The 144,179-nt window shown below is 38.1% G+C and overlaps 1 protein-coding gene across 3 annotated transcripts; it reads left to right on the top strand.

The window, feature by feature from the left end:
• The first annotated feature begins 23,303 nt into the window (after nucleotides 1-23,303).
• Nucleotides 23,304-138,150, top strand: DCBLD1 (discoidin, CUB and LCCL domain containing 1). 3 transcript variants are annotated; one of them, XM_069076979.1, is made up of 16 exons: nucleotides 23,304-23,759; nucleotides 59,511-59,723; nucleotides 89,239-89,373; nucleotides 90,525-90,576; nucleotides 92,758-92,830; nucleotides 96,155-96,288; nucleotides 117,958-117,998; nucleotides 120,901-121,116; nucleotides 121,935-122,059; nucleotides 125,122-125,269; nucleotides 125,400-125,507; nucleotides 128,647-128,734; nucleotides 129,847-129,893; nucleotides 131,126-131,242; nucleotides 133,510-133,545; nucleotides 135,605-138,150. In XM_069076979.1, the coding sequence occupies exons 1-16, from the start codon at nucleotides 23,597-23,599 to the stop codon at nucleotides 136,132-136,134; spliced, it is 2,226 nt and encodes a 741-aa protein (XP_068933080.1). In that variant the 5' UTR covers nucleotides 23,304-23,596; the 3' UTR covers nucleotides 136,135-138,150. The 3 variants fall into 3 exon arrangements, with proteins under 3 accessions (XP_068933080.1, XP_068933079.1, XP_068933081.1); XM_069076978.1 differs by having other exon boundaries at nucleotides 23,305-23,759; nucleotides 129,844-129,893; XM_069076980.1 differs by lacking the exon at nucleotides 133,510-133,545 and having other exon boundaries at nucleotides 23,306-23,759; nucleotides 129,844-129,893.
• Nucleotides 138,151-144,179: the final 6,029 nt, after the last annotated feature.

Genomic DNA, 144,179 nt, shown 5'->3' with positions numbered 1-144,179 from the left:
AAATTGATAATTACTATCGATATGACCTTGGGTACATCACTTTATTTCCCTAGGCCTAATTTTCCTCATCTGTAAATCAAAGAATTGGACTTGATAGTCTCTGACATCTCTTCTAATGCTAAATCTTTGGACATAGGGTCCTGTGAATACATGCAGCCCACTGAAGCCCATATTAATTACAGAGGTTGCTCTTTGACTTTGGCTTCCATATAAAACCAGCCTTCCACCCCCATCCCCCTTCTACGCACTCAAAAACATCTAATGAGCAAACTACTAGCATCTCTCAAATAACAGTTTGGAGAAAACTCCTTATGGCACAGTGGGCAAAGTTTGTTATTTTCCATCTATTCATATGGGATGACGCTCGGGCTTGTTGTAAAATGATTCACATGCTTATTAGCAAAAGAGTCATTCATTCTGCTACAGACCTACTTCATGAACAAACACGGCGTTGGATCACAGAATCACAGGATATATAGCTTGAGGGACCTCACAGGTCATTTCATTCAATTCCCTTATTTTACACATGGGGAAACTGAGGACAAAGAAGTTTAAGTGACATTTCCATGGTCACATAAGTACTAAATGGCATAGCTGGAATTTGAATCTTTAGTGGCTTTGTGCTATCAAATTTTCCTTAGCACCATTAAGGGCAAGGAGAAGCTAAGTGGTGTAGTAGATAGACCACTGGCCTTAAAGTCAGGGGGACCTGAGTTTAAATCGAACCTCAGATACTTACTAGCTGTAGGACCCTGGACAAGTTACTTAAACCTGATTGCCTCCAAAAAAAGCAAACAAAAGAAACTTAAATGCCAGCAATAGTCTGTGTTGCTACCCAAACAATGAAATTTGTCTGTGTTTGAAACCTTTTTCAAATATGGATATGCCCGGTAGATTTGGCAATTACCTATGCCAAATAGAGATTTTAGAGGAAACTATTAAGCATGTGGCAAATGTAAACAAAAATGCTGTTACCTGAAGGGACAATTATGGCCTGTAGTCTCATGGTTCTATCTGAGAATTACACAATCTCAACATTGTTCGGCATAGGTGAAGGGTTCTTGGCCTATGTTTCATGGACCCTTTTGTGAGTTTGACAAAGCCTATGGACCCTTTTTCAGAATAATGTTTTTAAACATATGACATAAAATACCCAGGATGATAAAGGAAATTAATTTTATTGAAATATAGTTATGGGGCAGCTAGGTGGCACAGTGAATAGAGCACTGGCTCTGGAAACAGGAGGACCTGAGTTCAAATCTAGCCTCAGACACTTAACGTTTAACTAGCCATGTGACCTTGGGCAAGTCACTTAACCCCAATTTCCCTTCCTCCCCCCCTCCAAAAAGTAAAAAAAAAAAAAAAATAAAAGAAATATAGTTATCCAAATATTTTTTAAAACAAGTTCACACACTTCAGACTAAGAGCTCCTAGTTTAGGTCATGAGGCATTAAGCATCATGAACAAAGCAATGGTATAATTAGGAGGTCTATTGATTTTTAGAGAGGGTTCCCCCAGAATGACACTCCCTTTCTAGGTATACATTTGCATACCAGGTGAGAAGCATATACAATCCAGAAATCTATTTAATGCAGGTGAAGGGCCCATTTATCTGTCTTTATGTATAGCCAGTTTTGCTTTGTTAAGACTTGCTGCAGTATGGTACCATGGAAAGGGCACAGGATTTGGAATCAGAGGACCTGAGTTCAAATCCTCTCTCTGCCTGTGACCTTTGTCAAATCGTTCAACCTCACTACATCTTAATTTCCCCATCTCTAAAATAAAGGGGTTAGACTCAAGGACCTCTAAGATATCTTCCTGATTTGTCTATGATCTACTGATGCCATTTTCTCTTCTCTCACTTTTCTGTCATTTACAATCTTGTTTATGATCTGATCATTCACTGAAATTTCTCTCTTCAAAATCAACCAATGATCTTTTAATTGCCACATGTAATGGTCTTTTCTCAGTCCTCATCCTCATTTACTTATATGCTGCTTTTGACCACCAATGGGTTAGACTCCTACCTCATTGCTCCTTCTCAGTCTCCTTTGCTGACTCATCATCTATCTCACTGCTCCCCTTAACTGAGGGTGCTACTTGAGACTCAGTCCTGGGACCTTCTTTACTTTTCCCTTTCTATGCTCCCTCTAAGTAACCTCATCAGCTCCCATGGGTTTAATGATCAACTTATCTCTAGGCAGATAGCTCACAGGTCTATATATCTGGCCCATCTCTCCTTTTTGACTTTAACCCCAGATCACCTATTGACTATTGAACATTTCATAATGGATGTCCTGGAAATATCTTAAACTCAACATGTCTAAAACTGAACCCATTATTTTCTTCCTAAGCTCTCCTCTCCTCTCCTCCAAATGTCTTTATTTCTGTTGAATGCACCATCATACTTACTTGGTATTATCCCCAATGCCTCATTTCACTTGCTCTTTATATCTAATGATTTATCAAAATCTTGCCATTTCTACTTCTATAACATCTCTTACATCTGACCCCTTCTTTACACTCATGCCATTACTACCTTGGTTCAGATATTCATCACCTCTCACCTGGATTATTTCAACAGCCTCCTGATTAGTGTCCCTGGCTTAAGTCTCTTAGCATTCTGCAGATGGCTGCCAAAGTAATTTTTCTCAAATGTAGATCTGACCATTTCACACCCCACATTTCAGTAAGCTCCAGTGATTCCTTTTTGCCATTAGTATAGAATATAAACGTCTCAGTTTAGCATTTAAAGCCCTTCACAATAGGCCCCAGCCTATTTTTTTCCGACCTTGTTGGATGTTAACTCCCCTCTAACAACTCTGTAATACAGCTCAACTGTCCATCTCTCATGTTTTGAATGCCTTCCCTCCCTGTCTCTGATTCATGGACTCCCTTCATTTCAGATGGAGTTCAGACACCATCCTGTGCACAAAACTTTTCCTAATGTCCCTAACTGATAGTGTTCTTACCAAACTACCTTTTTGTTTAATTAATACAAATATATGTATGTATATATGTATATATTCACTTTTTATTTATGGTGTATCTCTTTTTACATGTACTTTTCAGTCAAAAAAACATTTATTGGGGCAGCTAGGTGGCCCAGTGAATAGACCACCAGCCCTGGAGTCAGGAGGACCTGAGTTCAAATCTGAGCTCAGACACTTGACACACTTACTAGCCATGTGACCTTCGGCAAGTTATTTAACCCCAACTGCCTTACCTCCCCCTCCAAAAAGCAAAAAAAATAAAAAAACAGCAACCAAAAAATATTTATTAAGAGCCTACCATATACCAGACACTGTGTTAAGCACTGGGAATACAAAGAAAGTACATCACAGAAGGCCTTCTCTCAAGGAGTTAATAGTCTAATGGTGGAAACAACATGCAAATAACTCTTCCTGAACAAGCTATACACAAGATAAATAGGAAATCAACAAAGAGAAGGCACTAGAATGAAGAGGGACTGAGAAAGGCTTCTTGTAGAGGTGAGACTCTGCCTAGGACTTGAAGGAAGGCAGGCAAGCCAAGAGATGGAGATGAGGAAGGAGAGTATTCCATGCATGAGAGATGAGAGATAGTGTGTCTTGTTCAAGGAACAACAAAGAGACCAATGTTACTGGATCAAAGGAAGAAGGTGTAACATGAAAGAAGACTAGAAAGGTAGTAAGTAGGTGAGGAGGTTAGATTATGAAGTTATTTGAACACAAAACAGAGGATTTTATATTTGATTCTACAGAAAATAGGGAGCCCCTAGGGTTTATTGAGTTCATTGACATGGTCAAACTTGTGCTTTAGAAAAATCATTTTGGTGGCTGAATGGAGGATGGACTGGGGTGAAGAGAGGCTTGTGATAGGAGACCAACCAGCAAGCTATTGAAATAGTCTAGGTATGAGGAGATGAGGGTCTGAATCAGGGTGGTGGTAGCATCAGAGGAGAGAAGGGGGTATATTCAAGAGATACCAAAAAGGTAAAATCTTGGGAACGATTGAACATGGCAGGGGAGAGAGGTAGGAGTTGAGGATGATACCTAGATTTCAAGTTTAAGGGACGGAGGGGATGGGGGTGCTCTTAATAGAAATGAGGAAGTTTAGAAGGGGGGAGAGTTCGGGGGAATATAATGAGTTTGATTTTAGACTGATTGAGTTTAAAATGTCTACAGAACCTTTGAGAAATCCATCATATCTAATAGGCAACTGGAGGTCAGGAGAGAAGTTAGGACTAGATTAACAGATTAGAGAACCATAAACATAGAGATGATAATTGAATTGGAGCTGGTGAAACACCAAATGGAATAGTCTAGAAGAGAGGGAAGTCCATGACAGATGAGGAAGGGAAAAGGCTGGTAGAATACACACAATTAGCAGGAATGTCCTGGATGAAGATCCAGCAAAGGAGTGATTAGATATGTAGGGGAACCAGGAGAAAGCAGTGTCCCAAAAAACAAAAGAAAAGAGACTATCAAGGAGAAAGAAGGTGATCTATGCTGTCAAAGGCTGTAGAGAGGTCAAGAAAGATGAAGATTGGGAAAAGACCACTGGATTTGGCAATTAAGAGATCATTAATACCTTTGGAGAGAAAAACTTCAGTTGAGTAATGAGGTTAGAAGTCAGACTGTAGAGAGTTGTCCTTCATTCTCAAAGAGGACCAAAGACTTCAGGAAGGTGATATCTTGACTTGCAAATGAATTGGATTTAAGTGAGGCAGGGCTGTACAAAGTCATTAGCCTCACTCTCTCCCTCAGAGCTACCTGGGTCCAATGGCAAGATATCGATCAGGATGACTTAGAGACTTTTCACATTAAGAAGAATGTGAAAAGAGGAAATGGAGGTATCTATTATAGATGGCCTTCTTGAGAAGTGTAGCCACAAAAGGGAAAAGAGATAGAAGAGAGGGAGGTCCATGACAGATGGGGAAGAGAGAAGGCTGGGAGAATACACACAATTAGAAGGAATGTCAATAGGGTAGGACAATGTCAGTAGGGCAATAGGGTGGATGAAAGTATCAAGTGAAGGCTTTTTGAGGATGGGAGAGACATGAACACATCTTTAGGCAATAGAGAAGTAGCCAGTAGAAGGGCAGAGAATGAGAAGTGGGAATGATAGAAGGGGCAAGCTGTTATAGGAGAGAGGATGGAATGTGATCACTTGTGTGTAGAGGGATCAGTTTTAGTAAGGAGTTGGGTCACTTCTTCGTGTGAGACAGGGGTGAAGGAGGAGATAGTGGTAAAAGTGATCTCAGTGATAGGAGATGGGGAAGAGAAAAGAGGATACTCAAGATGAATGGCTTCAAATAGGAAGCAAAGTTCTCAGCTGAGAGAGTGGGAGAGGGGAAGTAATGTTTGAGGAAGGATAAAAAGGCTTGGAAAAGTCACTTCCATGAATGGGTAGTAAGTTAATTAGGAACATGAAAGGATTTCCTTAGCACCAGTTAGGACATAGTTGAAGTTGTTTAACATAAATTTCTGGCAGACCTAGTTAGGAAGATTGTGTGATTCTCTTTACCTTCAACATATGTGTAGGAGTAAAAGTATGGAGAGTGAGAGCGATTGGCTTGTCAGGGCACAAATAATGATATTATAAAGGGACAAAGGACTCAAGAGAAGAAGATAGTGTAGAGAACTGGTTCACCAAGAGGTCAAGACAGAGAAAGGGGGAAAGTGTAGCTAATGTAGGGTCAATGGGCTAGGAGAGAACTGACTAGGAGATGGATTTGAGTTCACAGTGTGAACAAAGAGGAAGGTTTAATATTGGAAGTCAGCCAGAGAGGTGGAATGCCAACAGATTATGCTCAAATAAAGGAATTTCAGAGCTCATGAACATAGTAGTGAAGTATTTGTGGGTGATGGCAAGATCCTGGGCATGACTACCTTTGTATGTGGTTGAGACAGCAGAAGGAGTAGGTCATTCGATATGAGTAAGTTAAGGAACTGGGAGGTTTGGGTATTTTAGGGAGTATTCATTTGTAATCCCTTAGTATGAGAGCAGGAGTTGGATTGTACAGAAAGACTATGATCCAGGCACTGAATTCATTTTAAAATAGGGGGGAGGGATCCTATAGGTTGGTAGACAACAACTACCAGGATTTTGAATGGGTGATAGATATGGATTGCATGAACATCATAGGAGGAGAGGATACTGAGAGATGATGATGGGGAAAAAACCTAGAAGTGTCAATGAGGAAATAGTATTACAGCTACCTCACTTTGACCAGTGAGTTGGTGAAAATGAGTGAAAGTGCAGCCATTGCTAGAAAGGCCATCCAAGGAAGCTGTGTCATTAGGAGGAAGCCAGGATTCAGTGGGAGTCAAGAGATGGAAGGACTGTGAATGGAAAAGATCTAAGATGAAAACAAATCTGTTACAGATGAAATAGGCATTCCAGAGGGCATTGATGAATGACAACTCATCAGATATGTTGTAGAGTTTCATGTTCAGGAATATGTTTAACTAGATGACCTATGTGATCCATTCTAATTCTGAGATTCTTCTTTTTTTTTTTTTTAACTTTCATTTATTTTTAAAGCAATCGGGGTTAAGTAACTTGCTCAAGGTTACACAGCCAGTTATTTCTGGGTGTGGTGCTGAGTATCTGAGCCCGGATTTGATCCAGGTCATCCCAACACTGGAGCCGGTGCTCTTACTCGCTGAGCCACCTGGCCACCCCTAAGCAATTGGGGTTAAGCAACTTGCTCAAGGTTACACGGCCAGGTGTTTCTGGGTGGGTGCTAAGTGTCTGAGCCTGGGGTTCGATCTCCAGGTCTTCTCAACACTGGAGCTGGTGCTCTTACTCGCTGTGCTACCTGGCTTCTTCTTCTTTTAACTTTTTGGAGGGGGAAGACAAGGCAATAGGGGTTAAGTGATTTGCCCAAGGTCACAATGGCTAGTAAGTGTTAAGTGTCTAAGTCTGAATTTGAACTCGGGTCCTCTGGACTCTAGGGCCAGTGCTCTATTCTCTACACCACAAAGACTCTTATTCTTGAAAAGAAATTATTTTCTACCCTCTCCTTTTTAACAAAAAGCATAGATCCCTTTAAGGGAGACAGAAGGTTTAGTAAACATGAATTCCAGGGATAAATTATTATAGCATTGTGGCCATAGGTCCAGAAAGCGAATACAAGTAGACTGCTAAAATCTGAGAGGACGGAATCAGTTCTCTGATGCAATTGCATGACCAGTGAGGTAGAAAGATATCCATCTGCAGTTATTAAGATATTTTCAGCAAACTTGGCTTGGCTTTTTTCCCAGTAGTGGCACTGACCATTTCCTTTGGTGATGGTTGCTGACAGTACCATCTGCAGAAGCTAAGACTGAAGCAGATAGCCTGTGAGTTTCATTAATTTTTCATTTAATTTCCAGAACAATGGAGAAAAAAAAGCGCCAGATTAAATCAAAGGCTAATATTTCTTGGTAATTCCCAATATTAATGGTCGGTTCCTCATTTGTAGGGCTAAGTAGACTAGAGGAATTCTGTCCAAAGCCCCATTGCTTTTTTATCTCCATTTAAGCTCAGGTAATGGTCCTTGTGAACAAAGACAGCAAACAGAAAACACTCACAGAACCCATGAGACTTGCTAGACTTCCCTGACAACCCACTCCAAGGTAAAGACACTTTAATGGTGTCCATTGTTTTCTTGGCCCTGCTTGGTTCACTTTACATCAGTTCATATGCCTTGCCATGCTCCTCTACATTTATCAAATTTGTAATTACTTACAGCATAGTAATATTCCATTACATTCATATATCTCAGTTTATTTAGCTATTCCCCAATAAAAGGACACCTACTTTGTTTCCAATTCTTTGCTACCACAAAAAAATAATACAATAAATATTTTGATGCATATAGAAAATTTCTTCTTATCAAGGACTTCCTTGGGGTGTGTGGCCTGAAAAGAATCTCTGGATTAATGGGTATAGAAATTTTAGCAATTTTATTTACATAATTTGAAAATGTTTGTACTGATTCACAGCTCCAACAAAAATGCCCAGGTTCTTAAAAGTCAGGTCAAGTGTAGACTTGGACCATAGACTTGGAGTTAGATGGGACATCAGAGATTGAGTGTAATTCCTAGATTAAAGGGTGTGGACATGGTAATCATTTTATTTGCATAACTTCAAAGTGTTTGTACTGAGTCACAACTTCAACAGAAATGCACAAGTTCTTAAAGCCAGACCAGTCATAGATCTGCATCATAGACTTGGTGTTTGATGGGACTTAAGAGATCACAAATGATGAGTTCTGTCTATGACAATCTCAATAAGTAGTCATTCAGTTTCCAATAACCCCTGTTCCACGTGAGAAACTTCAAATACAGAAGGCAGCTGTTTGAGGCAGTGTTCTTCTGATCAAGGCAATGGAATGCTTGCAGTGTTTGCCTAGAAGCTGTTAAATAATTCCCACATTTTCTATGTGAGAGACTCTTGTCTCTGGTGGTTCTCAAACTCCTGTCTAAATTCTGTGAGGAAGTCCTACTTGTCATGAACCTGCCAGGAGAACAGGAACACTAGTGTAACTGAGATAAGATACAGTTCTCAAGTTAGCAGCATTGGGAAATCATGGGGAGCTAAGCTTTCTGCAGTATTCCTGTTGTTTTAGGAGGCTGGGACTCACCTTCCTATTACCCCAGGGTCACAAGAAGCTAGAGATTTCATTAGGTCTGAGAAGTCCTAACCTAACACCTAAAGTAGCTGTTATACCATCTCTACTCCCTGGAAATGCCCTCACCATTGAATAATTGCTCACCAGGAGGCCCACATCTACCTTCCAGGACATGCACCTGTGGGGAGTTGTTTATTAACTTGAACTGCTAGTCTGAAAAGACAGCTATTATGTCATCCCTTTTCCCCCTCCTCCCATTAAATCTTTTCTTTTCCAGGTCAAACAATTTTACTTATTTTAACTAGTCTTGTATGTAATAATTTCTGACCAGGCTTCTTTTATCATTTGGCTTGGCCATCTTTTCTAGAAAGATAGAGGAGTTCAGAGAGGAATGGAAATGCACTGGGGGCTGGAATCCAAGCCACTGATTTCCTCATTAACATTGTAAGAATTGGGCAGAGGTCCTGGTCACAGTCACCCTAAAATACTATTTTATATATGTTCTGCCAATTCATTACAAAGGCAAAAAAAATCTTAGTATAGAAATAAGCAAAAAGCAACCTCATTTTAAAAAGTTGCAACAAGTTACTGGAACTCACAGGTCATCTAATCTCTTATGAAGAGGTATCAAAAGGAAATGCTTCATTTCATTATATAATATTTTGATACTTATCTAAATTTTGCTTACCAGAATCAGTGACACTTTTAATGATTTTTAGGTACATAGGAAGATTTTTTGGGCAGTCCTGTGTAAGATGGTTTGGAGGAAAGATTTCAGGCAAGGTGCTATTACAGTAGTTTAAGAGAAAAAAAAATGAAAACCCAAACTGGATTTTAGAATGCAGAGGTGAGAAGTATTGCAGAGGTGAAAATAGCAGGTCATGACAATTCTTTGGAAGTATAGGTTGAGAGAGAGGGAAAATCAGAGTCCAAGGTGATAATCTGGGATCCTGCATAGATGATGGTGACATCAACAGAAAAAGAGATGTTGAAGGTGAAGTGAGGAGATAAGAACTTTAGAGCGGGAAATGAGTTTAGATATACTGAATTCAAAATACTAGAGGGGCATTCAAGGGTAGATTTTTCATCTGAAAATGCAGGAGTAAAGAACTCTAGGCTAGAGACTAGGACTGGAGATAAATATTTAGGAGTCATGAAGTGATAGCTTAAGTCATGAGAGTTAATGAAATCATTAAAAGATAGATTGGGGAGAAAAGAGAAGTAAGGAGGAGGGTTATGAGAAGACCTTGGGGAACATCCACGTTTAAGATACAGGAGAAATATGAGGTTGAGGATTTAGAAAAAAAAAAAAAACAAGAATGGTAGGAGAACCAACAGAGCAAAGAAAAACCATAGGAGAAGGGGAGAGAATTACCTTAGGCAGCACCTTAGTTATTAGACAATACCTTAACAGGGTCAACCAGCTGGGAGCAAAGACTTGGAAGAATGGAATGTTGTGTAGGGGGAAGGGCTGATTAGGAAAGAGGAGAAAGTGCTGATAATACCCTTGGTCCACTGCACAATTTGGCTTAGGGCCTGCCCTATCAGGCTAGTTTGAAAGCTATTCTCTGTTTGGTGAAGCGGTGTGGCATGGCATCACGTATATTGGAGCTGGCGTCAGAGGTCCTCAGGTCAAATCCAACACCTGCTACTTAAGTACCAGTGTGACCTTGGCAAGTCACTTAACTTCTCTTGGCCTCAGTTCCTTATCTGTAAAATGAGGGGGCTAGACAGCCTATAAGTTCCCTCCCTGTCAGCTCTGCATCTATGATGATATGAATTAAAGAAACATTTATTTAACATTTACCTATGTGTATGCAGGGCTGTTCTGGAACCAGCAAATCTAAGAGACAACTTTTAAATTTTCAGTGTGTATGCTGACAGCTCAGAAATAAGCAAATTCTATCAATTGGGGCTTAATTTATTATTTTGTTGATGGTCTAACTCTAGAATTAAGAAAGTGAAGAGAAAATGTTAACAATGCAAAATAAACTTCAAAGTATGTCTTGCTACATTTTTTCTTTTATCTGGAGATCTAATTATTAAACATTTACCCACTCACTTCTGTGTATAAGGATAATGGGGGCCTAGAGCATATACATGTGTTGAGGTTTAAGATATGTCAGAGAACCATAAAATGTTGAGGTTTAAGTTTTAGGGGTGTGTGAGACCCCAAAATACCAACATGCCGGGTCCTGCCGAATGAATTCAACTCAAGTCTTCTCTCAGCCAAAGTAAAGCAAAGTTTATTAAAGGTTTGCCATATTGGGTAGACTCTTAAGGAGCCTCGGTATCTGTGGCTTGTATTGGACAAGCAGCCAGGATAATCTGACACAGAGTGAGTCTGCAATAGATAATTCTTGGCTCCTTCATGGAGGCAAGATGGGTCTTATATACAGAAAGATTGTGGGAGGATTTTAGGGGTGGTCTAGAGGAGTTTGGGGAGGGTCTTCAGGAGGAGTCAAGGTCAGTAATGGGAGATTAAGGGTGGAAAGCAGCTGGAGGCTACCTGGAGATGACAGACAATGGAGGGCTAGGCTAGTTTAAGGGTAACAGGTTTGGGCATGATATTTTGAGAGGATCAAGGGTGAGGAATAGCGGGACAATGGAGGGCTAGGCTAGTAACAGAGATTTGGGCCTAGCTATAATCAAAGGCTTGTGGCCTCAGGCAAATGCCTCTTGTGGGAAGATTCAAGGAGAGCTCAGGGGGGTTCCCAGAGCCTGTACCTCATCACATGCACCAGCCTCCTTAGATGGCATCTCTTCATTAGGAAAATACTGTGGGGCAGATAGTGTCTTTCCATATGGAGAGTTCAAGAGAGTTGATTCAGGGAGAATCATGAGGATGTATGAGACAACTGTCTTAGAACGACAACAGCAACACAATGACTAGAGCTTGGATGGAGGACGTCAACAAATATTAATTAAACACTTACTTTGCTAAGTTGAGAAAAATATAAAATATATAAAATTCAGATAAAATGTGATTTCTGCCTTAATGGAGTTTACACCCAACCATCTACTGTCAAAGGACTTCCCCATGAATTAGATAAGCATAACAACTAAAATGAGTGAATGAGTAGGGAATAGATAATCAACAAGGTTCCCATCAGGAAGACATGGACTCAAATCCTACTTCTGAGAAACCATTAGGATTCTAATGTAGCTACTTTACTATATCTTAAACCCAAATGGGGACCAGCAAGCCTCTGTTGGTCATTGTTCGGATTTCCTTGGTTCAGAGTGAGTGTAAATAGCAATTGCTTCTGTTCTGGCCAGAAACCCTGAGAGTCTTCCCCTCCCAGATTGGTATTTCTTTTTTTGAGTAGGCCTTCTTTCTCCTCATTTCTTGTCTAGCCTTAATCACTGAATGGGTGTTGCCTCAGACAAATTGAGCCCCAGGAAAGACCTTAACTTAAAAAGTTCAAGGTCTCCCACTGCATCTGGGGTCATCTCCAGTTTTCCTGATCTATGTGTTGCCACTGGACCTAGTTGGCGCTGGAGGAGAGAATGAGACTGGTGACTTTGCACGGCCCTGCATAACTTAAATACAATTCTTTTTCAAGTCAAGACATCACTTTCCTGAAATCATTGGTCCTCTTAGAGAATGAAGGACAAACAAGAACTGGTTGTTCTGGGCAAGACAACTACTTCTCAGAGATCCAGGCAATTCACTAAGAAGATAAATACCAGACAGGTTGCTAATCACAAATGCAGAGGTGCTTTCCTATGTTGATTAAGTAACAATTCTAAACAAACAAACAAAAAAACATAAACTAAAATAAGAGTGTTTGAAAAGCGTGTATTTCAAGGGCCAGATTCTACTAACTTTGTTCAGGGAAAATTTCCATTGACTTGGAGAACTGCTGCTTGAATAAGAATATCATAATTAAGCCCCTTTGAGGGCTCTTCACTTGGAAACAGCTTCTCCTTCAAGAAAGGATTTCCAATCCTCTCAGTTTCAAGATTTGCTCATTCTTTGTGTTTTGTAACCCAAACTCTTCTCCATCAGTCTATGGGTCATGATTTTTTAAAATCATAAAATGCAATTAACACCTGAAAAAGATTAGGAAAGACACTTTATATAAAAGTAGCATCAGTTTGTTCCCAAACAAGCTGAAATGCTCATTGGCAAATCTGGTTAAATGTAGGCCTTTGTTTGAAACAAGAATGGTGAAGTCAGAAATAATATTCTTTAGAAAGGAAAAGTGGATGAAGTGGTTCTTGGATGAGAAACAGTTTATCCTTCTGCAATTACCACCAGTGCCTTAAAAAAAATTGTCTGAACTTATGTGACTTTTCAGGAGGGAAATGAATGCTAAAATCTACTTTCATTGCTTTAAATTCTTTTCTGAGAATGTATTCTGACCTAACTGCAATCAGTGTCAATATCCAGCTACATGTTCTACCTTTTTACTTACCGTGTTTCCCCGATAATAAGACACTGTCTTATTATTTTTTTGGACAGAAAAACACCAGAGGGCTTATTTTCAGGGGAGGGCTTATTTTAATGAACATTGACAGCAATTTTAATAAACAGGTAAATGTGAACAAAAAAATGTACCTTTATTCAATAAGCAAATCAGTGGGGAAGAACAGGATGACTCGCTCACTGCTGCAGCTCTGATTGGATGCAGCTCGGAGCGCGGCGTGCATTTCACAGGGGGGGGGGGCGGTGCATACAGAGGGTACCGTAATGTAGCGTGTAGCGCAGGGGATCACCTTCACTACAGTAGAAATCTCAATAGGGCTTATTTTCGGGGGAGGGCTTATTTTAGAGGAATCTTACACAGTAAGGGGAGGGCTTATTTTTGGGATAGGTCTTATTATTGGGGAAACACGGTAGCTCTATTTCATGTGCACATTTCCATATATTAATGTAGCCTATATACTATGTATCTCAGACACTGCTGTGTGACCCTGGGCAAGTCACTTTACCTTATTTGCTTCAGTTTTCTCATCTGTAAAATGATTTGGGGAAGTAAATGGCAAACCACCCCAGTATCTTTGTCATGAAAACTCCAAAATGGGGTGATGAAGAGTTGGACATGACTGAGACGACTGAACAATAACATGTACTTTTCATTTTAAATAGCTATGACATATTCATATGACATGTTGATATACCAGTTGGCACAGCCAGTGTTGAGTTGTTTCTAGTCAATCACTATTAAAAATAGTACAGCTGTGAACTTGTTCAATTTGTGTGTGTGTATGTGTGTGTGTGTGTGTGTGTGTGTATTGAGATCCCATTAGGTGCAAGACAGAGAACAAAAACCGGTAAGACAGAGAAATCCATAATACAAACATCAGCCTCCTTCCACCTTCAGCTTACGACATAAAAGAATGAGCTTCTTTTACTAATTTATTCATGCCTATGAAAATAACACAAGATTCATATACATTGGAATATGTAAATTCAGGATCAGCAGCAAGAGAACAGGTCAGAGTTTAGAAGTTAGATATATTGGGGACAGGCAGAGGAGAGAGGAAGTGTCAGTCAGCTGGATATTACCTCCCAAAAATTAGGATGTGAGGGTTCTGAAGACCAGAAGAGATAGTCAGAAAGTGAAAGGGAGGGTTAATGTAGGAGGCTGCCCTAGAAGTCTGGCATAGCCTTCGTAACAGTAGAGTATCAGAGGAAGTAGACGGAGTATAACATCTGTCAGAGATAGAAGAGCTGATATATCCTGAAGCAAATCAATGAAATAGGAGAGGGTCAACTGGAGAAGGCCCAAAGAACAATTTTGTTTATGTAAGGGCTAGTTAGAATCCAAGATCACCATCAGAAATCCCTGGGTAAGAGGATAATACCAGCTGAAAAGTGGTTGATTCAAATTATTTTGGGGGAGCAGTCAGCAATTTTAGGATTATGGTAGAGAAAGGGTATACAGAGGTAGGGATTTCAAAAGATCATAGATATAGAATCAGAAAAAACCTCAAAGGTCATCTAGCACAACCTCATCATTTTATAGATGAGGAAACTGAAGCCTCAGAAGGTCAAGTGACAAGGTCAAACTGGTAATGGGCATTAGAAATGGGAACAATGACGAGAGAGTAGCTTGCAATGGCCACTAACCTTATATCTGAGGATTTCATTTATTGTCATATTAATAATGGAGTTAGTTACAAAATGCAGGGGAAAATTAATTTGATCTTCAATTTGAACCGACATGTTCTTTTCCCCTGTTGAACCATGAAAGTATATGAATCTTTCTAACTGCTTTGGACTCTCACTGGAGTGGCAGTTCTTTTCTAATTCAAAATTACCTAAGCATGGCATATTTTTTGTTTTTTTCTTTTCAGCAAGACAGACAGTGACCAGCTGTTCTTTATCTTCACTGAAGAAAGAACTAGGGAAAAAAATGAGCTAATACTACAGCAAGAAATTTAAATTAAAAATAAGATGGAATTTTCTAAGGACAAAGGAGTAGAATTGGGAGTTAAACTCAATATAGACCACTATGAAAGAATTATAGAAGCTCCATCCCTGAGATTTTAGAGAAAATGAACAATGATTTATTTTAAGTGCTTTAGAGTAGTTCCACCACACTGGACAAGATGACTGAACTCTGAGCTCTGGAGTTATATGATTAAGTTAAATTAGGAGTAGATTGCAGAAAAATTACAAGATTTGTAATCGGGGCTGGAATCAAGTCTTGGTTTTGCTATTTATTATGGAACTCTTGGCAAGCCATTTAAACCTTTCTGGGCCTCAGTTTCCTCATCTATAAAATAAGGAGGTTGGGCTAAATGGTTTCTAAAGTCTCTTCTAAGTTCTTGTCATTCTGAAATTTAGCAAAGACCTTTGATTGAAAGGTAAAATATACATACAAATCTACCATTAAAAAACTCTACATGATTGAATTTAATTACGCAAATTAGATCAGAGTTCCTTTTTGTTTCAACAAAAATGTAATTGAGAAAATGCTGTTCTCCAGAAATTTCAGATATTTCATCATGGTTCTCTTCTAAAATGGGAATGTTTTGAAAGAAAAAAAGGTTAAAAACCCTGATTCAAACTGGCCTCCCCTTTTCCCTTCCCACACCCCTATCTTTACCCAACTCTTTCACACACTTAGTACAGGGTTCCATTATGTAGTTTAACTTCTCCCCACTAAGGTATTACCTGATATGCACATGGTTACCCTGGAGACTCTCTGCCTATCTAAAACCACATGAATTCCTAGCTAGTAGACAATGCTCTCATTGTCTTTGCTTCATTCATAACATGTGGAGTTGAATGAGTAAGCTTCTGTCAAAGACTGAGGAGGAAGACGAACCATTCATTTAGAGAGGATAGAGAGAAATTAGGAAGAGAGGAAGTGGGAATTGGGATGAAATTCAATGTGTCTTTATATGATCATCTATGTATGTTCTTGAGTTATATTTCTGTGGGACTATTTAAAAGGTATGATAGTAGCTGGAATTTATATGACACAATGGAGGTATATGAAGGAAATGTACATGTTACCTCATCTGATTCTCACAACAAATATGTGAAGTAAGTGCTAGTAGGATCCCCATTTTAAATATGAAGAAACTGGAACCCAAAGAATGTAAACAAGTTTCCCTGGGTTGAAAAATTAGTAAATAGGAGTCAAACCCAAGTCTTCCTGATTCTGGGTTCAGCACTTCAGCCTGTATGCACCCTGCTTCTCAGGAGCAATTCTTTGTGTTTATAAAAACATAATTTCAAAGAATTTATCCAAACAAAACTGTTTAATATGAATTTCAATGAAAGAGGTGTACTTTTTCCCATTAAAAAAAAAGACTTCAGGGTAAATGGGACAGTATGTGATAAAGATGTGAATTAATATATCCAGGGAGCACATGAGCTACAGGAATACCTTGTCTTCTTGCTCTTTTATCCCTTCAGACATCCTTTCGTACTCTTCACAATCCAGTTGAAATCCCAATTCCTTCATGAAGTTTCCCTAATTGTTCTAGTCTATATGGATCTCTCCTTTTTCAGAATTCCTATATTACCTATTGTTGTTCAATTGTTCAGTTGTGTCTGACTCTTTGTGACCTCATTCAAGGGGTTTTCTTGGGAAGAGACTAGTACAGTTTGGCATTTCCCTCTCCAATGATGTATCCCCATTTTACAGATGAGGAACCAAGGCAAATGGGGGTTAAATGACTTGCCCAGGGTCACACAGCTAGTAAGTGTCTGAGGCCAGATTTGGACTCAGATCTTCCTGATTCCAGCCCAGTGCTCTATCCATTACACCACCTAGCTGCTCTTTTGCCTATTGTATATAAACTGTGTTATATTGGTACTTTGTCATATGTCAATATGTGACATTATTATTTACTGTTCTATCCTAACTGTTTATTATGTGTAAGTCTTGATTGTAACCTATTTCCAAGGGTGTCAAAATAAAAAATACAATTTAACTTGAATTTCTGTGATGGGAGTATTTTGACCACCAAAAAGGGAAGGTCAGGCGTTAATTTCTGAGTGAATGATATTAGAGATTTTATGGAGAAATAATAGGTAAGTCCCTGCTTACTTAACTGTTGTGTTGCAGAATAGGGAGCAAGAAATACTGTACTGGAAGAGGAGAAAGACTCAGTCATTGTGCTCTTGGAGTTTATCAGCTAATAATATTTATTTATTTATTGCCTACAAAGCACAAGATACATAGGAAGCAATCAATTAGGACATAGAGGTTTTTGTACAAGCATCAATGTTTTGAACTCTGTAAACCAAACATATAAACAAATATGTTAAAATGAAGGATCCTGGAGAATTGGACTAGAGCCAAGTGAGTTCAGAGACTACTTTCATCTACCTTAACTATCAGACACTTAACAAGAATGTAATTTGTACCTACTATTCTAGACACTGTCCAGGACAAAGAGGTACAAGACATGGGGAGGACATATTGTGCACTGGAAAGAAGATGAGGTCAGAAGTCAGGAGACTTGGTACTTAGCCCAAGCTCTAACAGTAAATGGTTCTGTGACTGTGGGCAGCTAATTTCATCTTTCTGGGTCATATTTTTGATAGATAAACACAGGAGCCCTGGGAGCAATAGTACTTTCCATACCACTAGTTATTCATTCAGTCCATCACCCACAACTATTATTTAGACTGGAAATGACTTCTGTGGAGAAGAAGTGAACCAACCTCACCGACTTCCAACCAAGTATCTCTCATGGGGCAATTAAGCCAGTCTAGAGAAAGCATCAAAGCATCCTGAAGGAGAGATATAGAGGCAGCATGTATCCAGTCAGTCAAACCATCACCACCATCTTGACCACCATCTTTCTTCAGACCTCTATGGAGATGGTCCAAGACCCTGAAGCCAAGAACCTCAGGCATAAAAGTGCTTCCAAGTCCACTGCCTGTAGTCACTATCCTAATCTATAGTGCAGACAAAAGATAGCATTTAATTAAGATATCCTCTTAATTCTAGTGCCTTCTCTCCTTTAATTATTTCCTATTTATCCTGAATATAGTCACTATCTGCAATCCATGTGCAGATATAGCCTTGCAACTGCTCCTGCAGGTGCTAAGGTCACATCTATTGAAGATACAGAAAAGAAAGTTCTTGCCATCAGTGTCTCTGGTATTGGTAAGTGACTCAGCATCAGAAACTGCTCTTCATTTTATCAGTGGACATGACATTAAAGAAGAAACATTACCATCTGCTTTGCCACTGCTCTAAAAAACACAGGATCTTTCTATCAGACTGGCAGTTCAAAGCTTCCACGTTGTGTAGATTCCCCTATAGAATCTGAGCTCATTGAGAACAAAGACTGTCTGACTTTTCCATCTGCATCCCAAGAGCTTAGCACAGTGTAAGTACTTTAAAATATGCTTTTTTATGATTAGTTTTCTCATCTATGAAATGATAGGGTTGAACAAAATGATCTCTGAGGTCCACATTATCCTAATCTGTAGTGCAGACAAAAGATAACATTTAGTAAATGCACACACATACATATCACATAGTATAACATTCATACTTAGAACATTCATTCTATCAAAGACAACATTTCCTTCCAATTCCTCCGGTTTGAAACCTAAGCGTCACCCTCAACTCCATAACTATCTTCCACCCCTCATATTCAAGTTATTGCTAATACCTGTTGATTTCACCTTTTCACCCCTCTCCTCAGGTACTGGCCCTCATCAGCTCATGTCTGGGTTATATAATAGCCTGTTGTAAGTCAGCCTGCTGCAAGTCTCTCCAATACCTCCTCCTAAAACATGGGTCCTACCATGTAACTCAGAAGTCCCCTCTGGCAATAAACTCCAGTGGCTCCTAATTGCTTCCAAGAGCAAATATAAAGTCCTGTTTGGTGTTCAAAGCCCTTCATAACCTAACACCCCTTGTCCTCCACCTTTCCAGTCTTCTTACACCTGGGTCTCTGCCATGTATTCTTACATCCAGTGACAATGGCCTCCTTAAAAGCAAAGCAAAGCAAAACAAAACAACTTTGGGTGCAGCTAGGTGGCTCAGTGAATAGACTACTGGCCCTGGAGTCAGGAGGACCTGAGTTCAAATCCAGCCTCAGACACTTAACACTTTCTAGCCATGTGACCTTGGGCAAGTCACTTAACCCCAATTACCCTCCATTCCCCTCTCCAAAAAAAAAAAGCAAAACAAGACAATAGCCTCCTTGCTTTTCCACAAACAAGACATGTCTCCTTCTTGACTTCGGGTCTTTTCTTTTTTTTTTTTTTAAGCAATTGGGGTTAAGTAACTTGCTCAAGGTTACACAGCCACTTATTTCTGGGTGTGGTGCTAAGTATCTGAGCCTGGATTCGATCCCCAGGTCATCCCGACACTGGGGCTGGTGCTCTTACTTGCTGAGCCATCTGGCCTCCCCAACTTCGGGTATTTTCTCTGGCTATTTTCTCCAGACCTGGAATGCTCTCCCTCCTCATCTCCATATACTGAATTCTGTGGCTTCCTTTAGGTCCCAGTTAAAATGCCTTCTTCTATAAGAAGTCTTTATGAACCCCTCTTAATTCTAGTGTCTTCTCTCCTTTAATTATTTCCTATTTATCCTGAATATAGTCTGTTTGCATATATTTGTTTGCTCCCCCATTACATTGTGAACTTCTTGAGGATAGGGGACTATCTTTTGCCTCTTTTTGTATCCCCAGTGCTTAGCACAGCTCCTGACACATTGTGGACACTGAAGAAATTTCTTCTTCTTCTTCTTCTTCTTCTTCTTCTTCTTCTTCTTCTTCTTCTTCTTCTTCTTCTTCTTCTTCTTCTTCTTCTTCTTCTTCCTCTTCCTCTTCTTCTTCTGGGTAAGGCAGGGCAATTGGGGTTAAGTGACTTGGCCAAGGTCACATGACTAGTTTCTTGTGTTAACTGTTTGAGGCCATTTTTGAACTCAGGTCCTCCTGACTCCAGGGCTGGTGCTCTATTCACTCAGCCACCTAACTGCCCCCACTTAAGAAGTATTTGTTGACTGACTTCAATTGATAGAGAATTTCATCATATGGGTATTCCTTCTATCAGTACTGATTGCAACCCCTTCCATGCCTGGTCTTACACCACACAATCATCTATATTTCCTTTACATCCTTTCCACCACCTCTTGTGCATAGATAATCATTGGGAAAAAAATGCTTTTGACCACTTGTACATCTTTTCATTTCCCTTTGGATCACTTCAAAAAATCTTGAGGGATCACTTTACAAGATGCCTCTGGGTGGACAAGCCAAAAGAATGGAAATAGTCATAGATGATAGTATTACCCCAAAAAGATGATCAAGAAAACATTGATAACTCCTAACCTACATTCCTACTTTCCCATTTTTATAAAATCTCTATGAGAATGATATACACATATTAAGGATATCCTTGCTGAAGACATGAGAAGGAACAGAAAGACTTCTGCAAATTACTTTCTATGGTAGATAACTTTATAATCACACATTTGAATGAAAAGTGCATAAAATATGAGATCTCTGAGTATTTATTACTCATTTATTACAAAATAAAGTATTTGCCTCAGTAGAGTAAAATGTAACCTTAAAAGAGTTCCTTCAGGGGTGGCCAGGTGGCTCAGCGAGTAAGAGCACCGGCTCCAGTGTCGGGATGACCTGGGGATTGAATCCAAGCTCCGACACTTAGCACCACACCCAGAAATAACTGGCTGTATAACCTTGAGCAAGTTACTTAACCCCGATTGCTCATTTAAAAAAAAAAGCTCAAAAGAGTTCTTTCAACAAAAAAAAACTCATAGAGCTAATAAGATGAGAGACAGCATGGCATATTGGAAAAAGGACTGATTTTGAAGTCAGAAGGCCTGGATTTAAATCTTGGCTCTATCACTTATTCCCTGTGTGACCTTGGATAAGTCACTTAACTTTTCTGGGACTCAGCTTCCTTATATATAAAATGAAAGGATCAGACTAAATGACCTATGAGGTTCCTTCTAGTTCTAAACCTGTTATTAGATTGTACAATTGTCTGACAAATGCAACCAGAAACAATTACATTTAATGACCAGAGGATTATTAACTCAAGTAAGATATAAAACAGGCAGACCCTGTATAAGAACACACTACAGGTGTTCTTCCAAATGGAAGGATTCCCTGTAGATGCTCAAGTGCTGCAGATGCTCCTATTGGCAGAGGATATAGTGCTGATTGCATCCAGCCCCAGACAATTATATGGCCTCCTCAATGACATCCATGATTACTCAGAAGAAATGAACCTGCCAATGCCTTGATCTATATTTAGATAAAAGTCCAGAGATGGGAGCAATAAGGAAAGAGGTTAGGAGTTAGCGATTAGGTGCATTGCTGTGGAGTTCAGGAAAAGCTGATTTTGTTAATTTGGGTAATGCCTTACTAAAGAACTAGCATTTGAAGGCTCTGAATTCAGAAGAGAGACATCCATTACTAGTACTGAGATGATGGAGAAAGAGTACTTGGACTTCGCACAGACCTGGAATAAATTCATTTGGATTTAATGAGCATTCATTAAGTTCATTTACTATGTGAAATACAGTGTTAGACTAAGGGTATACATAGAAAAATCCTGCTTACTGACTATAAGACAATGGGAAAGTCACTTACGCTCTCTGAGCCTCTGCAAAATGGGGATCATTTTACATTAAAATGGGGAACACACTCATCAGGTTGTTGCGTCAAATTAGACAATGTATGTAAAGCACTTTGTAAACTTTAAGGTGATTATATGGTTAAAATGGTGAATCCAAAGAGTTTGGGGCCTGGAATCAGAAAGACTCATCTTCCTAAACTCAAATCTGGCCTCAAACACTTAGTAGCTGTGTGACTCTGGACAAGTCGTTTAACCCTGTTTGCTTCAGTTCCTCATCTGTAAAATGATCTGGAGAAAGAAATGGCAAATCATTCCAGTATTTTTGCCAAGAAAACCTCAAAAGGTATCATAAAGAGGTGGAGATGGTAGAACAAGGGTTAGAGAGAAGTCAAAAGCCTAGAGACTCATCTAGGATCGATGATATCAGAGGAAGGAAAATTCGAGTAGAGTAAGACTTCACGGTATCAAAGCTAAAAGAGAGGTTTATGGTCTAAGGTCTAGTTCTAAGATTCTACAAAAATGTTACATAAAGTAAACATTTAAAAATGCCTATTGTGATTCTATTGTCCCCATACATAAGCCTAAAGTCTAATTGTAGAGACAACACTAAAACACATGCAATAATTTAAAAATTCAAACAAGGCAACATATAATTAAGTACTAAGCTGTGTGGTACAGACTATAAGTACATTAGTCGCTCAGAAAAGGTTATCAGTTGGGAGCCGCAGTAGCCAAGTAAAGCTTCATAGAGGAAGAAGAACTTTAGTTGGTTCTAATTATCATCCTTTCAAAACATTAAGTATTCTGGCATACGTGGCTCCAATGGGGGGGCTCAGAGGACTAAACTGGGAATATGACGCTGCAGAACCACGTCTCTGGGAGGGTGCTGTGCACAGCCTCTGAAACACCGCTACTTGAACACGCCCCAGAAACAAAAGCAGCTGTTTCCTCCTGGGGTCTTTTGGCCATAGTCTTATAGGCAACAATAGGTTGTTGTCTATTTCATAATATTGCGCTTCTGAGAGACAGCACAAGGAAAATAGAAGATGAAGGGGGAAAGTGTTAAGAAAGGGTGGAATGATGGAGGAAAGAGAGGGAGAAGAGGAAAAGAGTGGTGAAGATCATATATTTGGAGATGAAAGAGACTTTAAAATCATTTTGTCCAACCCCCTCATTTTACAGATGAGGAAACTGAGACTCAGAGGGATTATGGAACTCAACCAAGGTCACACAAGCAGTTAAATACGTTAGTGCCCATATTTGAACACAGATGCTTCATTTCCAGGTTCACGGATCTCTCAACTGTGTTATACTATTTCTGGAAAAGGGCAGGAAAAATGGGGAAGGGGCAACAGAGAAACATGAAGAAAAGCGAAAAGAGAAGAAAGAAGCATGCAAAGTAAAGGGGGAGCATATAAACGGGGAGAAAAAGAACGAAGAACAGAGAGAAAGAAAAAAGGAAAGAAAGGAGGAAAAAAGGAAGAGAAGGGTAGGAAGAAACAGACTGACAGACTCCATCCTCCCCGGACCTAGGAGAGCGACTTCCTCCTTTTTATGGTCCTGCCCTGAAGAAGGCGTGGCCAGGGAAGGGAGGCACCCCTGGCGCGGGCTGGGCAGCAGGGAGGCTCCAATGGGAACGTCGGGGTTTGCCCGCCCCCCACCTCCTTTGGGGCAATGAGAAGCTAGAGAAGAGAGACGAGGCTGCCGGCCCTCTAGAGGGAGTTTGCTCTGGAGGGGATAAACGACTGTGGTGGCGCGGAATCCGTCTCAGGCTGTCCTGCTCGAGCTGGCCGACCCTCCCCGAACTCCCGCCCAAAGAAAAGGGGGGAGGGCAAAGGAGGCTCAGCTGGCGGCCAGCGCTGCCAACTGAAGCTGCCGGCCGCGAGGAAAGTGCGGGCTGCCCGGCCAAGGGGGAGTGCCTCGAAAGTTGGCGTCCTCCTCCGGCGGAGCCATGATCTGGGGGGTCAGCCTTGACCTCGCGCCTCGGAGCCCAGCGCGTCCCGCACTGCTAGCCCCTCTGCTGCTGCCCACGCTGAGGTCTCTGCTTTTGCTGCTGCTGCTGCTGCTGCTGTTCGGGGTCTCGGCGCCGATGGCAGGGCGCGCGGAGAAACTAGGTGAGTGGAGAGGCCGCCTGCCCAGGGCAAACCCCAACTTTTCTCGGCGAGTTTAGCCCAGTGCTGGCCTCTGTCGCCAGTCAGAGCCCGAGATACTCCTGAGGCTGAGGGCCCTAAGGGGATTGAAGGGATGGAGGGAGGAAGGAAGTTGGATCAGCCGCCGCCACCTCTTCAAATCCTGTGCCAAGCAGCCCGCGTGCAAACCTCAGACCTTAATCCTGGGTCCCAGACACCGGTGCGGCTTTACCAACGAGCTCCCGTGGGATGAGTGCTTCTCATCGCTCTCAGCCAGCCCCTCAAATGAGCAATCCCAAAGAGTAAAACCCAAAGGAATCTGCCCGTGTGTTTGTGGTCAGTGTGCCTACGAACTAGCTCGTCGCTGCCGGCCGCCTGAGAAATGTCACAGCCCCAAGCACTTGGGCGCAGGGACTCTGTGTGTGTGTGTGTGTGTGTGATACAGAATAGGAGATATGGATAGTAAAAGGCCCCCATGGAGCAGGTATCAAATGATTTTAAATGTCTGGCACTCATAGTCACACGTTAATTAAAAGCCTTTAAAGTGCTGGCATTCCTTGGGGGAAAGAAACGTAAAAGTGGTAGTGGGCAGACTGTGCCTCTTTTTGATAAATTAGAGCAGGGGTTCTTAACCTTAGGTCCATGGACCCCATTCCCGCTCCTTACTCTACAGGGTTCATAAGACAGATTTTAGAGGGTCCGGGGAAAAATTATGTGGTTATTTTCACTAAACTCTAACTGAAATTCAGCATTTCCTTCAGTTCTTTAGAAAAATTTAGAGAAGTTGTCCATAGGTTTCGCTGTGCTTAGCATAGTGCCTGGCACATAGTAGGGGCTTAAATGTTTATTGACTGAATGTTTATTTTTTTTCCACCAAACTGCCAAAGAGCCCATTGATAAAATCAGGTTAAGAATCTCTCAGTTAGAGTAATGAATACCATTGTTTCTCCCTACCCCTGTAGTTTTATGAATCACGTTGACTTGCTTTAGCTTTAGTATTTGTGGGCAATCCACTCCCCTCTCTTAGCCTGTTCTTTTTGACTGATCTGGGTGCCATGCATGGTTTGACCTAGTTAATCCTTACCTAGTTTATCCTTGAGGATGAGAATCAACCAGATTAAAGTAGTAAGCAATCCTATGAGACATGTGTAACTATGATTTGTTAATCTTTCTTAATTAGCTGTCTAATCTGAATGAAAGAAAGAAGGGAAAGACTACACTGTGACAATCTGACCCCAGGGGATGCTTTTTATGCCCAAACTGTCATTTTTTGCCTCAGTTTCCTTTGATTCTTCCTCATCCTCCACCAGACAAATAACATTGCTATTATCTAAGAGTAGTGACTCTAAAAGAACCTGATCAGTGAGCCCTTCTGGACCATCTTATATGAAACAGAAAGAAAACTAAAAATAAACCGAAATATGGCAGTTTTCACAGTGCCGTGTGACAGTTGTTGGCAAGATTATAAGCATTAATTCGTGGTACTAATTAAGAATTATTAGCAATTCATTGTGAAAATGAATATGTTAACTTGAAAGGCATCATGGCTCAGTGGACTGAGAAGTGGATTAAGTCAGGAAGAGCTAGGTTCAAGTCTGACTTTTGGCAACATTCAGGCTGAATGCCAAGTCACCTACTTTCCAAGTACTCCAGCAGCTCTCTAAGGTCATGTATCATGGGACATTAGATGATGCCCTGTGATTTTTCAGTAAGGTGATTTTTCTGAAGTGTAGGTCTGACCATGTCACTCTTCCCTTTTCCTCTCAGCCCCTTTACCTTCCTAGGATGTTTCAATAGCTCACTCTCATCTCTGGTATCAAATATAATGTTCTTTGGCATTTAAAACTGTTAATAACTTGACCACCTCCTTCCTTTCCCGTCTTCTTTCAAATTACTGTCCTCTGTGTGCTTTAAAATTCAACCACACTGACCTATTTGCTGATCCTCTAACATAATACTCCACCTCCCATCTCTGTGCCTTTGTACTGACCATCCCCCATGTCTGGAGTGCTCTTCTTACCCAGCCCTCTTAGTTTCCCTGGCTTCTTCCTTCAATGCTTACTTAGTCCAGATCCTACCTTCTGCAGGAGACCTTTCTAATCCCATCCCTTACCACCTGTTAATGCATTTATTCCCCATTTAGATGTCCACCTTCATTTACTTTTTATATAACTTGTATGTTACATGTTGATGCTCCCAGTAGAATAGAAGCTTCCCAAGGACAGGGATTTTATCTTTCTTTGTAAACCCATAGTTTATCACAATGACTGACCCAAAGGAAGTGCTTGGTAAGTGCTTGTGGACTGATTGATATATTTTGGCCTGAGAGTTTTCCTCTTCAGGAATTCCCTACATCAGTGAAATCACAGTTCCTGTCCCCTCCTCCCCCAGAATACTAAATTAACTTTTTAAATGTTGGAACTGTGTGTACCATAATATACATATAGTTGGTATTCAAATAACAGTTGATTTAAACAATTTTTTCTTTCCAAGTTATGAAAGCAAATTAAGGGCCCTTTTTTAAATACAAGAGATGAGTGAACCAAAGTTTACAACATTTACTATGCTGATGTGTTTAAGGCTCTTACCCATGCTTCTAAATTAATGTAGATCCTGTCCACCCAGTCCATTAACTAGACATTTTTTGAACTACAGCTTTCTGGGAGGAAGTTAGCAGTGTGACTATGTAAACACTTATAATTTGGCTTTAAATTGAACATGTCATTACAGATAACTGATGGAATGTGATACATTTCTTATGGCTACTATTTCCATTGCTTTAAAGTATTATACAAGTTGAGAGTGTCAAGGGTCCTAATAACAGATGAAGGCAATAAAATCAGGTCTTAGCTTTTAGAGCTTGAATGAGGAGATTACAATTACAATAGTAATAATCACTAGAGTTAACAGCTCACATTTATAAAGTCATAGATTTAGAGTTGGAAGAGAACTTAGAGGTCTTTTAGTCCACCCCCCTCTTTTTCCAGATGAGGAAACTGAGACCCAGAGAGATTGTGACTTATCCAAGGTCATACACATAGTAAATGGCAAATCTGGTGTCTTAAGAATTTTAAAGCTGTTTCCCACAAGTCTAGAAGGTCATTAGTATTATACCAGTTTTACAGATGAGAAAACTGAGGCTCAGAGAAATTCTATTTATTAACTATCAGCTAGTAGAAATAGGAGTTAGGAGTTAAATGCAGGTCTTTTGATACCTAGTCCAGCATTTTGGGTTTTTTCCCCTACTCTTCCAGACAGCTTTTCAATAATCCTAGTTCATCTGAGTTGAATTTTATTGCAAAATTGAACAAATAAGGTTTGGGGGAGGAGGATAGAAAATTTTATGATGAATAGTATCTACATTTACAGTTTCCTTAATTGATAGAGTGAAATATTTTAGTGTTTTCTTCTCAAAGACCTAACTCAAATGATCCAGTTTCGAGTCCTAGAAATGTGTTACTTGTTTAGGAAGTTAGGTGGTGGATCTAGTTGTTTTTGTTATGTCTTAGTGTTCCATTTTTAGGAGATCAGCAGCAGAGACCTTGAAAAGAGTCACTCATCTAGCTGTCTTGGATGAATAACAGTTTGTTCTGCATGAGAAAAAACAAAAATGTTTATTTCATTATCTTTGCTCTATTCTTCTAAGAGTAAGAGTATAATTAAAAAATACATGAGTGTAAGGACCATTTTTTGGAACTGCAAAACTTCTTTTTAAAGCTGGTTTAGGGATACAGAAATAGGCCTTTATTGTACATAGTTGACATATTTCGGGGACATAATTTGATCTGTCGTGTATCCAAAGCTGTGTAACAATGAGCAATGTTATAATAGGATTTAGTGTACATACTCATAAGGCTGATAAGTGGGATTATTTTAAGTCATGCATGGATTGCAGTTTGGCAACACCACATTGCAGTGTTGGTCCCTCATATCTGCTTAAGTGAAAGCAAGTATTGGCGCAAGCTGTTCCAACATAATTTTTATCACTTAGAGAATAAAATTTAGTTTCATAATGCAGACTACTCCTTTCTTTTGACTCTCCTGCTATAGATATGATTTAGTCCCAACCTTATTGCCTTGATAGCAGACTTTATAGAGCATTATTTTGAGTATCCACAGGTCAAGAAAGATATTTGCTTTCTATATGTCTTTTGAACGGAAGCCCTGTGGACAGAAAAATGCATGCCAGTAAAACTGTGGGCATGATGTCACCTGGGCCACTGGTGTAGATAATTTGTTCCATTTGTAAACACTTAATATTTACACTAAATATTTCAGGAAGGAAATAGGTTACACTAAAACAACTAAAAATGGTTCAAAGGATATTTGTAAAAACCAAGATTTTAACTTTGATCATATCAAAACAGGATTTTTTTTTATCACTGTTTTAGACACTTGATAACCTGTTAACCTCAGAGTGTTAGAAACAGACTTGGGGGATGAAAAGGAAAAGCCACAACCTTAAATAAATGAGTTGTCATTTACTTTTAAGCGATTTGGAGAGAAGTTAAACTATTTATGACATGTTCAGAGGGTTTCATTTATTTGGAGACAAAATAATTTGTTTATGCAGACATTTCTGAGTTTATGAAGAATTAGCCATATAATGTGGAATCTGTTGTTATGTGTGTTCTATAACTGGTTATAGGGATATCAGTCACCATGTGCATTAAAAAAACTTAATTCCTTTCGCCATTTATTAGATCTTTCACTTACTCAATAAACACCGGAGAGTGGAATATAAAAGGAGTAGAGAACAATAGAACATTTTTTCCTTAGGATCATACATCTAAAGTTTCGGTCTTTAAGGCTAACATGCCCCCACCTCCCAATTTAACACAGGAGGCAACTGAGGCTCCGACAGGTTTAGTGACTTGCCCAAAGTCACACAGAGAGTAAAGAGCAAACTGGGATTTGAACTTAGTTTGCATGACTCCAAGTTCAGCTCTCTTTGCACTCTGCTCTGTAGCCTTGAAGCCATTGTTCTTTATTTTAGGCATCAAGATACATATGAAGTGTTTACAAGGCAAAGTAAAGAAATGGTGTATATAAGACAACTTCTAAAAAGCCTTTTGGTTTTTAGGAAAGTCTGAAAATTTTGTTTTTTAAAAGACAAAATTTATTTCTGGCCAAGCAGATTTAGGGAATTTAAGTGGAGAGGAAGGAACAACATGGATTTCCATCCTCTTCTTCCCCCTCCCTCTTTAAAGAATTTTAGTCTGTGGGAGCAATTTGTCTTTTTGAAGTTGAAAAGTCATGTTGATGTAATCTTCCAGATGTTCAGGCCTTAGTTGTGGTTAAAAATAGTTGTTTGTTTGGGGGTGGGGGATTGTTGCTGGTAAATGAAAAAATCATATGGTTATTTGTGACTACAGTTCCTTATGTAGAAATAATAGCCAACTTTTGGGGCTCTAGTACAGTGAGTGAGTCCAGAGTCAATCCTGCAAAAGGGATCCTTTTGGTATAAGAAAAAGAGGAGAAGGAGGAGGATGAACCTCAATATTTTGAAAGAATACTGTCTTGTAGTTTGAGAAAATGGGGTAGAGAAAAATAATATATGATTTAGATTTGAAACCACATATTGAAAATATGATTATTGCCATATGTTATAGGACTACATCAATCTTATTTGAACAAAAGATTGTGGGAAGCTCTGAGAAATTTTGGGGGGCAGTACCAAGAAGGCTCTTTTGAATCAGTTGTCCCTGATAGTTTTAGTTGAGAAGACAAGGGATTTGAGCTTGGGCAAGTGCTATTTAAATTGATGAAATTATTTTATTGGAGGATTTCCAGAATCCTTAGGAGAACCTGGGTTTGAATCCCCCCTCACTTATTAGTCATGCTGGGCAAGGCATTTAACTACTCAAAGCCTCAGTTCCCTTATCTGTAAAATGGGGATAATAATAGTACATACATCACATGGTTGTTGTGGGGATCAGATGAGGTAATATAAATAGAAAACACTTTTCCAGCTACAAGCCAGTGTCAACTACTCTCTTCCTCCTCCTCTTCATCCATTTGCTGTGTATAGCATGTTATTTTGTCATGTCTTAAAGTGTTCTAGATCAGTGCTTTATTAACAATATGGGTTTGTTTCCTTTCTCCTTCATCCTTTGGTTTGTGTGCTGTTTTGAAGTCTGTAATAAACATTAGCAGAAATTCCAGGTTTTTGTTGTTTACAGAATCCTGTGGTAAATGCATATTTCAAGATAATTTAATGACTTATAAGAAAGGCTGCCAGGAATCACTTGGAAACTCAGTAATAAGGAAGGATTTTATCTCCAGGTTTTGCTTCTGAACTCTCTCACTTATTTTTCAAATGAGTTGGGCTTTTCTCCCCAGACAGTCTCCACAGACAGACCACAAATTGCTTATAAACCTGCCTTCCCCTCCAAAGCAATTTTTAACCCTCTTTCTCTTTTCCTTTAGTGTCTTCCTCAGCTATCACCTCCTTCACCAAGATTTCCCTAGTTCAATCCTATCCCTTCACTATCACTCAAAGTGGTTCACCCAAAGTCATCCCTCCATCCTCAAGTTTTTTGATGTTTCTTTTTATGATCTCTCCTTTGTCCTTATCACATTCTATCTTATGTCACATTTACTTGTGTAAATGGTATTTACCTCTATTAAATTGTAAGCTTCTTGAGGACATGGACACTTTTGCTTTTTATCTTTGTCATCCCCAGGACCTAGTATATTTTGTGGACAGTAGGGACTTCATAAATGCATGAGTGTTTATTGATGTGGTAAAGGGGATGGGAGTAGAGGTAGATACAGAATACAAAGTTGCTGTACCCAATCTTGACTTTACTTGTTCCTTCAACCCCTATATCCAACCAGTTGCCAAATTTTGGCTATTCAACCTCTATAACATCTCTCAAATCTTTTCTCAGTCTTCCAACATCTCTCAAATCTCCACTCACATAAGCTGAGGAGATTTTGTATTTTATCCTAGAGGTATTAGAGACTATTTAATGGAGGAGGGTAACATGGTCAGAACTGTATTTTAGAAAGATCAATTTGTCAGCTGTGCCAAGGCTGAATTAGAGAGGGGAAAGACGAGAGACAAGGCTATTATAGTAGGCTATTATAGAAGTCCAGGTAAGAGATGATAGGACTTGGATTGGGAGAGAGGGTTTGTGAGCAGAAGGAAGGCAACTGAAGCCTGGCCCAGGGTTGTAAACTTTTGTGACTTAGAAGGATGGTACACAAAAGATCTAAGATTTATTTCATTAGTGTGGGAACTCCCTCTACTGTACCTGGTGCATACCAAATCCTAAGGAACGGCCTGAGGCATATGGGTGTTGGGATATGCCCAAGGTTTCATAAGCTCTAAGTCTGTGATATAAAATATATCTGCTGGCTTCATAGCCAGCATTTTTTCTGCTGTCACAGCTGGCCCAGACCCTTATCATTTTTAAACCTGACTTACTGAAAGAGCGGTCTAACTAATCTTCTGAATGGGCCTTGGGATATCCTGGGGGATCCACAATTTGAGAACTGCTAATTTAACCAACAAAGGTCTGCAATTTATAGTCTTAGAGCAGAGGTTCTTAAGCTGGGGTCCTTGAACTTAAAAAAAAAAAAAGATAGACAGATGTATTTCAGGATAATTGGCTTTCTTTGTCATCCTTTGTACTGTATTTTATTTTATGCATTTAAGAAAACATTTTTTGAGGAGGTCTCAGTAGGCTTTGTCAGACTGCCACAGGGTCCATGACATAAAAAAGGTTTAAGAATCCCTATTTTAGAGAGTTGCCTCAGGTCATAGAAGTTAAGTGATTTATTTGGGATTACACAGGGAGTATCTGTCAAGTGCATTTTAAACACAGGACATCTGATTCTTCATTAGTGTTTAACCACTACATTAAGTTGCCTTTATTTTTTGGTAGCACAATATATTTTTTTTTTGCAAATAGATTGAACTATTATTTATTTATTAACAAATAACAAGCCAAGTGAATATTTTATAAAGGCTAGTTAACTTAAATCTACTAGTACACACAGAGAAAACCAGAGCAGGGACTATACAGTGTTTTAGTTACATTATTTTTTTTTTTTTTGCTTTTTTTTTTTCTGGAAGGGGGAAGGCAGGGCAATTGGTATTAAGTGACTTGCCCAAGATCACAGGGCTAGTAGGTGTTAAGTGTCTGAGGTCAAATTTGAACTCAGGTCCTCCTGACTCCAGGGCCTGTGCTCTATTCACTGTGCCACCCAGCTGCCCCAGTCACATTATTTTAAAGTTGTTTAGTTGTTTTAACTCAGAGCTCTCCTTTCTTCCCCACAAAAAAGAATCTATATTAGATTTCTGTAGTAGATTTCAGCCCTAAAGGAAGAATAAATAAACCCTGATGCCCTTGGAACATTTGACTCTTTTTTTTTTTCTAGCACCACATTCTTTATTTTTTTGATTGGGGGACAGTTGTCTTGTTTCTAGAATCATAATGACTAAAATTGGCTCTTTTTCTCTAGAGAACACCTACTTTGCTTAGTCCCCCCAAAAACTTTTCTCTGGAAAAGAGGAACCCATATGTCTCCATACCACAAAGGAGAAGATGAGAAAAATATCCTTGCTTCTTCAGTCACTGCTAACTCAGAATAGCCTAGAAATCCTTGGAAACTTTCTTGACTTTTAGTTGGGGGAGAAAGGGAGGTAATGTGAGTGTGTTCGATGTTTATATGAGGAGGGGAGAGGATACAGCTGTGGTCAGTTCCCTATTTATTGACTCAGAATTTTGGATTGCCAAGAACATCAGTCTTATATTGCTAGTCATTCTGCCCTTCTAAATGAATGCTAGTGTTTAATGGAAAACAAGCTGGAGAAGAATAGAGAACTTACTTATATCACAGGATCTAAAGATAGAAGGGACTTTAGGTCATCTTACCTTTTCATCCTCCAAATGAGGAAACTGAGACACAAAAGTGAAATCTCTTGCTTGAGTCATTCTCGGATGTTCCGGCTTCAAATCCACTCTATCATTTTGGAAACTCCTTTGAGGTTTAATAAATTGCTGTAGTTCTTCATAACTTGTAATGATTCTTTTTTGTTGTCATTAATACAGCTTATTTGCAACAGATAAAATTTTAATATTTTCCTTTAAAATAATAGTTGATAAGTAACAACTTGCTTTTTTTGTGTTGTGATAGACAACTGAAAGCAGTACTTGTCCTTTGGGAAGAGTATGTTCTTACTTCCCTTTCTCCCTGAAAACAAGTATTTAGGTTGATAGCCTTTAATTTTTGGTTTCCTAACTCACTAGCATTTTTGCCTCATTAGATGCATGACAAGATGTCATTTTTTTACTCACCAAAGCTTTCTATTTTCTGCTTAGTAAACACTGATTGCTTTTCTCTTTTTCTCCTACGATTGCATGATCACATATTCCCTGCTCATCTGTCTTTTAGGAGTCAAGTTAACCCAGCATGGTTTTGGAATTGACCAACTTGTCTAGATATTGCAAATTCTACTCTTATCTCATTTTTCTACAACCTCTAATACCTGCTACACTCTTCTCAGATATTTTCTTCAGTTTGATAAAGCAATATACCTTCAGATTGCAAATATAGGTGTTTCTCTGCTAAAAACAACAGCAAAGGAACCTGGGTGTAAAAGTCTATACCTATAAAATAGGGTTCCTTTTAACGAGGCTCTTTAGTGTACTTTTGGTATTGTTTTAGAAAAATTATTTATGTTATACCTTGAGATAATTATACCTATAATAAAAAAATAAAGTCTAGTAAGTTTCAATTTGCTACCTCTGAATTTAGAGGGATAATAATCCCAGTCTTAGTCATTGCTGGCAAGATTACTGCCAGAGTCCTCCTTAATAGGCTGATTCTTCACCTGGAAGATGGTCATCTACCTGAGAGCCAGTGTGGCTTCAGAAAGGGCCAAGAAATAGTCGATACGGTGTTTGCTGCCTGGCAACTCCAGGAGAAAAGCCAGGAGAAGAACAGATGTCTGTACACAATGTTTGTAAATCTGACCAAGGCCTTTGATACTGTTAGTCATGAGGGCTTATGGAAAATTATGTCCAAAATTTGGTTGCTGGAGAAGTTCACCAGCATTGTATGTCAGTTTCATGATAGCATGCTTGCCTGGGTTTTGGATAATGGAAGATGCTCTCATACCTTTCTAGGCACCAATGGAGTCAAACAAGGCTGTGAACTTTCTCCCATACTTTTTTAGCATGTTTTCAGCCATGTCATCAAATGCTTTCAATGAGGATGAACACAGCATCAAGGTCAGCTACCTCAATTATGGTTAATTCTTCAATTTGAAAAGGCTACAAGCCAAGACCAAAGTGGAGGGAGTGTTGGTGCATGATTTTATGTTTGTAGATGATTGTGCCCTCAATGCATCCTCTGAATCTGAGATGAAACAAAATATGGATCGATTCTCTTTTGCTTGTGCTAATTTTGGCCTAACAATTAACTCCAAGAAAACACAGGTGCTCCATCAGCCACCACTACACTATCCATATGTGGAGCCATCAGTTAAAACAAATGGAGAAGTTTTGAATGCTGTGGATAAGTTCCCTTACTTTGATAGTATACTTACCAGGGATGTACACATTGATAATGAAGTTGACACACACATTGCCAAAGCTAACTCAGTGTTTGGCAGGCTCCAAATGAAAGTATGGAAGAGAAGAGGTATTAGATTGACTACCAAACTGAAAGTCCACAGAGCTGTTGTGCTGACCTCATTATTGTATGCCTATGAGACGTGGACAGTCTACCAGCGCCATGCCAGGAAACTGAATCGCTTCCATTTGAATTGTCTTGGGAAGATTCTGAAGATCACTCAGTGGGTGTGAGGTCCTTACTCAAACTAAACTGCCAAGCATTCAAACTCTACTTCAGAGAGCGCAATTCCAATGGGCTGGTCACGTTGTTTGAATGCAAAATGTATACTTGCCAAAAAGACTATTTAATGGCAAACTCACACAGGGCAAGCATTCACATGGTGGTCAGAAGAATACAAGGACACTCTCAAGAATTTTGGAATTGATTGTGTGACATGGGAGACACTGGCACAGGAGCACTGAGCATGGCATGCCCACATCAGAGAAGGTGCTGTGCTCTTTGAGCAAAGCAGAATTGAAACAGCTCAAAGGAAACACAGGATGCACAAATTTAGAGTATTCACCCCAAATGTTCACACAGAATATTTGTGTCCAACCTGTGGTAGAGCATTCCATGCTTGTATCGGTCTGATCAGCCATAGTCAGACACATTGAAACTTGACTTACTTTAGCATAGTGATGTCATTTTTGGTCCTCTTTGAAAATGAAGGACAGCAACCAACCAAGTGACATGTACACAGTTATTTTTATCTATAGAAAGGAAATATGGGATCAAGTAGAGGGAGCATGGCCTTTTCATTTTATAGTTTTTGAGTCCTTTTGCTATCATAGGAGTATGGTACAGTTAATTTGGAGTCAGAAGACCTGGGCTTGAGTTCTGGCATCACCATTTACAAATGATCCTCTCAGAGCCTCAGTTTCCATAAAATGACAATGATAATATTTTGGTGTTTGTTATGAAAGTACTTTGAAAAATGTTGAGTGCTAAGTAGATGAGAGTTTCTGTTACCAGAAACTCAAATATGAACATGGTTGTTTTCTAAGTATTGTTACTAGTTATAAAAGACTGAATTTCTTTTCCTTTAAAAAGTTTTATTGATGTACTTATTTAAAATATCACAATCATTTTCTGATATACTTCTTCCTTCTAGATCTACCCATCCATTCTACTCTGCCCTCTGGAATGTCTGTTCCATAATTAACAAATTTGTTTTCACCTTCAACTTTTTTCTATTCTTACTTGTACTCACTGAGACCTGGCTCCTGCCTAGTGACGCTAAATCCCTGGCCACCATTCCAGTACTGGTTACATTTTTATTCATATTACCCTGACTCACCTGTTGGTGGTGCTGAGAGAATGAGAATATTCCTTTCTGTGCCTCAGTTTCCTCATTTGTAAAATGAGGATAATAATCACACCTACCTTGCGGCATTGTTGTAAGGATCAGAAATGTAAAGTGCTTTGCAAACCGTAAAACTCTCTATAAATGCTAGCTATTGTACCTTCTTATTCCATTGCTGCTTCTAGTTTCTCTCTTTACCACTATCACCTCAGCAACCACTTCTCCTTTAATTTTTACACTATTCATATATGTCACCCAATCCAGATTCTGGGGGTTGTAATCTCTCTGTAGGCTCCTTTTTTCTTCTATGAGTTCAGTGTGTGGCTCAAAGTCTTTCTTACATCTCCAACTCCTTCCCTCATATCAGGAGACTCCAACATACATATTGTTACCACTTCAAATATCTGAATTTCACAGTTCCTCATTCTTCTCATTTCCCATGACCTACTTCTCTCCATCTCAACTACATACATTACCTTGCCATCACTCACACATATTCCATTTTTTAACTTATAAACTCTGAGTTTCCTTTATCTAATCATGACTGTTAATCATTCTATCTTTCCCTTTGCCTTATAGCCTGTAACCTTGTCCTTTGTCATTCTGACCTCCAGTACCTAGACCCCTCAGGTCTTTTCCAGGCTATCACCCCTGAACTGACTACACTCTCCTACTCTCCCTGTCTCAATATCTTTGTGAATCAATTCAGCTTGAAGCTGCCCTCTGCTCTTGCATTTCTTTCCCTTTTGTCCTATCATCAATCATGCTGCTGTTTCTAATCACATGCCACTCAGTGGAACTGAAGAATAATAATAGAAATGGTCATAATGATTAGTAGCATTTAGATAGTGCTTTGAAGTTTGCAAAGCATTTTACAAATATTAAGTATCTCATTTTATCTTCCCATAACCCTAGGAAGTAGATGCTATTATTATCCCCATTTTACAAATGAAGAAGCTTAGGAAGGCAGAGATTATATGACTTGCTCAAGGTCATACAGCTAGTAGATGACTAAGGCTAGATTGGAAATCAGGTCTTCCTGACTTCAGGTCCAGTGTCCTATCCACTGTGCAGCCTAATTGCCATAAACTCATACTGTGTCCATTACAGATTTATATTATTATGTAGTCCTAACTGGGCTTTAACCGCAGCAAGGCAATCCTTTTTTACCTCCCTTTGGATTTGCCCCCTGATTCAAACCTTCTCCCAGGGCATCTGTTCCTCCCATTTCATAATTCTCTGAATTAATTATTTAGTAAATATGTATATCCTTATATAGATAAATAATAAATTTGTACTAATTAATTATAATTCTCTGAAAAGGTTGAGGCCATTCCTGAAGAGCTTCTTCTTCCTTTCATATCACTCACTTATCTACTTCACCCCTGAAAATGCTATCTCCAAAGTCACTGGTGATCTCTTTATTGCCAAATACAAGGTGCTTTTCTCAATCTTAATCCTTCTTGATCTCACTGTAGCCTTTGACACACTCTTCTCCTGGATGCTCTCTCCTCTCTAGGTCTTTATGACTGCTCTCTCCTGGTGGTCCTATCTATCTGGCAGTCACCTTCTCAATCTCCTGTTCGTCCAGATCTTGTCTTCTAACCATGAGTGTTTCCCAAAGCTCTGACTTGAGCCACCTTCTCTTTCCTTTCTATACTATCTTATTTGGTATCTCATTAGCTCCCATGGGTTCAGTTAGCACTTCTGTGCAGCCTTAATGGTTTATCCTGAATGCCAATCTCCTATCATAAGCTACCTTTTGGTCATCTCAAACTCCATGGCTCAGGAATACCCCCAAATTACCATGTCAAAAACTGAACTCATATCTTTCCCTTCAAATACTTCCTTCTTCTGAACCCCCATTTTGTTGTTGTGGGCATCACCATACTCCCAAGTCTCCAGGTTTAATAACCTTGGCATACTTCTTAACTCCTCGCTCTCGGTCACTTCATATATATTCTCAATTTCCAAATATTGTTTCTTCATCCATAACCTCTCTCTTTTATTTCCTCTTCTTTTCATGTACGCATTCACCCCTCCTTCAGACCTTCTTCACCTCTCACCTGGAGAATGGCCATAGTCAAATCAACAGGCAATTTCTTAAGCCCCTTTGTGCCAGCTATCACTCTCCTCGATGTCCTCCTCAACTCCTGTTTCACCCTCCCCATAAACTCCCTGTTACTGAGTCATCTCCACTTTTATAACATCTCTCCTATGCATCCCTTTCTCTCCACTCACAAAGCCACCACCCTGGTATAGACTATCATCACCTCCTACATCAGCTCTTACAATAAATGGCGTTCTTGCTGGTCTCTCTACCTTAAGTTTCTCTCCATTCTGTTTCCTTGTCCCCTTAGCTGCCAAAGTGATTCTCCTAAAGCACAGGTTGGTCTGTGGCATCCCTGCCACTCAGTAAACTCCAGTGACTTCCTACTACTCCAAGATAAAATATAAAATGCTCTTGTGGGCATTTAAAGCCCTTCACAACCTTACCCCTTCCTATATTTCTAGCCTTCTTACACTTTACTCTCCTACATGTACTTTTATGATCAAACAACACCTATCTTCTTGTCATTCCTCATACTCCATTGCTCCATGTTCCAGCTCCAGACCTTTTCAGTGGTTTTCCCCAATGTCTGAATTGCTCCCCCTCCTCACTTTTGCCCACTGGCATCCTTCAAGTCTCAGCTCAAATCTTACCTTCTTTCAAGAGGCCTTTCCCAGTCTCCCCTACTGCTGATGCCTTATCTCTGAGTAATCTTTCATCTACTTTGTTCATGTATATTTATTTGCATATTCTCTCCCGCTTTAGAATATGAACGCAGGCCGCTAGGTGGCGCAGTGAGTAAAGCGCTGGCCCCGGAGTCAGGAGGACCTGAGGTCATTTATGGCCTCAGACACTTAACACCCACACACACAGAAAAAAAAAACCAAAACTAGCCATGTAACCTTGGGCAAGTTACTTAACCCCAATTGCCCTCCAAAAAGCAAAAAAAAAAAAAAAAAGAATATGAACTTCTAAAGGGCAGAGATTGTGATTTTTACCTTTTAAACAGTGCTTGGCACATAGTAAATACTGAATAAATGTTTGTTGACTGACTTCCCCTTCCCTTTCTTTCCTTAACAATTCATTGTAGTAGGAAAAAAAATTGTGCAAAATTGTTCAACACAGCAACATCTTTTTAAGTACAACCACATTTCACTTCCATAATCTATAATCTTTTTTCCCTTTTCCTACTCCATCTATCTGCACTGGACATGTATATATATTCTCTCCTTGGAAAAGTTTTGCATATCCTTTAGAATCAGTATTGGTCAATGCATTTAATATAAATCAAGTTGTGTTTTCGGTTCTATTTTCATTTACATTTGTAGACCTGTATCTTTTTCTCTTGGTTCTGCCTTCCTTATTCTGTATTAGCTCATATACATCCTCCTACATAGATCCTTAAATAGAAATTTTTTTCACCTGGGGGAGGGACAGACGCTGGGGTTTAGAAGATAGTCCTATGGAGGGGAAAGGCAATGACTAGACCTAAGATAGACTAAATTCTTGCAGTTATCTGACAAAGAGAAGGGCTCATCTCCTAGGGTGACCTACCTGTGCTCCTTCATAGGTTTTGGGAGCAGAAAACAGTCTTCAGGAAATGAATGTTAGGGCAATAGTGGCTCTCTTTGGGTTTGCAGGATTGTATTGCATGGTATAAGCTGGTGGTGGTCGATGAAGCACCAGTCAATCAATATTAAACTCTTATATTGTGCCAAATGCTATTGGATACAAAGCAGTATAAGAACAAAAATAGTCCCTGTCCTCAAGGGCCTTACATACTAATGGGGGAGCTATCCCAGTAGTTATATACAAGATACATATGAGTAGAAAGAAGGGAACCTTAAACAGGAAATCTCAAGTGACTGGGGAGGGCAGGCCAGGAAGACCTCCTGCAGAAGATGGCGTCTGAATTGAGTCTTAAAAAAACCCAGAGAAGGCAAGTAATGGAGACAGACCATTCCTAGATGAGGTGGGGGGAGCATTTGTAAAAAGGCATCAAGATTGGAGAATGGAGTATCATGTGAGAGGAACAGCAAATAAGCCAATGGTAGCTGGATCACAGAGGGGATGGGGAGTACCTATGAGAAGGCAAGAAAGGTTGAAAGGAGCCAGTCTGTAAAAAAGTCTTAAATGTCAAATGGAGAACTTTATATTTGATCAAAGAAATATAGTGAGTCACTATAGCTAATTAGTAGGGTGATGACATTACTTTTTAGGAAAAATGCTTAAGTAGCTTTGAGGAGGATTGGAGTAGGGAGAGATCAGCTTTGGAGTCCAGTTATTGTACCTGGCACATAGGTTGTTAAATTGACTTCACTATTGCCATTATCTAGGTGAGAGGTGATGAAGGATGAATGTGTGAATGGAAAGAAGGGGCCATAAAAGAGAGAGGTTATGGATGTAGAAACAAGATTTAGCAACTGAGAATATATATGAGGTGACTAAGAGTGAAGAGTTAAAAAGGATGCCAAGGTTATTAAACTGGGAGACTTGGAGTTTGGTGCCCTCAACAATAATAGTGAAGTTCAGGAGACAGGTGAGTTTGGGGAGAAAGACAGTAAATTGTTTTGGACATGTTGGTGGTATTTTAGTGAAGAGTAGGAATGGTGGTTTCTGGCCCACTATGGACAGGACTTGTATCCCCACCCCCTCATTTCTCACCAGGAAAATTTCTTGTAGCCCTGTATTAGGTATCATTTTGTTACCTTGTTTCTTTGAATTTCTCATATTCCCCATTTTCATTACATTCCTATACCTTAATTTGCTCAAACATTCCCCAATTGATAGACCACAAACTCAGCACATCCAAAACAATTGTCATTCTTTGTTTTGAGTTTTTGTTTCCACATAAAGTTATGGGCTTTTCAGATAAATAAATATTTTTATTACTTATTCTTTTTTTTTTAAAGCAATTGGGGTTAGGTAACTTGCTCAAGGTTACACAGCCAGTTTTTTTCTGGGTGTGATGCTAAGTATCAGAGCCCGGATTTGATCCCATATATGCACAGTGCATGGAAGAAACAATAGCCCAGTTTATCTGGATTATAGAATGCATAGAGAGGGTAGTATAAGGTAAAGAGAGGGTCTTGATTGCAGCTACCTGAATAGTTTGAACTTTACCTGGTAGATAATAGGAAGATACTGAAGATTTTGGAGCCAAGGAGTAAGAGGACCAGATCTATGCATAAGATATTATTTAGGCAGTATTGTAGAAGTTGGATAGAGGAGTTGGGAAGCCCTCCTAAGAGACTATTGTAATAGTCTAGTTCAGGGGTGGGGAACCTGTGGCCACATGTGGCCTCAAGGGCCCAGGTTCCCCACTCCTCATCTAGGTAAATGGCAATGAGGGTCTCTGTGAGGGTAATGAAATTGGGGAGAGAGAGAAGGGAACAGATGTGAGAGATTTTGAAGAGATAGAGCCAAGATCTTATAGTCTATTTGATTTAGAGGTGAAAGAGAAGAGTCAAAAGTAAGCCCCAAATTAAACACATGGGAGAAATGAATGATGTGATCAATAAAAGTTCTAATGAAGTCAGGAGGAGGAACAGGTTTATAGGAAGGAATGAACCCAGTTTTGGACATGCTAAGTTTGAAGTGGTAGTAAGATATTCAGTTGAAAATATAGAAATCTGTAGTTAGGAGAGGGGTCATGACCAGAGATAGCAGATTTGGGAGCCTTCTACTTAGAAGGAGCAGTTGAAACTGTAGGATCCAATTCAGAGAGTGAATGTACAGGGTCAATGACACCCTTAGATGGGGGAAACACACCCACATTTAGAGGTTTAGAAGAGGTTGAGGAGCAAGAACAGGGATATTTGGAAAGAATAGGAAGACAGACAGAAATTTGGTATCTGTGTAGTCCAAGGAGAAATTTCTAGGTTCCTTAGAAGTACAGCTTGAATGTCACTTCTCCTACAGAAGGTTTTTCTGAATTCCCACTGCATCCCTCACCAAATTCCTGCATTGCTTGGATTTGCCTTTTATGTATTTTGTACACACACACATTTATACACATACATGTTTCTTCTAATAGAATGTAAGCCCCTTCAGGGCCTTTTATATTTCTGGCACGTGGCATATAATAAGTGCTTAATAAATATGTGCTCTTTTGAATAATTGTTTGATCCAGAAGGATGGTACAGTTGACATGTCAGAAAAATCAAGGAGAATGAGACCTTAAAAAGAGGTCATTAGATTTACAGATTAGGAGATCAATGGTAAGCTTTTGATAAAAACCCATTCCAGTTAAATGGCTGGGTGTATAATTCCAACTGCAAAAGATTGATAAGAGTTAATAGGAAGTAAAGGCATTGTTTTTTTTTTTAATTTTGACACTTTTTTTTTTTTCAGTAGTGAATGGGAGGAGAAAAAGGATAGTAACTGGATGGGAGATAGAAGGGTTAAGAAAAGGCTTTTTTGGTATGGGTAGACCAGAAACCATTGGTTAAGCAGATGGAAAGGGGTGACCACTACAGAGACAAGAATTAAATTAAAAATGAGTGAGGGGAAAGATGATTGTTGGAGAGATCTATTCCAGAAGTCAGGAGGAAATGGGGTCAAGGGTGTAATAGAGGGATTAACCTCAGTGTTGAGTAAGGCTATCCTTCCTGTGACTAGAAGGAAGGATGATAAAACCACTGAGAAGTTTGAGAAATAGAGGATTGAGGGAGTTCAAGTCAAATAGCCTTAATATTATCAGTGAAGCATTATCAAATCATAGCCAGGGCTTCCCTGGTGTTATGAACCATAAAATTAAGTGGCCTAAAATCAGTACCATGCCTTGATTTTCTCCAGTGACTGATCTGCCCTGAGGAAATCAAATAGTGGGAGTTACCTAGGAAGGAAAGTTTATAGGTTCTTAGATGTTAGATGGTAGAGCAGACAAGGGAGGGGAGGGGAGTGGCTAGCAAAACAAAATCTAAGTAGTTTACTGTGAAGTTAAGCTCAGTTATCAGGACCAGAGAGACCAAATTAAGAAAGATGGACTGAGTGAATATCAGTTAAAAGGCTTGTAAGTCCAAAAGTATGAGAGGGGGAGCATGGATGACATGCTTGTCGGATTTGCTTATGGCAGAAAACTGGGAGGATAGCTTATAAACTAAAAGTGATTTGGGTTACAAAAGATCTTGACAGCCTAGAATATTGGGCCAAGTCAAAATCACATTTATTAGGGATGAGAGAAGAGAAGATTAGGGAATATGCATTTATTAAGCACCTACTCTGTGCCCTCCACTGTACTAAACACTTTACAAATATCTCACTTGATAATGGATAAATATAAAAGCTTACACTGGAGTTTTTTTTTTTAAATGAACTTTCCATGTTCAGCATAACAAAGGTTATGTCTAGACTGTAGTTTGTCTAAAAAAGAACTGGGGAGCTTAGGGGACCAAAAACTTGGTATAGTTAGCAATATGATGTGATTGATGCCAGGAAAGCTAATACAATCTTAGGCAACATTAAGAGAGGTCATAATAACCTGGTTGAGGCCAGTGATAGCTCTACTTTCCTCTACCTTGGTCAAACCATATCTGGAGTATTCAGAGACATATTAAGAAGTATATTTAAAAACTAGAGAACATTCAGAGGATAACAACTGGGAAGATGAAAGACCTCAAGCTCGAGATATATGAAGATTGGTTAAGGAATTGGGAATGTTCTAGAGAAGACAGGGTAGGGTAATGTGCCAGGTGAAAAGCCTATCACAAGGAATAAGCATTAGACTTAAATTTGTTTGACTTCAGAGGGCAGAGCTAATAGCAATGGATAAAAACTTCAGAGGTAAATTAAAGCTTCGTGTGAGGGAAATATTCCTAATAACTAGAACCTTTCTGAAAGGAAAAAGGGTTTTTCAGCAGGTTAATAGGTACTTCCTCATTTGAGATCTTGAAGCAAAAGTTCAGATGACCATGTTAGGAATAATGCAGAAGGGAGTCTTATTCAGGTAAAGGTTGAACTAGATGGCCTTTGAGATCCTTTCAGAGGGACATGTGATCCTGAAGAAGTGATTTAGTATAATGATAGCTGAGGTAGAAGGAAATTCATTAGGTAATTGGAAAATAATTATTAATAATGATAATAATAAAAATAGCTAGTATTTATATGGGGCAGCTAGATGGTATGCAGTGAATAGAGTGCCAGGCCTGAAGTTAGGAAGACTCCTTTTTCTGAGTTCAAATCTGTTCTTGGACACTTACTAGCTACATGACCCTGGGCAAGTCACTTAGCCCTGTCTGCCTCAGTCCCTTATGTGCAAAATGAGCTGGAGAAGGAAATGGCAAACCACTCTAGTATCTTTGCCAAGAAAACCACAAATGGGGTCATGAAGAGTCAGACATAACTAAAAATGACTGAGCAAAAACATTTAAATGACATTTTAAGATTCGCAAAGTACTTTTCTGTAACTCAGGTACTTTTATTATCCCTTTATCCCCATTTAACAGAGGAGAACATTGAGGTTAAAAGACATTAAATAACCTGTCCAGGGTAACATAGCTAGTAAATGTCTGAGACAGGAATTAACGGGATCTCCCTGACTCTATCCACTTTGCCACCTATCGTCCTGGGTATATGGAAACTGGTGTTACTTTCTTGCTCAAAAATATTCAATCCTTCCTTCTTTGCTTCTTGTATAAAATGTAAAAAACAAAAACTAAAAACCTTTTTTTAAGTTGTCATAAAAACACACCTCCCATCCAGTTCCAACCCATTTTCTAGCCTTTTTTAGTGGCTCCCTTTCGTGCACCCCATATTCCAGCCAGAACAGCTCCCTGATTTTGCCCTGCACTCTCACCTTGCTACCTTCTCATCAGTAGGAGGAAAGAGGAGAGCCAAGGCCAGAACTCTGGGGGTCCGTGACATGTAGGAGTCAAGAGAATGAGTCAGCAAAGGTACCCAAGAAGGGGTTGTTGGGAGAGGCTAGAGGAGACCCATGCTAGCACAGTGTCACTGAAGTCAGTGGTAGAGAAGGAATATCAGAAAGGAGGGGGTGTTTGTATGCTTAATTAAGAATGCTTGGGTTCTCCTTACTTGGCTTTATAGTAATATCCATGACTTTCTGGGCTCGAGGGAGAGAAGTGACCCTTTTCGTTACAGTTCATTTCATCCAAAAGTTGAAAATATGCATGTTTAAATACTGGAAATAAATTTAGCAAATGTATTACTTTATAAAGACAAGGAAAGATTCCCATATGCGTCCACATCTCTTTTAGTGAGAGCAGCTTGAACATTGCATCAACATCCTGACATTATTATGAATAAAGGTCAGTCACCACTCTTCTTACTTCCTCATCCTGAGCATCTATGAAGCAGAGACAAACAATTGTCTTGGGCCCATCACTTTGTGCTCTTGCTTTTTCCATCCTATCTTTCGTCTGCAAAATTACCGTTAAATCTCTCATGCAGCTAAAGCTAATTAATTCCTCTTAGGATGTTAACAATGAAAACATGGGCATGGTGTAATAGTAGGAAAGGCTGGCGGGGGGGGGGGGGGGGGGGGGGAGGGTGGAGGGGGGCAGGGAGTCCTTCTGAGGATTAGTTTAATGAGAGTGGTCGCAATTTCAATGTTATTTTTAGAACTCTAAGGTCAGGGGCCTCCTCTCACCAGAACTTTGGTCCCAAGAGTATGTGTTTGGAGGTTTCTTTTGTATATAGTTCTTAGACATTCAACACCTTGTGGGCACTAGGTAAATACTGTCATAAAAATGTCACTGATACTGAATTTTTTTTTAACCTGGGTTCAAATCTTTTTTCATTTTTATTTTTTATTTAGTATTTTACTTTTTCTCAGTTATATGTAAAAATAATTTTTAACATTCATTTTTAAAACTTTGAGTTCCAAATTCTTTCCCTTCCACTCTCCCCACCCCCGCTTATTGAGAGGGCAAACAATTCATTAGAGGTTATACATGTGCAATCGTGACCCTGGATTTCTCCAGACCATCTACAACCTTTTTGTGTGTTTTGGACCCCCTTCTCAGAAGGCTTTTAAATGCATAAAGTGAAATATATTTTCAAACAAAGGAAACCAAGTATATTAAAGTACACATCAAAATATTCAAAAAACAAGTTCATGAACTTCGAGTTAAGAACCTTCTTACTTACATACTCCTATATTATTTTTCAGGATCAATGAACACTTATTAAGTGCCACTTGTGCAAGACGTAGGAGATACAAATACAGAAAATGAAACACTCCCTGCTTTGGAGGAGTTTCCATCCTAACACATCCTAAGGATTAGGAAATGGAAACGTACGATATATAACTTACCCAAGGTCTCAGAGCAGACTGGTTGGTTACTGAGCCTGGTTTAAGGACTGTATGTCCTGACTTCGAATTTTCCATTAATTCAATACCATCTTTTTGGTATTATTGTTAAGTGCATGTTGGAATGGAATTTTCTCAAGATTTGAGGAATTTAAGTGTAAAAGCTTTTCATAATAGATATAAAATTATTTTGAAATCTTCCAGTGAAAAATCCCTGTGATTTACAAATACTTATTGAACTTTCCATAGCTAGCATCCCTTGGATGGTGTCAAGGACTAAATAGTTGACAAATTGAATACCCTTGAAGATAACTATCCCATGTACATCAACATGTAATTGCAAAAAAGAAAAACAGTTTCAAGGACCTCTTCGGTATAACACAATCTGTATTGAGAGTCTGGAAATTTGATTTCAGTCTCTGCTCTGTTGCTGTAAACTGTAAAGTGAGGCTGTTGGACAAGATGATCTCCAAGAGTGCTAACATTCTGTTTTTCTCTGTGTGTATCTTATCTAATGCTTAAAATAGAACCTTCCTTTATTCTCACTTGGAAGTGTCCTTGAAGCAGGCTTTTATGGATGGGCTAGTTAAACAAGTTTCATCTCCATACTTTTAAACCTCTTTAACTTTTAGCAGATCTTACATTACAAATACTCCATGGATGCTTTTTTTTTTATTTTAATTTCATACTATTTTTCATCTGTTGAGGTTAATCTCATTAGCTTTTTACATCAGTTTAATAAAATTACTGATGTTACTGAGAACAGTCTTAGATAGAGGGGATATGGTTTAAAAGAAATTCTCAAAAATATCTGCTGAACTTGATAGCTGGTTTCATATCTATAGTTTTTTTTTATCTCAATATAGTCAAGGCATCATAGAGTTGGAGCTAGAAGGGATCTGAGAGTTCATTAATCATAGTATCATGGACCACAGAGCTGGAAAGGGCTTTAGAGGTCATCAAGTTCAACACCCTTATTTGTTTGAGAGAGAGAAAATTGAGGCCCAAAGAAATTAATTTATTGTTCCGTTATTTTCAGTCACATCCAACTCTTTGTGACAACATTTTGGGATTTTCTTGGCAAACATACTGGAGTGGTTTGGCATTTTCTTCTCTAGCTCATTTTACAGATGAGGAAACTGAGGCAGGCAGAGTTAAGCAACTTGTCCAGGGTCACACACTAGTGTCTGAGGCTTGGATTTGAATTAAGGAACATGTGTCCTTTTGACCTCAGCACCCAACCGTTGGGCCACTTAGCTGCCCAAGAAGTTAATAGCTAGCATTTATATCTTGCTTTGAGGTTTGCAAAATGCTTTACAAATATTATCTCATTTATTCTCACAACAACCCTGGGAGGTAAATGCTGTTATTGATCACATTTTACAGACAAGGGAACTGAGACTAGAGTTGAATTTAGGTCTTCTTGACTGCAGGCCCAATGCTCTATCTACTATACCACCTACCTACCCCTGTATATCACATAAATATAAATTAAATGGCAGAAATTCAGACCCAAGTCCTCTGACCCTGGATCCCCTGTGTCACGATATATATGCTTTCCTTGTCAAACAATGAGCCCTATAATAAGATGCAATCTCCCCTGTTGTTGTTGAAAAAGATCCTCATCCTCAGACTTGATCTCAGACATGGGAGAAAGTCTCTCACCCACAGGTCCATGACTTCAATGTCTTGGAAACTTGCTACAACTTGAATGTTACAACAGCAGTGAAATCATGTTGCTTGAAATGGTTTTTATCTTAGTTATAACTTTTCTCTCTAACCTACTTAAGGGTTAATTCAGTAGGGGAGGAAAAACCCCAACAGACTAATTCCGTCAGTCCCAAATGATTTCCCAATAAGGACCTCTCATTTGAAACATTTTCCCTCTAAATACCCTAGTTAAAATAGCTGACTTAGGAGTTATGCTCTCTAGCTTTGCAAAACTTATGTCTCATTCAGGTATGGTTTCATTTTTGTTCCACTCCCTTTTCCTGTTAATGGAATATGATTTCTTATCAAAGGGAAATAGTGTTTTAAGGAAGTTATTGTTTTCCTTTCTTAGTGGGTGGAATTAGAGTAGATTAAATAAGCTTGAATATAATTGAGAAAACTTAATTTCAGATTTTATTAACATTGCCTAGCCATAAATGGCAATTTAGCACTCTGAGAGTAAAGGTTATTAAAGGTTGAAAGGTAAGGTCTAATCTTTTTGTTTTAACTCTTTTAATTCTAGGGGAAAGGAGAATAACCTTCCAGGGATGATTGATTTGGATCTTAGAAACCACCTAGTCCATCCCTGAACCCTCATTTATTAGATGTGGTAACTGAGGCTGAGGGAGTTGAGATAATTTGCCCAAGATATAAAGTGTCCCAGCAGGGATTCAAACTCAGGTCTTTTGGGCAATATTTAGTGATAAATGACTAAAACAAGAGGAGAAACATTGTCCTGAAATACTCAGACTACTTTTTAGTCTATTTTGTAAGGTTCAAACTGGAAAAAGCTTTTCATGTCACAAGGTATATTGGGGTAATTTTAAAATTCTAGTGAGGATTTTGAAGTTTTCCAAACAAAACCTCACAAGTTCAACCATGTCTCTAATTGTTTTAAGGACATCATGAGGAAAATAACTAGTCTATTGTGCTTAAAGTAATATGAAACCATGGCATCCTTGAAAACCCCAAGATGAGGGTGATGGAGAATGGGATCTAACCTAGAAATGTTGCACTTTATGGTCGGCCAGCCCATGTGTTCTGGAGTGAGGAAGACACTCAGCTATAGAGTTTGGAGAAAATAGAACATACTATATAATCTTTGGCTGCCTGGGCAAATGAACCACACAAGTCATTGAGAAAATACCACATAGGTAAAATTCCCCCCTTTCCTCCCTGACTCCCCAATTCTGTTTTTTTTTTCCTCTGATACTAGAAAAGCGAGCAATTTATTCTCATTAAAACAGTGTAATAGTTCAGCACTCAAATTGTTCTCTCTTCATGCCCATCTTTCTAGGGAGACTAGAGAAAGCTTGAACTTAGAACAGCTGCCCTTTATAACAGAGATAAATGTTATGAAAGTATGTGAAAGGATTTGTTAAAGGACAAGGGTCAAAATATTTCCTATAAATACATCTAAGCACATGGAAGCATGAATGAATGAATGAAGTGAAAAAAGAAACATTTATTAAATGTTTATTTTGTGCTAAGCCCGATAATCTGTAATTCTTCGGGAAAGAAATACAAAAATCATCTGTCTGCCTCTGTCCCCCTGGTGTTTATATTCTAATGGGTGAGACTACTTGCTTAGTAGAGTAGTGACCTGGGAGGGACATTTAGGGGGAGAGGGAATCCCCTGGATAGTGAGTGGGGCCAACTGGGAGTAGATTGACACACCTTATTCAGGAACAATGGTAGAGTTGATTTGATCCTGGTTCCAGAACAGGAGGGGATGTTGTAGAGCAAGCTTTTGATGACAGATTCACATGAATATCCTGATGGTTGAGAATAATATACTTCAATATGCTTTTGTTTTTGTAGTTATGAAAGAAATCATAGCCTGTTTCCTCATCCTTAAAAAGAGGGCAGCAAGTAGGATTTTTGGTAGCAAAAACTTGGAAATAATTTGGTTCCCATGGATAGGGTAATGACCAAACAAATTGTGGTATATGAATATGATTGGATATTTGTACCGTAGCTAAAATATGAGGAATTCAAAGAAACATGGGAGAAGTTTTATGAACTGATGCAGCATGAGGAAATTTGAACCCAGGGAAAATTAGTGATCACACAAATATAAATGCTCAGATCAGTTGCAGTGACCCAGAATAAAAAACACCTCCTCTTGGTAGAAAAGTAGGGGTATCCCTAGTGTGGAATGTTGCACAGGCTTTCAGACCTAATTGCTCTGTGGGTTGGGTTTTGCTTGATTTTTTTCTGTTATAAGAAGATTCAGTTGGGATGGATTTGGGAAATGATTATGATATGAAAAAACCAAATGAATCACTAAAAAATTTTTAGAAGAGACTTTGTATAGTGAAAAGAATGCTTAATCTGTGTCAGTTTCCTTATCTGTAAAATAGCAATGATAATGTTTTTATGACCTTACCAGGTGGTTGTCAGGATCAGATGAGAATATTATGTGAAAATGTTATGTTATAGAAAGCATTATATAAATGTGAATAATAATAGTAGTTATTTAATTACTCACTGCTGCCACATAGCATGTGAATGGTTTATTTTTGCACTGAGAGAGACCCTCTTTCCAGAATGAATAATTTAAGTTCTGGTGCAAGAGACTGGAGATAAAGGTTAGCTGTCACTTCAAACTCTACTTGTTTAAAATTGAACTCATTATCTGGCCCCCTCCCCCAATCAGCTTCCTCTCCAGACTTCCCTATTTCTATTGTATCATTCATTTTCTCATTCAGGTTTGAGAATTCAATTGTCCTTGCCTACTTTCCGCACATCTAGTAGTTACCAAGTTCCTTTTATTCTTGACTTTCAAATTCAGTTTCTTTCCTCTTGTTGAGATTTTTCTTTAAAGTATATTTTCCCCGCCTTTCTCTTTTCCACCATGCTCAAGGCTTTTTTCTCTCTTCTATCTGCCTTCTTGCTAATCTCCTCCATTCCAGAAGGTCCCTGTTGCAATTCATATTGTATAGAGCTGACAAACTAATTGTTGGGAGTCCTGCGACCTCTGACAGGCAAGTCCAGAGAATAGAAAGAGGCTCAGAAGCTGTTATCAAGGGGTTGCACCTATGACCCAGATTCATCACTGTCTAGATTTTTCAGTGTTCTCTGCCTAAGACCTTGGGTAGCTCACAACCCAGCAAACATGATTTCCTGCGGACAAAGCAAAACACAGAGGGCCACAGAGAAAATCGCATAAAAATGGCAGACTCCCAGAACCATACTACCATCAACATTTCACCTGGCCCACCATTTCTTTCTCCTTATGAAACAAATAGCTTGGTAATCAATCAAGGAGCCCTTTGTGGGCTAGGCAGTGACAGCTCGGTGTAGTGAACAGAGTTCTGCATTAGGAGCTAGGAAGACCTGAGGTCAAATCTTGAAACTAACTGTATGATCCCAGGAAAGTTCCTTATTTTCTCCAAGGCTTATTTTTTTTTTATTTGTAAAATGAGGATAATATAACAACTACCTACCATCAAATGAAATAAAAGAAACTTTCAAATCTTAATGCACTATGCAGATACCAGATATTATTACAAAAATTTAACAGTCCCTGGCCTCATGAAGCATACATTCTATCAGTGTAAACAACATGTACACATAAGTATATCTAAAGCAAATATAGGGAGGGAACACTAGCAGCTGGGGGTAGGAGAAAAGATCTCATATAGGATATAGGTGCATGAGCTAAGCTTTCAAGGAAGCTAGATATTTTAAGAGGCAGAGGTAAGGACATAGTGAATTCCAAGTGTACAGGCAGGTTGTGAATTTGTGTGTGTGTGTGACGAGCATACACAAGCGCAGTTTTCAGCCTTTATAAGGGCACAAAAATGAGAAAGTGGGATATCATATGTGAACAGAATACCAGCCCTGGAGTAAGAAAAACTCATCTTCCTGAGTTCAGATCTGGCTTGAGATCCTTACTACGTGTGTAACCTTTGGCAAGTCACTTAATCCTGTTTGCCTCATTTTTCTCATCTGTAAAACGGTGTGGAGAAGGAAATGGCAAACCACTCCAGTATCTTTGCCAAGAAAACCCCAAATGGGGTTACAAAGAGTCTGGCACCATTGAAACGACACATCAACAAGAATATACAAAGACTAATGTGTAAAAAGACCAGGCTATGAAAGACTTTAAAAAAGAGGGGAAGAGAAATAAATGACATTTATATAATACAAACTACTACATTCCAAAAACTGTGCTAAGCACTTTACAAGTGTTATCTCATTTAATTCTCACAAAACCCCATCAAGATAGGTGCTATTATTCACTTTTTACAATTGAGGAAACCAGTTTTGAGTTGACGCAAATGTAAGTTCAGTGACTTGCCCAGGGTCACATAGCTAGTAAGTGTCTAGGGCTGGATAAAGGCCAAAGTGGGGAGTTTATGGTTGATACTAGAGGTGATTGGGAGCTTCTTAGGATGACGATATGGTCAGACCTATGCTTTGGGGATATCACTTTGACAATTGTGTGGTGGAATGGAGAAGTCAGTCTTATTTAGGGAGACTAATTAGGAAGCTGTTTCAGTAGTCCAGGAGTGATGTAACAGCAGTACAAGGGACCAGGCCAGAAGTTTTGGGTTTTTTCTGCTTTTATCAGCTCCTGTAGGTAGCTTCAGAATTGAAGTCTTCTACCTAGGCTGATAGAACTCTCAGTGTTATTTCCTGTAGCTACTACTACTGGTCTCTGCTATTCAGATGATCTGTCTTAGGTTCCTGGTATCATTGTTTGAGACCTGAAAGGGACCTTAGAAGTCATCTAATCCAATTCCCTCATTTTACATATGAGGAACCCACAACCCAGAAGGTTATGTCACTTGTCCAAGGTTGCTAGGTAAGTAGAAGAGCCAGGATTTCAATTTTGGGTCTTTAATTCTAAATTTGTCACTTTTTCTTTTTTATCGAGTCTAGATTCTTCCACTTGTTCTTCAGGGCCTTTCACTTACCTCCCCCTACTCTGCTTATTCAATTTTATGTCTCATTCTTTCCCAATGCACTTTGTTTTGTTTTTTCAGTTAATAGAAATCTATTTTCTCTCCTCACCTGTTTCTCTACCCTCTTCTCCCCCCATTGAAAAAGAAAAAAAATCAAATATGCATTGTCAAGCAAAACAAATTCCCACATTGGCCATGTCCAAAAAAAAAAAATATGTCCCTCTCTTTACCCTGAGTCCATCACCTTTCAATCAGGAAGGCAACAGAGGGTTTTATCATGAGTCCTCTGTAATTGTGGTTAGTCATGGCATCAATCAGAGTTCTTGTTTCTTTCAGAATCACTTGTCTTTACAATGTTGTTGTTATTATATAAATTATTTTCTCAAGTCTACCCACTTTACTCTGCATCAGTTTATACAAGTCTTTCCAGGTTTCTCGGAAATCATTCCTTTCATAATTTTTTTTTCATTACAGTAGTATTCCAATACAACCAGATACCAAAATTTGTCTAGTCATTCTCCATTTGGTAGGCTGTTCTTTGCCTCCACAAAGAGCTGCTATTAATGTTTTTTAAATTATTAATCCTTTTCCTCTTTTTATAAAATATCTTTTCCCCAATTTACTTTTATGCTATTGTAAGACAGTTCCCTGAGAACTGAGAACCAGTCTTAAAACTTGGAAAAGCTAGTTTCAAGTTTTGCCTCTGACAGACACTAGCTATGTGACCAGAGGTAAGCCACTTAACCTCTCATAACCCCCAGGAAACTCTAAGACAATAAAGGCAGACCAGTTACCAGATCCCCTTGGTGGAGAGACTCCCTATACAGGTGAAATTTTACATCTGGACTAAACGACAACTACAAAAATACACACTTCCCCCTCAACTGTCCCACAAATATATAGTGGTCCTTTTAGTAATTATGTTTTCATATTTGTTATTCTTATCATCTTTACACTTGTGGCAGTATTCCAAGGAAAGATGTACACATAGTGTATATGTTTGTGTACCAAAGCTTTGTCAGGCGCCTTCCTTTTTATGTTTAATAAGTGTCTCTATTCAGAAGTCACCCAGATCTTTAAAACAAGTCTTTCTCCTGACCTCTAGTATAACATTACCAATTACCTACTAGACATTTCCAACCAAGTAACTTATAGGTATCTTTAATTTAACATATTCAAAACAGAACTTATTATATTCCCTGCCAAACCCAGAACTTCCCTATTTCTGCCCAGGACACCATCATTTCCCCTGGTTTTCAACCTCGGTTCACTCTCACTTACCCATATATCCAATAAGTGGCTAAATCTTGTCATTGCTGCTTCTACATCTCTCCTATGTGATCTCTCTCTACACCTAGGGCTACCATCTTACCTGGCTTAGTCTCCCATCTCCTCTTGCCTGGACTATTGCAAGAGCTTCCTAACTGGTATCCCGGCCTCATGGTTCCTGCTGCTGCAATCCATCCTACACATAGCTTGCTAAAGTCATTTTCCTAAATGGCCACACAGATCTGTCCCTTCTGTTCTGCACAATAAACTACACTGGCTACCAGTTACCATGAGGATCAAATGCAAACTCCTCGGCTTAGCAGTTTAGGACCTTTTATAATATCGCTCCAACCTACCTGAACAGTCTTATTATATATGACTCCATGGTCCAGCCAAACTGGTTTTCTTGCTTTTCCTCACACAGGACATTCCTGTCTCCCATCTCCCTGCCTTTACCTGGCTATCCCCCATGTTTAGAATGTATCGCTGAGTATCCCTAGCTTTCTTCAGAGCTCAGCTGAAGGATGCTTCCTCACTGAAAGTTTTTCTAAATTTCTTCTACCCAGGTGCTAGTATGTCTCCCTGTTACTTTGTCTATTACATATCTATATGTTGTTGTCCTTCATTCCCAAAGAGGACCATATGTATATGTATATGTGTATGTGTATATGTATGTGTATGTATATGTGTATATGTGTATGTATTTTCTCCTATTGAATATAAATTTCCCAGAACCTAGCCTAGAATCTGGCTTCCTTCTAGTAGTTGCTTAATAAATACTGGTTGATTGATTGATTGCATGATCAGGACAGCCCTCACCTTCCTGTCTTTTTCTCTAAGTTCTGCCTATCTAAAGCAATTATATAAATGTCAGCTGTTTTTATTTTTTCAAAGGCTAGCCCATCTCATCTCTTCCATGAAGGCTGCTGTGATTACTTCCCTCTGAACGTTGCTTGTGGTCTGCAGCACACAGTTCAACACTTAATTATATAGTCTTACACATGCTTTCCAATAATCTGTTCATAGCATAGAATTATCCCAGAATGTCTTCTCTTTGTTGTGGACGCCTTGTTTAGAGCCTCTCCCAGGAAAACAACCCTCTGGTTTCTGTACACATCATCAGAAAGCTGAAACCTTGGGTTTGGCTCTTAGGCACAATCAACAGGGAAAAGGTTCAGTAGAGATCTGTTGTATTAATGACATCTGTTTGGCTTCTTGTGTAGTGGGCTAGTGTTAGATGGAGGGAAAGTTGTGAAATTTGTCTTTGTTGCTCTCTCACTTCCCTTTCTGTTCCCTTCTATCCTCCAGAGCTCCTAACGTCAGCCTTCCACTCAAGAATACCCACCCCTAAATTGCCCTGAAGTACTCTAGAATGTAATCTCCCTTCTCTGTTGGTCCTCAGTACTTTTTCATTCAGAAAACTTCAAATTAAATCAGCGTAGATAACTGATAAAGAGGAGGACCCATTTCCCCCATCTCTCCCCCTCCAAGTGTTTCCTCATTAATGCAAAAGAATTGGTCATTGGGAGAATTTCAGGCTTTCTAGGAGAGAGATTTTGGGGTAGGGATTCCTCATAAATTGTAATGGTCTACTTTGTCAGTGTATAAGGCACCTACCCTCCCCCCCCTTTCCCTTGCACCAGGAGGAAGGATCAAGTGGGACTGTTTGTGGCTCTTGTCTGCCACAGTGAGGAGGGAAAAAAGGAGTTAATAGGTCTAAAAGCTGCTCTGAGGCTTCTTTCAAAACATGGATTCTGAGGGACACAGGTAGCTGGTCCTCCCTGACTCCCTGGCAGTGGGTATGGTACCCATAAACTAGGTATTCTGAGAGGTCCCAAGTATTGGGAATGAGGTCAACATTGGTGAATACTGGAATCCTGTGACAAATTTGTGTGATGGCTGGACTACCCCCTTACCTCAGCCTTAGAAATAGCTTGATTGTTGAACGTTGGGGCACTGAGAGGCCTGGCAGTGGGAGATTTTCTTATCCTTTGTGTTAGACAGGGAAGCAGTGCAGTGGTAGTCATGGAACGAGGAGAAGAAGGTAAAAGTGTAACAATCCCTTTTAGTTAGTTTAGTTTGCTGAACAGAGATGAATTTTCTTCTTTGCTACGTAAGGGACACAGAAGGGGAAAGTGTGTGTGTGTGTGTGTGTGTGTGTGTGTGTGTGTGTTGGAGGAAAAGAAGCTTTTATTATTAAGCTTTAGGTTCAGACACAAGAAGCCTAGCTCTGGTTAGAAGGTCCAAGTGATGAAGCCAAAGAGATCTTCAGATCAATCTAATTGACTCAGGCATCTCATGGAAGAATGAAAAGGAGATTATCATAGCAGCAACTATTCAATTGAGGGAGGAGAGTGCACAGTCCCAGGTTCTCAGGGCATTTAGGCGATAGATACGTCACCAGTAAAACTGGGAAGTCCAGTTTCTTGAGAGCCTAAGGTCTTCAAAGGATAGAACCTCAGAGTAGCTTTCTCTTGTATACTTTACTCTTCCCTCCCTTCCTCTAGATACCATGCATATTTGGTTTGGCTGTGTAAAAAGTATAATCATTTCCTAGAACTGTTTGTCATTTATATCTCATTACCAGGTAGTGCAATAGCAATTATGCCCATCATTAAATCGCTGTCTGATTAACTTTTATGTGTCTTATTTGATTACAACACAATTTTATACCTATTTGGCCCAGTCTTTAGAGTTTGTGGCTTGTACAGGGTGTCCCAAAATTCTCAGTTTAAGATCTATTACTTTAAAACTTTGCTGAGACTTTTGGGATACCTTGATCTATCACAATTCCTCAGGAAAAAAAATAGTAGAAAGCTGAGTTTTTGTTTTTCCCTTGCACATATGATACTCATATCTCATCGGCTAGGTAATAAAAGCTCCTTGATGGCAAAGAAGATCTTATATTTTTGCATTCAACATTGAGTCCAGCAAGTACTGAACACGTAGCTCAATAATACCTTATTAATTGATTTGTCCAGGAGCTATATAAAGAAAATAATCAGAGCTGACATCTGTAGAAAGCTTTTCTCTTAACCTTGTGCTAGGCAGGTCATCCTAGAATTATTATCTCTATTTTATAGATAATGAAAATGAGATCTTGTAGCAGCAAGCACCCCAAGCATCCTCAAGGTAGCTGCCCATACAGGTTCTTGGATCTGCTTTGTTAAAGGAAAGCAACTCAAGATAGGTTAACAAGCTTACTTTAATCAGTCAGACATATATTGTTTACCTCGTTCAGGGGGAAAAGGTCAGCACCCCGAACTTCAAAGTATACAGGCAGAAGTATCAAGACAGAAACAGATCAAGTAGACAGCTTTCCAAACTGTCCAACCATTACATCCATACCAAATCAACATCTGGGTTTCAACATCTGTTTTTCAAAGCCAGGGGGAGCTCTGGACAACAGCTTCCCAGAATCCATATCAAATCACAGCACACTTCTCAAAGTGAGCCCCAAAACAAAGCCTCACATCAGGGCTTATATAGCCTTCTTCTGGCTCAGAGAATGTAACAATCTTTTGGACCCACTGGCCAATCAAGAAGTATCTACTGAAAAACAAGCCTCCCACCCTAGGCTCCAGGTGCACTTTAGCCTAAGGGGCAAGGAAGATCTTTAAATTTACATTCCCATTACAGATCTTTGGAGGTTTAGTGACTTGCCCATAGTTACACAACTAATATTCATGTTGTCTTCACCATACCTCTTAGTAAATGCTAACCTAATTGACATTTCAGGGAAATGCTGATAGTTGGGTATGTGTGTGTGTGTGGGGGGGGGGGTGAGGATGGGGAGGGAAGCATTAAAGTAGAAGAAAACTATTTAGCTAACCATTGGGATTTATTTCATTACAACTTCTTTGTATCATTCTGGCAAACTTGTATATCTTTAAAAACCATTTTCTCCTTCATTTGTCATTATCTTTAAAACAAACAAAAAACTCAACCCTAATAATCCTCTATCTAATCATAATCTTTTATCATTCCATCTTTCCCAATTCCTTGTAGCTCCTAACCTTGTTCTTCATCATTTTCTTAACCTCTAATCCCCCCACTACTCAGTTTTTTCCTAGGCTGTCACCCATTACGCCCTACTCCCTTCTCCTTGACTCCTAAACTGGTAAGCCAGTTCAATTTTGTATTAAACTCTTTTCTCAAGTCTCTTGTCCTCCTTATCATTGTCCTGCCAAACTATGTCTTTTGATTACTCCAAACATCCCCTGTATTTGCTTCTGTTCACATACTACTCAACCAAACTAAAAATAATCATGAAGCCATGCTGACTGGGGCCACTACAGATTTATGTTACATAATCTCAACTGGGGCCTCAGCATAGCAAGGCAAGCCTTTTACAACTCCTTGATTGAATGACTATCTTACTCAACATAGCAGCTTTTCTAAATATTTTCCTATCTTCTCAGAGTTGCCATAACTCTCCCTCCTCCAGTCCTCTCAGCTAAGAACCTTGCCTCATATATCACTGAAAAAAACTGAGGCCATTCTCTGAGAGCTCCTTCTTCTCCTTCACTTCACATTTCCTTCTCATGCCTTCTCCCCTGTTTCACAGGAAGAAGTGATTGTCCTTACCAAGACATACCCCTCGATATGTCATTATCTTTTTAATAAAGTAATGTAATTAAATGATATATTCATCAGAGAATTTCCATGATCAGATGCAAAGCCAAGTTCAGTTGCAGTTCAGTTGCAGTTAGAGGACTTTTCATCTGGGCCAGGGCTTGCATCATTGTATGTAGGTAACTCCTTACAACTTCTTTCTACCAGAGCAGATCAGTGATTGATCAGTAGTTTAGAGAATTTTCTGAAGCACTAAGAGCTTTGGTAACTTGCCCTGGATGTTAGAGCCCAAATGTGTCAGAGGCCAACCTTGAGCTCTGTTTTTTTGATCTCTTAGGCCAGTCCTTTATCATACCATCCTTCTCTCTATTGGCCAGAGCACTAGATTGAGGAAAAGGAGATCCAACTAAGGGTTTGCTTCAGTTACCTAATTTTTTTTTTTTTTAAGCAATCGGGGTTAAGTAACTTGCTCAAGGTTACACGGCCTGGTGTTTCTGGGTGGGTGCTAAGTGTCTGAGCCCGGATTTGATCCCCAGGTCATTCTGACACTGGGGCCAGTGCTCTTACTCTCTGAGCCACCTGGCCGCCCCTATTTCAGTTATCTAATGTCTGAAATTAGAGTGACACATATCACCTGGAGAGAATACTATAAAAAAAAATAGAAAAGAAGGTCAAGGCACCTTTTTTAAAAAATGCAGAGAATAGGAGAAAGGCCTGGAAGAAGCACAGACAAGTGCTTTGAAAGCTACAAGTTAAACTTATTATATACTTTAAAAGAAAGACAAACTGAACATAGTAGAGATCTATGTATTTTTTCATGTATAATCCTCTGTGAGGCAAATGGAAATGCTCGCTCTATTTGGTGTTTTAACTTCAGAATAAAAATAAAATAAAAAAAAAAAGAATATGGTGGCTTAACCTATCAATCCTTAGCAAGGAATTCATGAGCAAGAAATGTATACTTCAAGAAATCTGTGTATCTTCCTCACTCTTCTAATCCTTTTCTTTTTTCATACAGGTGATGGATGTGGGCACATGGTGACTTACCAAGATAGCGGCACGTTGGCATCTAAGAATTATCCAGGGACTTACCCCAATCACACCATATGTGAAAGGACCCTCACAGTTCCTCAAGGCAAAAGACTGATTTTGAGACTCGCCGATGTGAACATTGAATCTCAGACATGTGAATCCAACTTCTTGTTCTTCATTAGCTCCTCAGCCCAATATGGTACGTACATTAAATCTGGGTTCATGTGTTGTAGGGAAAAAACAAGGAAAACTGAATCCTATCACTAGTTTAATTTAATTCAATTCAATAAGCATTTCTTCCCTACCTCCTTAATGCCAGGCACCATTTTAGGTGCTAAGGATACCCATGGAGAGGTTGAGAAATTCTCTAATGGGAGCTCTTGGAGAGATGTACATGTCAGGAGAGGTCATGACTGTGGGTTAGAGATGGAAGGGCAAATTGAAAGCAGAGAAATGTATTGGTGGCATGCCAAGGAAACTGCTGATAGCAGCTTTAACTTTCTAAAGTATACCTTTAGTTTTTATAACTTGGTAGCCTCACTTAGTGTACACAGCCAATCAGCGGTATTCTGCAGCAGCTAAGTAACATCTTTCACTGGAGGGGGGAGAGTAGAGAAAGGGGGAATCATTCAGGCAAGAAAGAAGGGGGATTCTGTGGGCGTATTTCCCATACAGCTAGTAGAATGTGTTATCTTAATGAGAAGATATTCCCTGTTCAAGGGCAAGAGACAAGTAGAGGTGACCAAATACTTTCACAATTGTGAAAGAAGTCCTTTTAGAATCTGGAAAGACTTATATGAACTGATGCTGAATGAAGTGAGCAGAACCAGGGGAATACAGTACACAGTAACAGGCACAGGGTGCAATGACTGATTTTGATAGACTTAGCCCTTCTCAGCAATGCAAGGACATAAAACAATTCCAAAGAACTCTTGATGGAAAATGCCATCCACGTCCAGAGAAAGAACTTTGGAGACTGAATGCAGTGAAACAGACTATTTTCTTTTTTTTTTTTTGTTACTTTCTCATGGTTTCTCCCATTTATTATAATTCTTCTATGCAACATGACTAATGTGAAAATGTATTTAATAGGAATGTACATGTAGAGCCTATATCAGAATGCATGCTGTCTTGGGGAGCAACGGGCGAGAAAATTTAAAACTTATGAAAGTGAATGTTGAAGACTGAAGATAAATTAACTAATTAAAAAAAGAAGGCCTTTTAGACAAACTATCAGGTTGAGGTAACCATTTAGACAAGAATACACATACCTCTTGTTGAAGGACAATAAATAGATCTGATTGTGGATGAGACCACCTACATTATATAGTTCATTACATTTTATTTCTGTTTACTTTCCACTATTTGTCCACCAGAAGGTTGAGGGATTTCTACATTGTTAGCCCATCAAGATTGGTGGAACCTATTTTTCCTTCACAAAGACAAAAACAAAACAAGGCCTGCCTACAAGGAGTTTACATTCTCTCAGTAGGCTACAAAAGGGTAGAAAAAGAAATTGGTGTAAGCCAGGGTTCTGAATTGGTTTTTTGTCATGAACCCCTTTGACAGTCTGTTGAAATATCACCAAACCTTCTTAGAATAATATTTTTAGATGTGTAAAATACATAGGATTATAAAGGAAACCAAAAATTACTAAAAAAAAAAAAGTATTTTTCCCATCCAAGTTATAGACCCCCTGAAATCCTTCTAATCCTTCTATGTATTACAGATTGAGTCATTTAGTAAGCTATATAAGTAACTGGACTAGAAACATTTAGTTCATAGGGTGAATGGTCAAATGCAATAAAGCAATACCCTAATGTATTTCTCAGTTGCTTTATTTTGTGTTTATGTATTTGTAGGTAAGAGAATTTGGTTATAATATCTGTAAATATAGAAACTTCCAAAATTTGCATTTCTTATAAATATAATAACCGAGTATAACCTCATTCCCTTGATCCTTGTGGATGAACTCTGACAGTGGTGCCAAAAAGAACTAGATCCTATGTAACCTGTGACTCTTGGATGCTAAAGCAGTGAAATCAGCCTCCTCTCTCTATAATCAGCCAGGCCCCAGGACTCCACAGACCCCTACCTTGACCACTACCCAAATAACTGCATTTACCTATCTCTCTTCCCTTCTCCAACTTTTACTGTGAAGAGTGACAATCTTCTGATTCCATTCAGAATCCCAGTGATTCTAAGTTGCAGTCTACTTAGAGTGAAGATTCTTTCTCTGGCCACCACTCCCTGATTCCTCATGCCAATCCTTGTCAACCCCATCCCTCTTCTGTTCCTACTCCACTCCACCTTATACCTTCTATTATATCCACCACAACCTCCATTTCATTGATAACAAACCACTCTTCATATTAGACCTGTGCCCTCCCTCCAGAATCATCTTTGTATATATTTTATATTTATTTTTCTATATATTTCCCATCTCCCACCACTCACTACCTCCCCCCAAGTATAAAAAGGTCCTTGAGGGGAGGACCTCTGGAATCCTGTTGTTTTATTCTTGTCTTTGTATTATGTCTGGCTTGTAGCTGCTAATAAAGGCTTCTTGAGAAATTGATGAGAAATACTATAATTGAATTTGAAACTCTAACCTACATTCTGTAGACAGGTTCCTAGGAGTCCTGAGGTGTACTAAGGCACTTAGCATATGTTTGCTAAATTTAAATTTAAAGGATTAAGGGAATCCTTTTTACATTTGCATAATTAATGTAAAATTGTATTTTATATTACATTTACAGAGTTGAGTGAAATGACATATATTTCACTCAGCTCTATAAAACTGTCATTGTTTGTTATGTAGAAGCTGTTAACAATCCTTATTCTCAGACATAGGGACTACGTGTTTACTAATAAAACTTGACAGGCCTTCCTTTTGTTCTTGGCCCAGAAAGTTGATTTCTGTCCTGTTGAGTTCTCCCACACTCTGCAGGCCCAGACCAGTGATGAGCATATTCAGTTACTGAAATTTTCCCAGACAGATACCATGGAAAAAAAAATCCCTTAAGATTTTTATCCCAGGGTACTTTTTGTCTCTGTTAATGACAGGCTGCTTAATTACTCCTGCAAAGAGCTTCAAGTAGTTGGAAACTTATAAGGATGATGTTTTCTTTTGGGCTGCATCTCCCATTTGTGTTAAGTTGAAAACTCAGAAATCTGGGAATGCTTGAGGCTTCTGGGGCCAATTTGCTATTTAGTACTTCTCATCATCAAATGTTTATGAGCTTACTAAGAAATGCTCTAAGAACATTAGCTAGGAAAATAGCTCCTATTTCTAGAGAAGTGTTTGCATGTCAGAGCTTAGATGGAAGTAGAAATTGTAAGGTAGGGTGCCTCAGGGTCAGATCATGTCTCCTTTGGGAAAGCCTCCTTCCTCTCTTTTCCAGCCATGAGTAATTAATTAATTTTCATTTGCTGACAAAGTGGCAGGTATAATCTTCCTTAGCGGCCATCATATTACCCAAGGCAGTGTGGGTGGAGTGAGAGTAACCAGAATGGCCAGGTCACACACTGTTAGGCAGGTTTCTGAGGTGAGTAATGACTCTGGGAGCTTTGAATTATGTGGATAAAGATGGTGGGAAATACTCTAGTATATGTAAATAGAGAAAGGCACAGATTAACATGTGCCATATGTGCTAGGTTTCAAAATAAACATTCATCTTATGATAAATGATAAAATTTCTGAATTCCTGAAGTCTGGGGCCTAAGATGCTTCCAGTAAATATGTAATAGAACTATAATTCACTTGCAGCAATAAAAGCTAGTAATTAATTGTTAATCTTTCTCAGGTTCCATAGCTTCAAAGATTTGTCATTAATGAAGGGAAAAAATGATCAGACCTCTCTCAAGTAGGTTTTTTGCTTGATGAGAGTCATTTAAGCTTATCTTTTTCCATCCTTTACAGAAGAAAATGTCCAGCATTTTTCAGAACTGTTCCATTTTTGTGGCTACTACAAAGGTTACCTTCATATCAAAGATTAATTTCACCAATATTTAAAATTTTTTGGCAAAGTGTCTCTTGTTGCTGTGTGTTACACAGTAATGAGTCTTGATTGACATATCCTCTGAGGTCAGAGCTTTTGACAAAGTCATCCTGGGGGTGAGGAGTGGGTTGAGAGAAGTTCTAGATTTATTAGCACTGAGTTCTCAGATGCAACATATCCCAGGGGGAAACAATAGCGATACTGTCTTAGGTATAGATAGCTCTTGGGGGTAGATCAGAACATAGACCTGGCTCCTCATTCCTAGAGCTCTCATGCCTCTGTTACCTAATAAACAACAACAACAATAACAATAATAATCGATTTTTTTTATATAACACCTACTGCAGACACTGTGCTAAGTGCTTTACAAACAGTATTTCATTTTATCCTCACAACAACCCAGAGAAGTAGGTGCTCTTATCTCTTCCTTAAAGTTGAGGAAACTGAGGCAAATAGGTTAAATTATTTGCTCAAGGTCACATAACTAGTAAGAGTAGATTTGAACTCAGATCTTCTTGACTTCAGGACCAGCGTTCTATCTATTGTATCACTCACTGCCTTGTTAGCTATATCACCTGGCAGCAGGATCAGCACCCTCTAGGCTATAGACAATTTCCTGCTCTGTGTCCCTGGGTAGAGACTTGTCCTGAGGGAGGTTTTAGAGCCTGTGAGCCTGTAGAGGTAACATTTCATCTGGAGGGAGGAGAGAAAGAATTCATCTTCTAGAATCTATCACTGTGTTTCACAGAATTCCTACTTCGGTAAGTTTTTGTGACAGCAAAGAGTGGTGTTATAACATGTCTTTTTTTGTTGTTAATTAGAAGTATTACTGTATTCAGTTTGCTTTTGGTTAGCCAGTTCCCAAATATTTATTTGATAAAACTTTGACATTTTAAAAAATCAAGAGAGCTATTACATGGGAGGCTTGATCAATTTGTTTGTATGTGTGTATGTTCGTATGTATATATCATATTTCTATTAACTAAGCTCTGCAAAGGTTCATCAGTGAATAGATTGAGAAGAGGCATTTTTTTTAACCATATCACTGTGCAGCTTATTTTTAAAAAATTTCACCCCATGTCAGCATTATTTTGTAACTCTTGGCTTACGTACTGAAGGCACTTTTGTAATTCACATTCCTAACAACAGAATGCACTATCGACAATTTTGACCACCCACACAGGCTTCACAGCAGTCGGTCAGAACTTGCATTTGCTCTCTCCTGTTATTGGGAACAATGGGGAGTATGAAGCAGACACGCTGGATTATTGCCATTTTATCATTTGCTGTTTCTTAGAATCCTACCAGATGGATGTTCTTTAATATCTGAAAGAGGAGAGGACACAAAATACTTGGAACAAATCAGAAAAGATACAAAGGAAGTTTCAATAACCTGTAAACCTTCATTCCCTTCTCTACAAAGTCTAAAATCTTGGAGAATAATCTCGGCATATATTGAGAGCATTCTTGATGAAGTTTTATGACAAGAGGGAATAAATAGCCAGTCTTTAGCAAATGCTTTTCTATAGTGAATCTCATGTTTATAGTTATTTTGCTTGTGCTTGTTCAGTTGTTTAAGTCCTGTCCAACAGTTCATGACACTAATTGAGGTTTTCTTGGCAAAGATACTGGGATGGTTTGCTTTTTCCTTCTCCAGCTCATTTTACAGATGAGGAAACTGAGGCAAACAGGGTTAAATGACTTGCCCAGGGTCACATAACTAGTGAGTGTCTGAGGCCATATTTGAACTCATAAAAATGAGTCGTTCTGACTCTAGACCCAATGCTCTATCTACTTTGCCATCTAGCGGACTGTATACAGAGGATATAAGATTCCTCTGTAATTAGGGTCTGTTGACAATGAAAAAGTATTTCATTTCATTTCATGTGATCAAAGAATTATAGATATAGATATGGAAAAGACTTTAGAGGCCAGCTTGTCTAATCCCTCGTTTCACAGCTGAGTAGACTGAACCCCCGGAAGGCCAGGTAAATAGAAAGAGGTAGGATTTGAACCAATGTCCTCTGACAGGGCCAGTACTCTTTCCATTAAAGGTCCTTATCCTATAAGTTGTTTTCCATGCATATGTGAAAATCTCTTGAAAGGTTTAACAACAGAAAACACCTTGTTTCATTGCCCTCTGGTTTATTAATACCAAAAGTTATGTTTTATAACTTTATAATATGGGGGTGGGTGCATGCTCACCAAAGTTGTTTCCCACTGTCATGGAGGAAGGTCCTGCTCAGTAGCCAGACTGAAGAAGAATTTCCTTTATGTGCAAAGTCCTTCAGAAGCTCCTGTTTGTGGATGTCATTGTGTTAATTGCTTCAAATCCTAGAATATTGCACAGCCTTCTCTATGGAACCCAAAATCACGTCTAACTATGCACATAAAGAAACAATCGCTTGTCCAGACTGTGGATGGATGGATGGTTGGGTGCATAATCCATGGAGCTGGTTCATCACTACCAATGTTTTAGGCAATGACCCAAGCCCAGGATTAAATAGGAAGAGGAGAATAGGCCAAATTGCTTTTTGGAAATTGTACAGTGCTTTCAGTGACCTTAAGTTTCTCACCTGGGCACACAGGATAGAGTATCCAATGCAAAGTTACAGGGAAGTATTCTGAGTGAGAAACTAGGACAATGATCACAGAAGTGAGGGAAGAGGAATATGATGACAGAGTGCCTGCCTTCATGGAACTTACATTCTAATAGAAGGAGACAGAGTGGTGGCTAAGGAAGGGAATGTGGGGCCAGATGTGGGGGAAGGGTCATAGAAATGGTGAATGGAGCCATAAGGACATCATGCCCTTTCCACAAGCAATGATTGCATCGATTTGGATTTGATTACTCTACCTAGAGAAAGAAATTCAATGCAGATTTCAAGAGGGAAGGGGAGAACTGTGGACAGGAGGGTATGTGGCTGAAGCAAGGCAGATGTCAGGAAGTCTCAAGATAGCAGGTGTGGACAGATGTGAAGTATGGTCTGGGCCAGCCAGATATAGTTAGTTAGGGGGTTTTTCACTCACTCACTAGCCATGTAAGTTCAACTGTGGGGCATATTTCCAAACTAAGTGGATAAACTCAGCCAGGCATGTTTTTGGGACCAATGATGCCATTGGGTAGTGATGTTGGAGGAACAAAACAGCAGCAGGGCAGGTAGCAAGATGTCCAGGGTGGCTGACAGTGAAGTGTGACCTGGAAACAGCCTGCTGTAAGTAGATGGTTAGGCATAGATCATCATGACCCATCCATGTCTTTTTGCTTAACCATCTACAGCAGGCTCTTCCTAGATCACAGTTCACAGTCATCCACCCTGGACATCTCGCCTCTGGTCCTGCTGTTTTAGTAACTTAAAATGGCACTAAGACTTTTAAAACATTCTGCATTTTCTCAATTTGTATTGAGACTGTATTGTATTGTATTGTACTGTATTTTCTCAATCCATTAGGCGGTAGGTAGCCTATGTCTACAGTATTATTGAATGATATAACTTGTTCTTCTGGTTCTGCTCACTTCACTCAGCATTGCTTCATACAAGTTTTCCCAGGTTTCTTTGAAACCATTCACTTCATCATTTCTTACAGCATAATATTATTCCGTTTTACTCACGTACCATAATTTGTTCAGCCATTCCCCATTTGATAGACACCCCCTTAAGATTCTGGTCCTTTGCCTCCACAAAAAGAGCTGCTATAAATATTTTTATGCATAGGAGTCCTTTTCTTTCTTTGATCTCATTGGAGTAGAGGCCTACCGTGTTTCCCCAATAATAAGACCTATCCCGAAAATAAGCCCTCCCCTTACTGTGTAAGATTCCTCTAAAATCAGCCCTCCCCCGAAAATAAGCCCTATTGAGATTGCTACTGTAGTGAAGGTGATCCCCTGCGCTACATGCTACATTACGGTACCCTCTGTATGCACCGCACCCCCCCCCGGTGAAATGCACGCCGCGCTCCGAGCTGCATCCAATCAGAGCTGCAGCAGTGAGCGCGTCATCCTGTTCTTCCCCAGTGATTTGCTTATTGAATAAAGGTACATTTTTTTGTTCACATTTACCTGTTTATTAAAATTGCTGTCAATGTTCATTAAAATAAGCCCTCCCCTGAAAATAAGCCCTCTGGTGTTTTTCTGTCCAAAAAAATTAATAAGACAGTGTCTTATTATCAGGGAAACACGGTAGTAGTGGTATCTCTGAGTCAAACAGTTTTGAACAGTATTTTTTTAAATCATGTCAATTAATACATTGCCAAGAAAATAGATATTTGAGAGGATATTTTTTTCTCATGTAAATCCAGTGCCTAAAGCCAGGGGTACACAAACAACCTTCCATGGCTTGGTAGTCAATGCCTTTTTACCACAATTAAAAGAATCCTAGATCTTATTTTAGAGACACCCCTTCAAAAGAAGATTATTTCACTGTTTTTGAGAGAGCTAAGTTATAACCGAACAAGACAATGATCTTTCTCTATTCTTATTTATTGTCAAATTAAATGACATATTGGTTATATGTGCATTATCTATACAGAGAAATATTCTAATTGTGTGTTGCCTTGTTACCTTTCTGAGGTATGGCTATAATTACATTCTAATTTTTTAGCTGTGATGATTTTTGCAGCTGGCAGTAAAAAAACCAATATGCTTCAAATGTGATGGAATAATTTTATTCAAAAGGACAACGAAGAAGATTCTCACATTTGAATTTATCAGTTATATATTGGATTCCTTTCTCAGGAAGTGCTGAAGTAGAATAAGCCAATTTTTTTGTTTATCTAAAATTAGCTTCAAAAGGATCTGAAAGTATGGAACCCATTCTGTGGGTGATTTTTTAAAAAAAGAGATCAAGATGAAAGAGATATGGGACAGCAGAATTTTAAGCAGATGAGTCAGGCCCATTCATTATAAATAATTTCATCTAATTTTGCTTTGAGCTCTGTATCCATATAATATATATGATGGCTAGTATGGATGAAGAACATTAAGGATAAGTTCAAAGTGAGAGAATAATAAACTTGATTTAGCCATCCAAAGTTCTTATATAACTTTAACCAAATTCACCAGGATTTTGAAGGATAAAACCAAAGATGTGTATTTCATCTTGAAATCTAATCCTACAGGGATCCAATACTGACTTGGTCAGTATTGATTCCCAGCTCATTTCTCTTTGTGTACATTCCTATGTTTTTATATCGAAGATGTAAAAATTTAAAATGAGATTTACAATGTTGATGAGTGGTAGTCTCTTCCTGAAGAATATAAGCTCTTAGAGGTTTGCCATTTTGGTGTTTTGGCCTTTAACCTTCACTTAAAGATATCATGTCTGGGGGCAGCTAGGTGGTGCAGTGAATAGAGCTCCAGCCCTGGAGTCAGGAGGACCTATGTTTGAATCTGGCCTCAGACACTGAACACAAGAAACTAGCCGTGTGACCTTGGGCAAGTCACTTAACTCCAATTGCCCTACCTTCCCTCCTCCAAAAAGAAAAAAAAAGAAGGAAAAAAAGATATTATGTATGTATGTATGATACTACAATTTTAAAGAAGTTTAAAATCATATTTGAGGCAATTAAAAAAAATCACAATGTACATGTGAAGCCAGTGAGGTAGCAAGTGAACAGAACTAAATAGTAATCCACCTTCAGGAAGGAATTGCCTATCATTTCTTCTCCTTGTTCTTTCAAACAAAGAATGAATTATAAGTACTTGACTGCAAATATCAAGGGAAATTAGGAGAATGCCACAGGTTTGCTACAGGAGAGTACCACCCTGTAGTTTCCTATAATCCTCATTGGCATAGATGAGGTAGCAAGCAAGGATTTAACTTTCTTACTCTATAATACATGTTTTCAGGAACATAGTAATAATTTTAGAATGCTGAAAAGAAGACACTGAAGACATATGGCCCATATGCATAGAGACATATGCTTGCCAAAATATCAGTTTTCTAATGAGCTATACATATACTCATCTGAGCAAATTTCACCTTGTCTACATTCAATTTTACCTCACAGCTCATTACAGCAACCAATTATCACCAGTCTCTGCCTCTCCAGAATATTCTCTCCAGGTTTTACTTTCTAACTCCTTTAACATAATTGACCCTTATTCTCACTCATTTTCTCATCCCTGCCTTAGGTCGCTCTCATTTTTCTTCCTTTGCAGTTAGCCAAAGTGCTGTTAGCTAAATTATCTTTTTTTTGCTTGACACTCCATATCTATCACCCTCTCCTTAAAACCCTTCACTGCTCTTCATAATCTTTTCCATTAGCACTCCATTAGCTCACCCTCAGTTTTCTAGTTCTCCCTCAAATCATCTGGAACTTCCTAATCTATCTTCTCTTTTGATACTCCTCCTTCCCTTATTCTTCATTCCGTTTGGACAGCTCTCTTTTCTATTGTAAGCTTCTTGAGAACTAGAATTGTGTTTTTAACTTGTTTGTTCATGTCTCTAGGGCATAGAATATAAAGTAAGTGCTTAATAAATGCTTTTTGATTGGTTGATTTCTGACTTACAGGGATCTCAGGGTTTAGATGAGAATCAACTCAGAGTTTCATTTCTATCATTAGGTTAAGGTGTCAGTAAGCATTTATTGAGTCTGTTATGGAATGGAGTACTCTATTTTTTTGTTGTTGGGGTTTTTTTTTGCCTTTTTTGGAAGGCAATTGGGGTTAAGGGACTTGCCCAAGGTCACATGGCTAGTTTTTGTGTTAAGTGTCTAAGGCCAGATTTGAACTCAGGACCTCCTGACTCCAGGGCCGGTGCTCTATTCACTGCACTACCTAGCTGCCCCTTGGAATGGGCACTCTGATAAGCACTAGGGTTATAAGCACAAGCAAAAAGGACAGTCCCTGTCCTCAAGAAGTTTACATTTAATGGAGGCATCACAGACCTGAAACCCTGCTGACCTTATATATGTGGTGAATATAGCATTGTGTTCATTGTGTTTAAATGGTTTTGTAGTATAACTTCTCACATACTGCCTGACATAACGATCTGATCCAAACCCACTAAATACTTTAAACTTTTTTCTTGATTACATGTAAACAAATATTTTTAACATTCTTTTTTAAAATGTGGAGTTACAAATTTTCTCCCTTCCCCACTTCACATGGAGAAAGCAAGCAGTTTATTATAGGTTATACATGTTCAGTCTTGCAAAATATTTTCTCATTAGTCACGTTGCAAAAGAAAATGCAGACCACCCCCCCTAAAAAAAAAATAAAGCAAAAAAAATATGATGTGTGTTGCATTCAGACTCCATCAATTTTTTCTCTGGAGGTGGATACCATTTTTTATCCTAAGTCCTTTGGAATTGTCTTGGATCATTATATTGCTGAGAATAACTAAGTCATTCACAATTCATCATCATACAATGTTGCTGTTACTGTGTACAATGTTCTCCTGGTTCTGCTCATTTCACTTTGCATCAGTTCATTTAAGTCTTCCCAGGTTTTTCAGAAAGCATCCTGCTCATAATTTCTTATAGCACAGACCTGCACAACTTGGCTATAGGTAGGGGCCAAAATTAAAATAGGGTAAACTTCTTCAGGCCACAGGTAAGTTAGATTAGAGACAGACTGATGATGGTTGGTTGCCACAGGTCATGTGATATACAGGAGAGTGTGAAGTGTCAACCCTATGTTTTTCTCTGACTGCCTGAATGTATGTTACGCAAACTTGTTATACCACAATAGTATTCCATCACAATCATATACCAGAACTTGTTTAGTCATTGCCCAATTGATGGACATCCCCTCACTTTCTAGTTCTTTGCTATCACAAAAAGAGCTGCTCTAAATATCTTTCCACATATGAATCCTTTTCCTTTACCTTTGATCTCTTTCCACCAAATACTTTTACTAGTTGAAAAAAAAATTATTCATTGAACTACTTTCATCATGAAGCTTTTCCAAATCAAGGGAATAAGAAATGTAGCTTTGTAATCCACCTCACTCTCTATCTCTTAAGGGGAACATGGAGAGCTCAAACTAAGAGAAGGCAAGTGGACATAGGAGGGAGGTTTTTTGAGTATTACTTTTATAAATGCATATATTCTGAATTCCAGGAAATTCTGTCCCCAGAAAATTTTGACTAGTATACCTCTGGCACCAGAGGTATTTATTTTGTGAAAAGTCAAATTTCTTCATTTCCCATCTGTCTGATCTCCTTGATTTCATGATCTGAAACTCATCATTCTGCAAGATGAAATCAATTCTAAATCTCATTCCTCCTTAGTGCTCCTTGTCCCTGGGGTGCCTCTCTCTCTCTCTCTTATTGTAGAGGGTAGAAGGTTGATATTGGAGAGTTTCTTCCTGTTCCCCTACCACTTAATGAAGGCATCAGGGAACTCACCTCATCATTTCCTGCCTGGCTGATCTCTTGGATTTCATGTTCTCCAGAAACTCATCATTCTGCAGGATGAATTCAGCTCTGTAACTCACACCTCCTCTGATCATTTACCATCTTGGCTACAGAACTTCATGCCCTACTTTTCAGCTTCCTTTTATACTATGTTTTCTTTGCCCATTCAAATGTGACCTTCATGAGGGCAAGGAATGTCTTATGTCTCTCAGTGCTCAGTGTGGTGCCTGATATAGGGTATTTAATAAATATAAACTTAAATATGTATTATGTATAATAACATATGACATTATGTTATTATAATATAATAAATATATTATATATTATAATATAAATATAAACATTTATTAACTCTGACTCTCACTTGAATTATGTGGTTTAAATTGAAAGCTCAAAACCTCCAGTGGATTGTAGCATGTAGGGAGGTACAATTTTCAAACCTAATCTGGGGCATTTAAGTGTCTTGTCCTGCTTCCTGAAATATGCTTCCTATATAGCCCAAGATTTCATAAACAGCAACTTTACACTTTGGCTTTAGAAATGCCTGTTCAACCTCATGAAAGGAGTCATAAGAACCAAGGACATCCCCAGCCATTCAACTATGTGCTGTGGGTCAAAGGTGACATTCTCCAAAGTGGATTTAAATTATATAGGTTTTGATAGACCATTTCAAAACCTCCATCAGAAACATTAATCAGTGTCCTAAAGATTTCCTAAAATCATCTTTAGAAGATAATCCAAGTATTTTTAAAGTCACTAATCACCCCACCACCACCAAAAAATTGCTACCACTTGTGAGCTATGTTGTTAATAAACCTATTTAGTAAGTGAAGAGATTAAGAAAAAGACTTTGTATATGATCTCTACACTGTGTGTGTTGCCAACACAACTGGAACTAGCCAGGTACCCTGATTTCTCTTTGTGACATCTAAAATACACCTTTTATCCTTGTGAGGCAAATGTAATTACAATGTAAAGGTTAATCTTAGTCGAAGATAGAAGGAATGGTCCCATGAATTAAAAAAAATACTCATAACAAGCCTTTATATAACAGCAAAGAATTTGAAAGAAAGTAAGGTTCCCGCTGACTGGGTAATGGTTAGAATAGGAATATAATGGAATATTGATGTGCAATAAGAACTGGTTAGTATAATGGATTAAAAAAGCCTAAAACTTGGATGAACTGATAAAGACCATAGTCAGCAGAACCAAGAAAACAGTTTACTTAATAACCATAATAATGTAAAGGAAAATAATATTGAAAAATATCAGAACTGATGGGGCACAGTTATAACTTCAGGGAACGGATGATGGTAAAGTATGCCTTTTGCCTCTCAGCAAAGAAATGGTGGATTGTAGGTATAGAATGTATACAGATACAAAGTATCTGACAAAGAAAGACCTTTTAAAAAAAAATAGGGGCAGCTAGGTGGTACTGTGAATGGAGTGCAAGGCCTGGAGTCAGGAAGATCTGAGCTCAAATCCAGTCTCAGACACTTGATCACACTTACTAGCTGTGTGACCTTGGGCAAGTCACTTAACCCCAATTGCCTTGCCTTCCCCCCTCCAAAGGAAAAAAAAAAGATACTTCGTCAGATATGGCCAATACATCTATTTGATTTTCTTGGCTGTGCTTGTTTGTGACAAGTGAGAGTTCTGTTTGGGCATGACAATTTTTGAAAAGTGATGGTAATTTTTAAAAGTACATCTATAAAACATTTTTAAAACTAAAAATTAAAAGAGTTGACATCAGCCAAATTACTCTTCCCTAGGTCAGTACTGGTATAGTTTGCTTTAAGGAAACAAATGATGAAAATCTAAATTTACACTACAGATAAATACTGCCTTTTCAAAAGGAGTTTAAAATTTTCAGAAACTCTCCTGGTGCACTTGTAAATTGTTTTTACTTTAAAAGAATGTCAGTTGTATAAAGAAAAGTAGCTATACGCCCCATTAACCATTAGGACTGTTAATTGATTTCTAAAATGATGAGACTATTCTAGAAGATCTCTGAGGACCCTTATGGTTCAAAGGTTCTAAAGTGTGTGTGTGTGTGTGTGATATGTAATCTGTATATATTCATATAGTCTTTGTGGAAAATCCATTGTTTTCCTTTGAGTCTCTTCTTATAGCTGTTATGAAATTAAAATTCTGGGTGGTATTTTCTTTCATTGACTTATCTCTTCAGCTTTAGCTCTAGCATTTGGGCCTGGTGCCAGAGTAAGGCTGTTATACTCTTGGGTGGGGTTAGTGGCCCTGTTGGTCTTGCCCTGGCTTCTTGCCTGAAACCTCCACTTCCCAAAGTTGGGAATTCCTAGATATTTAAGGTTCAGAGTGATGTATTTTCAGAGTCCTTTCTCGTGCCTAAGGATAGAGTTTTAGGGATGTCAGAGCTCCTCAGCCTGAAATATTCTTTTTTTTTTTTTTTTAAAGCAATCAGGGTTAAGTAACTTGCTCAAGGTTACACGGCCAGTTATTTCTGGGTGTGGTGCTGAGTATCTGAGCCCAGATTTGATCCAGGTCATCCCGACACTGGAGCCAGTGCTCTTACTCGCTGAGCCACCTGGCCGCAATTGGGGTTAAGTAACTTGCTCAAGGTTACACGGCCAGGTGTTTCTGGGTGGGTGCTAAGTGTCTGAGCCCGGGATTCGATCTCCAGGTCTTCTCAACACTGGAGCCGGTGCTCTTACTCACTGTGCTACCTGGCCGCCCCGAGCCTGAAATATTCTTCCCTAAGCACTGTACCAGACTGGTTGATACCTGCTACTGCTTCCCAGGTCCCCACACTAGGGCTTTCTCAGCAGAGTCCACCACTCTTGCTTCTTCTAGACATAGAGACTTGCAAGCTACACTTGCTCTGTCTTTTATCCCATCTCTGGTCTCTGGTCATGCTTTGAAAATACCCAGAACTGGGGCGGCTAGGTGGTGCAGTGAATAGAGCACCGGCCCTGGAGTCAGGAAGACCTGAATTCAAATTCGGCTTCAGACACTTCACACACACAAAAAAACTAGCTGTGTGACCTTGGGCAAGTCACTTAACCCCAACTGCCCTATCTTCCCCCCTTAAAAAAAACAACCCAGAACTGGGGCTGGTTTTGCTAGAGGGTGTAGGAAATAGAGAAAAGGGTATAGAATAGGATTATGTTCCCTTTTCAATGGACTGCTGGCTGATGTCATATATAGTCCAGGAGTAGAAGAAGGTACTCCACTTTTTCATTAGATTTCTTGATCATTATCTGATCTCATGTAAACTTCAGGGATTGTAGCTGGATGGCCTGTCTTCCTTTCAGGCAATCATCTTAGTGAGAAGAGTTTTGAGGCATTTCTAAATTAAACATAGAATTATGCTTTAAAGTTTAAAACATTTAGTTATAAATGAACAAGTAGGAAAAGTGGATGATGATAGAAAATAATTTATGTTCTGATCCTTATTTTATTACTACAAATTAACTCACATTTTGCTAAATTATTTGCACACTTTTGAAACCAAGATAACTAGTAACATTTCCCATGAATTTCCTGTACTTTTCACCCCACTTACATTTTTCCATTTTAAATCACTGTCTGTGCCTCTGGAGTGGGGGAGTTCTTGATTTTTACTTTGCAAATTAAGCAATAGGAATGGGAAATGTAGGAAATGCTGCTAAGAATTTTGATGCAAATGAAAGTGTTTTTTTTTTTTAGTGATAAATTAATGAATATCCTAAAACTAAGTCTAATAATTGTGTCCTGTAGATTGGGGGAGGGAAAAATTTGATGATAAGGGAGTAGTATGGCTAAATAGTATGAGCAGTCCCTACCTTTAAAATGGGCTGTGTACCAAAAGTTTATTTGTTGAAAAGTTTGGCTTTAAAAGAAGAGTCAATTTTCTCTTAAATGGTGGTTAAAATTTCCATGCAAGTTAAACACCTATCCTACTTGACCTCATAGCATTGTTTCATAGGTCTAGACCTTGAAGGGACCACAGAGGTCATCTAATCCAGTCTCCTCATTTTATACTTCAGGAAACCCAGTCCCAGGGAGTCAGCAACTTGCCTAAGGTCACACAACTAGAAAGAGGCAGAATTTGAATACAGATCTTATTTTCTTCCAGACCTATTCTTTATCTAACCACTTGTTTGTGATTACTGTTGAAGATACCTCCAGATTGTTCTCCATTAATGGTTGAATCACACAACTTCACCAACAGTGCATCAGTGTTTTAATTTTCCCAACATTTGTCATTTTCCTTTTTTTGTCATATTAGTCAATCTGTTAGGTGTGTAGTGGTAGCTCAGAGTTGTTTCAATCTGTATTTCTCTAGTCAATAGTGATTTAGAGTTTTTTTTAATATGACTATCGATAGTTTTGATTACTCTGTTTGAAAACTGCCTGTTCATATCCTTTGACCATTTATCAGTTGAGGAATGGCTCTTATTTCTAGAAATTTGACTCAGTTTTCTGTCTCAGAGAAATGAAGTCTTTGTCAGAGAAACTGGATGTAAAATTTTTTTCACAGTAATGATTGCTTGTTATGTATTTCCTTCCATCCTACTCACTCCACCCTCATGTATCCTACTCTCTCCCTCCTTTTACCCTATCCATTCTCAAAAATGTTTTGCTTCTGACTTTTACCTCCCCCAAGTTGCTCTCCCTTCTCTTAGTCCCCTCCTTCTCTCCTACTTTCCTGTATGGTATGATAGATTTCTACACCCAGCTGAATGTATATGCTATTTTCTCTTTAAGCCAATTCCTATGAGACTAAGGTTCATGTGCTCCCCTCTACCTCCCCCATTTTCCTCTCCAATGTAAAATCTCTTTTGGTGCTCTCCTCTTTTATGTCAGATAATTTACCCTATTGTACCTCTCCCATGCCCCTTCTCTCAATGCATTCTTCTTTCTCACCCCTTAATTTTGTTTCTTAAGATAATCATACCATCATATTCAACTCACAACTGTGTTTTCTGTCTATGTATATTTCATCTAACTGCCCTAATAATGAGAAAGTTTTTAGGACTTATAAGTATCATTTTCCCATGTAAGAATGTAAATAGTTTAGCCTTATTGAATCCCTTATGATTTCTCTTAGTGTTTATATTTTTATACTTCTTTTTAGTCTTGTAATTGAAAGTCAGATTCTCTATTCAGCTCTGATCTTCTCATCAGGAATGCTTTGAAAGTCCTCTATTTCATTAAATATCAATTTTTTCCCTGGAAAGATTATACTCATTTTTGCTGGGTAGGTAGTTCTTGATTTGTAATCCTACCCCTTTTTCTCTCTTGAATATCATATTCCAAGGCCTCCTATCCTTTAATGTAGAAACTGATCAATCCTGTGTTATCCTGGCTGTGGCCCCATAATATTTGAATTGTTTCTTCTAATATTCCTGGGAGTTTTCATTTTGGGATCTTCTTCAGGAGGTAAGTGGTGGATTCTTTCAATTTCCATTTTACCCTCTGGTTCTAAAATATCAGGGCAGTTTTCCTTGATAATTTCTTGGAAAATGATGTCTAGGCTCTTTTTTTGATCATGGCTTTCAGTAGAATACTAATTCTAAAATAATCTCTCTGATGAGATGTTTCACATTTTTTCTGTTTTCATGCTTTTGGTTTTGTTTGTTTCTTGATGTCTCATAAAGTCATTAGCTTATACTTGCCCGATTCCAATTTTTAAGGAATTTTTGTCTTCAGTGGATTTTTGTGCCTCTTTTACCATTTGGCCTATTCCATTTTTTTATTTTTTGCTTTTTTGGAGGGCAGTTGGGGTTAAATGACTTGACCAAAGTCCCACGGCTAGTTTTTGTGTTAAGTGTCTGAGGCCAGATTGGAACTCAGGTCCTTCTGGCTCCAGGGCCAGTGCTCTATTCACTATGCCACTTAGCCATCCCCTATTCTATTTTTAAGGTGTTATTTTCTTCAGTATTTTTTTGTGCCTCCTTTACCAAGCTGATGACTCTTTTTTCATTATTTTCTTGAGTCACTCTCATATCTCTTCCCAATTTTCCTCTATTTATCTTACCTGATTTTAAAAATCCTTTTTGAGCTCTTTTATAGCCTGAGTCCAATTCATATTTTTCTCTGACACTTTGGATGTAGGTGTTTTGACTTTGCTGTCTTCTAAGTTTGTGTTTTTATCTTCCCTATCAACATAGTAATTTTCTATAGTCAGGATCTTTTTCTGCTGCTTGCTCATTTTCTAGCATATTTCTTGACTTTTAACTTAATGCTCAATTGGGTCTTTGCTTCCAGAGTGGAAGAAGCACTGTGCTAAGCTTTCGGTTTTGTAGAAGTCTAGCAGCTGTAGAATACGGTCATCTTGCATTGTATGTGATGGCTGTGTTTCTCCTTCTCTGACAGGGATGGTATTGGATGAGGAGTGGGGAGGAGGAAACAACCTAAGTTGCTTTCATCCTTTTTTAAACTAAAAAACAGATTTACTTTCTCTCCCTCTCACCTCCTTTTTCTTATACACAATGTGCACACATACATATTGAGAAAGCAAGAAAAAAAATTCTCTGTTACACACATGCATATTCAAGCAAAACAAATTCCTGCATTAGCCATGTCCAAGAAATAAATTAATATGTCTCATTCTGTACTCTTGAGTCCATCACCTCTCTATTTGGAGGTGGCCAGCCTATTTCATTATGGTCTTTAGGAGTCATAGTTGATCATGGTGTCAATCACAGTTCCTAGACTTTCATAATTGAGTATCTTTATAATATTGTTGTTATTGTAGAAAAAGTATTTTTCTGCCTCTTCTGTATCAATTCCTATGCCTTCCCAAGTTTCTCTGAAACCATTCACTTCATCATTTCATTCGGCACAGTAATATTCCCATCACAACCATGTGGCATAACTTGTCCAGTTATTCCCCAGTTGATGCGTACTCCCTCAATTTTCAACTCTTTGCCATTACAAAAAGAACTGTTATAAATATTTTTCTTTATACATGAGGGCTTTTCCTCTTTCTTCCATCTCTTTAGGGTATAGACTTAGTAGCAATATCACTGATATGCACAGCTTAATATTTAAATTGTTTTTCAAAGAGGGTTAAGTTAAATGTTTGCAGATTCTATACCTGGCTGCTATTAACATAAATGTAGTTTCCAGGAAGAAAACCATTGTCCATTAAAAAAATATTTTAATAACTATATTTCAGTATAATTGCTTTCTTTTGTGGTCCCAGATATTTTAATTTTTTCATTTAAAAATAAAAGGGGTCCATAAGCTTCCCCAGACTGCCAAAGGGGTTCATGACTCAAAAGAAATTGACCTAAAAGGAAAATTTGTGGAGGTGAGCAGCATTCCAGAACAGACATTGAGGCTACCTGATTTACTGCCCTTCATGAATGGAGGTCTGGGAATCAAGAGGCCTAAACACTACTCCTAGATTCTTGGTGCAGCTAGTTTTTGTGACATTACATAGAAGCTGGGTTTTTTTGGTCAAGATTTCTCTTTTTTAAGATAAAAGAGGGAAGAAAAGCAAATGGATTTGATAATTCTGGACATACTACAATAGCTACCAGCTCTTCCTCCTGACTGAGCTGAAGAACTTGTGGGCAAGAAGGCTGACCCAAGGAGACTGGCTTTGGCAGTTTCAGCTCTCTCTGAGAACTGCTTGCCAAAACTCCTCTGAAGCACACATACATAATACATAGACACATTAATACATTAATGGCACCTAGGCTCCTCAGTGGGTGCTGCATAGGACCTGGAGTCAGGAAGACCTGAGTTCAAATTTGATCTCTGACACTGACCATCTGTGTGACCTCAGGAAAATCATTTAACCTGCCTGCCTCAGTTTCTATGTTTGTAAAATGGGGATGATAATAGCATTTACTTCCCCTGGTTGTTATGAGGATCAAATGATATAATAATTGTGAAGGGATTAGCAGAGTAGTAAGCTCTATATGAATATTAGCTATTATTATTGTTATTATTACATATATATGTTTGTAGGTTTATGTATATCAGTCATTTTTTTAGTCATGTCTGACTCTTTGTGACTCATTTGAGGTTTTCTTGGCAAAGACGCTGGAGTGGTTTGCCATTTCCTTCTCCAGCTCATTTTACAGATGAGGAAACTGAGGGAAACAGGGTTAAGTGACTTGTCCAGGGCCACACAGCTAGTAAGTATCTGAGGCCAGATTTGAACTCAGGAAGAGGAGTCTTTCTGACTCCAGGCCTGGCACTCTATCCACTGTGCCATCTAATTGCTAGATAGATATCTATAAATCTATTAGATAAATGTCTACATATATCTATGTCTACATGTAGCTATAGATCAATAGATATATCTATGCATACATAGTTTTATTTATGTCATTTGATTTTTGCATACGTAAATTTTTGCTAAACAGTTTTATTTCCTTTCCCTGTGGACAATTGTAGTAGCAAGCACTCTAGCATACTCAGGATGGCTGCTAGCACAGGTTCTTAGATCTGCTTTTCTAAAGGAAATCAACTCAAAATGGGTCAACAATCTTACTTTAATCAAACATATGTCATTTACTTAGTTCAGAGGAAAAAGGTCAGCACCCCGAACTTCAGAGAATACAAACAAGCTACAAGTAGACAGAGAAACAGATCAGCAGACAGACTTCCAGCCCTCTGACCATTACATCCATACCTAGTCAGTTACCAGAGAGGGAAGCACCAACATCTGGGTTTTTGAAGTCGGGGGGCTCAACAGCTACCCAGAGTCTTGTCTGGTCAAATCACACAACTCTTCTCAAAGTGAGCCCCAAATCAAAACCTCCCATCAGGGTATATATAGCCTTCTCCTGGCTCAGAGAATGTCACAACCCTCTTGACCCACTGCCCAATCACAAAGCAACAAGTTGTGGGCGCTCCTGAAAAACAAGCCACCTGCCACAGGTTCCATGTGACCACATTCAGCCTACCACATGCAACCTGCATTCAGGCTGAGTATATTTTCAAATCAAGGAAGGTTCTCAGAGTCACTTAAGCCCATCAAAGGGCCAAGGGGCAGGGAAGACCTTCAGATTCCCATTCCCATAACAACAATTGAGCACAAGAGTGGGATTCCAAGTTGTATTTCTGGCTCTGTTCGCAGTATTCTTGAGGACTTTGAGCAAGTCATTCATCTAAAAAAAAAAAAAAGTGAAGTGTCTACTTCTGGAAAGACTTCTGAAAGACTAGTGATTTTTGTAAAACATCTAGTCTCTTCTGAAGGAGTTCTAGATTGTGAACCATTTACCTTTTCTCTTTTCCTAAAATGATGCCACAGAGTCACCATAAATACTAGATAACTGACTGACTTCAGTGCCATATAAAGTTCTGACACCTTGAAAAATCTGTACTTCTTGGAATGAAATTGATGCATCTCTAGCTTTCAAGAGAACAAAGGCTACCTTCTGCCTCAGTAGGAGGTAGCTTTCTCAGGGGTGGAGTACCATAGTCCTATTACTTTTTAGAGCTACCTTTTAAACCCACTGACCTTGCCAAAGGGAAGTCCCAGCTCAAGCTCTGTGTGGTTCAGCTGTGACTCACTAGCACCTGGGCCTGACAAAGCTGGGATGATATATGTTGGGAAAATTGGGGGTGGGGTGGAAATGGAATTGGGAAAGATCTGATGTAGAGCAGAATTGTCTTCTATGGCAGGAAACTGGAGCCAAGTGAACTTTTATCAGCTGGGCATTTTCGTTTTCATTCAGCTGCACAAATTCCCTCCGTATTATAAGGGTCATAGATCCAGAGCTAGGAAGGAACCCAGATGCCATGCAGTCCCAACCCTAGGATTTTACAGATGACACTCAGGGCAGTTAAGTGATTTGTCTGAAGTTGCAGAGGTAGGATGTGACAGAAGCAACATTTAAACCCAGGTCCTTTGACTCTGCTGCCCCAACACCCCACCCTACCTGGCCCCTTGTCCTTTTTTTCTGTGGATTGTGAGGGTTTTCTAATGGATCTGAAGTTAGCCAAACTGCGTTTGAACCCTGGCTCCGCTACTTCATTACCTGTACAACACTAAGAACATTACTTTTAAGGGGCCCCTATTTCTTTATCTGTAAAGTAAGGAGTTTACGGGAGTCAATCTTTTAGGTCCTGTCCGCTATGATTCTATGATTCTAAGATGTAAAAGGCATCCATCCCTTATGAGGCAGAGGCAAAACTCCTCTGAAGGCAAATAGACAACATGCCTTTGTGGAGGTGAGCAGGATTCCAGCACTGCCTGATTTGCTGCCCTTCATGGATTGAAGCTTAGGGACCAAGAGGCCTAAAACATTACTCCTAGATTCAGGACTTAAGTAAGATACAGGGTTTGAGCCAACAACCAGTCAATCAACAAGCGTCTATTAAATGCCTTCTGTGTGCCAGGCATTGTATTAACCACTGTTTAAGGAAGACATGGAACAGTTTTTATTCAACCAAGTGTAGCCACAAGCCCCCAAAAGACATGGAAAACTTCCTTGAAAAGAATAAAACTAAGCACTGGGTCTTATTCCCTGAATTGTGATAACTCAGCAGGGTAGATGCTCAGTGGCTCAGGAATTCCTAGACATTGTCTTCCACTTAACTTTTGCCTACTTCTGGAAGGTAAGGTATTCCCCCTTCCTTGCCCCTCCCCCCATGCTTCCTCCCCTGCCCCCCTGCAGCTGGGATATTGCTAATGTTGCTTTCTGGCTTGAGGCTCTTTTTTGGAGGTCAGTATAACTGAAGGCTTCTGGACTGCACTGGTACAAAGTGCATTTGTCTTCCGCGGTACAGAGCCGGGAAATGCGCCTGTTCACTTCCTCTAGATTGTGGTAGTTCCTGCTTTTCCTTGAGAAGGGTCAGGAATTTCCTGTGCTCTCTTCAGTGGAGAATTTGGCCATAATTTGAAGAGTATATATATATATATATACACATATATATATATATATTGTCCTCTGTTTGCAAAACACTATATACATATATACACACGCTTTGCAAATAGAACTATATATAATATGCTTATATACATTTATATGTCTATATCCATATCCATATATATCCATCCATCCATCCATCCATCTATCTATCTATCTATCCATATCCATTTATATGAATATGTGCATATCACCTCATTTGATCCTCAGGACTACCCTGTGAGGTATGTACTACCATTGTTTCAGGTATTGTTTCAGTTTGATAGATTAGAAACTGGGGCACAAATAAATTGTGATTTGTCCATGATCATGTGACCAGTAAACATGTGTGGTAGGTTTTGAACCCTAGTTTCTCTCTCACTTCCAGGTGCTCACTGCATGTTTCTGTTGTGTAGCTAGCCCATTAGGTGCTAAGCCCTGAATTTGATATTACAGTGGCCCTTAGAACTACACTCCAAGTGGAATTCCCTGCTGCCCGCACTTCCAGTGACCCAGAGCTCCTCATTTGCCTTCGATCAGAGCATTGGGTGTTCTTGTCTAACTGTTGACTAGCCACAGGAGTGAAGCAGCTTATTGGCTAATCGGAAAAGAATGTACTCCTGTGAAGTAAAACTTGGGTTAGCTGTCATGCTGGCTTGAAGTTATAAATGGAGAAATTCAACAAGTCTAGCCATGTGAAATGTACAGACATGCCCAGAGTCTTATTGGCCTAATCTTGCAGCCTCCTCTTAGGCATTAGCTGCACATGGACATTTCCCTCTGACGTGTTTGGGTTCAGTCTTATGAGACCTGGAGATGCATCTGTCAGGATATGGTTCATAGACTTACAGATTCTCAGAACTAGAAGGCAGGTCAGAGGTCATCTGGCTCTAACTCCTATCTGAACAGGAATCCCTCTTAAAACAGGTGACCATGTGAATTATAGTTATGAGGCCTCTGCTAGATTTCCCTTGAACCATTAATGTGCAGGATTAGATCAAGTCAACAAGCATTATTAAGCACTTACTATCTTCCAAACACATTGTTAATCATTAGGAGTACAAAGAGAGGCAAAAAACAGGCCCTGCCTTATAAGAGTTCACATTCTAGTAGAAAGGAGGGAGAAGAATAAGTATTTATGAAGCATTTACTATGTACCAGCTACTGTGCTAAGTGCTTTACAAATATTTTTTTTTCATTTGATCCTCACAACAACCTTGGGAGGTAAGTATTATTTTTATCGCCATTTTGCAGTTAAGGAAACTGAGGCAGACAGGTTAAGTGACTTTACTAGGTTCATACAGCAAATAAGTATCTAAGTTGGATTTGAACTCAGATCTTCCTGACTCCAGGCCCAGGACTTTATCCACTGTACCACCTAGTTTCTTCTGGAAGGGAAAAATGTAAATAACTAGATTCATACAAGATATACAAAGTAGATAGAAGATAATATCAGTAGGGAAGACATTAACAGATGACAGACCAGTAAAGATCTGTGCCAGAAGGTGAGACTTGAGCTGAGTTTTGAAGAAAGCTGATGATATTGATGGTATAAATATATATGAACACACACATACATATATGTACGTAAGTACATACACATATACATATAAGTATGCATATGCCATTTACATAGCAAGCTATTTGTAAGAATTTCTTCTGAAAAAATAAATTCTTGTAGTAATAAGGAGTTTGTTCGTAGTTGAGAATGCTTTGGATGGGGGCACAGAGTATGAAAAAATCAAAACCAAATTATAAAAATAAACTCAAAATATCAAACTTCTAGGTAAGTAAAGTCTTCCTGTGGTTTCTCGTTAATTTGTTTTTGACCTCTTATGGCCTGTCCATTTTCTTCCACATCTATTTCCCTTCTAACTCTATATGCATAATCATTAAATATTTATTACAAGTTAGAGGCTCTTTGAGAATGTCAGTTCTGCTGACAGCCATTAATGTAGCTATTTTACCCTGGGCAATATAACAGAGACCCACCCTACCCACAGTCTATGACTGTGATTAACTTTTTTTTTGCCTTTTGGAGGGCAATTGGAGTTAAGTAACTTGCCCAAGGTTACACGGCTAGTTTTTTTGTGTGGATGTTAAGTGTCTGAGGCCGGAACCGAACTTGGGTCCTCCTGACTCCGGGGCTGGCTCTTTACTCACTGTGCCACCTAGATGCCCCTGTGATTAACTTTTTAAAATAAATGTGCATCATCTATATGTGTATCAGAGAGAGGGAGAGAGAGAGAAATTAAGAAAGAAGGGTGGGTGGAGAAGACCTTTCTTCTACATTCTTATGTTCCTATGACACTTTGTAGTAATAGTAAGAGTTGGATTCCTGCAGGATAAAGGTGAAATGTGTTTTCAAATTTTCTTTCTTTAAACCTCCATCAAAAAAATTTTAAAAGCTTATGTCCCTTGTGGAGCCCTCTGTTTCTGAGATGACACAAGCAATCCACACACACACACACACACACACACACACACACACACACTCTCTCTCTCTCTCTCTCTCTCTCTCTCTCTCTCTCTCTCATTTAGTGAGCTGATTAGCACTATTTTCTGCTCAGGCAAACTATAAGGTGTCATAATATTTTGTTTATGTCACACGGTCCAACCAATTGTTCAGATGCATTCTCACTGAAAAACCAAATTAAGTCATTGCTAAAGGTGGTTTCTCTGCTGCATTTTCAAGTGAACTTTGAGAAAAATCTAGAATGTTGAGATAGAAGGTGGTTCAGATAATATTATAGATGTAGCTGTTTTAGCCTGCTAAAGGTTACTAAAGGAAGAAAAATGTTCATTTTATTAAAGCAGTGTTACACTCATGGATGCATTTAAATGAAAGATCACATAGATAGGGCCCCATCAGAAAAATGGGCTGGGCCTTCACTTCTGTTTCTTTAGATCTCAATTAGGAGAAAAGACAGGCCTGGTCACCTGTGTTATGGTTTCTGCTTAAGACTCTTGACTGACTCACTTATGTGACTTGGCCCAGGTTTCTTATCACTGGATGTTAGATTTAGAGCTGGGAAGACACTTGAGGAAATGTAGTCCAAATCCCTCTCATCAGATGAGGAAACTGAGGTCTAGGAAGGTTTTATGACTTGCCAGTGGTCATACAAGTAGTTAATAGCAAAGGTAGTATTTGAACCCAAATCCTTAGACTCCAAACCCAATGTTATTTCTATTTAATATCTTCCTACCATATTTGTGATGTCTTTTCCCAACTGCATGTTTAAAATCAATTTTTAACATTTTTTTTAAATTTTGAGCTCCAAATTCTCTCCTTCCCTCCCTTGAGAAAGTAAGCAATTTTATATAGGTTATGCATGTGCAATCATGCAAAACACATTTCCATATTAGTCATGTTGTGAAAGAAGATAGACCAAAAAAACTCCAAATCTACGAAAAAGAAAAAATAAAGTAAAAAATAGTACACTTTGATCTGAATTCAGATTCCATTAGTTCTTTCTCTGGGGGTGGATAACATTTTTCATCTTGAGTTCTTTGGAATTGTCTTGGATCATTGTATTGCTGAGAATAGCCAAGTCATTCATAGCTGATTATCATACAGTATCACTGTTACTGTGTACAATGTTCTCCTAGTTCTGCTTCCTTTACATTAGTTAATGGAAGTCCAGGTTTTTCTGAAATCATCCTGCTTGTCATTTTTTTTATAGCATAATGGTATTTCATTAAAATCATAAACCAAAACTTGTTCAGCCATTCCTCAATTGATGGACATTCTTCAATTTCCAGTTCTTTGCCACCACAAAAAGACCTACTATAAATATTTTTGTACAAATAGGTGCTTCCCCTCCCAGCCTGCTTTTTCCTTTTTATGTCTTTGGGATACAGACCTAGTAGTGGTATTGCTGGATCAAAGGGTATGCACAGTTTGGTAGCCCTTTTGGCACAGTGCTTATGATAACTCTTGGGCAACAATCACAAAAGTACATATACTGTGTATTTTAAATGTGATATTCCTCTTTTTTTTTTCTCCTGTCCTTCCCATCTGCTTTCTTTCATAACACCTTCAAATTGCAGAAAAATTAAAATGTCTTCTATTGCACAGACAAGGAAAAATTTAATCCATAAAAGACAAAGCCTAAAAGCAAGAAAGCATTTTAATTTTATCTGTGTTTTTCACCAAAATAATAATGAATGACAGAAAGAGGATGTTGGGTAGGTGAGTTTGGCACTAAGCACATTCTACTTCAGTATGTGAAGTTTTAAGAGGTATAGGAGAAGTCTAATTATGATTCATTCTGGTTCTGGTCCATGGCTAGTTGTTGTCTATTTGTTTTGTTTTACTTTTGTCTTCATAGTTTAATTTGCTGTGTCCTCAAAGTTATTCTACTTGCTGTGTGTGTTTTGTCAATCAGGAGAGCCAATTTAAAAAATCTGTTCACTTATACTATGTCTATTAAGTGTGGTGTATATTTGATTTTTCAAGCTCTGATGATGTCACTTCTCTATTCAGGAATCTTAGAAGCTTTCATTGCCTATAGGATAATATCCAAACATTAGCCTTAGCATCTAAGGTTCTCTGAAACTGGGTCTTGACCTTACTTTCCAGCCACAACTCCTATTATTGGTCACATAAGTCCTGAACTTTTGTCAGATTTGTCTTTTGACTCTTCTTGAACAAATCTTTCCCATCTCTGGCTCTTTATATTTACTTGTTCCTTCTCCTCACTTTTTGACATTGATTCGACTGATCTTTCAAGACCCAGTTGCCTCCTCCCTGAAACCTGTTCTGGTTCAGTCCAAATACTTCTCCCCCTTATTCAAATGTAACTTCTCCCTTCCCCAAACTTCTATACTTGATGCATCTTTCTTGTGGTGCTTATGTTCTGACTTACACAAGAGTTATTCACAGGAATGTGCTAGATCCAGCCCATATTGGTTTGGGAAAGTTGATTGTTAAATTTTCAGTGTGGACATTTATGCACTGGTAAATATGAGTGTGATTTATTCTGTTTTTGATCATAACTGTATGTAAGGATCCCTACAATCATATGTTGATTTAGAAAAACCACATATTAACTTTATCTGTATTTAATTGTATTTTTTATTTATTTTGTGAAATATTTTCAAACTACATTTTAATCTGACTCAGCCATCACTCAGGAGTGTTGTGAACTTCTAGTGTATTTGATACCTCCGGCTAGACTTATGAGAAAGTCATGGAGAAAATGTTAATAATGGCAGATAAAGTTAAAAAGTATATTGTAGATACTTCCCATCCTCCTTCCTCTCTCATTGTTTAATTTTCTTTTTACAAAAACAAGCCTGTTGCCTCATGGGTCCATAATAGTCATCTTGGTATTCTTTTCATATATAGTAGGAGTGGCAACAAGGTATTTTAGAAAGGCTTCAGTAGATCTGGTGTCAGGAAACCTAGGAAGGAACAGAGGGAGGGAGTGAAGGAAGGAAGGAAGGAAGGAAGGAAGGAAGGAAGGAAGGAAGGAAGGAAGGAAGGAAGGAAAGAAGGAAGGAAAGAAGGAAGGAAATTAAGTACCTAGATAGCTTTTTTTTTTTGGAGGAGGAAGGGCAGGGCAATTGGGGTTAAGTGACTTGCCCAAGGTCACACAGCTAGTAAGTGTTAAGTGTCTGAGGCAGGATTTGAACTCAGGTCCACCTGACTCCAGGGCCAGTGCTCTACTCACTGTGCATCCTAGCCACCCCAGCCAGGTTGATAGCTTTACAAATATTTTCTCATTTGATCCTCACCACAACCCTGGGAAGCAGGTGCTATTATCTCTATTTTACAAAGGAGTTGAGAAATTTAAGACAGAGTGACTTGTCCAGTCACGTAGCTAAGACCAGATTTGAACTCAAGTCTTCCTGACATCAGTCCTAGTACTAAGGACTTTAGCTGTACACCACCAAGCCACCTCTCATTTCAGCCTTAGTTTCCTCATTTGTAAAATGAAGGATTGGACCAGACTAAAGACCTTTGCAGTTCTAACATTTAATAAGTAAGCCCATTTATATATTCCCAGTCATTTTTCTTTTCTTAGTTCATTGGAGCATCCAAGCCTTTGCCAAGGTAAGTGCTTAATGAATACTTGTTTGAATGAATAAGCAGTCAGTAATCATCAGTCCAGTTATTAAACAGGATATCATTTTGATGAAGATTTAAATTTTCAATAAGGATGTTCTCAGATATATTTGACCTCTAAGAAAAATTCACCTGCTACTCATTCAGTTACTTTTAAGGCATGTCCAACTCTTAATGGCCTCATTGGGGGTTTTCTTAACAAAGATACAGGACTGGTTTGCCATTTCCTTCTCCAGCTCATTTTACAGATGAGGAAACTGAGGCAAATAGGGTTAAGTAACTTGCCCAGGGTCACATGACTAGTAAGTGTCTGATGCCAGATTTGAACTCAGAAAGGTGAGTCTTCCTGACTCCAGCCCAGGCATTCTGTCCACTATACCACCCAGCTTCCCTCTCACTATTTATGCTCGTGAAAATTTTGAGATCTCAAAAAATTTGCTTTGTTTTTCAGGTCCATACTGTGGAAGCATGACTATTCCCACAGAATTCTACCTGGACACTAACGAAGTGACTGTTCACTTTGAGAGTGCATCCCACATTTCAGGGCGTGGATTTTTGTTGTCCTATGCCAGTAGTGATCACCCAGGTATGGCAGGCTATATGGTTGGTACAAAGCTGTACTTTCATAATTATCTTTCTAAACATTCAGATGATCACACATCACTGTAACTGGGAGCTTAATCCAAGCTATTTAATTAGCAATTGAAAAAAAAAATGAAAGCCATCTCTTCATTAGAGGAGCAGTTGGGTCCCAGCAGAATGATTTCAAGGTATCTAGATAAGAAACACTTGGGCAACTTGATAGAGGGAAAGAACAGGAAAATGGACTATCCTGAAAACTGATCAAAGTTGTATTTATATGTATAGAAAGTGTTGCCACTGACTAGACTGTCAAATGCCGAGGCCTTTCATTGGCTGAGTGCTAGTAACACATAAATACATAGAAAAGGTGTTTGGTGTAGAGCCAGAAGATACCTTAAAGATCATCTAATTTAGGGGTTCTTAATCTTTTTTGTATCATGGATCTTTTTGGCAGTCTAGTGAAACCTGTGGACCCCTTGCATAAAATAAAATACATAGGATTAATAGAGGAAACTAATTATGAAACATAATTATGGCATCAAAAGAATTTTTTAACAAGTTCATGGGCTCCAGGTTAAGAACTTCTGATTTATCCACTTATTTTACAGATGAGGAAACTGAGGCACAGAAATGGGCAGCATAGAAACACCCATTTTTTAGTTCTTCCTTGTTCTTTGCTAATATTTAACATCCTGTTGTTGTCTTATACAGAATGCTCATGTCTACCACATAACGTCACATTGAATCTAGAGCATTATTATTCCCAATATGGGAATTTATGGTAACCTTTTTTATGAGCCACGGCTGGCCTCTTAAGCTGTTTCCCTACTGCGTGGACAGAGCATAACCATTGCAGACATGTAGTGCATGCCATTTTTTGTACTGAACCTAGATCCTGTATATTCCTAGGGGATCAAAGCTGAAAAGTCATCATAATAAAGGATAGGACAAAGAAAGAGGAAGGAAAAGTAGATGCATACTTTTTTGGGGAGAGGTTCCTTTGTTTAGTTTTAAATAAAGAAAATTCAGATGCGTAGCTTGCATGCAAAAATTTTAAGAAATTTTGTCTCTTTTTATAGATTGTAAACATTAAAGGTAGGTGAATCATAACCACAGTTCAGTCAGCTAATTGAGTCTCTCTTTTTCTTATGACAGATTTAATAACATGCTTGGATCGTGCTAACCGTTCTTCCAAGACCGAGTACAGGTAAATATATTTTCAAGTGTCCTCAGATATGCCGCAGTCATATCTCAGTGGGTATTTAGTTATTCTTGAAACCATCCCAGGTGCTATTGTAATGGTCTTTCCAAAACAGCATCACAGTAACTAAAGTTTCCCACTAATAAAGAATCTTTTTATAGTACTGATGGTAACCTTTGGTCTAGAGTTGACATGGAGAAGATTTGAGGTGACCTTTATAGTGCTCCTTTATTCTTTCAATTTTTTTGTGATTCCCCAGTCTGCAGTGTAGCCTGTTAGGCATACATACAATGTTACTAGTACGAAGCTTGCAAATCCTCCATGTGAATCTAGATGTGGTCTTTTGTTGGCTGTTGTTAGAAACCTAGTGGTAATGAATACTCTGGTCAGTAGATGTTCATTTTACATAAAAGAAGGAACAGGTCCATGTAAAAATGGTATGGTTGGACCAATTGTACTGTTCTGCTTCAAGCTTTGTAAAAGTATAATGTGCCTAATGAAATTGGAAAGTTATGAAGTTCAGGGCAGGCAGATAAGTAGGGTCAAAAACCACCAGAGAATTGTGGGTATTAACTTAATTCTCAGACATGTTCTGCTTCATTCAAGAATTTCTTATATATACTTTCCTAGAGAGGAACATTCCCCAAACACAGGTAGACATAAGCCCACGTGAGAATATGAAGAAGTGGTCAGAAGATGTGAAAAATTAATAAATGTAAGCCTCAGGTTCACATAGGTTAAGTTTGTTTCTTGTATCTTTGCTTCCTGAGTTGGTACTGTGACAGTATTGGGTTAATGTTGAAGGATTATGAAGTTTATTTATCTGGTCAGCATCATTGTATACATAGCATAGAGAAAACCTAAAGGAAACTCAAGTAGAGGAACTACTATTTTGGTTATCTCTTTGGACTGGTGCCTATTGTTTTAACATACTGTAGCAGCAAGCACCCCAAGCGTCCCCAGGGTGGCTGCCAACACAGGTTCTTAGACCTGCTTTGTTAAAGGAAAGCAACTCAAAATGGGTTAACAAGCTTACTTTAATCAGTCAAACATATATCATTTACCTAGTTCAGGGGAAAAAAGGTCAGCACCCCGAACTTCAGAGTATACAGACAGAATTATCAAGACAGAGAAACAGATCAAGTAGACAGGTTTCCAAACTGTTCAACCATTATATCCATACCACAAAAACATCTGGGTTTTTCAAAGCCGGGGTGGGAGGCTCTCAACAACGGCTTCCCAGAGTATCATCTGATCAAATCACAGAACACTTCTCAAAGTGAGCCCCAAAACAAAGCCTCAAATCAGGGTTTATATAGCCTTCTCCTGGCTCAGAGAATGTAACAACCTTCTGGACCCACTGGCCAATCAAAAAGTATCTACTGAAAAACAAGCCTCCCTCCCCAGGCTCCTGGTGCACTTTGGCCTAGGGGCAGGGAAGATCTTAAAAATTTATATTCCCATTACACATACTTACTTGTTATCTGTCCCCAAAGTCTCAGTGCAGTTTTAAGCTGTTCAAGCATAAATTGCATTTGCATTAAAATGCAGTTTTAAACTGCTAAAGCTTAAAACTACACTAACACTTTGGAAACAGCCTGTATGCCAAACAATTGTGGTTTTATAAATTGGCAAAAATGAAACAGCTTCCTAAAACTCTCAGAATTTCCTTTCAATAGTTTGCTTTTCAAGAATTTGTTTCATAAGGCACACAACATTTTCTCATTTCATATCACAGGATAATATAATTTTAAAGGTGGAAGGGATATTGAAGCCCATCTAGTCAGATCTCTGCATTTGATAGATGGAAGGCAAATGGAGACCCAGCAAATTGAAGTGATGGGTCTAAAGTAAAACAGCTGTTGTCAAGAGTGGAGCTAGAATCCAAGTCTCCCGATTCCTTGGTGATTATTTTTAACTGCATTGCAATATCCCTCTATTCTGTAAAGTTGTGTGTAAACAAATGGTTAATAAAATTGAATCATAATTTAAATACATTATATATGAGCTCACTGTTTATAAAGGTGATGACAATGAATGCTTATATAAATCAGAGAATACTTTTCAAAGAATCATATCCTAATTTTTTCTTTCGTGTAAATTCAGGTTGTCCTAGGTCAGGTTTGCTTAAAGCAAGAAACATTTGCAACCCCTCACCTTAACCAGCTCTATTTCCTTTCACTACAGCAAATTCTGTCCAGCTGGCTGCAGAGACATAGCAGGGGATATCTCTGGGAATGTGGTAGATGGATACAGAGATGTAAGTAATCAAGGCAATATGAGAAGGTACTTAGAAAGAAAAAAATGGTTGATATTGTTTGCTTAAATTCAACAAAAGGGAGAGTGAAACCGTATGTAAACCTTTGATGTCTGACTAGTCATATAACATGTTCCCTCACTATATCTGGTTTACAAAAAAAACAAGTATAGCCTAAAATTAGTCATTTTTTCCAGGGTTTGTCTATGTATCTTTTTCTTAAAAAAAAAAATCTAGTTATAGGGTTATTGCCAATATTTGGATGATCCATCTTTATGCAAATTCTCTTACCTATTCAAATGAGATGATATCAAAAGTATAAACAAGACTTTTTCGGTTTCTCAATATCTTTACTGTTGGTAAAACTTATAAACAGACATACTAGTAGAAAAAATGGCAAAAAGAAACCTAACACATTATAGCAAGATGGTAACTAATTTTCCCTTTTAAATGACAGGTTTTAGATTGTTCAACACACTACTGGATTTATGTTCCAGATTTTACATTATACATATACAAATATATGTGTGTGTATACATGTGTACATATATATTTATATCACACACATATGTGTATATACATTTATTGTTCACTTATTTCAGTTGTGTCGAACTCTTTGTGACTCTATTTGGGATTTTCTTGGTAAAGGTAGTGGAGTGGTTTGCCACTTCCTTTTCCAGCTTATTTTATAGATGAGGAAACTGAGGGAAACAGGGTTAAGTAACTTGCCTAGGGTCAGTGAGGCTGGATGACTGGACTCTGTATTCTCTTGTGCCACCTAGCTGCCTGTGTGTATGTATTTACACACACACACACACCAGAATATAATCAGTCATAAAAATTTTTCATAGAGCAATAACCATTCTGTCCAAATAACTAGTCATTTCCTTTCTTTTCATACATTGCTTTCCCACCCTTTTACCCTAATTTTTGTCCCTTAGTAACCCTCTTGTTGTGTATTCTTCCCATAAGAAAAAAAATTATCAGTGAATTCCTCTTCTAAAACATTGAGAGTACAATGTACATAAAAAAAGCCTTAAGGGTGTGCAAACATTTCTCATCCCAATTTACAATTTTATATCCCTGGAATCTGGTCTTTTTAAATGCTCAACATAAAGGCTTAACATAGCCTAGAGAGATACTGTGATGAAATCAAGAACCTTTTGAAGTGTTCATGTTCTAATAATAATATCATAGGTTTATAGACTGAGAACCAGAAGTGACCCTATGAAACTAAGTGCCAAAAAGGGCCCTGGGATTTTTCCAAGGTCACACAACTAATTATGAGGATTCAAACTTAGATCTTTCTGACTGCAAGTCCACACCCTATCTACTTTGCCACATTTCTCTAGTGGCAAACTAGATTTCTCTAGTGTTGTTGCTTAATATTTTATATACATTAGTTTAGTTGATCTCATACTAGTATCAATCTTGTCATAACATTTTTCTACAAAAAAAAAAAACACAACATTTTACTACAAGCTTATTTTTCCTGAGAGGGTTTTTTGGTTTCATTTTATTTTGCTTTGTTTTTAAAGGGATACTTCAGTTATTGGATAATGGATAATTGTTTCCTTTTTACATGCCTGTAAGTCTTATGACTAATCTGTGACATTTGGCAGTATTCTGTAGGTAGCTGGTATGTTTCAGACTTGTTTATTGTAGATAATGTCATTGGTTCCACTTGAAATTGACTAAGAAATTCTCTGGCTCTCCTGAGAAGCACCAAGTGCACGCTTGATTTGTGAAGTGATTAAATTAGAATTAAGGAAATCCACTAATTGCTGGTATGAGATAGTGACTTCAAGAGCATGGTCTGTGTACTTGTTTCATGGTATTGTTAGTTCATTAAAAGTAAAAGAACTCCAAAGTAATAAAAACAACCCTAGAAAAGACCATAATGACCTACTGCTCTTACAAGAAAATCTGAGTAAGTTGTGTATAGGAATGTACTCTTTCCAAAAAAAAAAATGTTTTTTTTAATGATGTCATTTTTTTTGTTGTTGAACTACTCCCTCTCACACTAAGAAAAAGCACCATTTTCAGAAGCTTTTTTTGGTGGAAAAATATTTTTGGAGGGCAATGGAAGCTCTCTGGAAGGACAGACTCTGAAATGGGCTAATGATTCACTACATTAACTTACCAATAACTGAAGTATCCCTTTAAAAACAAAGCAAAATAAAATGTTTTTCATGAAATGGAAGATGGTGGGTCTCTCTTCAGTAACTGCTGGATGTTTCAGCAACCTCTTGAAAGGATGTACAGTTTACTTGCCCAGAACATGGAGTGACCATGTGCACTGGCAGAGTTCAACATGTTCCATACCAGGTGCTAACTGTTAATATCCAGCACCTGCTGAGATCAATGATGTTCTCAGCTAGAACTCCTGGAGCCAGGAATGCTTCCAGGTCTATGAAAGAAAGTCTCTCTTCAGGACTGAATCCGGTAGAGTGTTCAGAATAGGTCAGTCCCATAACTGAGGCTCTGGGAAGTCAGGCTGGTTTCAAGGGAGAGCCTGATAAGCTAGGCTTTGGGCTGTAGGATGCTATGCTTTCATTCTTTCCTATTGTTATTGTTGCTACATTTAATTTTTTTTAATTAAAAAAAAATTTACTTTCCCACCCATCTCTGCATGTTGGAAAAAAGCAAAGAAAAATACAATCCTTGTAACAAATATGCATAGTCAAACAAAATCAAATTTTCACATTGGGTGTGTTGAAAAAATACATATCCCATTCTGTAACCCAGGGGCCATCAGCTCTCTGTCTGGAGGTATAAATTGCATGCTTCACCAGCAGTTCACTGAAATCATGGTTAGACATTGTGTTAAATTGATACATCACCTTTAACATTATAGAATGTCAGTGGGACTTCAGTGGTAGCCTAATTCAACCTCTTCCATTTATAGGTAAGTAAACTAGGGCCCAGAGAGGTTAAGAGACCCTGTATATTATGTTAGTGGCAAATCCAGGTTTCATGCACCTGCAAGTTACTTGTTCTTTCTATTATACTACAGGGATTTGGGGGGTTTCTGGGTGTCTGTGAACTTCACCTGGTTCTCTATTTTTTTTTTTGGCTAGCTACATGGTTTCTGTCTGATGGATTGTTAAAAGCTTCTATTTGTGGAAAAAGTAAAACTAGCTGGTGAGGACCAGTAAACTTTGAAATGATTCCAGCCACTTACTACTAATAGACCTATAGTAAGAATCCAAATGTAAGATAAACAAAAAAAAAATAGAAATCCTACTTGTGAGCAGGTTGGTATTTTATTTTTAATCTACTGAATGGTTTGCTATGAATCATAGTACTATTTCTTCTGTATTTTAGACCTCCTTATTATGCAAAGCAGCAGTGCACGCAGGAGTGATTGCAGATGAACTGGGGGGCCAGGTCACTGTGCTTCAGTCAGAAGGAATCAGTCGATATAAAGGAATCCTGGCCAATGGCATCTTCTCCAAGGAGTAAGTGTTACCGCTCTCCCTCCCCCTCCCCAAGAGGAGTTAACCCTAAAGGCATAATTAGCCAGCTCCTATCAGAGAGAGAAGAGAAAATATGATGCTTACTGTTTATCATTTGAAGGGAAATATGTATGTGCTGGTAATGAGTTCGGATGATTTCCCTGTGGAAGATAAATGTAGCTTATAAAAGGGCTCATTGGCAGTGCTGACATTTAAATTAAGGTGGTACAGGTAATACCTCTCCCATCCCCCAGGGCACAAGGAGTTTTCCTAATGGCTGGTACTTCAATGAGAGAGAATGAAGCCGCCTCCTATTTCTGGTTTTACATATTCGGCATATTACTAGTTATCCCAGAATGTGCAGAAGGTGTTAAAGCATGAAGTCTGTCAAAATACACTTTTTAATTCTTTTTTTTAATTAAATTAAATTTTTGTATTACATTATAAGTTCTGTCACCCTTCCTCCCTCCCTACCCTGCACTAGAGAAAGCCACCATTTGACACAGATATATAAATATATATATAAAACCATACTATGCATACTTCTGCTTATCAGTTCCTTCTCTGGAGGTGGATAACAGATTGCTTTATAGGTCTTTTGTAGTTGACTTGAATATTTATAATACTCAGAATAACTCTGGCGGCTAGGTGGCACAGTGAATAGAGCACTGGCCCTGGAGTCAGGAAGACTTGAGATCAAATCCGGCCTCGGACACTTAACACAAAAACTAGCCGTGTGACCTTGGGCAAGTTACTTAACCCCAATTGCCCCTCCAAAAAAAAAAGCAGAATAACTTAGTCATTCACATTTGTTCTTTGAACAATATTGCCATTACTGTATACATACTTTTTACTTCTAATTTCTCCTGAAGATGATTGAATATATATGTATGTATGTATACATATTTTTATGTGTATATATATATATGCATGTGTGTGTATATATTTTATATAATGTCTAATATGTGTGTGGGAGGGTGGGTGTATGTGTGGTGAAGAACATATAGTCCCAGTAAACATTTCAAGGGGCTTTTTTCGTCTTTGTATCTCATTACCTAACCCAGTGCCTATCATGTAATAGTCACTCAATAAATGATTACTGAATTGAGTTGACAGTGGTAGATAATCTGAAGAAGACTTTTCTGGAAATGAGGAGAGTTAGCTCCTAGAGGCAATTGGTAAATAGCCTTTTAGTCTAGTTCTTCACAAATGAGTATAAATAATTTCATATAGAATTGTCTGTCATTGATTGGCATTTCAAGATTTACCGAATATATGATGTGCAGAAAGATCATAAGGTCACAGATTTAGAGCTATAGGTGGCTCAGTGGATAGAGCACCCGGTCTGGAGTCAGGAAGACTCATTTTTCTGAGTTCAAATTTGACCTCAGATACTTACTAGCAGTGTGACCCTGGGCAAGTCATTTGATCCTGTTTGCTTCAATCTATGTCTTTATCTGTAAAATGAGCTGGTGAAGGAAATGGCAAACCACTCCAGTATCTTTGCCAAGAAAACCCCAAATGGGATCACGAAGAGTCAGACATAACTGAAATGACAACAACAATAGGGACATTAAATCTCACTCCGTCACTTTTTATTTTATTTTATTTTGCTTTTTGGAGGAGAAGAGGTAGGGCAATTGGGGTTAAGTGATTTGCCCAAGGTCACAAAGTTTGTAAATGTTAAGTGTCTGAGGCCGTATTTGAACTCAGGTCCTCCTGACTCCAGGGCCGATGCTCTATTCACTGTGCCACCTAGCCGCCCCACTTCCTCACTTTTTAAATGAAGAAACTGAAACCCAAAGAGGTTGGATGATTTGTCCAAGGTCATGTTGGTAATAAGTGACAATTTGAACTGACTGTCTCCTGTGCCTGGAGTTCTCTCCTTATCTTTGTCTCCTGGTTTTCCTGACTTCCTTTAGGTCCCAGCTGAAATCTCACCTTCTGCAAGAAGCTTTTCAGAATCCCCATTAATGTTAGTGAATTCCCTCTTAAGATTATCCTCATTTTATCCCATCGATTTTCTTGTTTGAACTTAAGTTTGAAACAGAGGCTATCACTGTCTATCTATTCCCATCCTTTATGATCTTAACATCCTTTTCACTTGGCATTTAGGATTCTCTTTAACCCCAAAGGCTCGAAAAGATTATGGACTTTTCACATTAACTCTATTGGAGGCACATTAACCTAACATCCTCCCATTTCTTCAGATATTAAGCTGTGTGCTTTAAAGCCTAAAATCTTTCCTGAAATGAAACATTTCATAGATAGATATGTAGATGTGGTCATGAGCCAGTTTATGGTGATTTGGTACATTAAGGCTTCATGTCATTTTATGATTTGTAGTAAAATTATCCTCATCAAATGCTGTTGCTTGTGTGCAGTGAGCCTTTAAATGTCAGGTGTGACCTTGACCTTCCTGGGTCTATTTAGTTTTATATGGTCCCTTAGTATCAGACTGCAGTTGTCATGATCTATATACAGACTTGTGTACATTAATATAGTATTCCGGTAAATTAGAGTGAATTATGGCATAAATTTGTTAGATACTGCTAATATCAATCTGAACAAAAGAACATTGCTTTAAAAAAAAAAACTAAATCTAGTTAACTAGAGAGCTACCTTTTTTATTCATATGTTCATGAATGTTCTCCCTGTATAAAGACTTTGCCTTCTTAGAAACTGTTTTCTTTTTTATTATTTTGAACCTGATAAACATGAAAATTTTCTTATGTCATATAAAGAACAGAAAAAGAGAATGCCACCATGAATTTCTATTACATACCATTTGATTTTTTTTAAAAATAGATATTAGACTTAACTCAGTAATTCTAACAATGTCCTACTTGTCTCTGTCCCCTTCTGAATTTCCTTCTCCTCTCTTCTGTGTATTCTTTTTTTTTCTTTTTGGAGGGCAATTGGGGTTAAGTGACTTGCCCAAGGTCATACGGCTAGTAAGTGTTAAGTTTCTGAGGCAGGATTTGAACTCAGGTCCTCCTGACTCCAGAGTCGGTGCTCTATTCACTGCACCACCTAGCTGTCCCTGTATATTCTTTTTAATGTTTCATTGATACTCTTAGTTTCAGAGGATAAAGCCCTAGGCTTGGAATCAGAAAGACTCATTTTCATGAGTTCAAACCGAGCCTCACACTCTTACTAGCTGTGTGGCCCTGGAAAAGTCACTTAACTCTGTTTGCCTTGGTTTCTTCATCTATAAAATTAGCTGGAGAAGGAAATGGCAAACCATTCCAGTATCTCTGCAAAGAAAACCTCAACAGGGGTCACAAAGAATGCAGCACAACTGAACAATTCTCTTTTTTTATTATTACTATCATCCCTCCTACTATTCCCCTCTCTCAAACCCTTCGTCCCCCTGACAAAAGCCTTCTCTTGTAACAAATAAATATAGTCGAGCAAAACAAATCTATTCCTTTGTTGAGTCTGGGGAAAGACAATGCAAACATAAAACTGGTGTATTTTAGTCCCTAAAGTAAAGACCCTTCATTCAGCTGAAAGCAAGTTCATCTTCGGTCAATTCACTTCCTTGATTTAAGGAGACAAGAATAGACTCAGGAAAGGGGAATACATCCTGGAGATGCTGAATCAGCCCAGTAGAGAGGAAAATAGAAAGGAAAACCTTGTTTTTTATATTAGGCTCTTTGTGTTATTCCTGGAGGCTTCTCAGGCTAGCCACTCTTTTTAAATTGATTGAACCGATGCATACTTGTGAACAACAATCCTATAACTTTTCCAAAAGTATTTGCACTTTGAAAAGAGTTTTTGTCGTTGTTCAGTCATGTCTGACTCTTCATGACCCCTTTTTGGGTTTTCTTGGCAAAGATCTTGGAGTGGTTTGCCATTTCCTTCACCAGCTCATTTTACATTCATAAGGAAACTGAGGCAGACAGGGTTAACTAAGTGACTTGCCCAGGGTCACACACCTAGTAAGTGTCTGAGATCAGATTTGAATTCAGGAAGATGAGACTCCAGGCCCATGCTCCATCTACTACCTAGCTTCCCCCTTTAAAAAGAGTAGGTAGTCATCCTCATTAACTCAAATTGGCAGAATTTCAGGCATCATGATAAAGAGAAGTGGGGGGAAAATGCAGGCAATATGGGAGAAGATAGTAGGGGGCCCTGGCTAGGGGGTGGGGGAAGGTGTCATAGAACAGGTAAGCCATGCGTGCTGGTAAGTGCGCTTCCTAGGCTCAGCTCCTCTAAGCCATTCCTATTTTTCACAGATTCTTCCCTTTTCTTTTTTTGCAATGTAGTATAATGAAAAAAGGGTTGGACTTGGCCTCAGGAGTGAAATTGTTTTCTGACCTTTCTGTTTACTAACTCGGTGACACTGGGCAACTTTATGAGCTTCTTTGAAGCCAGCATTTCCTCTTCCCATCTTCATTATCTGCTTCATGGGGCTATCTTGAGAATCAGAGTCAATAATGCACATAAAACATTTTACAACCATAATGTGGCAAACAAATACAAGCTATTATTTGTTAATGTTATTATTTAGTGGCTAAGTGGTGTGATACTGGAATTTGAGCCTAGATCTTCTTTCTCTAATTCTAAAAATGGGGGGGAGGTTTCTGTGTGTGTGTGTGTGTGTTTTGCTTTTTAAAAATATACTACCAGCACAATATATTAGACTACAGTGTAAGTTTCCTACTTTACATTTATTTAGGTTTTAAAAAGGTTTATAGATATATTAAGCAAATGTAATCTTCCAGAATTTTTCATTAGCCATTAGGCATAAATCATCACTTTTAATAAATTCCCCAGCCTTTTTTTTCTACCATTTCAGAAAGAAGCAATGGGTGATACTTCCCCAACTCCCACTATTCCCAGTAGAATTGTGAGCACCCAGTCCTCCTTAAACCAAAAAACCAGAGGACAAGATTACACAATTAATCTTGGCTCTGGCCTTTGTTTAACTTTCTGATTTCTTTTTACAATGAAATCTCTTGCCCTAGACATTGCTGATTAATAAAAGTTTGAGATGGGCTGAGGACCTCTTGGCCCAATTTTACAGAGAGAGAACATTTCCACTGAAGAATACTTAAAATCTTAAATACTTTTGAAGAACACTTTGTTGCAATCTATTCCCCTGGAGTAGGAGGAAGAGAGAAGAGTACAGTCCAGGACAGAAGTTAAGGAGAAGGGATAGGGATTCATTATTTGTGGGAACTGTCAGAGAAAACAGAAAAGAACAGGTATCTGAGGACATTGCAAGGGCAAAGAAATACTGGATTCAGGAAGAAAGGAAATATAAGAACAACCCCAAATGTTTCCCCCCAGAAATTTACTTAGATAATTAAAATCTTGGATTTTTTTTTTTGCATTTTTTTCACATTTCAATTTGTTTCAGTTTTCAACATTTACTTCCACAAGATTCTGAGTTCCAAATTTTCTCCCCATCTCTCCCCTCCCCCCATGACAGTGTGCATTCCTATTATTCCTTCCCCCAATCTTCCCTCCCTTCTATCACCACCCCTTCTCTTTTCCCCTCCCCTTGTATTTTCCTGTAGGGTAAGCTAGATTTCTATACTTCATTGACTGTGTATCTTACTTCCCTGTTACATGTAAAAACAATTTTTAACATTCTTTTTTTAAAACTTTGAGTTCCAAATTCTCTCCCTTCCTCCCTCCCCACCCACCTTCATTGAGAGGATAAACAATTCAATATAGGTTATATGTATGTAGTCGTGCAAAACACTTCCATAATACTCATGTTGTGAAAGAATAACTGTATTTCCCTCCATCCTGTCCTGTTCTCCGTTTATTCTGTTCTCTCCTTTGATCCTGTCCCTTCTCAAAAGTGTTTGCTTCTGATTACCCCCTCCCCAGTCTGCCCTTCCTCTTTTTACCCCCCCATTCCATTCCCACCTACTTTTTTCTAGAGTATGATAGATTTCCATACCCAATTGAGTGTATATGTATTCCCTCCTTAAGCCAAATCTGATGAGAGTAAGTTTCACTCATTCCCTCTCACTTTCTCCCCCTTCCCCTCCACTGTAAAAACTTTTTCCTGCCTCTTTTATGTGAGATAATTTATCCCATTCTACTTCTCCCTTTCTCCTTCTCCCAGTACAGTCCTCTTACCCCTTAATTTTGTTTTTTAGATGTCATCTCTTTATATTCAACTCACCTTGTGTCCTTTGTCTATATATATATTCCCTCCAACTACCCTAATAATGAAAAAGATCTCATGAGTTACAATTATCATCTTTCCATGTAGGAATGTAAACAGTTTAACTTTAATAAGTGCCTTATGATTTCTCTTTCCTCTTTACCTTTACATGCTTCTCTTGAGTCTTGTATTTGAAAGTCAATTTTTCTATTTAGCTCTGTCTTCTCAAGAATGCATTAAATTCCTCCACATCATTGAATGCCAATTTTCCCCCTCATTGATTATACTCAGTTTTGCTGGGTAGGTGATTCTTGGTTTTAATCTTAGCTCCTTTGACCTCCAGAATATCATATTCCAAGCCCTCTAATCTCTTAATGTAGAAGCTGCTAGATCTTGTGTTATCCTGATTGTTTGCATAATACTTGAATTGTTTCTTTCTGGTTGCTTGCAATATTTTCTCCTTGACTTGGGCATTCTGGAATTTGGCTATAATATTCCCGAGAATTTTCATTTTGGGATCTCTTTCAGGAAATGATCAGTGGATTCTTTCAATTTCTATTTTACCCTCTGGTTCTAGAATATCAGGACAGTTTTCCTTGATAATATCTTGAAAGATGATATCTAGGCTCTTTTTTTGATCATAGCTTTCAAGTAGTCCAATAATTTTTAAATTATCTCTCCTAGATCTATTTTCTGGGTCAGATATTTTTCCAATGAGATATTTCACACTTTCTTATAATTTTTTTTCATTCTTTTGTTTTACAATTTCTTGATTTCTTATAGAGCCATTAGCTTCAGTTTGCTCCATTCTAGTTTTTAAGGGATTATTTTCTTCAGCAAATTTTTGAACCTCCTTTTCCATTTGACCTATTCTACTTTTTAAGGCATTCTTCTCCTCATGGGCTTTTTGGATTTACTTTGCCATTTGGTCTAATCTATTTTTAAGGTGTTATTTTCTTCAGTATTTTTTGGAGTCTCCTTTAGTAAGCTGTTGACTCATTTTTCATTACTTTCTTGCATTACTCTCATTTCTCTTTGCAATTTTCCCTCTACTTCAATTACTTGATTTTCAAAATCCTTTTTGAGCTCTTCCATGACTTGAGACCAATTCATATTTTTCTTGGAGGCTTTGGATGTAGGAGCTTTTGACTTTGTTGTTTTCTTCTGAGTGTATGTTTTGATCCTCCTTCTCACCAAAGTAAGATTCTATAGTCTGAGGTTTTTTCTGCTGTTTCTCATTTTCCCAAGCAATTACTTAGCTTTTTAACTGTTTGTTAAGGTAGGGTTCTGCTTCCAGTGTGGAGGGTATACTGTCCTAAACTTTAGGGGTTTTGTGCAGCTGTTTCCAGAGATACTTCTAGGGATTTGTAAGTTTTCAGTTCTTCCAACGTGGTATGACTTAAGGAGAGGTATTTACTCCTCTCCTTGCCTGTGCTCTGGTCAGTGAGTGACCACAAGCACTTTTGTGTCCTGGAACTCTGAGGAGGGTTCCCTCTCCACTGCTGCCACAAGCTCTGCTATGCCAGCGTTCTTCCTTGCCCCAGGACCACCATTTAGCCTATGACCCATATACAAGTGTGGACAAAGCAACAGTATCCTGCCTCAGGGCCAGCAAAGAGATCCCTGTCATCTCCTTTTGATTAGTTCTCCAATCCCTTTACCTTCTGTGGGCTGAGTGTTCTGAAAGCAGTCACCACCACTGCCCCAGGGCTGCACTGGGACCTGGGACTCGTCTGAGCTCCTCTCTCGCCCAGGTCTTATACCTTTCCCATTGACCTTCTAAGTTGTCTTTGGCATCTGTGGGTTGAGAAGTCTTAAAACCACCTCAGCTGCCAGTCACTGAGTTCTCTGAAGACTGTTCGGGGTTTGCTAGGGTCTGGTCTATCCTGGCATGGCCATGCTGGACTGTGTTCTTCTCCCAGCCTAGTGCAACAGACCTTTCTTGTCGACCATCCAAGATGTCTCACGCTGGAAATTTGTTTCACTCTGTCATTCTGTGGATTCTGCTGCTCTATAATTTGTTTAGAGTCATTTTTACACATATTTGGAGGGTTTTGGGGGAGAGCTCAAGTGAATCCCTGCTTTTACTCTGCCATCTTGGCTCCACCACCACCACTCCCCTTGAATGTTTTAAAAAAGAAAACCAAACATGTTGTCTAACCAAAGCCAGAAAGGGATTAACTGTATCCAAATTGTTCTTTTTTGAATATGCTATCACTTCTAGAAGGCCAGCCGTGTGACAGAAGAAAATACATACCAATAGACTTTCACACCATTGGGTCATTCTTGGAATACAATTTATTTGGACATATCTGAATAATTATACTCAGCCTATGGTATGACTCATATAAATATAACTAGCTTGATAAACCTTAAAAACAGATACAGGTTGGTGGCACAGGGCATAGGGCCCAGGACTTGGCATCAAGAAAATCTAAATTCTAATTCTACTTTAGATACTTACTAATTTCATGATCTTGGGTAACTCACTTAACCTTCATCATCCTGAGTGTCCTCTCTGTAAAATGGAGATAATAATAGTATTTAAATACCAGGGTAGTCATGAGGATCATATGAAATAATATAATTTATATTAGTACTTTATAAACCTTATAGCACTATGTAAATGCTAGTTATTATTATTAATAGATGATCTGCACCAATTGATAAAACTCAAGAAGCTTCTCTTCAAGAAATCTCATGTATTTTCTTCAGTTAACAGATCTGTGAGTTTTAGCGAATCCTAATATCTTTCTAAAAACTGCAATCATTGTCTTACGTATGGTTTCCTTCAGTGATCACAGTCCATATAAAATATGGAAATATAACTACTCACAAATGCATGTCTCTGTCAGCCTTTTGCAGAAACATTCTCCTATTTTATTTATATATGTTTATATTAAATATTTATATATTTATTAATATTCTTTTTCTTATTATTTTATTTATTTATATTCTTTTCTAAAGAAGTGACCTTTGCCATTTGGATTTTTGGGTAGTAATAATAATAGATTATGTTTGCCTTGGGTTTTTCTTTTTGGAGGGGTGGCATGTGGGAGGTGGTGATTGGTGGAAGAGATCAGTGTAGGAGCTCCCCATGCCTGCCACAGATCAATAACCCTTATGTAATTTAAGGCCTTAGAGATATGAGGGTGGGGTGAGTAGATGAAGGGTTAATTAATATCCTGCTGGTATGTGAGAGGCATCATAGTACAGTGGAAAGAATCTTGAATATGGAATAACAAGACGGTTTTGAATTCTGCTTTTGCCACATACCCATATGTGTGACCTTAGGTAAGATACTTAACTGCTCTTGTCCTCAGTTTCCTCATCTGCAAAATGAGGGGATCGGGCTTGATGATCTCTAAGGTGCTTTCCAGCTCTAGATCTATCTTTCTAATACCAAGGCTGGTCCTCTCTCCACTGTGCCACAATGCTTCTCCCATATAGTGTTGAATAGTTTATAAAAGTTTCCATAGGCTATTTCATTTGCTCTTTATAGTCACCCTCTAAGGGGTGGATAATACCTTCATTATTATTATTTATTAGATTTATTAGAATTATTATCTCCATTTTCCAAATAGAGATGCAGAGACCCATAAAGGGAATGAGACTGACCTAAGGTCAAATAGCCGATCATGTAGCAGAACTGTAGCTAGTGGCTGGGTCTGAGGCTTTTTGGCTTTTTTTGTTTTTGTTTTTTCTACTCCAACTTAATGCCTCTCACCCCAAATGCCAGAAATGTTCCATGTATTAATACTCTTAGTCATTGTTTCCTGAAACTTCCAGAATATGTCTATAATGAGTGTAGAGTGAAGGGCTTTCTCAATTCTAGGGTGGGGAAACAAATAACAGACAGATTTAGGCTACTTACTCAAGATTATAGTTGGTGACAGAGTTGGAAGGAGAATCCAGCTGGTTTGATGCCAAGTCCCGTACCCTTTATTGTAACCTATACCACAGCTAGGCAGAAGAAAGCTGCCAGCATCAGCAAATGGAATGCAAACCTAAGTGTGCTTAAAACTGTACTCATTCTATTTCCCCCTAAACCCTCCCTTTTCCTAAACTTCCTTGTTTCTTTTTTTTTTTTTAAGCAATCGGGGTTAAGTAACTTGCTTGTAACTTGCTTAACGTTACACGGCCAGTTATTTATGGGTGTGGTGCTGAGTATCTGAGCCCGGATTTGATCCCCAGGTCATCCTGACACTGGAGCCGGTGCTCTTACTCGCTGAGCCACCTGGCCGCCCCTAAGCAATTGGGGTTAAGTAACTTGCTCAAGGTGACACGGCCAGGTGTTTCTGGGTGGGTGCTAAGTGTCTGAGCCCGGATTCGATCCCCAGGTCATCCTGACACTGGAGCCGGTGCTCTTACTCGCTGTACTACCTGGCCACCCCTCTCTTGTTTCTTTTGAAGGAACCACCATCCCTCTAATGTTTCTGGTTTGTAATCTTGGCATTATCATCAACTCTTTACTCTTCCTCTGCCTGCATATCCAATCAATTGTCCAATCTTTCTGTTTCTACCTTCATAACCTCCTTCATATTTGACCCCTTCTTTCCACTCACACAACTTCCACTGTAGCGCAGGCCCCCATCACCTCTCACCTAAATTATTGCGATACTCTCCTAGTTGGTCTTCCTGCCTCAAGTCTCACTACTCCAGTCCATTATACACACTTCTGCCAAAGTAATTTTCCTCAAGAGTGCATCTGATCATGTGATATCTACTCAACCAACTCTAATGACTTTCTGTTGCTACTCGAATAAAATACAAACACCTTTGTTTATATTTTAAAAAGTGTTACACAACCTGGCTTCAACTTACCTTTCCATTATTCTTCTTAGACTTTGCAATCCAGCCAAACTGGACTTTTCTCTATTCTTCACTCCTGACACTCCACACCCAGTGTTTGTTCCTTTGCAATGGCTGGAATGCACTCCTACTTCACCTCTGCCTCCCAGAGTCTATCACTTCCTTTAAGATGCAGACAACATTTTCTACATGATGCTTTTCCTGATTCCCTGCCAATTTCTAGTGCTCTCCCTCCCATAGTAATTTTTGTTTTACTACTTTGTGTGTGTACATATATATGTATATATACACATATATGCTTATAGATAGATGTACCTAAGTATTTATTAACTTTGTATTTATATTCTATGTATTTTTATATGTGCTTGTTTTCTCTGAACGCAATTGAAATGTAAGCTCATTGAGAGAGATTACTTCATTTTTGTATTTGTATCCCTAATGTCACCACAGTGCCCAGCACATAGAAGATGCTTAATAAATACTTATTATTTGATTAATTGATTCTGGGATTGCAGATTTGGGTTTGGGGGTGGTTGAGCTAGTATTGACAGTTTGTTTTGGTTATAATTGGTTAATAAAATCAATCTTTCAAGTGCAGACAGAGGTTCACTAAAGAAAGTGCCATGATATAAAGACAAAAGTGAAAAAGTCTCTGCTCTTTATGGGCTTACATTCTTTTTTTAAATTTGTATTTATTTATTTTTAGTTTTCAACATTCATTTCTATAAGTTTTAAATTTTTCCCCCTCAATCCCCAAGACAGTGTGCAGTCTGATATAGGCTCTACATATACATTCCTATTAAACATATTATCACATTGGTCATGTATAGAAGAATTATAATGAGTGGGAGAAACCATGAGAAAGAAAAAACAAAACAAAAAAGAAAATAGTCTGCTTCAGGCTACATTCGGACTCCATAGTTCTTTCTCTGCACATGGATGGCATTTACCATCATGAATCCTTTGGAATTGTTTTAGGTCCTTGGATTGCTGAGAAGGACTAAATCTCTCAAAATCAGTGTTCGAAGACTGTGGCTGTTACTGTGTACAATGTTCTCCTGGTTCTGCTCACTTCACTCAGCATCAGTTCATATAAATCTTTCTAGGTTTTTCTGAAGTCCATCTGTTCATCATTTCTTTTTTTGTTGTTCATCATTTCTTATAGCACAATAGTATTCCATTATATTCACATGCCACAACTTGTTCAGCCATTCCCCATTGATAGGCATCCCCTCAATTTGCAGTTCTTGGCCACCACAAAGAGAGCTGCTATAAATATTTTTGTACATGTTGGATCCTTTTCCCATTTTTATGATCTCTTTGGGATACAGCCCTAGCAGTGGTATTGCTGGGACAAACGGTATGCACAGTTTTGTAGCGCTTTGGACATAGTTCCAAATTGCTTTTTGGAATGGTTGGCTCAGCTCATAGCTCTACCAACAATGAATTAGTGTTCCAACTTTCCCACATCTCCAACATTTGTCATTTTCCTGTTTTATCATGTTAGCCAATCTGACAGGTGAGATGTGGTACCTCAGAGTTGTTTTGATTAGCATCTCTCTAATCAATAGTGATTTAGAGCATTTTTCTAAATTTTTCTAAATCTATTTTCATATGATTATACAAAGCTCTAATTTCTTCCTCTAAAAACTGCCTATTCATATCCTTTAACCATTTATTAATTTGGGAGTGACTTGTATTCTGCTAAATTTGACTCATTTCTCTATATATTTTAGAAATGAGGCCTTTATCAGAAACACTTGTAAAAATTCTCAGTTTTCTGCTTCCCTCCTAATCTTGGTTGCATTGGCTTAGTTTGTACAAAAGCTTTTCAATTTAATGTAATCAAAATTATCCATTTTACATTTCATAATGTTCTCTATCTCTTGTTTGGTCATAAATCTCTTCGTCCTCCATTAACCTAACAGATAAACTATTTGTTGCTCCTCTGATTTGTTTATAGTATCAGCCTTTATATCTAAATCATGTACCCATTTGGACTTTATTTTGGTATATGATATTGGATGTTGGTCTGTGCCAGCTTCTTCCATACTATTTTCCAGTTTTCCCAGCAATTTTTCTCAAATTGTGAGTTCTTATCCCAGAAGCTGGAATCTTTGGGTTTATCAAACAGTAGATTGCTATAATCATTGACTACTGTGTTTTATGTGCCTAACCTATTGCACTGATCTTGCCCCTCTATTTCTTGGGCAGTACCAAGTGGTTTTGATGATTTCTGCTTTATAGTACAACTTAAGATCTGGTATGGTTAGGCTACCTTCCCTAGCATTTCTTTTCATTAATTCCCTTGATATTCTGGACCTTTTGTTCTTCCAGATGAATTTTGATATTATTTTTTCTAGCTCTATAAAATAATTGTTGGTAGTGGGATTGGTATGACACTGAATAAGTTAATTAACAGGTAGAATTGTAATTTTTATTATATTAGCTCAGCCTACCCATGAGCAACTGATGTTTTCCAGTTACTTAGATCTGACTTTATTTGTGTGAAAAGGGTTTTGTAATTATGTTCATATAGTCCCTGGGTTTGTTTTGGCAGGTAGACTCTCAAATATTTTATAATGTCTAAGTAACTTTAAATGGAATTTCTCCTTCTATCTCCTGCTGTTGGGTTTTGTTAGTAATATATAGAAATGCTGAAGATTTATGTGAATTTATTTTATATCCTGAAATTTTGCTAAAGTTGTTTATTATTTCAAGTAGTTTTTCACTTGATTCTCTAGGATTCTCTAAGTATATCATAATATCACCTGCAAAGAGTGATAGTTTCTTTTTTGCCTATTCTAATTCCTTTAATTCCTTTTTCTTCTCTTATTGCTAAAGCTAACATTTCTAATACCATATTGAATAACAGTGGTGATAATGGACATCCTTGTTTCAGCCCTGATCTTATTGAAAATGCATTTAGCTTATCCCCATTACATATAATGCTTGCTGATGGTTTTAGGTAGATGCTACCTACATATTATTTTGAGGAAGGTTCCATTTATTCCTAAGCTTTCTAGTGTTTTTAATAGGAAGGGGTGTTATATTTTGGCAAAAGCTTTTTCTGCATCTGTTGAGATAATCATATGGTTTCTTTTAGGTTTGTTGTTGATATTATCAATTATGCTGATAGTTTTCCTAATATTGAACCAGTTCTGCATTCCTGGCATAAATCCCATCTGATCAAAGTATATTATTCTTGGGATAAATTCCTGTAATCTTTTTGCAAATATTTTATTTAATATTTTTGCATCTATATTAATTAAGGAAATTGGTTTACACTTTTCTTTCTCTGTTTTGGCTTTTCCTGATTTAGATATCAGTACTATATTTGCATCATAAAAAGAATTTGGTAGGACTAACCAATTTTCCCAAATAGTCTATATAGTATTAGAATTAATTGTTCTTTAAATGTTTGATAGAATTCACTTGTAAATCCATCTGGCCCTGGAGATTATTTTCTAGGAGTTCATTGATGGCTTGTTCAATTTCTTTTTCTGAGATAGGGCTATTTAAGTATTTTACTTCCTCTTCTGTTAATCTAAACAAGTTATATTTTTGTAAATATGCATCCATTTTACTAAGATTGTCAAATTTATGGGCATAGAATTGGGCAAAAAAAATTCTTAATTATTTTAATTTTCTCTTCATTGGTGGTAAATTCACCTTTTTCATTTCTGATACTGGTAATTTGGTTTTCTTCTTTCTTTTAATCAAATTAACCAAAGGTTTATCAATTTTTTTTTGTTTTTTCATGAAACCAGCTCTTAGTTTTATTTATTAGTTCAATAATTTTCTTAATTTCAATTTTATTAATCTCTCCTTTAGTTTTCAGCATTTCTAATTTGATATTTAATTGGGGATTTTAAATTTGTTCTTTTTCTAGATTTTTCATTTGCTTACACAATTCATTTTTCAAATGCATACCCATTTCCTCTTTCTCTATTTTATTCATGTAAGCATTCAGATATATAATATTTCCCCTAAGAACTGCTTTCGCTGCTTCCCATAAGTTTTGGTATGTTGTCTCATTATTGTCGTTCTCTTGAATGAAGTTCTTGATTGTTTCTATGATTTGTTGTTTTGTTTGACCCACTCATTCTTTAGGATTAGATTATTTAGTTTCCAATTTTATTTCTATCTTTTCATGACCCTTTATTATATATAATACTTATTGCATCATGAATCTGAAAAGGATGCATTTAACATTTCTGCCTTTCTGCACTGGATTGTGAGATTTTATGCCTTAGTACATGGTCAGTTTTTGTCTATGTGCCATGTACTTCTGAGAAAAAGGTATATTCCTTTCTATCCCCATTCAGTTTTCTCCAGAGGTCTATCATTATCTACTTTTTCTAAAATTCTATTCACCTCCCTGACTTCTCTCTTGTTTATTTTGAGGTTAGATTTTTTTAAGTTCAGAGAGGGGGAAGTTGAGGACCCCCACTAGTATAATTTTGCCATATATTTCTTCCTGTAACTCCCTTAATTTCTCCTCTAAGAATTTGGATGCTATACCGCTTGGTGCAAATTTGTTTAGTAATGATATTACTTCATTGTCTATGGTGCTTTCTAGCAGGATATAGTTTCCTTCCTTATCTCTTTTGATTAGGTCTATTTTTGCTTTTGCTTTATCTGAGATTAGGATTGCTACCTCTGCTTTTTTTACTTCAGCTGAAGCATACTATATTCTACTCCAGTTTTTTACCTTTATCCTGTGTGTACCCCACCGTTTCAAATGTGTTTCCTGTAAACAACATATTGTAGGATTATGGTTTTTAATCCATTCTGCTATCTACTTCTGTTTTATGGGAGAGTTCATCCCATTCACATTCACAGTTATGATTACTATCTGTGTCTTTTCATCCTATTTCCTTGTCTGTTTATGCTTTTATTTCTCCCTTCCTCTCCTCAAAAGAGTTTTGCTTTTCACCACTACCTCACTCCATCTTCCTTCCCTTCTGTCAGCCCCTCTCCCATTTCTTTCCCTTTTCCCTTACTACTTCTTCCCTCTAAACACTTCTAAACACCCCCCCCCCCCCCCCACTTTTCTTTCCCCTTTCTCCTCCTACTGCCGGTAGGACAAGTTAAATTTCTATACTTAACTGAGTATGTTATTCCTTCCTTGAACCAAACCCAATGAGAGTAAAGTTCAAACAATGCTCATGTCCCTCCATTCTTTCCCTCTACTATAATATGTTTTTGTGCCTCTTCATGTGATCTAATTTACTCTTTCCTGCCTCCTCCTTTCCTCTTCTCCCATTACAATCCCTTTGCACCCCTTAATTCAGTTTTTTATTATATCAGTTAATTTATACCCACATCCTCTATGTATATTCCTTTTAAATGACATAATACATATGCAATTCTCAACATTTACAAGTATCATCCTCCCATATAGGGATATAAACAACTTGCCCTTATTGAATAACATGTTTCTTTTTCTTTTTTTTTTCCTATTTACCTTTTTATGCCTTTCTTGAGTCTTGTATTTGAAGATTAGATTTTCCATTGAACCTTTTTATCAGTAAAGTCTGGAAGTTCCTTATTTCATTGAATGTCCATCTCTGAAAGACCATGCTCAGTTTCACTAGGTAGTTGATCTGTAATTGTAATCCAAACTCCTTTGCCTTGTGAAATATCATATTCCAAGATCTACAGCCTTTTAATGTAGAAGCTGCTGAATCCTGTGTAATCCTGACTGTGACTCCACAATATTTGAATTTTTTCTTTCTGGTTGCTTGCAGTATTTTCTCCTTAATCTGACAGTTCTGGAATTTGGCTATTTTCCTTGGCATTTTCAATTTGGGATCTCTTTCCAGAGGTGATCGGTGGATTCTTTTGATGACTGTTTTACCCACTGATGCTAGGACCTCAGTACAGTTTTCCTTGATGACTCCTTGAAAGATGCTATGCAGGTTCTTTTTTATCATGGTTCTCAGGTAGACCAATAATTCTTAAATTCTCTCTCCTGGATCTATTTTCCAGGTCAGTTGTTTTTCCAGTGAGGTATTTTATATTTTCTTCTATTTTTTCATTCTTTTGATTTTGTTTGACTAGTTCTTTTTTTTTTTAATCAATTGGGGTTAAGAAACTTGCTCAAGGTTACATGGCCAGTTATTTCTGGGTGTGGTGCTAAGTGTCTGAGCCCAGATTCGATCCTCAGGTCATCCTGACACTGGAGCCAGTGCTCTTACTCGCTGTGCTACCTGGCCGCCCGTTTGACTAGTTCTTGATGTCTCATAGAGTCATTAGCTTCCATATGCCCAATTCTAATTTTTAACATATTGTTTTCTTCAGTTAGCTTTTGTACCTCCTTTTCCAATTGGCCAATTGTACTTTTTAAGGAGTTATTTTCTTCAGTGTACTTTTTTTCCATTTTGTCAATTGTATTTTTTTTTTAAATTTTTCTTCTACCTCTCTTATTGGACTTTTAAAATCATTCTTGAGCTTTTCCAAGAAGGCTTTTTGGGCTTGAGACCAATTCATATTCCTCTTTGAGGTTTCAGATGTGGGTACATTGACCCTGTTGTCCTCTCCTGAATTTGTGTTTCAATCTTCCCTGTCACCAAGATATGATTTAAAAAACAATTTTCTCTTTCATGTTGTTTGCCCTCCCTTTTTCTGGCTTTTAAATTTGATCTTTGCTTCTGGGACCCGGCGGGCACTATCCCAGGCTTCTTGTGCTGGGGGCTAGGGGCCTGGTTACTGGCTTTCTGTGCTGGGGCCTCAGGTGCTTGCTGTTAGCTGTATGTTGTCGTGGTCTGGTATTTTACCTGGTGCTGAGCTGGAGGCAGTGTGTGTCTAGTGTTGGAGCTTGCCTACTCTTCCACCCTGGCGCTCAGGATCTCCCACTGGTCTGCTGAGGTGGGACCTGCGGCTGGCCTGCTGGGATGCTTCCTGTCCTGCCCTTGTCCCCTTAAGCCACAGCAAGTGGAAGCCCTTCCATTAATCCTCCTAGCCTCCCAAACTAGAGCTGAAACACTGCCATACCCTGTCCTTCTGTTTGCTTCACTATCCCAGGATTCTTCTTGGGGCAGTATTCTCTGGGTTTTTCAAGGTCAAGGAAGGGTGAGAGCAACTTACTGTTTACTCTCCCATCTTGGCTCCCTGAAGTTTAAATGGGTGACTTTCAAATATTCAGTCTGTGGGCTGATAGCCCCAGGAGTAGCTGTTGCTGCTACTACAGGCCCCATGTAGGACAGTGCCTCTCTCTCTCACCCAGCTCTGACATACCCCCCTCCTGCCACCAAGAGGGCTGGGAGTCACCACTAATGCCAGAAATTCAGTCTGCTGGGGTGCACTCCAGTCTCACTGATGAAGTTAAAGGTTTAGGGGTGCATGAGACCCCAAAATACCAACACACAGGGTCCTGCTGAATGAATTCCACTCAAGTCTTCTCTCAGCCAAAGTAAAGCAAAGTTTATTAAAGGTTCGTCATAATGCGTAGACTCTTAAGGAACCTCGTTATTTTGTGAAGTTTGAGGACAAGCAGGTCAGAATCATTTGACACTGAGTGAATTTGCACTAGATAATTCTGGGGCCTCCCCGTGGAGACAAGGTAGGTCTGACACAGAAAGATTGTGGGAGGATTTAGGGGTGGTCTAGAGGAGAAGTTTGGGGAGGGTCTTCAGGAGGAGTCAAATGAGGTCAGACTCCTCCAGTAATGAGAGATTAAGGGTGGGAAGTAGCTGAAGACTACCTGGAGATTTAAGGGTTTATAGATATTTTGGGAAGATCTAGGGTGGGGAGTAGCTGGACAAAGGAGGGGTAGGCTAGTAATAGATTTGGGTGGAGCTATAATGAAAGGCTTATGGCCTCAGGCAAATGCCTTGTGGGAAGATTCAAAGAGAGCTCAAGGGAGTTCCCAGAGCCTGCACCTCATCATCACTATGATCAGGTCTGCACTGGTGCAGACGAGACTGCACTCCTCTCACAGCCAGTGGCAACAGACCCCTCTTGTGGACCCTCAAGGTTTTCCAGGGCAGGAAATCTACCACACTCTTTCTCTATGTGGATTCTTCTGCTCTAAAATTTGTTCAGATTCACTCTTTAGAGGTAGCTGAAGAAATCTGTCAGAGAGTTCAGGTGAATCCCTGCTTTCACTCCACCAATGTGCCTTTGCCTCCTGGGGTTTACATTATAATGGGAACATATTTAAGTATATGCAGAATGAATACAAGACAGTATTAGAAAGGAGGGCACTAGTAGTTGGGTAACTCTGGGAAAGCTTCACATAGAATGTGGAGCTTAAACTGAGTTTTGAAGAATGCAAGGAATTCTAAAAGCCAGAGGTGAGGAGGGGAGGTGGTATGTGGGACAGCTAGAGCAAAGGCAGAAATGGGAGGTGGAATGTTGTTAGGTAAGGTAGATGAGTCTCAAGCCAAGAAAAGACAGTGTGTATTTGGCATTTGTAAGTAGAACAGGTTGACAAGTGGCAGATTTGTATAGAAAATTAGCAGGAAATAAGACTGGAAATTTTGACTGAGGCCCAATTTTGGGAAGTGTTTAATTCCCAGCTGAGTCATCAGTCTTCAGACTTTATAAGTCATAGGAAGCCTTTAAAGAGGTTTTTGAGCAAGGAATTGACGTGGTAAAAGGGGTGTTTTAAGATAATTAGTTTGGCTGTGCTATACAAGGTAAATTGGAAGAAAAAAGGCCAGGTAGGGAAATTGAATTGGAGTTTTAGACTAGTGAATGAATGACTATAGAATGTTTATTAAGCAGTATGTACAAAGCAATGTGCTAATTTAAGTAACACTAGGGGAAGAGAGTCCCTGTTCTCAAGAAGCCATGTTGTAATAGGAAAGGCAACACAGGGAAGGTTTCAGCTATGAGTCAGATAGAAAGATTTCATGGTCCTTGGGGTATAAAGTTGTCCGGGTATGAGATTAAAAGAATCTGAACTAGTTAAAATGAAGAAAAATAGATAAATGCAACAGATTGTGTAAGAGATGAATTGATAGGATTTGTTAGGCAATGACAAAGGAATTTTCTCTTCTGTAAAATCAATCTCAAGCATTTAGTAAGCACTTTTTTTTAAGCCAGGAATAAAACTAGTCACTGGAGATACTGATTGAAAAAGAAGAGAGAGGAGCAGCTAGGTGGCACAGTGAATAGAGCACTGGAGTCAGGAGTACCTGAGTTCAAATCCAGCCTCGGACACTAAACACACACCCATAAAAAAGTAGCCGTGTGACCTTTGGCAAGTCATTTAACCCCAATTGCCCCTCCAAACACCTCCCTCCCCCCCCCAAAAAAAAAGAAAGAAAAAAGAGAGAGAGAGAGAATCCTTACCTTCAAGGATCTGGCATTCTATTGGGGAAAACGTGCACAGATAAGTAAATGTAAATATGTAATGTAATTGCATACACACACACACACACACACACACACGAAGTATTGCGGGGATCAGGATAAGTTTCCTATAGATGGATAACACCTAAACTGAACTTTGAAGGAAGCTAGAGATTCTTAGAGATGAGGTGAAGAGAAAGTGCATTTCAGACATGGGATTTACATTTACAAAGGCATGCAGATTGGAAATAGAATGCAGGTTGCTTCCTGTTTGATCATCTTAATTTTCTCACTAGAGTAGTATGAAAATCATGTACCAAGAATACAGGAATGGGGCAGTATACCAGGCCTTAAGGCAAAGTTTCTTAACCTTTTTGTCTTTGACCCCTTTGGTAGTCTGATCAACCTATAGACCCTTTCTCAGAATAATGTTTTTAAATGCATAAAATAAAATACATAGCATTCAAAAGAAACTAATTATACTGAAATACAGTCATAAAAGTGTTTTGTTTGTTTTTTTGTACTCAAACCCTAGGGTGATAACTGTTGCCTTAAAGAGAAAGTTTGATGTAGCCTTTGTGAAAGAAGAGTGACATATAAGGCATATATGTCCAGAGAGTGAGCTGAACCAGGAATGAAGTGAGCATAGCTGGGACCCCCTCATGAAAAAGAGGAGCCAGCAACAGAAAGGAAAGGAGATGTTAGGCTTGATCCCAAGGCTCAACACTGAGTGGCAATGACTGTGGTACATTGGTTGGCTCTCTAGAATAAAATTTGGTGACTAAGAGTACCCTTTAAATCTGCAAAAGGAAGATTGCACAACAACGAAAATACATTATAGCTGGTAAAGGCTAGAGAGATTTTTTGTTCTGTTAATGAGATTTTAATGTTGAGAATGAATGGAAAATTGAGGTCACTATTAAAGGAAAAGTCCTCAGTCAACAAGTATTTATTAAGTTCCTACTATATGCCTGGTACTGTCTAAGCACTAAAGAAACATAGAAAGGCAAAAAATAGTCCCTGCTCTCAAGGAATTCCCAATCTAATTCAGGAGACAGCATGCATAGAACAACATACAAACAAGAGATAGGATAAATTGAAGATAATTGGCAGGGGGAAGGCACTGCTCTTAAGGGAGATCTGGAAAAGCTTCTTGCAGAAGGCACGGATTGGCTGGGACGTGAATGAAACCTGGGAGGACAGGAAACAGAGAGGAAGAAGAAGGGAATTCAAGGCATAGGAGATAACTAGTGAACATTCTCAGTTTGGAAGATGGAATGTCTTGTGCACTTGTCATTTTGACAGCCTGTGGATATCCTTTAACATCTGTGTGAAGTGTATCTATATTATATGAAGTACACCTGCTTATGTTGCCCTCAGAGAAACTCATCTACTAATAAGTACTCTTTCTCTTTTTTTTCCCCCAGTGGTTCTCTGTCACATAAGAGATTTATGTTTTCATCCAATGGTAAGAAATATTGAAATAACCTCTTGGAGATTATGAATGTTTATAGTTTCCCATTAGTTACTGTCATGCCTTCTCCACCTTTTGAAATCAAGTATTCTGTAAAATATTAGATGTTGAACAGAGCTAAGTAACATACATACTCATGATACTTGGAAGAGAAAATTGGGGAAATAATTATATAAGAAAAAAAGCTTATCAATAACCCATGAGAAGCACTATGCTATAATAGATGGTTTGTCTACGTTAGGCTAAATATGTCCTCTTCCTCCCTCTCCCCTGCCTCACCAGTGCAATGAGAAATGACACCTATTCTGAAAATAGTGGGATTCTTATCCTACCAAACTTTAACTGGGTTATTATGATCTCAAGATCGCCATTTGATTTTTACAAACTGCTAGATGGCCCTGTGGGTAAAGTGCTGGATATGGAAGTTCTAATCCTGCTTCAGACACTTTCTGATTATGTGACCTTGGGCAAATTACTTGACCCATCTCAATCTGTTTCCTTATCTGTAAAAATGGGGATAATAATCACACCTTTTTCACAAGGTTATTATGAGGATCAAATGAGATAATACATGAAAGCACTTTGCAAACCTGAAAACACTATATAAATATTAGCTATTATTATTAGCAATTTCGAGTAAATTTAATGAACTCATACTTCAGTGCTTTCTGGGGTCTCTGATTTCATCAGTGTGAATATTTTCTATAACAGTGTAGTTGTCAACTTATTGACACTTTCTTATCCTTAGCTACTCTTGCCCACTTCCTCCAATTAATCACCAAAAGTGGGAACCATTTAATGAGGAGGCCTTCCTCTAGTACTCTTTTTTTTTTTTTGCTTTTTGGAGGGCAATTGGGGTTAAGTGAGTTGCCCAAAGTCACACAGCTAGTATTGTGTCAAGTGTCTGAGGCCAGATTTGAACTTGGGTCCTCCTGACTCCAGGGCTGGTGCTCTATTCACTGCACCACCTAGCCACCCCTCCTGTAGTACTCTTAACAATATGTTGATATCATTGGAACACATAAGATATCCACTGGGTCTTCTCTCTCTCTATATGACTGGTATGCCTTATTTTCCAGTTGCACATCTATCTGATGGCATCTTTTATGCCATTTATCTTGCCCAGTTACTAGTTAGTAATGTGTTATAGCCTTCTCTTTTCCATTATGCACTTCTCCTTTGAGTGACCTTTAGCTTTAATGGCTTGCTGCCATATGGTTTCCCTAGAAGAATACTGACCTTTGAAACATGGGTCTTTGTTTCAGGGTGAAGCTTGGGGTCATTGAAGTGACTACTTAATTTCCCAAAAGCCAATCCAGCTCACTCTCTTTACTTAATTAATATGATTATGTAAATATGAGGCCTTGGTCAAACATTTGTTATTCCCTTCTTCCCCATAATATCATATCAGGTTCCGATTTGATATTCTCACAAAAAGTTTCTCCATTATTTTTCTGTAGATAGACAGATGGACAGACAGACACACACATAGTTACTCATGTTCTCAGTTTGGACTGGGAAGGGAGACATTTTAGTTTGGCGATGAGATTTTCATTAGTGAATATGATAGAAGAGAGTAAAGGAATATAAACAGAACCCTAGATTTAAAAAAACAGATAATATTTCAATGGGTGGTGGGTGAAAGATGAAATGACTGAGGAAACAAAGGTTCAAGCTTCCAAGCATATTGATTTATTAAGCAATGTAGGTAAATTGCCCAATAAATTGGGACCAGTCACCTTCCTCAGCTTTGGCACTGGACCCCAAATATAGGGGAAGACTGACTTTTATATGTTACAGAAAATAAGACCAATTAAATAATTAATTCATTTATTTATTATAATTATAATACAATTAATTAATTAATTTAAAAAATTAAATTAAAGAAATATTAGGGACTTTCTAAGTTGGGAGGGGGAGAGTAAACAGATACAATTCCCTGAAATCAGAAAAAAAAAGGTGTTCCATTCCCCCCACTGTCTATGAACAGTCAAAGGAACATGAAAACAATAACTGACTGATCAGTATAGGACTAGTTTTCAGATACAACATATGGGCTGCTTGAGATGTACAATTGTGAGAAAATTCCTTTCATCAATCTTTGGGTTATGCTCTAAAATAGCAGGTAGAGGTGGTCCAGCTTTCCAGCTATGCAGGGCTAGGTTCAAACAATACAATAAGGTTTTCTCCCAATTTTCACAATGAAATAAAGATTTCTCACAAGGCAGAAGTTAGACTAAACTCATTGAATAGAAAGGGAACTGAGTTAAGTCCAAAATTGAGTTACAAAATGGAGTCAGTGTGGTTCACTCAGTTCCTGTAATTAACCACTGACTGTCCCAATCCCTGCAATTCCTTCAAAGGGAGGACTTATTGGAATGATTTATCAGTCCTAAAAGCATCAGCCATGGCAATCTGACATTCACTGGCTCCTAGGATCATTATTCCCCATTCTTTTAAAATTTGCTGAATTCTGACCCTGTCAGATTTGAGCCCTGATTGCCTAACTAAGCCAGGAGAGTCACTGGGGATCAGGGTCAGGTTAAGAAGACACAAAAGAAATCTATGGGGGTGTAAGGTGTGACCTAAGTTGGATATGATTATAGTGAACAAATTATCAGGCTTCCAGGTGGGCATTTGGAAGCTGAAAAACACAAAAGTGCCTAAGATCTTTAAACCACCCCAATATCCATATGTTAAATACAACTTTGGAACATGCAAACAAATTCCTAATTCTTCCATCTTCACCTAAATCACTTGATTCATCCCTATCATATCAATAACCAGAAAATCAATTGAGTAATTCTAGGCCAATAGGGGATTTTATTCTTACTTTGTTTTCTTTTGCCATCCATGATCAGACCTGTACCTGAATTGTGTTATTCCTTTATTGTAGGGTGCAATAAATCCCTGAGTTTGGAACCTACCAGGCAAATCACAGCTTCTTCCTCTTGGCATTGGGTCAATGAAAATAGAGAAGAAATTCATTGGTCTCCTGGCCAGGCAAGGCTCCAGGACCAAGGACCATCATGGGCTTCAGCAGACACCAGCACCAACCACAAATCCGGGGAGTGGCTGGAAATAGATTTGGGCGAGACAAAGAAAATAACAGGTATTAAAGCACTTAAAATTTAATTTTGTAGATATAGAAAAGTGCTGTGTGTAGGAATTCTTTTCATAACAAGCTACGTTCAGATAACACTTTTGGTTTGCATAGTGTCCTTCTTTAAAGAATTCAAAGCTCCTACTTCTGAGTAATGCTAGTATCCTCCCTCTATTGAATAGCTTCAGTTTATCCTGTATGTGACTTGTTTGTATTTCCACCATGGCCACTGCAAACTCCTCAAGAGCAAAGACTGTCTTTTGCCTTTCCTTGTATCCCTAGCATTTAGCACACAGTAGGTACTTGACAAATGCTTATTGACAGACTACTGACTGACAAAACATTTTACAAATTTTTAAAAATGAAATGACTCTTCAAAATTTCAGCGTGTGAGAGAATGAGGTACACATATTAGGTCAGTTCCATTTGTCTTCCATAACCAACATTTATTTGGAGATGAGAGTGAGAAGATAATTCAGTAGCTTTTCAGTTTAAAATATACATTTAAAATTGTAAGGATGTTTTTTTTTCCTTTGCTGTGTGAAGCTTTATATAAAAACATATGAAATGAAGTTTTTTTCCAAGAATTAAAGAGTTTTAGCTACAGTTCTAAGAAAAATTCCATTAGCTGTGAAACTATTTCTTTCCTGACCAGCAAAATGAAGGTAATTGAAAGAAACGTGTTAACATATTTTAGAAGTCTATGTTCTATTAGAGAAAAAAGTGAAATTGGAAGTTTTAGATTTTAAATGTAGTATACATACCTAAATATGGGGAGGGGGAGGTTTAAAAAGAAAACTAACCAAGAGAAACTATCTTGTTACAAGGGATTAGGACTGCAGGATCCACACAAACAAATTTCAACTTTTATGTTAAGTCTTTTGTGATGAATTTCAAAAATCTCAGCCCCAAGTGGAAGACGTACAAAGGAATTGTGAACAATGAAGAAAAGGTAAGAAGAATGATTGAGGTGAAGAATCTGACTCAGAGAAACTATTCTTTTTATTGCTATCTTTTGTTTTTCAGTTACTAGCATTTTCCAATGTAGGTCCCTCTTTTCCTCTCAGAGAACCATTACTTAAAACATCAAAGAAAAAATAGGGATGGGGAACACTTTAGCAACACTAATTGACACATCAAAAAAGAAATTCATTATATGCAGTCTTACATACCCTTAGTCCACTCACTGTCTCTGCAAAGAACCAGGGAGAGGTATCTTTTCATATCTCTTCTCTGGGATCAAGCATGTCATTACAATTTTTAAAATTAAATTTTATTGTATTTTCAAAACTGAATTGTCTCCCTCCTGTCTTTTACCTCAATAAGCAAGAAAAACCAGACCCTTGTTAGAGTCATATAGTCAAACGAAACAAACCACCACATCAGCCATTTCAAAAAACAAAACAAAAAATTACATCTCAATCTGTTCTCTGAGTCCATGTCTTCTCTATCGGTAGCATATTTTCATATTTAAATTTCATATTTAATATTTCATATTTATTCCAGAGTCCTCTGGAATTATGGTTGGTAATTGTGTTAATCAGAGTTCTTAAATTTTTGAAAGTTCTTTGTCTTTACAATGCTGCTGTTATTGTATAAATTACTATTTTGTTATACTCTCTTCACTCTGCAGCATAAGTTCATACAAGTCTTCCTGTGTTTTGCTTAAACCATCCCCTTCATCATTTCTTATGGTACAATAGTATTCCATCAGATACTTATACCATAACTTTTTCAGCCATTTCCCTACTGATGGGCATCCGCTCAGTTTTCAAATCTTTGCTATCATAACAAGCTGCTATAAATGTTCATATACATATGGAGCCTCACTTCTTTGGGTCAATAGGTATTTACAGTTTAACAATTTTGATCATTATAATTCATAGAATTCTTTTGAATTTTTTCTTCTGTATACATTGTGGTCATTTTGTATATTGTTTTCCTGGTTCTCCTTGCTTCACTTTGTATAAGTTCATATAAGTTCTCTTGTGCTTCTCTGTATTCTTCATATAATTATTTCTTATAGTAAAATAATGTTCCATTACATCAATTTACCACAATTTGTCTATCCATTCCCCAATTTATAGGGATCTACTTTGTTTCCAGTTCTAAGCTACCGTAAAAATAGCTGCTACCTAACTTGGTTTATATGAGCCCTTTCCTCCTGTTATTAACTACCGAGGGAATATGCATAACTGTGTAATCTCTTGAGTCAAAGGATATAGACATTATGGGGAAGCTAGTTTTCAAATGGTATGAGCCATTAAATTTATAATATGCTTTTCAGTATTGAGAGAGAAATTACATACCTTTATTGATCATATATGAATGAGAAAGTAGCTGCAAAAGTCACATAATCTTTTTTTGTGTGTCATGAACCCTTTTGTTGGTCTAGTGAAGACTGTGTACTCCTTCCTTAAAATAATGTTTTTAATGCATAAGATAAATAATTACATAGGAAATTAATTATGTTAAAATATAATTATTAGGGTTTTTTATTGTTCATAGACCTCAAGTTAAGAACTGCTTCATAATCTGAAATGTCTGAATTTTAAGATGAATTTCTCATCTCTACCTAGTATATAACATTACATTTTTTAAAATACAATATAGATTTCAACCATGTAGGGAACTCCCAATGTGGAAACAACTTCTCCCAATTCAGATGAGCAATCTGTCTGTAATTTTTAGTCTTAGTGCATTGCCTGGGGCACTGAGAGATTAAGTGATTTACATAGGATCACAGAGCTAGTATGTGTCAAAGGCAAGACTTGACACCTGGTTTTCTTGCTACCTTAATCATACTGTCTCAGTTTTCTGCCTTCGTTTATACAGCAATCATTTATGGAATATTTCCTTTGTGAGCTACTTTGCTAGGCCAAAATAACTAAGACATAGCCCTTGCCCTCAAGAAATTTATAATCTGTTTTCTATTAGAGGAGTTAACTTTGATACCACTAACTACAAAATAATAAGAGGGAATCTTTACTTGAAATACTTGATTTTTTTGGTATTATCTTTCACTTTAACTTTTTTTAAAAAGCAGCTGGTGAAAAGTCACACCAATCACACTAAACTAACAGACTGATCAAAGATGGGTTTGATTTTTTTTAAAGATACCTAACCCTTTATTTTCATGTTGATTCACTCTGAACACTGAGGTGTTTCAGTAAATTACCATTGTAGTCCAGTTGAATGAAAATTTTTTTTTAATTGAAAAAACTCAAATTAGGTTCACCACCATAAAATAGCATGAGAGGCAGTTGTGTTAATGGCAGTTAGGGTGGCACCCAGACTGCAAGAAGAGCTAGAAGTCATTTTCAGTCTTAAATATAAATATGAACTTTAAAAAAAAACCCCACCAACACCACCACCGTAAACTTTCATGAAATCCAGTGACTTTCAGGCAAAAAAAAACTGCCTTTATATGTGGAGGGATGGTGGTAGAAATGGTGAGATGGCTTATGCTTTTTTCAAAACACAGAAATGACTCATGAGCCTGGAAAATAGAAACTGTCTACTATTGAGAGCCAGAAATGTTTAATCAGTAGGAATTGAAGCATGGTAGAGGACTGGCATTGGGAATTTATGGGCAGAGGTTGGTGGGAACATTAAATAGAAAGGAAGTAATTAGTAATTGGAGATTCCATGATAAGGTATAAACTACCATATATGTTTTTATAGATTTCAAACCAACATTAATTCCAGATAATCAAACTAAACTGGGCAGTTTAACTTCATTACCACCAAAAAGTTCCAGGCAGAAACTCATATGTGAAATAGGTTGGACTCAGAAAGTGTCTGACTTTGTCGATCACGGGAGTTTCTAATGAATGCAAGTTATCTTAGTTTTACATAGACAATTTTCGCAGCTAGATTGGTGCACTAACCATAAATAAATATATATATATATAATGTGTATGTATATATGTATATGTATATACACACACATGCACACACACACATACTAACAAATATATTCTCTAGGTTAAAAAAAGGAACTTGTTCTTACAGATATTTCAAGGTAACTCTAACTTTAGAGATCCAGTACAGAACAATTTCATCCCTCCCATCATGGCCAGATATGTGAGAATTATTCCAAAGACCTGGCACCAGAGAATTGCTCTGAAAGTGGAACTGATTGGTTGTCAGATTACACAAGGTAGGACTAATGGAAATTCATGAATATGTATATTCCTGATGTTTCCTTTGAGCACTACTGTTTCTTGTATTTGAATGTCGATTTTTTTCTCAACCTTCTCCCTTCCCCATTCCCCATTCTCCTTTGACAGGTAATAATTCATTTATTTGGCACAAGCCAAGTCCAAGTACAGGTGTCTCAATTGGCAAAGAAGATAAAACTCTCACAAAGCCCATTCCCTCATCTGAAGAAGAAAGAGGTACAAGTCACTTACTGTTTTGTAGTTTTGCATTTCAGCTGCTTTAATCACAATAATAGCTAGCAATTTATAAAGCACATTACAGTTTGCAAAGTGCTCTATATTTATTATCATTTGATTCTCAAAAATAGGCACTTGGTGTTATTGAGTTATTATTTTTATCCCTTTTACACATGAGGTAACTGAGTATAATGATGGTAATGATAATAATAGTAACTTGCATTTATATAGCACTTTAAGGTTTTCAAAGAGATTTCTTCAGGATGATCCTATGAAATAGGTCTTCAAATTATTATCACGTGGGGTGGCTAGGTGGCACAGTGAATAGAGCATGAGTCCTGGAGTCAGGAGGACCTGAGTTCAAATCCGGCCTCACACACTTAATACAAAAACTAGCCATGTGACCTTGGGCAAGTCACTTAACCCCAGTTACCCTACCTTCCCCCCTCCAAAAAAAAAAAGCAAAAACAACAACAAAAAATTACTATCACATTCATTTTAAAAAGAGAGGCTCTGTGACTTCTCAAAGTGAATCCAGAGTCCTCAGAGATCAAAAAGCTCCAGGGTTAGGATTCAAACTCAGGGTTTTCAAATCCAAGACCAGTGTTCTTTCCGCTATGCCACATTGTTTTTCCAAAGGTACTCCACCCACTCACCTCAGTACTGACGACTGTCTCCTGAGCACAATATTTTCTCTAATTTTTTTGCCGGCTTTCCACAGGCAACTTGCAGAGAAAAGCTGAGGATTGTGTTCTGACTGACCTAAACTTTTAAGCCAACAATTTTTTTTTGATTAGTTGTCTAGTATTTGTTTTTTACATGCCTTTAAAATTAAAGGTGTTTTTTTTTTTTCCAAAACAAAACCTATCTCTTTCCTTCCCACCTCCCTCAGCTGCATTGAGAAAAGAGGAAGAACGAAACCTGTGTTACAAGCATGTATAATCAGGCAAAACAAAGTCCCCATTCCACACTGGTGTTATCCCCAATGACCTGCACTCTGAAGCACTCTAAATCTGCCTTCTCTCATTAGGTTAGCACCTGTTAGGGGCCACCGGAAACCCTGGGGTCCTAGTCTGAGAATTATGATATTTAATAAAAACATATTCATGATTGGCAATTCCCCTATGGCACTGGGCCTATTTACAAAGAACTGGGGAGGCCCTTCTCTATTCACTTTGCCTGGTAAAAGTGAAAAGGAGGGCTTTGAATATAAAGCCATGCTTGCAGGCTTTACTGCTTCCACTCAGACCATGGAGATTGTTTAAACAAATTATAATATGTAGTATAAAGTATTGTAATCATATAATATATGCATATTACATGTATATAGTACATAATTATCTAATATTGATACATACTACATAATGGACTATATAATGTATAGATTGTTTGAACAAATTATATGTATGTGTATATATGTATATGCATATATGTATATATAAAATTCAGACAAGAGATTTGAATTCTAAGTACAACAGTCATTATACAGATATCATAGTATGACCCAAAGGGAATTCAGCATAATATCTACCTTAGTTACTGACATGCCAAAGGGATATTGCTTTTGACACTTTTTCCTTTATAAGGTGGCAATGTCATTGGGGCTTTTATTATATGTGTAGTTTAGTTATTGTGAGAAAATTACGGTAGATGAATTTCCGGTCCTAGAAGGTTGTTGTGAGGAAAGAAACATTTTGTAAATGTTAAAGCTTTATTTCAATGTAAGTCCTTCTTGTAGCCAATAGTGAATTCCATTGTTCCAAGTTCCCTAGTACAGCTTCCCAGGGTGTGTGGTATATTCTGAAAATGGACACCTGAGTATTCCCCATTGATTAGAGAAATAAATGGAATTAATTATTAGCAATATAGGTGCTCTGAATACAGATGTTTTGTAAGTTAAGATGCCTATTTGTTTTTCATATTGTCTTCCCTCTTTTTTTTTTTTTTAACATACACAAGAACATAGCAACATACAACAAATGAACAGGCTTCACTGCAAATTCTTTCACTATCCCTACCCATCCCTCTTTGCCTTCCTTTATTCATTTAACAAAGGCACATTTATGGAGTCCGTACTTTATTCAAGGTAACTTTACTAGAGTTTTTTTTTTCCAATTGTGGCTTTTAGGGATACTTTCTGGGGATTAACGATCAAAGACGGTAAAGAGCAAAGATTGATCTCCCTTTCTTTAATTTCATAGGCTGTAGGTAGGGCAAACAGTTGGGGCTTGTACCAACAGCTACTTAAAATCACCCACTGTTTCACTAAGCAGAAATTGCTGTAACAAAAACATAGCCACCCATTCTATTTGCTTCCTCCTTGATATGTCTTATAACACTGTTCTATTTTCCCTGTGATTTAAAAGATTTCATGAAGCCCAAGGCAAATGCTATTTGGTATTATCAACCTGCAGGGTTTACTCATTTAACAAACATTTACTAAGTGCTCCTAGTGTACCAGATTCTCTTCTGGATGCTGAGATATAAAAGACACAAAGAAAACAGCCCCAGCTCTTTAAGAATAATAGAATGTGAATGTGAATTATTAAATTATTAAATAGAATGTGAATTATTCTATTAGGGGTAGGTGGGGGACTCTACATTCCTATCTTTTCCTCCCATTTTAACCCACCTATTCCAAATTCTAAAGAATAGTACAGGCCCTGGGGTCCCTTGGTGGGAACACCCCGAACTTCCAGTGGTGCTGAACTACTTTGTAGATTCCACTATAAACTTTGGTCAGCTAGCAAGAAGACATCCTGAATGCATGGGCCCTTTTCAAACCTCTGCTTATATTCGGGCCTACCTATAGAGGGAAAGTGCATAGTTTGGACTAAGCAATCCTCTCAGAGTAGATTATAATCCCTGAGAAGTATAGGAACTAGGCCCATTTTAATTAAATGTACTTTTACTATTGTTTTCTCAAATTTCATCTTGAGTTTCTGGTATTTCTATTCCACACCAATAAAATTTATCTCAGTGCACAAAGCCTAAAAATAGTGGGTGAGCCTCAATTTCTACAATATCTTATATGGTAATTTTCTCTGCAATTTTATTGGCTCAAGAGTTATATTATGTTCTGTTTCAAATAAATGGAATCCGTTCAAGTTGATCTGAGTCAGAATGTGTTTTTTTTTAGGTATAAAAGTGAGAACTATAACCATTCCATTGGTGCTCTTTGTGGTCTTGCTCGTAGTTGGAATGGGTATCTTTGCTGCTGTGAAAACGTATGTGCCTATTTAATTTTAATGAATAATTATCAAAATAAAAATAGTAGTAGAACCCAAAAGGATACTTCACTGGCTTCTCCCCTAGTGCATAGAAAAAGTCTTCAAAATAGCATTATTTGTGAGTGTAAGTTGGAGAGATGGTGAGTAATGTTTTTGTATGATATAAGCTTTAAATATGAATTTGGTACTTTGCTGAAGAAGTACATTCTGGAAATGGCATTGTTCACTTAATGTAGGAATCTTGAACTGTGTTAAAGCTTCCTCACTGATACCTTCAGGTGCTTTTTTTTTTTAATCTGTGGGACAAAAGGCATCTCCTGGAATTGGTGTGTTAGAATAAAAAGAACATTGGACTGAGTATCTGGAGATTTGGGTTCAAGCTACTTTTGTGACCTTAGAAACTCTCTGGGCCTCAGTTTCTGAAACGATTCAACAACAATATAAGGTGTTAAACAGGGTCCTTTCTAACTCAAGAATTCCATGATCCCAATCCTGGGTTACAGTGAATAGGATCAGGACTAAGGATGAAAACATTTCTCGTTAATTAATATTTACCTTTTTATAATTTTTTGCTATGATTTAAAAAGCTTTGGCTTCTGGTATGGGGGGAATGTTCTCGGCATGTTAGTGCAAACAAAATAATGAGTAACTTTCTGATTAAAAGCTGATATGGAATATAAACATGTCTGGAGGTTAGAACTCCAGACTGTTGGTATTTGCTTAAAACAATTGTGTTGGCTTCAGTGTATTTTAGTTTTAATGCTTTTAGAGAGCCTATTATTTGAGACTGGTGCATAGCAAACTACAATGAAAGGCTTTACTCTGTAGAGTTGAATTTGAGATGTCTTTTTACATTTTAATCTTTCTAAGATTGCATTTTAGCATAGTGCTTTTTTTTTTCTCAAGTACGTCTAGGGCCAAGTTTTTCTAAGTAATGCAGTAAAATAAATGGTGATCAAAAATACATTTATAGATGCCAGTTTCCAAAACATATAGTACAATAACTTGTTAGAAACAATTGTATTGGAGATAAAAGGGAAAAAACATTTTCAGGAATGGTAAATTCTTTATCTTATTTTTTCTGTTTTTTTTTTTAACCCTTCTAGTAGGAAGAAGAAAGGAAATCCTTATGGATCAGCTGAGGCACAGAAAACAGGTTAATCAAAAATATTAAGTTTTTATTGACTTTTCCATGAAGCTGTGGGATTTCCCAATTGAAAAAAATCTCCTGCTTTCTCTTAGCTATGTTAGAACAGCAAGTAGTAATACAAGGCTTTCTCATGTCTTTAAGGTTAGCAATGGGATTGCAGAAATGTGCTGTATATCTATAGTCCAAAGGAACCAAAATTTTCGTGGTCCACTTTTAAGTGTAATCAACATCCCCTTAAATATTTGGCCACTGCATGTATGCTACTGTTCTTGAATAAAGACTTTAAAGTGTTCACCTTTGAACTGAAATTAACTCAGTTGTCAGTAGCCACCAAGAAGCTTTGGGGTCCCCCAACTTTCTTCTACCCCTACCAAAGTGCTTGAAAACTTAGGGGAGGCAGCCCTAGAAGTAGCGTGGAAGACCTCATACTCAATTTGCAGGATCTTATTATAGCCTAATGTGACCTTCTTACCTGTAATATTGGATAGGATTTAGCTCAGGGGATTGCCCTGAAACAAAACTAACATGAGAGTCAGTGAAGATAGGTAAAAAGATAGGTAACTGTTTCCACGTTAATCACAGGCAGCAAGCATTAAGTCCTACTATGTGGTAGACACTGCACTTGGTGCTGAAGAAACAAAAATGAAATTGCTCCTGCCCTCAAGGAGCTTAAATCACATTGAGGGAGTCAATATATGAGAATATAAATAAATACAGGGTAATTTTGTGGGGCAAGCCTAAGAGCTCAGGGGATCAGAAAAAGAGTCATGTAGAAGGTGGTGCTTGAACTGAGCTATGAGGGAAATTAGAATTTCTAGGAGGTGGAAGGAAGGAGGCAGTACCTTCCAGGTATGGGGGACAGCCTTTGTAAATATTATTAGCACTTGTCAACAAATGCAGCATGCTGCTGGCCCTTAGCATCCAGAAAGTCCTATAATCACACAGGCTTTTCTAAAGTAAGGTTATTCTATATCCAAGAAAGCAAGAACATTATATAAAAGATATATTTTGTGTATGTATACTTCTGTACATATACACACAGATGAGTGTGTGTGTGTTTTGCATTTTCTTACAGCCCAACCATCATACCTTTTCTGAACCTTGCTGGCCTCAACAAAGTCCAGGACATGCATTTATAATAGATCTTTTGTCCTTTGAAAACTCCTCTAGCAAAATGTGTTGTATACCATGTGAATTGTTTCTGGTTTTTTTCTTTAATTGCTACATCTTTATTCCAGGATGTTGGAAGCTGCTCAAACAGCCCTTCGTCAGACGTCAATCATCAGAGTTCACCATCAGTTATGAAAATGAAAAGATGACACAGAAATTAGACCTGGTCACAAGTGACATGGCAGGTAAATTTCCAAACCTCTGATGAAAATCATCTCCTTTGACTTGAGGAGTTTTATGTGATCGGGCAATAATAGGACCTGTGGGAAAACATGATTTTTTAGTCAACTCTCATTTATGTCAAATCCAAAAACTAGAACTATCATTACCAGGTTTTTTTTTTCAGCACTCTACTTTGGAGAAGCTGCAAACAAGCCCCCATCAGAAAGATATTTAAAGAACTGAGAATCTGTGATGTGTGCCATGTGTTCAGCACTGATTCTACCCAATTGCTAACAGTTCTAATAACTAATAGACATGACGTTGACCTGGAGCCACTATCAGATTTCACAGTAATTCTAAATTATCAAAGGAAGATAGTCATGTTTTCCATAAAGTATCATGGTATAGTCACTATAGTTAATAGCATTTGAGTACTTTCTTTTCCTTTTAAAATTGGCAATCTCAACATGGTATACACAATCACATTTGGAAAGAATAAACTTTTATTTCTATCTGTTGTTTTCACACCACCTACGTTTCCCAATCCATTCCTCCCTCCTTCTCCTCACAGTCAACCCTCCCTTATTACAAAGGATAAAAAAGAAGGGGAAAGTCATAACTTGTGAAACATAAAAAAAGTCTGACTTAAGTAGAAGTGTTCTCTACCCCACTTCTGCAAACAAGCTAGGGGAGATGCCTTTTCATATGTCTTCTTTGGGGCCAAACCAGGTCATAATGATTTATTTCACAGCATTTAATTTTGGTTGTTTTAAAAAATTTTATTCATATATTGTCAGCATTAAATATACTATTTTACTGATTTTGTTTACTAATAATAACCTCTAGCATTTTTATAATGCTTTAAGGTTTAGAAAGCACCTTACATCTATTATCTCACTTGATTTGCTTATTTCACTCTGTATCATCAGTTCTGATAAGTCTTCCCATATTTGCCTATATTCATGATATTATAGCACAGTAATATTCTATTCCGTTTACTTACCAGAGCTTCTTTCTTAGCCATTCTCCAATCAATGGGCATCTGCTTTATAGAGTAACTCTTAAAATAGTCAACTAGACCATCTCATTCTAGAGATTTTCTGAAAGTTCTGAAGTTATTAATAGTGAGGCTAAAGAGAGGGGAACATTGTTTTTTCCCTGTTTGGAAAGAAGAAATGTGAAATATATCTAATATTGTGAATATGCCCTTTTTCTAGATCTAGTATTATTAATTAGTTTAGAAATGTGTATATTACAGATGACTGGCTTGGAACTTATTTAAATAATATCTGTTATATTCCTCCACCAAAGTCCTACAACACTGCTTCATGATGGTTTGGAGGTGAACCTTGATTCCTAGAGACTGTCAATAGAGTGCAAACTGGAGAGGTTGCATCAAGATCAAGCTCAGGAAAGACTTCAAGTATTGTCCTACGTACCTAAGTGGTACAAACCTGGAGTCAGAAATATCTGAGTTCAAATATAGCCTCAGAAACTTAGTAGCTTTGTGTCCCTGGGCAAGTCACTTGACCTCTGTCTGCCTCAGTTTTCTCAGCTTATGAGGATCAAGGAAGATAATATTTGTAAAGCACTTAGCACGGTGCCTACCACGTAGCTGGTGCTTAATAAATGTTTATTCCCTTCCTTCTAATGCCAGGCTGCATCTGTTGTTTTAGGACCATTTTAAGAACAGAAAAACTAAACTCATCACCAGTAGGTGATAAATGTTTTGTGCCAGGGTGACCTATAAAAGAGAAAAAAATAAACTAAATCTCTTCGTCCTGTGCAAGCCCTTTCTTCTTCGATGGTGGGACTTGTGGAGTGATGAATAAGGCAGAGATGATAATAACAACATCTAGAAACTTTAATTATTGGTTCTCTTATTGTGTGATATTTGTACAATACTAAGACTCTTTGGTTCTAGGTTAGTCTTTGGGAGTAATAAGGGTTTCTCTTTTTTCTCTGACCAGAGGGAAGAAAGAGTCATGGGGTGATGGTGAGAAAATTTAAAGAAAGGAGAAGGGGATTGGAATTAAGAAAACTTTGGTTAGCCTCAATTTTCTCACTGAAGTAGGAGGCTAGACCATCTGCCTAAGTGTTATGGAGTAGATTTGGTAGTGAGAGGAGAGAAGAAAATATTTGGTATAATTGCTGTAGAGAAAAGGATAAAGAAATAATAAGGGTAGAGCATAAAGATTATCAAGCATCAGAAAGGGCCTGGCTTAGTATATATACCATGAATTTGTAGTACATCAAATCAGCTTAATTTTGTGATTTTTTTTATCACCAGTGGTGTTCCACCGACCTAGAGAAATGGTGAAATCAGGTAATGACCATGCCACCATTGAGATTTCACAGGTTGAAATGAATTTAAGGTCAGATATGCAGTGGGCATATCACTGAATATACAGCCTAATATGTATACACACATACATATGTACACATGCATAGATATATGTGTATGTATGTGTATGTGTGTTTGTATCCTGGACAAGTGAAGCATATGGGAAATCATCTGGGCCCGATTCAGTTAGGATGAAATCACATTTGCAGAATTATACAGTACTTTCAGTGATCCCTGGGTGCATGCTGCTACAAAAGTCTATTTTTTTATACTAATATTTCAGTCTAACTCTCTAATCAACAAGCATTTATATTATCACCAACTGTGTACAAAACTGTGCAAGGGACTGGGGATTCAAAGGAAAAACACAAAACAGTCCTTGCCTTTAATGAGTTTATATTCTAATGGAAGAGTCAGTGTACCTAAAACAGGCCTAGAAAGGTGAAGTTACTTTCCCAGAGTCAGATAGGTAGCAGACCCCCAGTTTAAATCCAGACCTCTGATCCAAATCCAGTCTTTTTCCCGTGTAAGATGCAGCCTTTCATTTGTTAGGCAGACACTGAGGATGTATAATAAAATGGACCTAGAATTAAACGGTAGAAAGATAGTGGGCTGGATTGCATTTGGGAAATTGTTTTAGGGAGAACAGTATAGTCATTAAAAGCACTGCACAAAGGCTTTTATTTTGAAATATTCATATTTTTAATGTGAACATACTTCCAGTGACTGTGTGTGACTGTATTGTAACAGTAGAATGATAATAGTTTCCAAAAATTATTAAAATAAAAAATGTGAAGTTAGAATTACATATCAACCAAAAGACCTTAGAAGCTGTAATATATTGTCAATGAGGAATCATGTGGGAGAAATGGAGTAAAGGTTATACTTTCAGAGTTCTATGATCTTAAAAAAAAGAAAGATATGGGACAGTCACATAGCCAGAATAACATTTCTTAAGATTTTCAAAGTATAGGCATTTTTATGTATTAAAATAAAATTTTAATTACCTGGTTGATTTTTGCTGTTCTTTATTATATGTGGATATTATCTCTTTCCCCCTATCACCCTATGTCCTTCCTTGACTAATTTCCTTCTCTAAAGGACAGATGTGTGGGATTTTCGGGGGGCAGGGTAAAGGAGTTGGCTACAATAGTAATGGGGTCATTGAGGACTCTTATTCTTGATTTATCTATCAAGAATAACTTCTTAAGGAGTTAACATTTGGGAGAAGTGAGAGTCTTAATTGGTGACATTAGGGTAAAAGTAAGAGGAAAGACCGAGTGTTAATTATGGTGAATTATTGGGAGCTTCAGGTAGTTGAGAATGGCCATATTTCTAAGCCCAAGTGACTTAGAATGTACATGAATATGTTCAGTGAAGACTTGCACCTGTGGAGTGGCCAAGTGAGGGAGATCAGAGGAATGGAGATGTAGAGCCCGGCCAATGTCAAAAGAAGCCATATATGAGGAGGAAAAGGGTGAAGGAATATAAGTGGTTCATTGATTGATTAATTGATTAATCTACCACATTTTGTCCTACACTCATATCTTTCCATGTGTATATGTCTATAAAAATAGGAGCCATTACTATCTTATCATCTTATGGTCAATGTCTAGCACAGTGCCTGGCACAAAATAGGTTGATTGATATGTGTCAGCTTAGGGAGAAAAAATCTCTCACAGGTACTTTTGCTATTTAATAATTATTTAATTTTTTATTGTTCTGCTATGTCAACTGACAAATATTCTAAATACAACAAACTAATGGAAGAATTGGATACCAACTGGCACAATGCATTACTATATTATACCTAAATTTGAAGGTTTTCATTGTTGTTTGGGGTGGGGGGGAAGGTTGGGGTGATGGAGAGATGGAAAGGCAAGGTGGTATTGGGACAGAAAGAATAGTGTTCATGAACTTGAAGCCCTCCTCTCCAGGAACTATAGTCGGTGCCTTCTACAGACAAATAGAATGTGTAATGACTAAAATGATATGGCAGCACCATTTACCTGATCAGTTTTATCATCTGTTTGGTTTTTAGATTATCACCAACCTCTCATGATTGGAACTGGGACAGTGACAAGGAAAGGTTCCACCTTCAGACCGATGGACACAGAAGCTAATGAGACAGGGAAGAACTCTGAGCCAGAAAACCACTATGCCTGTCCTCACCCTACCAACCGCCATGAGTATGCACTGCCTTTGACAAATCAGGAGCCTGAGTATGCCACACCTATTATAGAAAGGCACTTAATGAGAGAGAAAGCCTTACCTGAAGCGGGCTACAATGTGCCTGCCATTGCTCCAGCTCATAAACATTCCCTCTCCTCTGGCAGCTTCTCCAATTCAGGTAGAATGGATGCCAAACATGGAGACTACCAGCTGCCCCAAGGCCTTAAGCCAGGGGAGGGTGAATATGATAAACCCAAAGGCAAAAGCTTCTTAACCACAGAAGACTGTGATACTAACTATCAAAAGCCTCAGATGAGTCCCTTAATGAATGATGGTTATTCAGCCCCTAGAGACTGTCTCAAACCAATAAACCAGACTGCAATGACTGCCCTTTTATAAGCCCAATGTGAAAGAAACTTGCTGTGGTACTGAGCACTCACTATACTGGTATACAGTCACTGGAAAAAATTAGGATCTTCCTAAAGGATTTTTTATATATGTGTATATATGAGTATATGTACCTATATCAGTCACTACAGATATTATGTAGCTATTCATATGTATAGAGATAGATATACTTAACTATAGATATAGAGATTTAGCTAATATCGATAGACTCAGGTATCCTTATACCTGCATCTGTCAATCTAGTTAAATCACTATACATATCTACAAATACATATAAATAGCTATAGATATATCTATGAATACAGGTAGATATAGATACATCATATTAGGACACATGTACAAATATACCCACTGTATGCACATGTGTCTCTACATACATACACATATAGATACTACATATACACATACCATATGTGTGTACATGTATATGTATATGTGTACATTTTAAATATATAGACATGCATGGGCTGTGTGCATGTATCCCAATGGGAACTTGCTGGGGAGGTACAAAGACAACCTCTTTTACTGTTTACACAATATTGCAGTTGATGTTGGTCTTGACCTTAGAGGTCTGTGGTTTTTCTTGTGGGCTGGCAAACATTGTCAGATGAGTAGGTGGTATTTTCCTTTCTGTAACTGTGATCTTAAGCTACTTGGTGTAATATGTGCAATCTGTACAGAGTTTTATTTAACATGAATTAAAATAACTTAAATTTTCTTGATCAGTTTTTAGATCTGCACAGAGGTTAAGTGGGAATGTGCAGCTATTTAAAAAAAAAACTTATGTAATAGTTACATTGACTTTTAAGATATACTTTATCTGATAGAGTCTTAGCAGCAGGCCTGTTTAAACTTAATCTTCTCATTATTATGGCTCATTTCCTTTCTTTTGATAGTAAAATATTAAAGCTTTTTTTATTTTCTCCTAGAAGACCTCAGATTACTTGAAGCATTAAAAGCACACCAACAAGGGTGATGGTTTTTTTTTTTTTTAGCAATTATTTGTTGTTGTTGTTGCTTTAATTCAGCCATGGTCTGTTCTCTTGTAATCATCAGCTGTCTGGGTTCCCTTTTCAGTAAGGATGTCAAATAGTTATTTTTCAAAACAGTTTCGGGTTTTGTGAATTTCAGAAGACTTCATACTGGCTCAGTATGATCCCTAAGAGAACAGTTTTCCTTCTCTCTGCTGATCATTTCATCACTTCTTACATACTCCTCACTTGAACTTTGGGTAGCACCACAGAACTTTCTTTCCTTGTGTGTCTACCCTTTTCAAAATGTCTGTGAAGCCAAAATGTGAATTAATAAAAATGAAACAAAAAAAATCCTGTTATTCATACTGATAGAAGATGAAGGTAATACAGCATTTCCAGTTTGTGTTACTGGGTATGATTTCTGATCTCAGCTTAGCATTGACTTTGAGGTCAAATGACTATATCTGCCTCTGAGAAAAGATGTTAATGAAACTCTGAGAAAAAAAGTAGTTTTAATTTGTTTTTATTTCAAAGTATTCTACTGTAAGAGTGGCAAAGACACAGTCCAGTAGTTGTTCATACCAAGATGGTTGGAAAAGAGGCATTTTTGAAAAAAAACATTTTTTTCTCTCTGGCACCTATACTAATTCTAGAGTAGGCCATACTTGAGCTTTTAAATTATTTGAAGTGGTTTTTATCTGAGCAGGCTTTATGAAATAAAACTGTGCAATGTAGTTATTTGTGAACACTGTAAGCAAGAGAGGAAGTAGATCTTTCTCCATCTGTGACTTTCCTGGGTATATTAGCTAAAAATCTGGACCAAAAAGACCCAGTCCCTAAATTCTGGATGTAACTGTAGTTGTGTACAGTTTTTCATAATTTCTGTGAAATGTATAGAAAACACTGAGGGGTGCTGAAATGTCACACCAGCTTATTTTCCCAACCCTGTGGGGCTAAGTTGTTGACATTTTTGTTGTTTACGTGGTAATACTGTATACTAATTTTAATAATTAAACTTCCAAACCAAAGTTTATTATGGCTTTGAGTGTATCTCTTCTTTCTGTTCATATAAATCACGTTACTTTAGAGCCTCATCACTTCCCACCTGGATTATTGCAGCAGAGTCCTCCTAATTAGTCTCCTTGCCTCTAATTTCTCTCCACTCCACTCTGTCCTCAATACTGCATTTTCCTTAAGCATGAATCTGACAGTATCATCTCCCTGTTCAGTAAACTTCAAAGGCTCCTTCTTGCCTCTAGTATAAAATACAAACTTTTCTGTTTAGCTTTTAAAGCACTTTACAAACTGGCCCCTGACCCATATTTCCTGTTTCTTTCATCATTACTCCCTCTCCCACACTCTGTGATCCAGCCAGAGTGGCCTCAGTTTCACTCAACACTTCTGTGTCATTTCCCTTTGCACTGATCATTCCTCATGCCTGGACTGTCCCCCCTCCTCACCAGTGCATCATAGAATCTCTCTTCCTTCAAGACTTAGCTCAAGCACCAACTTTTATGAGAAGCCTCTCTTGATCCCCCACGTACTAGTGCCGTCTTTTACAAATGACCTTGTATTTAACTATTTCTAATATTTTATCCATCCTGTATACACTCATAAATGTACTTAGGGTCTCCCCTCGTTGCAATGTAAATTCCTTGTAAATAGGAATAATTTCAGTCTTTGTCTCTCCATGGTATCCAGCACAATTTCTGGCACAGAAGGAGCTTAATAAATGTTTATTGATGTGATTGTTGATGGTCTCACACACAGGCAGTAAATTGTAGAAACAAGATTCCAATGGAGGTCCTCTAATTAAACCCTATGTTCTTTACACCATACCATACTCATCTAGTCCAATTCCTTCTTAAAGTATAAGCCCTTTCTACTGCTTCCCCAGCATATGGTCAGCTAGTTTTTTCCTGAACACGGAGTTACAGGCAACTAGGTGACCTTTTCCATTTTTGGACTGCTCTAAATTGTTAAATTTTATTCCTTCTAATCTGCCTCATTATAGTTTATAGCCATGGGTCTTTGGTCTATTTTTTGGGTCCAAGCAGAAAAAAAATGCATTCTCTCTTCCATTTCAATAGTTGAATCATCTCTTTCCCTTCCTTCTCTTATTCTCCTCCTCCCACCACAACCACTAAAAAGAAAAAAAAAAGACATAGCAAAATGCCTGCAGCAAAGGACCTGGGCTTAAATCCTGCTTTTGATAACCTGGAAGCTGTGTGACCCTGAACTCACTTAATATCTGAGATTCAGTTAATAACATCTATAAAATTAGGATAATAATACTTTTTACTATCTAGCTCACAAGACTGTTCCAAATTTACCTAACTAGAAACTCATTCAATTTATATCCATCCATTCTTTCCACAAGGATTTTATGAGACACTATCAAATGTTTTACTAAAATCCAGATATGTTATATAACATTTCTCCAAACTGAATGCCCTTAGAAAATCCTTTCAGCTTCAAAACTCAGATAAATTATTTAGTAAGGAGATGACCCATAAAGCATTATAGCATAAGGAGCAGTTCCCAAAGTGTGGTACACAGACTTCTGGTAGGGGGCAGGAAGGTCTGTAAGACTCATTCAGGGAGTCTATAAGGTCAAAACACTCAGACTGGGGCTGCATTTTCTTCAAATACTGCAAAACAACATTTTATAACATGTTGAATAAAGCAGATATGACAATCCGGCTATCTTCTATTAAGCCAGACATTATTAGATTGGGGGGGGGGGAGAGAAAAGTAAAACAATGCTACTCTTCTCAGCCTTTTTGTTTGGAAAAATATAGTTATTTTTCATAAAAATATGTTATTTATGTTAGCATGTAATGGGTTTACTGTTGTTTTTAAGCAAATTAATAAATACTTTAAAATTTTATCAGTTTTAATTTATAATTCCATTAATATCAATAGACATAACCCAAAAAAAGAAGCAATTTAGGGTCGTCAAAAATTTTTAAGAATTCTGAGGCTTGGGGTGGCCAGGTGGCTCAGCGAGTAAGAGCACCAGCCCCAAGGTTGGGATGACCTGGGGATCGAATCTGGGCTCAGATACTTAACACCACACCCAGAAATAACTGGCCATGTAACCTTGAGCAAGTTACTTAACCCCAATTGCTTAAAAAAAAAAAAAAAGAATGCTGAGGCTAAAAAAATTGAGAAGGGCTGGCATATGGATTTAGAAGAGAAGAGATTGTATTATATGACATCTAATGGCCTCCCTGACTCTAAGAAGGTTGATGTGAAATCATTTGTCTTTGATCCTAATACAGAATAGTATTTTATTTTGTTTGTTTTTTTTATTTTTGGTGGGAGCAGAACTGATCTGTAATCTTATAGTGACATCTTCCTCCATACTGGTGAGGGTTGGCTCATGTCTCAAGAGAGTTGCGTAGGGCCAAAGATAGATTAAATGATTTGCCTAGAGTCACAGTTAGTATTCATCAGAGGCCAGATATGAACCTAAGTCTTACTAAAAGACCAGACCAGCACTCTGTTACATATTATTTTATGCTCTTTTTTTTTGTTGTTATTGAGTCATTTCAGTCATGTCTGACTTTATGACCCCATTTGAGGTTTTCTTGGAAAAGATACTGTAATGGTTTACCATTTCCTTTTCCAGATAAGGAAATTGAGGCAAATAGGTTTAAGTAACTTGTCCAGGTTCACATAGCCAGTAAGAGTCTGAGGCCAGATTTGAACTCATAAAGATGGGTCCTTCTGATTCCAAGCCCAGTGGTCTATCCACTGTACCATCTAGCTGCCCCAGCTCTCCCTTTTGGTGTCTTATAATTTGGCAATTCATTATTTGTTCATCCTTTAATTTCTCACCATACCACTCTGCTAATATTGGAAGAGACAGATCTGGGGTTTTTTCCCTGATCATATCAACTCAGAATTACAATATTGTGAAGATCATTGGAGAGGCAGGGGAGGGAGAGGAAGGAGAAAAATTTGACAAACTGCAGATAGTTTTAAACTACAAGATAAGGACAGGAAAAGTCATGTGTGTGTGTCTGTCTCTCAGAGTTCTAGTGGCACCCCTTGAACCAGTTTAGTTCTTCTAATACTATTGCTGTGAACCCGAATACCAGTGTGTTCACCCAAATATCAATCACTAGTCATTAGCGACCCAATATCATTTGCCAGTGCCAGTTAGTATGTCCCCAGTATCATTTAACCAGTGGACATCTCCTCACTATCACTAATAACTAATTAAAATCAAGTTGTCTTTACAAAGGGATCTTTACTAAAAAGGTATAGCAAGAATCAAAATACAACTACCTCTGATAGTAGGGAATCCCCTCCCTTCTACATAATCCTTAACTTCTGAAGAGAATAAATTCAAACTTAGAATGGTAACTTGAAAACACTCTACTGTGTAATTCATTTCCTGGTGCAATTCAGCAGATGGATGAGTCCCTTTCTTGCTTGTAAGACATGGCATCTCAATGCACTGCTAGACTGGGTCAATTGAGCAGGTACCGTGTTTCCCCGATAATAAGACACTGTCTTATTAATTTTTTGGACAGAAAAACACCAGAGGGCTTATTTTCAGGGGAGGGCTTATTTTAATGAACATTGACAGCAATCTTAATAAACAGGTAAATGAGAACAAAAAAATGTACCTTTATTCAATAAGCAAATCACTGGGGAAGAACAGGATGACGCGCTCACTGCTGCAGCTCTGATTGGATGCAGCTTGGCAATCTCAATAGGGCTTATTTTCGGGGGAGGGCTTATTTTAGAGGAATCTTACACAGTAAGGGGAGGGCTTATTTTCGGGATAGGTCTTATTATCGGGGAAACACAGTATTTCCTCAGGCAGGCTTCTTCCAAAACTCAGCTCCTAGACCTCTGATGGCTCTTCTAACATTTAGAAGTTCACAGGATTATGGTCTGGTTTTTTCTATCTCTGATACATCTAAGAACAAAAAAGAATACAAAAGAGACAGAAGAAACAGCACTGACACATGTTCAAGAGCATATGTTATCTTACGTGAGGAGAGTAGACTGCTGGTACTACCTCTCTGCACCCAGATGTTTATACAGTTCTTGCTTCACTTGCATTGAAGAGACCTCAGATTTCTCCACTAGAATTTTTTGTATGCATTCTCAATTCTGGCTCAGCAGTCAATTAAAAACCTCTTCTTCACCAAAGAGTTAAGTGGACAAGAAATGGCTTCAGAGTACTTATACACGTTCGGAATCTGGACAGGGCACCAGTTCACCAAACTCCTCATGTGGGTTGACAGAAGCAGGTATAGTTCCCTACTTGTGCTTTGAGGACTGGACCCCCCAGTGGCCTATCCTGTTACATGTTCAGAGATAAGTAAATGCAGGTGTAAAAGGGTCCTGAGATCAAAAGGGAGGACCACTGATCCAGAAGTATTGTCTTAATCTTGGAGAGTCTTTTTCTTAAAACCACTTGATCCCTTTGATTACTCTCCAAGACATGAAGAAAGAGAATACCACTCTTAGGTGGATCAATCTAGAGTCCTTTTACCTTGTTCTCATCTAGTCACCAACCCAATTACTCAAGAAAGGTGTCCTTTCTGGGCTGATGAGAAAGAGCAGAGCAGGATGTTGTTTTGGAATTGATGGTTAAAGACTGATAAAATTTCCCTTTCAGATTAGTCCAAAAGACTTCAGACTGAGATAATTTTAAATATTTTCTTAGTATTCTAAAATTAGGGAGTAGAACTTTGTTTGCTTCCACACTGTAAATTGTGGAATTGTGTGCAACTGTATCCCTTGTTCTACAGCTCCTCTAATATATCGTAATTATCAAGGTTAGTTTCTTTTGATGATCTCTCTTCTTTGCTCAGACATCTCTAACTCTTGGAGAAGTGTTACTACTTTTAAAGCTGCATGCATTCATTCTTCCATTGTGAGGAAAATAATCTTAAATTTTGCTTCAGAATACCAAAAAGGACTTCCTAGAATTTTTAATAATTATATTAATATTATATATTAATTATTAAAATAATAGAAATATTATAGCTATAATAATAATTAATAAGTTTAATTAATTGCTTAGGAAAGGAATTGGCTTCCCTGATGAGTAAGTCATCAAACATAAAGAAACTTTTAAAAGATGTATTTTCAGGTAAATTCTCAAAGAAGAAAAGAAAAACTGGCTTAAGTTAAAAACAGTATTGTGCCTCTGGGAAATAATGAAAAAAGGATGGAATATTATTTTAGCTGCAAGAGTTAAAAAGCAGTAGAGCTAATAAAAGGTCCCCACATGCTACCACAGGTGATGAACAACCAGACAGTGTCTTTGTAGAAACTCCCAGATGTGAGGAAAGCCTCAGACTCAAAAATCAATCAATTGACAAGCATTTATCAAATGCCTACTATGTGCCAAGCACTGAGCACATGAAGACAAAAATGAAAGTTCTTTCCCTGAAGGAGCTTACATGTGAATGGGGAAGATGGTATGGATACCTATGTATGTATGTGTGCATAGATATGTAGGTATATGCAGCACATGTATTCACGTACCCTGTATTCACATACAAAATAAATACAGAGTATTTGGGGGAGGAAGGGCACAAGAAGTTGGGGAGGAATCAGGAAAGATCAAATAGAGGGTGGTACTTGAGCTGAGTTTTGAAGGAAACTAGGGATTTCAAAAGGCAGAGGTGAGGAGGAAATGTATTCCAGACATGGAAGAAAATCAGAACAAATGCAGAGAGCAAATAAACCAATATGGCTAGATCACAGAATGAATGGAAAGGAGAAATGTTTATAAAGATTGAAAACGGAGGAATGAGCTAGGTTATAAAGAACATTAAAAAAAATGTCAGAGGCATTTATATTTGATCTTAGAAGTAATACAGAAAGACTGGAATTTATTGAGGAGGTAATGACATGACCAAATATGCACTTTGGGAAAATCACTTTGGCAGCAGTATGTAAAATGAATTGGAGAGAGGTAGGAAAGGGCAGGAAGAAGTCTGTCTCTGTAGTAATCTAGGCAAGAGGTGACAGAGGGCTGAACTAGAGTGATGATTTGTGAGTAGGAGACTTAAGAGAGAAAATGAC

The sequence above is a fragment of the Petaurus breviceps genome, unplaced genomic scaffold, assembly GCF_028583685.1.
Source record: "Petaurus breviceps papuanus isolate PSGF00001 unplaced genomic scaffold, PetGlider_PUasm1.0 90977, whole genome shotgun sequence".
Classification (NCBI taxonomy): Eukaryota; Metazoa; Chordata; class Mammalia; order Diprotodontia; family Petauridae; genus Petaurus; species Petaurus breviceps.
This window is presented reverse-complemented; position numbering and strand designations above follow the sequence as displayed.

What these genes read in the sequence shown, in the direction of transcription:
- DCBLD1 (XM_069076978.1), top strand. Translation starts at nt 23,597, where the DNA reads ATGATCTGGGGGGTCAGCCTTGACCTCGCGCCTCGGAGCCCAGCGCGT. An exon ending in TAGCTCCTCAGCCCAATATG is followed by an intron (nt 59,724 to 89,238) that starts GTACGTACATTA and finishes TTTGTTTTTCAG; the next exon opens with GTCCATACTGTGGAAGCATG. An exon ending in CTCATCTGAAGAAGAAAGAG is followed by an intron (nt 125,508 to 128,646) that starts GTACAAGTCACT and finishes GTTTTTTTTTAG; the next exon opens with GTATAAAAGTGAGAACTATA.